This window comes from Platichthys flesus, chromosome 16, assembly GCF_949316205.1.
Source record: "Platichthys flesus chromosome 16, fPlaFle2.1, whole genome shotgun sequence".
Classification (NCBI taxonomy): domain Eukaryota; kingdom Metazoa; phylum Chordata; class Actinopteri; order Pleuronectiformes; family Pleuronectidae; genus Platichthys; species Platichthys flesus.
Genome location: NC_084960.1, coordinates 22671833 through 22787523, shown reverse-complemented (window position 1 = coordinate 22787523; position 115691 = coordinate 22671833). Strand labels below are relative to the sequence as shown.

Sequence of the window (115691 nt, the reverse complement as noted above, 5' to 3'; positions counted from 1 at the left end):
AGCGCCCAATGTCCCTGATCCACACACACTGCTAAACAGCATGTGACCACAAGCTAAAGTATTCTCAGTGATAGACCTAAGTAATGCATTTTTCTCTATTCCTCTACATGAAGATAGTAGGTTTTGGTTTGCATTTACGTTTGATGGGAAAAGATTTACTTACACTAGGTTGCAGAAAGCCCTACAATCTTTGCAGCTGCCATTAGTAACTGTTTAGCTAAATTTGTTCCACCATCAGGAAGTCAAATATTATCTTATGTAGACGATATTCTAGTTACCTCCAAAACAAGAGAGTAATGAAGCTAGCGTAAGTTCAGTCAGGTAGACTTAACCTGCAGACGATCAGCTGATCAGGGGCGTTCCTATACATTGGAACGCCCAATGGAGGACTTAACCTGCCTAGTGATCAGCTGATTGGGGGTGTGCATTATCATCCAATCAGGTCGGGTGCGGGCTCTGTCAGCCAGTCATTTAGCATCTGTCAAACTTTAAAAATCCCTTTCCTCTCTCCCTCAGCCTGCCATCATTCAGCGTCTCACGAAACCTTCAGCGTCTCTCAGTGACGCGCGTAGTTGATCATCTAGTTTATTCACATCGTTCATCTCGACGCTGGATCCTGACACAGATTACTCCCGAAGAGGTTCGGATCCATCAGCCAAAAGATCGTTCAATTCTACTGTCCGCACGGGGAGGCCGACTTCCTCCTCGCTAAGCTTCACACATCGCTTCATCTTGCCAGCTTCAGACCTCCTCTTCGGCTCCGTGACCCAGCGGTTCAAGTAAACCGTCCGAGATTCTACCGAATCGCAGGTTGGAGCACGATCCAGCGGGTCCAGCGGGTCCCCCCCAAGCGGACACCGCCGGTCGGGGTTGGGAAAAGTTTCAACAAGCGACCTCTTCTAAAGCCCCTACCGAAGATAAGTATATTATCATCCTTTAAACACTCATGCTACTACTTTAGCTTTAGATAATATTCTGAAGACCGCTTTCCAGTCCCCGGTCCCCACCGAGCAGCACATTTACACTTGTCTTAAAAACACTTGAACGCCGCAGCGAAGCTATACTGCGGATCAGTCGCACTCAGCGAGTGTGTCCCGCGTGCAAACGGAGATGTCAGCTGTTCCTCGTTGCTTCTGCATTATTGAGAACACAGTCTGCTTCGTCGGTAGAGTCAACAACTCTACGTATCGGTGTATTCAGCGATCTAATCTGAGACCGGAAGCAATGCACCTTTCAGAATCATAAACCGCGCCGTGCATAAAGCATGCTATGTACACCTCAACTGGCCCGAATTACATATCTTCTAATTGAGTACAGGTGCGCGTGCACCTGATGGCTGTCTCGCACATTCCGAGTCCATTGGAAGTCAGCTGTGCACGTCCTCAGAAACTAACGTTAGGTGAACGCCAGACGCAATATGCACTTAAATATATATTATAAATAAATATAAAATAAATGATTAAATTAATACTGGTAGCGAATTTCATTAAATTCTCGCATCAGTGAACATAGAAACATACTGGCGTCACGCATACTCGATGGATGGGCACATTGACAATCTAAAGGCCGCGCTGGCTCTTCTGCGTAAATCTTAAAAATTTACAAAACAGTCACCTCCTCCAGCGGGTTGCACGCTATTTAGGTCATGCAATTCCTGGAGTCCTACACAGTTTGAATTATCAGATGTGCCCTCCAGTGGTATCCTCTGGACACACGTGTAATACGTTGGCAAGGATGCACACAACAATTCAAGCATCAAATTGTTCCCCTCATGTCCCCAGCGCACCGACAGGCCCAGTTGCATAATTAAACAGGTTCCCAAATTGAAATCAATGAACTTTGGAGTTCGTACATTCCAACAGCTAGTTCCTAACAGCCACAAGACTCTCATCCCGGTCAGTCTGTCGGGCGCTCGATCCCATGACGGATTTTACATATGCAGGAGACAAGCGTTGATCTCCAACCCCTCTGCGGTCTCGTATCTCCAACACGAGGAATAATGAGACCTAGGCGGTCGACAAAGCAAATAAACAAATAAACTCGCAGGTCAAGGTGCTTAGGCTCCTTAAGCAGACATAAGGTCAGTTCATATATATATATATCCTTGGCGGCGCTGGGAATTACGCGCCCGACTTCAGGTGCAGACCACCAATAAGTTGCCAAATTCTCAGCAATTTCGTTATTGTTGCTAGGGTTTCCCGTTTAATGGGTAAATACATGAATCCATGTCACTCTGCTCATTTTCTCACTGACTGTGAGAGTCACGTGTTGTTTCGAGTGCAAATTATCGAGTAAATTTCATGACGTTAGAAGGCTGACTCCGCTTAAACTCTTGAACGAGTTCAAATAACATAAGTTACTTCACGTTCTGATCAGGTCCTGGTAACAAGGGATGAGTGGTTATTAGTTCAAGTGAGAGCAGAGTGGAGGAGGTCATATAAACTCCTTCTCGGCACAAACCAAGTGAAGTTTCTGCTCCGAGCCGAGCAGCCGTGACCAGAGAAACCAAACACACACAACACATTTGCGTACCTTGTATTTCACTTTATGGTCTGCTACTATGATTTAAAAAATAAAAAAATATATATAGATAAATAATAATAATTCTAAAATTAAAAACATTATTGTTTACATAAAATAAATAATAATGGACGCATTCTCTTATGCATTATATACAAACGGTATCCAGTGGCGAGATAGTAGGCACGGCTTGACTGGACCAAGGTGCAAGTGCAACAGCTGACTTCATTTTAAATTGTCAGACGCATGTACCTGAGAGGTCCTGCAGTTCATCTGCTGGGTGATTCCCCGGTAGTTCCCCAGAGTCAGGCGCATCCCTCTCCAACTAAACGCTTGAATCACTCCGCGCCCCGCGGCCCGAATTGAAATAGTAAATAAAATTGTATAGCATATTCGTGACATCACAAAATCCTCCCTTGCAGCTAAAGATGTCATAAAGCAGCAGCAGCAGCTTCTTTCAACAACACTTCGCGATGCCAATCATCCCTCATGATGCCCATTTAATAAAAAAAATAATAATAATTCATCGATGGGACGCGTAATTTCACGAAAATAAATAAAATAAATATATTTAATTATAAATAATAAAAAAAAAATATATATATATATTTTCAACACAATTTAATTAAATACAATTAATTTAAATATTAAAAAATATATATGTATATAAAGATTAAAAAAAAATAGAATAAAGTGTAAATAAAATATAGATTAAATAAAATATAAGTTTAATATAAATAATATATTAAATAAATAAACAGATTAATAAAAAATAAAATAAAAAATATTTATATATATATAAAGATTAAAATAAATAGAATAAAGTGTAAATAAAATATAGATTAAATAAAATATAAGTTTAATATAAATAAAATATTAAATAAATAAACAGATAATAAAAAATAAAAAAATTGGTTATCTGCAGTCATTCACAAATGCACTCCATTTGTGAGTTTTTGGGGGATTTTTCAAAGTAAGCGGCGGCCCCCTCTTTCCCAAGTTGCAACTGGCTTCTACAAAACAAGCCTTCTATTAGCATTTGTCCCGTATTCCTCATCCTGGTACTTGCTCGTCAAAGCAAAAGGTGGCTCTATCACCAGCCTGGAAGAGTCTTAATAAAGCAAACTATCGCTGTACTCTACTCAGCTCACGCATTTAGGATATTAGTGCTACTCTTCAGCCAGCCAAGATGTTCTTTTGTTCCGCCAGAGCAATTGGGAGATTATGTTTTCTGCCTTCACTTCCTATATCTGTCTTCAAACAAACGCACACTCTTTCTGTCTCAAATTTTCAAACCCTGATATCGGTAAGCCATGCATATAACTGGTGGTGGTTTGTATGTTCTGCTCACTCCGTGCAAGTTATGCTAGCTATACAGATAACTATTAATGTAACACACCCGGGCAATCTCTATGCTCATTGCTACGCGGTCTTGCTGACCCTGCTAGGTCGGAAGGACCCCACACATGCAGAAACGGTCGCATGCACTCTATTTACTTTCGGTCCAGCGGACCCTGCACTCACCATGGCTTAACTTGGTCCGGCGACCTTTAGTGAAGTGTGCCATGCAATTTAATGTATTTTGTTGGTTGCTACACCAATTTTAATTCCTGTTGGTCCTGCGACTTAAATTTCTGTTATCGTTCTCATTTCTGTTGTCGTTTTATTTTATTTGGTTCTCGGACCTTAATTTCTTTTCGGTCAATAGACCTTTCATTTAAGTTCGGTCCCCGCGACCTTTTACTAAGTTCCACATCTAGGCCCTGCTCTCACCATGGCTTAACTTGGTCCGGCGACCTTTAGTGAAGTGTGCCATGCAATTTAATTTATTTTGTTGGTTGCTACACCAATTTTAATTCCTGTTGGTCCTGCGACTTAAATTTCTGTTATCGTTCTCATTTCTGTTGTCATTTTATTTTATTTGGTTCTCGGACCTTAATTTCTTTTCGGTCAATAGACCTTTCATTTAAGTTCGGTCCCTGCGACCTTTTACTAAGTTCCACATCTAGGCCCTGCTCTCACCATGGCTTAACTTGGTCCGGCGACCTTTAGTTAAGTTTGCCATGCAATTTATTTTGTTGGTTGCTACACCAATTTTAATTTCTGTTGGTCCTGCGACTTAAATTTCTGTTATCGTTCTCATTTCTGTTGTCATTTTATTTTATTTGGTTCTCGGACCTTAATTTCCTTTCGGTCAATAGACCTTTCATTTAAGTTCGGTCCCTGCGACCTTTTACTAAGTTCCACATCTAGGCCCTGCTCTCACCATGGCTTAACTTGGTCCGACGACCTTTAGTGAAGTTTGCCATGCAATTTAATTTACTTTGTGGTTGCTACACCAATTTTAATTGCTGTTGTTCCTGCGACTTAAATTTCTGTTATCATTCTCATTTCCGTCGTCATTTCAATATTATCTGTTTCTCTGACCTTTTAATTTCTTTCGGTCAATTGACCTTCTACTAAGTTTGGTCTCCACTGACCTTTGCTTAGTTCTACATGCTCTCACCAGGTCTTAACTTGGTCCGGCGACCTTTACATAAGTCTGCCATGCAATATAAATTCTTTGTGGTTGCTACACCTATGTTAATTCCGTTGCACTTCATCATCCATTCTGGCACTTTAACTTCTTTATTTGCGTCTACATTTTCGATCCCGGGTCATCTCTATATTCTATCTGATAAATGTTATAATGATTGTCTGTTTTCACAACATGTTTATTTGCTTAGGATGCCACTTACGAGGTAAGACTCATCATTAACTCACTCTCCTGTTCCCTTCTTCGTCTTATTTCTTTTTGGGGGTATTCCTGTTCGATGCTCTGCTACACCCCCTTCTAAATCCTGATGACATCTCACAGGGGTCTAAAATGCCAAAGACTGTTTAACATTCTCATTTCTGTGCGTGTAGAAAGAAAATAAATAAAATCTGTTAATTGGAAATCAAGTCTCTCCTGATTGAAATGTCTACAGGACACAACGGCCCTGCTAACACATTTGGCAAAAACGGGAAATAAAGTCAGCAAAGACAAAGTACAGTTTTGCAAAACCAAGGTCAAATATCTAGGTCACATGTTAACGTCAGAAGGCAGAAAGATTAGTGAAGATAGGAAATCGACCATCTTGGCTGCACCCAAACCTAAAAACAAAAAACAGATGATGTCCTTTTTAGGACTCACTAACTATTGCAGGTCGTGGGTGTGTAACTATGCAGAGATAACCGCACCTCTGCAACAGTTGATGTATGAGACACCACTGCTCATGAGTGACACTCTTGAGTGGAACGAGGAAGCTGAATTTGCATTTTGCAACCTAAAACAGACACTCGCTGGAACTGCTGTACTGGCACTTCAAAATAGATGGCCAGTGGAGTCCATGGACATGGGTGTCCTCTGGAGGGTATCTCCAAATCGTTGGAAAGATCCTCATCCCTGTTGGTGCTGTTTGCGCTTGTTTTGTGTTCTCATGAGCTGTGTGTTACCATGCATTCGAACAATGATTAACAAAGCTGTAGGTCAATCTGTTACTGCTGTAATGATGAGTGAAGAGTATTCGACTCTGCTTCACAGCCCTGACGGAGATGGTGATATCGACCTTGAGGATGAAGACACAGAACTGTAGCAACATTGAAAGATTTAACTTTTCCCTCTGAGTGTAAATAAAAATGAAGGTGTTATGAAAATGATGGTCATGCAGAAAACTTGAAAAAGAGATGCTATGACTTGACAGAGAGGATTTGACATTCATTAATGATAAACAGGAGGGAAAATGTTAGAAGAATTGTAGATAAGTTATCATGTGCTGAATGTATTGCTGATGCAGAGTTAGACAGTCTGACATTTGTGTGCAGTCTAGCACCTCTGCGTGCCACATCATGCTTTGCAATAACCACAAATAGTCTCATTAACTAACTGAAGTATGTTTCTTGCCATATAAGGAAATGTACCCAAAGCAAGGAACTTGCCTGGAGAGATGTGACGGTCAAGACGTTTTTTCTTATAGTATGCAAATGTAACCCCACCTATACTTTGTATCTGAGCTTTTGAATAAATACACTGTGAAAGGGAAGTACCGTCGAAGTTGGCTGCGACCTACTCATAGGTGCGGACTTCCCTTGCAAGTAAAAACTACGTACGAGTGTATGTGTGGTGTTTGATTCGTGGATTCTTACAACATTGTTACATGTCTGGGTTAAATTCCCTCGACAAAGGGGCACGCTAGGGGCTCTTGCGCGTCCTTGCGTGTCTCTGAAAACGCAGAACTATGTGCCGGCCTTTAGGAGTGTTTTATTAGTCATTACTTATTGTCTTTAAGTAAAGTAGTGGCAACTTCCCAGACATGCCATTAAAATACACAAACACATTAGTGAAACAGGCAACACAAGAGCCTTGACATATTCTCTGTCTGTTATTTCTATCCCTAAATAGCAATATCTTTATGACCTTTTTTAATGATAAAATTCAAACTATTAGAAATAAAATCAACCATCTCCTGCCCTCAATTGGCACTAATACCCTCCCAACAACAGAAATCTCAGAAACGGCTGAGAATCCTACCCATTACTTAGACAGCTTCTCTCTGATCACCCGTGATCAGTTTACCAAATTAATCTCAGGTTCTAAACCAACAACCTGTATCTTAGATCCCATTCCTACCAAATTTCTTAAAGACATTCTGCCCCTAATTGATAGTTCGTTAGTTAACATTATCAATCTGTCATTATCATCAGGTTATGTACCACAGTCTTTTAAAATAGCTGTCATCAAACCCCTACTCAAAAAACCCATCCTAGACCCAGAGGTTTTAGCCAATTACAGACCAATATCTAACCTCTCCTTCATTTCTAAAATCTTAGAAAAAGTGGTAGCCAATCAGCTGTGTGAGTTTCTCCAGGAATATAATATATATGAAGACTTTCAATCGGGGTTTAGAGCCAATCACAGTACAGAGACAGCCTTGGCAAAAGTCACTAATGACCTTTTAATAGCCTCAGATCAGGGACTTGTGTCTGTCCTCGTTCTGTTAGATCTCAGTGCAGCATTCGACACAATTGACCATCAAATTTTATTACAAAGACTAAAACAGCTAATTAACATTAATGGAACCGCCCTTAACTGGTTTAAATCGTATTTTTCTGATCGCTCCCAATTTGTGCAAATTAATGATGAGTCATCTGTGCGCACCAAAGTTAATCATGGTGTTCCACAGGGCTCTGTGCTCGGCCCAATTTTATTCTCATTATATATGCTTCCACTAGGAAACATTATCAGGACACACTCGGTAAATTTCCACTGCTATGCGGATGACACCCAGTTATATTTGTCAATAAAACCTGAACAAAGTAATCAATTAACTAAACTTCGAACATGTCTCAAGGACATAAAAACCTGGATGACCCGCAAATTTTCTCTTATTAAACTCAGACAAAACAGAGGTTATAATACTTGGCCCCAAACACCTTAGAGATGCATTATCTAATGATATAGCTGCGCTAGACGACATTGCCCTTGCTTCCAATGAAACAGTCAGGAACTTGGGAGTGATCTTCGATCCTGATTTATCCTTTAATAGTCACTTAAAACAAATTTCTAGGACCGCTTTTTTCCACTTGCGTAATATTTCAAAAATTAGACATGTCCTTTCACAAAAAGATGCAGAAAAACTAGTCCACGCCTTTGTTACATCGAGACTGGACTATTGTAATTCATTATTATCAGGCTCCAGCAGGAAGTCGTTAAAGACTCTACAGCTTGTCCAAAATGCTGCAGCACGTGTCCTGACGAGAACAAAGAGAAGAGAGCACATTTCTCCAATATTAGGATCGCTACACTGGCTTCCAGTTAAATCTAGAATAGAATTTAAAATTCTCCTCCTCACCTTCAAGGCCCTTAATAATATATCGCCTTTATACCTTAAAGAGCTGTTAATACCTTATAAACCCACTAGAGCACTCCGCTCCCAGAATTCAAGCCTACTTGTCGTCCCTAAATTCTCTAAAAGTAGAGTAGGAGCCAGAGCTTTTAGCCATCAAGCCCCTCGACTGTGGAATAATCTACCACTTTCAGTTCGGGAGGCAGTCACCATCTGTTCGTTTAAAAGTAGGCTCAAAACCTTCCTTTTTGATAAAGCTTATAGTTAGAGCTAATTAGTGCGCCAGAACGTTACTTGTTCTATTTTATGACACATGACACACGGAGCTTCTCTTTCCAGCTTCTCCTTCCTCTTCTCCATCCCTATCCCCCTTCCCCGGAATCCCTTTGCTTTATCACCCGCAGATCCAGGGCCTCTGTGGCCGCACCATGGATTACGGTTTGTGGATCGCGCACCGGGGGTTGCGGTGTTGGATCCAGTGTGGCGGATTCTGAGTCATGTGGGCTGATCGTGGTGCTGGTGGCGGACCCTGTGTCGCGTTGGCATTGGGCACGGGCAGTGGACCAGGACCGCAGTGGTGGCTTGTGATGGGTCCTCCTGGTGGGCGGCGGTGGACGGTGACTGAGGACTGAAGTGGCGTCTGGTCTGGATGGTGGATCGTGGTCTAGATGGTTGCTGAGCATGGACTGTGCTTCATCAATGCTGCTAGAGACTTTGATTATTGATGATGTTCTCCTGCACGTGGCATCTATTGCACTTCTGTCCGTCCTGGGAGAGGGATCCCTCACATGTGGCTCTCTCTGAGGTTTCTACATATTTTTACCCTGTTAAAAGGGTTTTTTGTAGTTTTTCCTTACTCTTGCTGAGGGTTAAGGACAGAGGATGTCACACCCTGTTAAAGCCCTATGAGATGAATTGTAATTTGTGAATATGGGCTATACAAATAAAATTTGATTGATTGATTGATATTTAATTTGAGGTAAATTACAAACTGTGTCAGTTTAAGCAATGTGGGTCGAACACACACACACACACACACACAGGTGTGGATAAGGCAAGCTTGCACTTGTGAGTAAATAGACAGGTTTATGAGGCTCCTCCCACCAGCTGGTATGCTGTTCAACAGGTTTGGAAAGCAGCATAACATATTTTTGTCCTGACGGTTTCAACACAGACCTTAGTGTGAAGTGACAGTTGGGCCTACATGTTACTGAATATATAGCAGAACCAGGAATATTGTTCTCCCAGAAACCTTGGACAGACAGAGCAAACTGCAGTGGACAGGTAAGTGTTAGAGGATTATCCTTCAGACTACAAGTGTTGCAATCCCTTCCACAGACGCTGTTTCTTGTTGTTTTCCATGTAGTTGTTTGCTACAATGGCAGCCATACCAGAGGTGTGGATCCCGGCATTGTCCCTCCTGCAGCTGGCCCACTGTGCTGTCACCTCCAGGCATGCTCAAGGTAGACAACCGGCCTGCTCTCAGAGCTACTCAGCTTGTAGAAAGGCACACTGAACTTACTGACACATTTATGTAGCATGTGAGTCTCTTAATTATTTCTCATGCCATCAGAAACATACCTAACTTTTATCAGATACAATTCCAGGATATAAGAAAGGGAATGTAGTCAGCAGATACTCTGATGAAGCTCTTTGTGTTTATTATCATGGTAATTCAGAATGAGTTAGTTAATACCTCAAAGAAGAAGTAACATAAAATTCATCCATCTGTTTTTTTTGTATTTAGTCTTCTTACATTGAGGATGAGAAGAAAACAAAAATGTCTCGCTCTCAGAGTATCAAAAGAGATCTCGGTTATCTTCTAGCCTGACGTTGTCATACTCATAATTCTAGTCAGAATATGAGTCTGATACCATTCCATTGGGCTGTGATTAGGGGGCGTGTTTCAACCGAACCAGGAAAAAAAAAGCCTCTTCGCTCAATTGGATAGACCTACAACAAGTATGATGTAACAAGTATGTGACTTATGTTAAGCTACGCATTGTTGTGGTCAACAGAACTCATCAATGTTGAAGAACTTCTCCGTGTTTGCTCCGTTAAATTTCGGGTGTCGAGGGAAAATTACGTATTCTCCACTCAAGCCTATGTGGAGAATACGTAGCCCCCCCCCTCTCTCGTTTTATCTTTATGACTGCTTGTGTGGCTGCAGTGGCTGGGCAGAGGGGGACATTTAATAATGTCATTGGTAAAATTGATAAAATTAAAACTCCAGGACAACAGAAGGGGAGTTCAAAGTATGGGACGCATAATTGATCATTTATATCATATAAAATATGTCATCAATATCGTTTAAAATCATTTTTCTAAGTGTTTTCTGGCACAATACCCTTGTGTTAAATGCAAAAATATAGACACAACGCCGAAAAGATTGCTGCACGGCGCTAGGCAGCCTTGGCGCAGCGCGGCGCTTCAGCCACCGGTGTGACCCGCACAAAGGTTTAACATGGGAGTGGATGGGAGCCAGCTGTTATTTAAGGCTTCAGCGTCCGGTGTGAACCCGGCGTAAAGGTGAATGGACGTATGAACAAGTTCTCCGTTTAGGATTACAACTCCACAACACATCAAACAAATCGTATCGCATTTGTCGGTCCTGTAAGAACTTAATAACACGGTTGGAACGCGACATTCCCGTGTTTAAAAAATGGACAGACGGCGAAGGAGACCAGGCTGAAGAAGCGTGTTCATCTGAGGCATCAGAGAAAAGAGGCCGGGGGCCCAAGTGCTCTTTGGTGACGTGGTTGATTACGTTACTGTTGATCATCTGTCCATCATCTTATAAAGCCCGCCCTGAAAATTTGATTGGTCCGAACAGCTTCTGTTCGGGCATAGTTTCTCCCCAACGGAACGATGCCAGACTGAACTTCCCGACCTCAAATGTTGTGGGCGGGGCTAAGTTCTTCTGGCATCCAGGCTACTTATCTTCATTAAATTCATTTTAATTTTATATTATTTTCACATAACTCCTTAAAGTCACATCACTTTTCTCTCTGTAATTTTAATTAATGTGGTCGTTAACACCTTCATTCCACTTCTTTCTCTATTTTATTAGTCCTCTAAACGTTGAGATGTTCAACCTCTGGATTATATGTCATCAGTGTTATTTTCTCAATAAGTCGAACTCAAAATTTGCAGTAAGATGAGTTCTGCTCCATCCAGCAGCTAGCAGATTTTGGCCAGTGAATTATGTGGGCAGGCTGATGCTTCCTATGAGCATTACTGGCTACAGGTCTGCTCCCACAGGAGACATGTTTTTTTCAAAACAACTGTTGTTTCAGTTTTAAATAATACTTAGTAATTTCCTTAAACAGCAGGTTTTTATCATATGGGAATCAAACAGGAGGCAATAGGGCTTTTCTGGGGGAATATGTTTACTTTAGGATCCTTTTTGGGGATGTCATTAGCATTAATATACTAAAGCTGAAGTCAATCAACTTTAACCTCCCCAATTGTCTCATCTGAAAACGTATGATATGTGTCTTAAAAACAATATTCATCAAGGGCATTTTTATATCAGCTTAGGGGCATTGGGGTTGTATTGGTTTCAGTTTGTATGTACTCTGTAAATGTATGAGGCCTGTGTCTTTCAGGAGAGCCTGTGTTGTTGGATGAGCAGTCAGCAACCTCCTACCTGTCGCGCACACTGCTTTATAACAGCTGGGACTTTGAGCTGTTGGTGTCTGACGATTTGGAGAGGGAGTGTAAGGAGGAGATGTGCAGCCGTGAGGAGGCCAGAGAGGTGTTTGAGGACGACACTCAAACGGTAATGCGGCTTGTTGTCACTGTTTCCCTTTTCCATAACAATTGAAAGTAGACCATTTTTTTTTCAAAGTTGCCCATCTGAAGACTTATCGGGTGGTGAACACTGCCTGAACAGTTGTGTTACAACTGTGTGAACAGTACCAAGAATATTTTACAGGGAATAAGAAATATTTGTAAGCTTTCAATTTAATTTACTTCTCCTCTAATGAAGCATCTTTGAATGGTTTTCAATTATCACTACAATCTGAGTAGAGAGAACTATTTATGAATGCAACTGATTAATAACTCCTAATGTGTCTTTTATCCAGCTCTATTGAAACTATGTCATTCAATTTTTTTTTGCATCCATTTTTAGGAACTATTTTGGACCAACTATGTCAACAGTCAAGGTAATGATTTATAGGATTAATACTATCCATGACCATCATTTACGGGCTTTGGTATTGGGTTCATCGACTGTGATAGCGTTTTCACATTAAAGATATATTTGGACCAATAAATGTATCCCATTATTATTGTTATTATTATTATTAATATTATTGCATTGCTTATATTATACTTATTTTAACTGCTTGTTTAAACTGTCCACTGACGAATTGCTGAGGGAAGGGTGCATACTACCTACCGAAGAGTGTATCTGAAACCAGTTTAAGAGCAAGAGTTCACAGCTCTAAAAAAACGTTTAAAAAAACAACAATGTTTCGATGGTAATTATGCTTGTTTTTTAAGCGTATGCTCCCAGATTGGATGTGTCGGGGGTGGTGGCAGGTATCCTGGCTGTCCTAGTGTCTGCTGTTATTGCCACTGTCCTGGGAATATACTTCTACAAAGCTAAAAAGAAGGATGGCCAGACGTCAGCCCAGTAAGTTTACCCAGATGTGTAACATTTGAAAACAAATTGCAAATTAAAATCAGATTTATGATACTCATAGTCCCTCAAGGATTAGAATAGGCTTTTGAGAGCCTAAGTCCAAAGGTTATACTGAGTAGTTCGCAATTGAACCCTCAGCAGAGCCACATTTATCACATTGAGAAGCAACCGCTGGGTACATGCGGTTCAGCTTTGTTTTGAGTAATGCAGTCTATGCATCACTTTGTACTGGATTAATATGTAGGGTGAATTTATAGAACAACAATGAATCCAAGTCATTGCCACTTCCCAGAGCACCGCTGATGTATCCGAGTTCAGGTCCCTAGCCCAGGCCTCCCTAATGAGGTCAGAAGAAACCTGACCAGCCAGACATTCTACAAATGTCGATATTAGATGGTTGAAGCCCGGAGGGAGCAAAACATTTCCATGGAAATAGTTAGTGGTGATGGGGGATTTAAACTTCTGATGTCCCTTTCTCTCCAAAGTGCAAAGACCCAGGTTAGACACTAAGTAACTAAGTTACTTCGAAAAAGTAACTTAGTTACTTCGAAAAAGTAACTTAGTTACTTTACAGATTATTTGATTTTAAAAGTAACTAAATTAGATTACAAGTTACTTTATTAGCCACATTCAGCAGCTGCCGACAACACCCCTGCCGCCTCAACATAAAAACGGTTTTGCCAACACTCACTTTATTAGAAACCGCCAGGGAGGGCCCCACCGCGCGATCGGAGGGTTCCCCTAGCGGTCACCGTAGCTGAGGGCCCGACACGCGTCCAGAGTCTCTGTCGCCGTACACGGTCCCCTCCAACCGGTCCCCACCTTCCGCACCGCCGACGGACATCGCCCGCGGCCCAAGAGAAAGGAAGAAAGCCCCCGCACCATCAACGCCATGAGGCACCGCTGACGAGGACCTCCCCTCCACAACAAAAACGTTGAGGCAACTCAATATATTAGATAATTTCGCACGGCACACTAGTGTGCCGCAGAACGCAGGTTGAAAATCACTGGGCTACATGACTTCACTCCTACAGACGCAAAAAAGAAGAAATCAAATATATATTTTACTATTGATGACAAAATAGTAACGCACTGTGACTTGGACAAGTAACTTTAATCTGATTACTGGTTCGGAAATACTAACGTGGGGTTCACACCGGACGCGGAAGCGACGCCAAAGCGAGGCGTAAGCGCAGCGCCAATCCTCTGGCTCCCATCCACTCCCATGTTAAACCGCAGCGCTGAACACACCGGACGCTGATCGTTTCGGCGTTGAGTCTATTTTTTCCGCTTGACGCGAGCGTATCGCACCAGGAAATACACTGAAAAATGATTTTAAACGATATTGACGACATATTTTATGTGAGATTAATGATCAAATATGCATCCCTTACTTTGTATTCACCTTCTGTTGTCCAGGAGTTTTAATTTTACCACTTTTACCGACCACATTATTAAATGTCCCCCTCTGCCCATCCACTACAGCCACACAAGCAGACGTAAAGATAAAAAGAGAGAGAAAGGGGGGTGGGCTACGTATTCTCCACATAGGCTTGAGTGGAGAATACGTAATTTACCCTTGACACCCGACATTTAACGCACCCGACATTTAACGGAGCAAACAGCGGAGAAGTTCTTCAACATATAATTGAAGTGGAGAAGTACAGTGAGTTGTATGATCCTCGGAACATGTTGTATAAAGACAACACTAAAAAGGACACATGTTGGGACGCTGTTGCAGTTACTTTTGGAGCAACATTATTAAAAAATAATTCATTAAAAATTATTAATTGCCGTTTTTACTGCAGGCTGATAACAGCGGCGCTTCGGCGTCGCTACCGCGCCCGGTGTGAACCGCCAAGCGCCGGCGCTCTAGGGATTAGCGCTACCGCCTCGCTTCGGCGTCGCTTCGGCGTCCGGTGTGAACCCGGCGTTAGATTACTCGTTACTGAAAAAAGTGGTCAGATCAGTTACCGGCATCTCTGCTAGACACTAGGTGCCCAGCGAGCCAACTTTATCGGATTTAATGTTCTCAAGAATTCATCAGGGTAAAGTCCAATTGACTTGTCTATGAGGGCAGAGCTGGAATACAAAAGGAAGTGAGGAATTTTTAACAGCAGAGGCCTCAAGTTGTAGCAACAAAGGGCCCCTCTCTCCTTCTGCACCTCAGCCATTCCAGTAGGTAAGCCCTAGAGTTAGCTGCCCAATAGTAGTGTTTTAGAATTGGCTAACCAAGACCACCCTTTTTATTGGCCGCATGTATGTGAGACTTGGATATCCTGTGTGATGTGTAACCCCATATGAATGGAATCCCATTTGAGCCAAAATGTAATAAATAAATAGATAGGCTATGGAATAAACCCTGAAATAAAAGAATCAGGAAACAACTATAGCATAATATAAATATATAACTGAAATGAATGACATTTATTTATTTCACAGTACTTTTATTTCATAATGCTACATTTTTTTATTAAATAAATAAATACTGCTTGGACACTGGTGCGTGATTCTGCCTGATGGATGCACGCGAACGGAAGGATGAGGAGGAAACGAGGGTTCAGTGATGTCTGATCAATTAATATAGATTCTATTGATCTATGATCTGTGATCTTTGTGCTGAATTGAGTCCAGTATTCCACAGATCGATCAACCGACGGAAGCGAACCATCCCAGTACAAACACAAGCATATAATAATAATTCTGTTAAATTCGATAGCTGTCTCTGGATTTAATAACCCCGCAGTTTTGGATGATTAAAATACGAACAGACAATGCAAAAAGTTCCCTCACATTCTGAGAAGTAGTTTTTTTTGCCTCCACCTTTGAATTGGATCTTTTTTTATTTCAGGCTCAGGGGTCGGATTTATAAAGGATTGCGTAGGATTCTTACTAAAAGTGTGCGTATACGCACACCTGAACCCAATGTTCACAGTCCACCTGGAAACATTAGTACTTGCATCTGCCTCCAAATCCGCCCTTCACACGCCCACCTTCAACCATGAATGGTCAATGGTCAATGGTCAACGGAACGAACATTAAATGATGCCGCTGACTAATGGGTTTCCACCGTGAGTCCTGATGGAGGCGCGGCATCAATCGATGTGAAGAGGAAATTTAACTTTCTGACACTGACATCGAGGTGTTCGTTAGTGAGGTGAAGAACGATTTTATGGAACAACAGTGATGTCACTAATAAAGAAAATACACTGATACTCTGCCGCTGCTGCTGGGGATAACACATTGTGTGAATCAGAAATTGCTGAACCCTCTCTTCCTCCTAGTCCTTCCATTAACGTGCACACATCACACATATCCCCGCACCACTGTCACGGCAGTATTTATTTATTTAGAACATAGGACCGATTCCCTCACATCAGTGGATCCTTATCTCCAATGGGAGATTATTTAGAAAGTGTCTTAATTTCTTATAAGTGATCTCCTGTGCGCTCTGTGCTCCGTGCGCTCCGTGCGCTCTGTGGCACGGTCACGTTCACTGCAAAATAAAATCTGAACGTCATTTTCTGTAAGTTGTTTTTATATATTTTTAAATTAAAAGGCTCGGGTGGAACAGATATGTCGCGCGAGCAAAACTAAGATGTTGGTTTTAACTTAAATTATGATTTGGATCAGTAATCTGGCTTCAGTTCACCACCCCCTGTCTGCATCGCCACTTTCCCGTCTCCAAAACGTTCGTACGCATGGGTCTAAGTTTGCTTAGAAATACGATCATTTTCCCGTCAAGTTCGTTTTTATAAATCCCAACTTTGGCGTGAGAAGTGGCGTACGCACGTTTCAGGCCCCGTTTTGTGCGTACGCAACGGTTATAAATCCGACCCCTGTTCTTTCTCTCATACTCACTCTCACACATTGTATTATCCACAGCAGCAGCAGACTATCAATGTATTTTCTTTATTAGTGACATCGCTGTTGTCCCATAAAATTGCTCTTTCTCTTCTCATCGCTTGATGCCGTGACTCTGTTATGACTCACGGTGGAAACCCATTAGTCAGCAGCAGAATTTAATATTCATGATGTGCTTTGCATTGACCATGGTTGAAAGTGGATTTGTGTAGGGCGGACTTGGAGGCAGATCCACGTACGACGATTCCAGGTGGACTGTGATTTATAAAGTGACCATTGCGTTCAGGTGTGCGTGCGCACGGTTTTATAAATCTGAATTTTCTTTTGCATACGCCATTTCCGGCTTTTGTGCGCACATAAACTTTTCGTATCAATCCCACGTACTGTTTTATAAATGAGACCCCAGTTCTTTTTAGCCAGCACCACCATCACCACCAAAATATTCAATTGTAATGTACACAATCTGGGAAAGCCCTTTATTTTTATCAAACAAATTTGCTATCACATTTACTGACATTATTCATGTTTGTTTTGGACTTGAATCTGAACTGGTTCATCTCAATCAGACATATTTCTTATGCAAATAGACACATTTTCCATTATTTTACAAAACTGTTTCTTCTAATCAAATTGTAAAAACTATTATTATTCCTATTTTAGAACATAGGAAAAGTAAAGTTTTGCCGCACTAATTAACTCTAACTATAAGCTTTATCAAAAAGGAAGGTTTTGAGCCTACTCTTCAACGAACAGATGGTGTTGGCCTCCCGAACTGAAAGTGGTAGATTATTCCACAGGAGGGGGGCTTGATGGCTGAAAGCTCTGGCTCCTACTCTACTTTTAGAGTAGGAGCCAGACGACAAGTAAGCCTGAATTTTGGGAGCGGAGTGCTCTAGCAGGTTGATAGGGTACTAACAGCTCTTTAAGATAAAATTGCGCCATATTATTCAGGGCCTTGAAGGTGAGGAGGAGAATTTTAAATTCTATTCTAGATTTAACCGGAAGCCAGTGTAATGATGCTAATACTGGAGAAATGTGCTCTCTTTTCTTGGTTCTCTTCAGGACATGTGCTGCGGCATTTTGGACAAGCTGTAGAGTCTCCAATGACTTACTGCTGGAGCCAGATACTAATGAATTACAATAGTTCAGTCTCGATGTAACAAAGGCGTGGACTAGTTTTTCTGCATCTTTTTGCGAAAAGGACATGTCCGATTTTTTAAAGATTTTAGACATGAAGGGGAGATTAGATATTGGTCTGTAATTGGCTAAAACCTCTGGGTCTAGGGTGATTTTTTTGAGAAAGGGTTGGATTACAGCTATTTTAAAAGACTGTGGTACATAACCTGATGATAATGACAGATTGATTGTATTAATTAACGTACTATCAATTAGGGGCAGAATTCCTTTAAGTAATTTTGTCGGATCTCAGATACAGGTTGTTGGTTTAGAACCTGAGATTATTTTGGTAAACTGATCACGGGTGATCAGAGAGAAACTGTCTAAATAATGGGAAGGATTCTCAGCCGTTTCTGAGATCTCTGTTATTGGGAGGGTACTAGTGCCAATTGAGGGCAGGAGATGGTTGATTTTATTTCTAATAGTTAGAATTTTATCATTGAAAAAGGTCAAAGATATTGCTATTTAGGGATCGAGGAATACTGGGTTCGGTGGAGGTCTGACTCTCTGTCAGCCTGGCTACAGTGCTGAAGAGAAACCTGGGGTTGTTCTTGTTTTCTTCTTTTAGTTTAGAATAGTAGGCAGCTCTTGCTTTGTGGAGAGCCTTTTTATATTCCTTAACACTATTCTTCCAGTCTATAAGATTTTCAACATAGTTGCTGGAGCGCCACTTACTTTCCAGTTTCCTTGATAATTGTTTTAACTCATTTGTACCACAGAGCTAATTTACTATGTTTGACATTTTTCTTTTTTAGAGGCGCTATTGAGTCAAATGTTAATCGTAATGAGTCTGCAGAGTTATCGACGAGGTGGTCGATCTCAAAGGAGCTCAGGTTTTTAAAGAATTTGTTCTTTATATCTACGGATACTACGGGTTTAAATGTAATTGGAATTATTTCCTTAAATTTAGCTACAGCACTATCAGGTAGACATCTAGAAAATGAGTTTTTTATAAGTGGCATATATTCAGTTATTGAAAAATTTAGTTTGTCTCTAGTATTGAAATAAATGCTACGCTAAGGCTATCTTTATTATTGTCAACATGAATATTATAGTCAACAACAATAATAATTGTATTGGTCTTAAGGACTAGGTTTGATAAAAACTCAGGGAATTCCGTTAAAAATTTGGTATAAGCCCCCGGAGCACGGTAAACTACAGCAAATATGATTGGCTGTTGGTGTTTCCTGGATTGGCTATACAAATAAAATATGATTGATTGAAGGTATGTTGATTTTTTCTGATTTGGATGCCTGCTGCTTGCTTTTTATCCAACAGAGCTCCAGTGAGGATGGCAGCAGATGGCCGTCCCGCCCCGGAGATGTTGCCCCTTGCTGGGATCACTGCTCCAGGTCTACCCAGCTACAATGAGGCTCTGAACCGCAGTGGGCAGCATGATGCCCCACCACCACCTTATTCAGGGTAAATGACTGCTCAACTGAGGACATGCGCCTTACAGGAATCCAGGCAAATGTTTATAGTATTCCGAGATACACACAACCACACACACAATGCTGCAGTGTGAGCTGCAGCATTTTAGTAGTTATGTGATTCTGCTTCACTGACTGTCGGACATTTGATACAGCTGCAAGATGCTGGACCCCCGAATTGCCCCTCATAGAACAAGAAAGTGCTGCTAATAGATGCACTGTATGAATGTGTGTGTGAATGGGTGAATTTAAAACTTCTGTAAAGAGCTGTGAGTGGTCATCAAGACTAGAAAAGCACTGTCACGGTTTGAGGAAGAGATGTACCCAGGAGCAGAGATGTTTATCAAAAAGGAATGCAGAACAGAACAGCAACATAATCATCCAGAACGACCAGAGGAACACGAACGAGCACAAGTACAAGAAACACTGGCGAAACACAGGAAGCAAACAGACAATCCGAAAGAGGACAAGGGGAAGAACAGAGGCTTAAATACACACAGGTAAGGCAGGGGTAATTGGCCACAGGTGCAAAACATGAAGAGTTAGAAAGACAATTACAAAGACAGGAAGTGAAGATAGAAACAACCCACAAGGAACAGAGACTACAAAATAAAACAGGAAACAGAAAACACAGGCTGAAATAAACAAACTAAACTGACAGAAAATGACACGCACTATATAAATACAAAACCCTCTACCATTTACCATAATTCCACTAACTCTGCACCTTAGCATAATTGCACTATTGTTGTTTCTTTAGCAATACAAATATATATATATATATATATATTTTAGATTTTAGATATATATATACACTGTATATGTTATTGTTCATCGCTATTTTGTATCTGTAAATGTTGTTTATGTAGATTAATGCCTGATGGATGATGCATTTGAATGTGCTTTAATACTGCAGAGACTGTGATTAAGGCAAATTTCCCACTGGGACAATAAAGTCAATCTTTTTTTTTAATCTTTATATGACATCATTACAAAAAATGGAAGATGTCAAAAAGAGTGGTGCATAATTGAACAAAAGAGGCTGAATTCTTCTGGACTTCAGAGTGGCAATTCCATTAAAACATCAGAACCCCAGTTGGGGGGTATTGGTCATTCAGAAAACCAAAAAATGAGATAGAGTATTACAGTTATATAAAACACAAAATCAGAGACTTTTCCAAACTTCTCTAGTGAGAAGATATACTTTTTCATTGCTCAGCTCATTTTATCTGTTATCAGGTGTGTGATGTATTTTGTGAATTTTGATTCATTTATGAGTTCATCGTCTTATTTTGAATTCATACTACACAACAGCAGCTAATCTCACATAACACAACTTTTTGAAGCACCTGTGGAAAAAAAACACTCACAAAGATTATTCCTGTCTTTGATCACAGGGGTGCGCCGTCAGAGCCCGCTGATCCTGGAGACAACGAATAAGAGGGTTGACAGAGATTCTTCAAATGGCTAGTGGGAAAGATTTTAGTCTACCTTTTGAATGTGTGTATGTGTGCTTATACATTGAGCTTATGCGTGAAGTTAGTTCCCAGTTCCAGAATTAACTCTTCTTAAAAGGTGGAATGAGATGTGGAGAGAATGAGGAACATGTTTTGCGGTTTCCCCTCACAATTGTATTGCATTTGCAGGGTAGTTTTGAGTTTGGGGAGAAATGGAGAATAATGGTTTAATGCAATAAATGAAGTAACAATTACATAAAGCTCCCATTATTTGCTTCATCTTGTGCAACTTGACAGGCCAGTATACACAAGTGCATGTGTGTACAATTTAAGTCAGGGGAATTTCTGCACGTCAATCACATACTTTAACCTGTGTTGTTGTTAATCACAGCAGTTTATCACAATGCTATTACTTTAATGCTACTCTACATTGTGAAGCCCCTGCACTGGAATGTGTTTTTGTGTGTGTGTGTGTTTGTAACCTCTTTAGGACTTTTGACATCATAAACACTTTTTCAGGACCAGTAGACCTTATGGGGAGGTTATCATCCTAATGAGCCAAAACATAAATTCTGAGGTCAAATATTTATGTTTGTGTCATATGCGACAGATGGACATTTAAACTGTGGTGAAAGATCACTTTCACTATCTATTTGCTGCAAACCATGTACGGTAAGCGAGGACAATAGGTGAGAATGCAGTGTGGATGCTCTAACCTGATAACTTCGTCAGCATTCCTGTTGCTGTAAGTTTGCTACACGATGACCGTATACTTAAAATGATATTTGTAGTGTAACCATAAATCACTTAAGAGTAAAATTCTGTGACACATAACCATTGGTCATTACTTGGCAGTATAGTTTGAACTTGATTTATGTTTTGCAATTTGAACTAGTGTACATATCTTTTAATTTATTAGTATAATGTTTTGATAATAAACAAGTTAACATTGTGTATTAGTGTCGGGATAACCAGGCATTATTTTATATGTTTCCTTGGAATGGGGGATAGATAGTGTACAGATTTACCTTCTGAACAGCTGAGTACCCCTCACCTCATCCTCCCCTTTAGTTGTCAGAGAAACTCAAAAGATGTTTAGTTTGTCTACTGGTGTCATGCGTAGAAGAAACAGATGAAGATGTCTCAAGAGAGACCTGACACTGGTGTTGCTGTATTGCCATGAGTTCTTTATCTCGTTCACACGACTTCAAAGCCATGACCTATTATTTCGTCCCCACAACTTAAAAAATTGCAAAAATGTTTTCGCAGGGGCTCTGTAAAATACACAAGTTTGTCAGGAAAGAAAGTTCTGTCGTTATATGTGTAGTTGCTTACATATTTGCTTATTCAGCCACGAAAGTGGAAAGTGACAAAGGTCATAGTATTCAAAGTTTTTGGAACAAAGAGACAAAAAGTGATTTGTGAAACAGGCTTAGCTTTCGTGGCTGTGGGCTGGAGGCGGGACAAGAGGGAGGAACACACAGAGAGGCGGCCAACAACACAGACATCTGGCAATAATCGGAGTAGGGGGAGGGAGGGAGAGAGATCTTTTTACAAAAGGGAACAAAACTAATTCTGAACTAACATGTAAGTGTCAAAATTAGGGATGGGGACAACACGCAGACACAGTTTACCAGTTACAAATAATATAGAAAAGTAGAAGAAGAAGATAAAGCTTAGATAACAGTACAATACAAAGGAGATCTAAAAGCAAAGATCAAACCCAGGGATTGAAGGAAGCAGTAGTTACAAAGACGAGCTTGGACAAGACAAGACAACTGACCCTCATCCTCAGGTAAGGTTTTATTTGAACTGCGGACAAAGAATCTTTACTTTAAGTCTGAGACTCAAGACAGTCAAGTCTTGTTTTTTGTAATTGTCTTGTTAGGTAATTTCTTTACATAAAAAACAGAAGACGTGGCATCAAAGGGTTCAAAAAATGTGTAATAGAAAAGGGGAGCAAATAATACAAATGAACCTTAACTTTGTAAAGTTTATAAACCAATGAAATCTACATTGTGTTGTACTGTATCACAATTCTCTATAATAATTTAAAGAATATGGATACTTGGTAGTTCTTAATAAAGTCTTTCTTTCTGCTTCATGCTGTGTGAGCTTAGTAGTCCACCTTAGAAAATCAGCCATACCATCGATGAATGAGGATAGTAAAAAAACTCAAATGGACTATTCTATATTTTGTCCCTTATTTTCAAGGACCTCCCCCCACTAGCTTTGTTTATTATCAGTTTATATAAATAAGCCAAAGCGGAAATATGAAAGAATTTATTGTAAAATATTGCGAGCATAAACTCAGTCAAAAAGACTGAAAAGGGCATAGGCTTTAAATATGACCCAGCACAGTTTTTGCAGTAGTAAAGGAAATGTTATGATGAAATGTTGATAAAAGAAACTGAAAAGTAATGATTTATTCATTTCTGTGGTAGTGTCAAAAGGTTGAGTCTTCAACCAGGTTCGTTCCTAGTCTTCCCCATCTACATGTTAAAGTTTTTTTAGGCAAGATCCTGAACCCCGAACGGCCCCCCATAGAAAAGTGCTACCCATAGATGCACTGTATGAATGTGTGTGTGAAGTGAAAAGCCCTCTGAGTGGTCATCAAGACTAGAAAAGTGCGATATAAATACAGACCATTTACGGTAATCACATAAGAGTAGGTCATAGAAACATGCAAATAAGACAAAGGATGCAATTCTGAGTATCATGTTTTAGTGCCTAAATTTAAAATTCTCATGTTTATCGTACATACTCAAAGTCTTGTATCTGACATGTCTTCTTAAATGAATAACATTAATCATTCTAGCTATATTAACAATATGTGGCTCTGCTGTGTTGGGAAAAGATGTTTGCTCTGAACTCTTCTGCACGTCACAGGTGTGCTCTAGTCATGGGAAATGCCTTCACCAGTATAATTATGTTTAGTTAGGAGGGAAGGGAGCTTCCTTCCTGTCAGCAGTTTGACTTCCTCTGTGGGGTCAGTAGTGTGAGACCATTCAATCAGAGACAATCAGACTTCCAAAGTGAGCATGTATACTGAGATGGCAATTTCTATTGAATAAAGAAGAAAAACAACTCTGGGGTTGGATTAACAACACATTCAAATACTCAAGATCCACAAATGAGCACATGGAAAACGAAATAACCGTGTTACATGCTGGTTGGTTCACAATTTTTGTTTGTTGTTGTTTTTGGAATGCATATCTCATGAAGTATTTATCGTACCAGCTTCACACTTGTTAATGTATTCTTAAGGCCCCATGTTCAGTGACACATTTGGTCAGATTTGGACATGTGATACAATGAATCAGCAGCTATTTAGGGGAAGGCAGCATCACATTACATGTCATTGGACAGAAACTTTTATCCAAAGCCATTAGTGCATTCACCAAGGGGGCATTTAGGGGTTAAGTATCTAACCCTTTCAGCCCTCATGGGCAGAAGACTATGGCTGTATTTTTCATAAAGACCGAGATGTGTCCAGGCTATGTTTTAAAAATGTTGTGTGACGAAAGTCCAGTGTTAGGCACCACTTTGAGACAAAGCACGAAAGAAGTTTCAAGGATCAGGCTGACAAGGGAGAATCAATCAAACGTGCAGTGTCCAGGTATGGGAAGCAAGTCAACTCTCTCAAAGTCTTTGCCACTGCCAAAAACCATGTGACTGAAGCAAGCTTTCGCAATTCTGAATATCAATCAATCAATCAATCAAGTTTTATTTGTATAGCCCATATTCACAAATTACAATTCATCTCATAGGGCTTTAACAGGGTGTGACATCCTCTGTCCTTAACCCTCAGCAAGAGTAAGGAAAAACTACAAAAAACCCTTTTAACAGGGTAAAAATATGTAGAAACCTCAGAGAGAGCCACATGTGAGGGATCCCTCTCCCAGGACGGACAGAAGTGCAATAGATGCCACGTGCAGGAGAACATCATCAATAATCAAAGTCTCTAGCAGCATTGATGAGGGTAGACATCCCGAAGGACAACCCCAACATGACATGCCAAGCAGTCCCGCTGCAAGCACAGTCCATGCTCAGCAACCATCTAGACCACGATCCACCATCCAGACCAGACGCCACTCCAGTCCTCAGTCACCGTCCACCGCCGCCCACCAGGAGGACCCATCACAAGCCACCACCGCGGTCCTGGTCCACCGCCCGTGCCCAATGCCAACGCGACACAGGGTCCACCACCAGCACCACGATCAGCCCACATGACTCAGAATCCGCCACACTGGATCCAACACCGCGACCCCCGGTGCGCGATCCACAAACCGCAATCCATGGTGCGGCCACAGAGGCCCTGGATCTGCGGGTGATAAAGCAAAGGGATTCCGGGGAAGGGGGATAGGGATGGAGAAGAGGAAGGAGAAGCTGGAAAGAGAAGCTCCGTGTGTCATGTGTCATAAAATAGAACAAGTAACGTTCTGACGCACTAATTAGCTCTAACTATAAGCTTTATCAAAAAGGAAGGTTTTGAGCCTACTTTTAAACGAACAGATGGTGACTGCCTCCCGAACTGAAAGTGGTAGATTATTCCACAACCGAGGGGCTTGATGGCTAAAAGCTCTAGCTCCTACTCTACTTTTAGAGAATTTAGGGACGACAAGTAGGCTTGAATTCTGGGAGCGGAGTGCTCTAGTGGGTTTATAAGGTATTAACAGGTCTTTAAGGTATAAAGGCGCTATATTATTAAGGGCCTTGAAGGTGAGGAGGAGAATTTTAAATTCTATTCTAGATTTAACTGGAAGCCAGTGTAGCGATGCTAATATTGGAGAAATGTGCTCTCTTCTCTTTGTTCTCGTCAGGCGTGCTGCGGCATTTTGGAAAAGCTGTAGAGTCTTTAACGACTTACTGCTGGAGCCTGATAATAATGAATTACAATAGTTCAGTCTCGATGTAACAAAGTACGGACTAGTTTTTCTGCATCTTTTTGTGAAAGGACATGTCTAATTTTTGAAATATTACGCAAGTGGAAAAAAGCGGTCCTAGAAATTTGTTTTAAGTGACTATTTAAGGATAAATCAGGATCGAAGATCACTCCCAAGTTCCTGATTGTTTCATTGGAAGCAAGGGCAATGTCGTTTAGCGCAGCTATATCATTAGATAATGCATCTCTAAGGTGTTTGGGGCCAAGTATTATAACCTCTGTTTTGTCTGAGTTTAATAAGAGAAAATTGCGGGTCATCCAGGTTTTTATGTCCTTGAGACATGTTCGAAGTTTAGTTAATTGATTACTTTAATCAGGATTTGTTGACAAATATAACTGGGTGTCATCCGCATAGCAGTGGAAATTTACCGAGTGTGTCCTGATAATGTTTCCTAGTGGAAGCATATATAATGAGAATAAAATTGGGCCGAGCACAGAGCCCTGTGGAACACCATGATTAACTTTGGTGCACACAGGTGACTCATCATTAATTTGCACAAATTGGGAGCGATCAGAAAAAGGCTATTAAAAGGTCATTAGTGACTTTTGCCAAGGCTGTCTCTGTACTGTGATTGGCTCTAAACCCCGATTGAAAGTCTTCATATATATTATTTTCCTGGAGAAACTCACACAGCTGATTGGCTACCACTTTTTCTAAGATTTTAGAAATGAAGGGAATTAGATATTGGTCTGTAATTGGCTAAAACCTCTGGGTCTAGGGTGGGTTTTTTGAGTAGGGGTTTGATGACAGCTATTTTAAAAGACTGTGCTACATAACCTGATGATAATGACAGATTGATAATGTTAAGTAACGAACTATCAATTAGGGGCAGAATTTCTTTAAGTAATTTGGTAGGAATGGTATCTAAGATACAGGTTGTTGGTTTAGAACCTGAGATTAATTTCGTAAACTGATCACGGGTGATCAGAGAGAAGCTGTCTAAGTAATGGGTAGGATTCTCAGCCGTTTCTGAGATCTCTGTTGTTGGGAGGGTATTAGTGCCAATTGAGGGCAGGAGATGGTTGATTTTATTTCTAATAGTTTGAATTTTATCATTAAAAAAGGTCATAAAGATATTGCTATTTAGGGATCGAGGAATACTGGGTTCGGTGGAGGTGTGACTCTCTGTCAGCCTGGCTACAGTGCTGAAGAGAAACCTGGGGTTGTTTTTATTCTATCCTATTAGTTTTGAATAGTAGGCGGCTCTTGCTTTGTGGAGAGCCTTTTTATATTCTTTAACACTATTCTTCCAGTCTATTAGATTTTCAACATTGTTGCTGGAGCGCCACTTCCTTTCTAGTTTTCTTGATAATTGCTTTAACTCATTTGTCTGGGAATTATACCACAGAGCTAATTTACTATGTTTGACATTTTTCTTTTTTAGAGGCGCTATTGAGTCTAATGTTAATCGTAATGAGTCTGCAGAGCTATCGACGAGGTGGTCGATCTCAATGGAGCTCAGGGTTTTAAAGAATTTGTTGTTTATATCTACTGCTAATACGGGTTTAAATGTAATTGGGATTATTTCCTTAAATTTAGCTACAGCACTATCAGGTAGACATCTAGAAAATGAATATGATTGGGGTTAGTGGGGTTAATGAAAAACGTATTATTGCAATCATAATGAGATAAACATGTTTCTTTAAAGTATTGTTCTATATATAGTAGAGCTGTGAAAAATAACACGTTAACGCGTTATGATTGAATTACAGGATTAATTCGTTTTTTTTACGCATTTAACGCATGCGCAGAAGGACCTTCCAATATACTCACAATTCCGCCCACTCTGCACTAGTCGTCGCTCTAATGCAGTCAGACGGCATCTGTCATTCAAACAAACAAACAACATGGATAATTCTGATGAACCTGAGAACCTTCCAGATGGAAGATCGTGTTAAAAAAAAAACAAAGATCGAAAATTCAATAAAACCAAGGTGATGTGCACACTCTGTGGGAGGACAATATCGTTTCACAGTAATAATACTAGCCTAAAGTAGGGGAGAGCGGGGTAATGTGGGACATCGGGTAATGTGAGATACCCCCTTTCCCCCCTTGCCATGAAGGAGAAGTTGGTGATGGTGCTGTGGAAATGTTTTTTCACAAAAATGTGTTTTTTGCATGTAAAAGTAAATTTTCTTGCTTTGAACTTAATCAACTGTTGTGTCAAATCAAATTGATACAGGTAGAAAAACTTATATCATAAATGTTGATGAACTTAAATAAAACCATGTGATTGATGCTAGCTGAAGATTAGCCTGAATTGCTAAGAGGTGTTGTTTTATCTAAAACGGTTGCTGTGGGCTAAAGTGGGACAAATGCCATGAAGCACAAGTTAAGTTTAGTCTTAAGCATATTTTAGTATTATATTACATTATATATGTTTTATTTTAATGATATAAACATTGTAGAAAATTCATCATGCCAAGAAACTACACCAAGAAGACAACCTGAGGCCAAACACCCCTTGCAGAGATGGAGAGTGCTGCCGCTGAGGTCATGCAAGGAAAGAAGTCCTTAAGAAAAGCTGGAAGGGATAGAAATATTGATAACACAACCCTCAAAAGATTCATAAATAAAAAAAGCGGAAGGGAAAGTAAAATCAGTAGCCTGGGGTGCAGTAGCTGAGTTAAAGAGAATATTCATAGATGAGATAGAGGAGGAGCTTACCAAACACTTGAAAGAACTAGCTGACCAGTTCCATGGCCTTGCTAAGTGCAGTGAACTTGCATTTGAATACACAGAGAAAAACAATATCCCTGTCCCTGCCAATTGGACATAGAAACAATGTGCAGGTAAGCTAGGGTGTGCAAGAGATCACATGAATCATAATAATCATAAATGTGTTTAATTGACCAATCCCCATGATTCTGTTACTAGTCCGATATTAGTGGTTGTCAATCTAGCTGTCGGATTTTATCTATTACAACATGTGTTGTTATGGTAGTTTTAAAGTGGAAAAAGTAAGTGGACCACTTTACCGGGGTAAAGTGGGACACAAGACCACTTTTTTTATAACAATCATATTTTCACTACCCTTTGTCCTGAAGACATTCTAATCATTTCCATTGCTAGAAAACATCCTGAATTAATGAGAAATGTATAAATTTTACTGATATATCATTTTAGCTCGCCTAGAGGGGAGCAAATGTAAAAAATTTCCCACATTACCCCGCTCTTCCCTACCACACCGACGCGAAGCATGCGTTGGTCGGCGAGGGGCATTCAATTGGAATGCGCCAAAACAGACTCACTCGCAGGACACATTGTGCAAAAGAAACGGTCAGCTTTACTGTCAGAGAATGTGAACAAGTTAGTTTTCCTCACCAACTGGCTAAGAGGGCATTTAGAGGCATTAGATGGTGTCATGGTGTGGTTAATGGTTGTTTGACAAAAATTATAAAAAATTTCAACCATCCTATATAAAGAATGGCTAAGAAGCTCAAATAATTTCTGTTTGATTTAAAAAGAAAAGAAAAAAGTTTTATTCAACCATACAATGTCTAAGAAGCCCAAATTCTGTTTAGGATGAGGATTATATTAATGTTCCATATGGAATAGCAAAGAAAACTGCTAAAGAACTGCTGATTTGCAGCACCATTGTTTTGTTTATTTATGACTATAAAAAGAAAACATGTTAAATGTTGTCGTGGCAATTAATAATGATCCCACCTTAGCAAGGAGGAAACGAGACACAATTCTCTTACAGTATTGTCACACTTTAATGCTCGAGCATGGTACATACAACAGAGTTGAGTTTGTCATATGCACACCAGATAGGAAACAGCGGTTTGTTTTTATGCATTTGGCTAAGCCCTCCCACTCGGGAGGGGGTGGTTAAACATCGATGGATGAGATCCTCTGATCACATGAATACAACAATGCCTAGTTAAAGCAGTCAGGCCAATATGCATTCAGTATTAAAGGACAGCATGATCAAAGTTACATTGTCTAGAGATAATTAGGTTACAGTGTCGGATGAGGCGGTGGTCTAGTGGCAGAAACTTGGACTATGGGCAGAGAAGGTCTCTGGTTCATCTCCGGTTCGACTCCACGGAGAGACAACAAAAGACGAACCTGGATTGATCTGTCCAAGATCCAAGAGTCTCCCTACCCTGTCTAGTGCCCCCGAGCAAGGCACCTTACTCCCCCAACATCTGCTCCCCGAGTGCCGTACATGGTCGCTCACTGCTCTGTGTTTCCTGCACACACATGGGTTAAATGCAGAGGTTAAATTTACCTACCATTGCATGAGTGTGTTGTGCATGTCTGTGCATGTGTTTGGTATAAATAAAAATATCTTAATCTTAATCTTAATAAAGAGCAATCAGGCCAATATACATTTAGTAGGACAGGAAAACAGCATGATCAAGGTTACATTGTAATAGATTCAATCATGATCAATCAAAGGGGAAATCAACTGTTACATTTCCCTTACAATCCCCAATTTGATCATATTGGATCAACGTGACACTTTATAGGGTGGGGGAAATCCCACTCTCTCCGGATGATTGAGGTTACTTCAGTTGTGTGCTATATTATCAACATCCTCATAAGGTGGAATCCAGTCTGGGATAGGGTAGAGGTCAATTTGCATAGCGTTAAAAATGGCCTTCGAGCATTGTTTGCGTATCAGACCAATCATACAAGTGATAACAGAAATAGCAATCAAAAACATGAACAAACGACTGTGGGATTCTCTTGGTAAGCAGCTGTTACACTGGTCCCCACAGACTAAATACACCTTCTCTGGCAGTGCAGACTGTCTGTGAAAAGAAACAGTTTTTGTTTGATTTAAATAAGTAATATTTGCTGTAATTATGTGGCTAGGATTCTGTACACAGAAGAAACATTTGACATAGGATGCACTAGGAGAGGAGGTCAAGAGACTGAGAGTTGCGGGCTGAGGATGTAGCTGAAAATATATGTTTTGAAACAATTCAGTACATTAAATCCTAAGAAAATTATTTGGGTGTGAGTTTTCCACAGTGCTATCCACATTCCTGCCATGATGCTATAAGTATATTCTGGATTACTTACTGTCCAGCATTCTGTCTCATTGAAGCTAGCAGGCAGAGCTAGGAATTCTACATGATGTTGGAGCATTGCATGCACAATGATTTTGAATTTGGATATTTTCCACAGTCAGTTTTGAATTCACTTGGTCTGTGTGCTCTGTTAAATAATTATAAGATAAAATAAATGATGTCCATTTAACTGTCGGTTCGGTTTATGATGAGTTGGTCCTGGCCTTTCCTGGCCCTTCTCCTCTTTTTTTTTCTTTTTTTTTTTAGTTCCTTCTGTCTCTTTTTTGCCGTTTCTTCCTTGATCTGCAACATCTGTTGGTTGTTGGTATGGTTTTATACCTCAGTGAGAAATGTCGTCTTTCTTCTGCTTTGTTCCTGATCTGTGAGGGAAGCAACACTCTCTCCCTGGGCCTCCGTCTCAAGTGGCGGACTTATATCAGCACTCAGTCTCCTGGTTTCCAATTATGCGACTGCCCCTCTGCTGGTTGCGGGATTGCTGCATTTACCTGTGTGTACAAGGCTCAACATTTTGGTTATGTCCACACGGTACATACCTGTTCTGGCCCTTCTCCTCCCTCTCATTGTCATTAACACTACCGGTAGTGCTTTGATCCGTGAGAGTTCTATGTCATCACAGCACTTGACTATTTGTTTTTAATTGTTCCAATGGTCTCTTTCAACTACTCCACCCGTTGTTGATTTCATGTGGGATATCCAGGGTGAATGTTTTCTCGCACTAACACCTTTGCCACTGCAGAGGCATCTGCTTTACCTGTAGGGAAAACATGTCAACAGCCAGATGACAATATTCCTGTCCTTCACATGGTGTTAGTTCAAAGAAACCCATTTGCAAGCGATCAAATGGTTGGCCAGGGGTTTGTACGTCCTGGCCTCCTGTAGTGTTCCCTGTCAGAAAATTTAAACATTTTGAAATAAAACATAAAGGAGTAATTTGGGAAACCAGACAATTTTAAATAAAACAGAAACAAACAAAACAACAAATAAACATTTAAACACACATGGACAGCCGTCCTTAGATGACATACATTGTTAAAACATTTACATTCTGCTTTCTCTATGTTGTTAGCATGGCTCTGTGCTTCTGCTAAATCTGTGAGTGAAAGGAAAAAGGAGTATCATAACAGTATGTTGGTTAGTTGCCGCTTCCTCTGCTGCTGTATCTGTTTGAGCATTACCTGTTGAAAACAGAATCACCTTTAGTGTGAGCTTCACACTTTACAGAGTAAAATGGCTGTTATTAGAATTAGGTTGCTGCTCTAGCAGAATAGAAGATCCAGAATATGGCATTAACAATGTGACCTCTTGATATCATTCTGCTCTTAGACAGAGAGGCTTACCCAATGCCAAGCTATCTAATATCTTTGAGGAGAAATACGCCACTGGTCGTTTGTACTAAACTGTTGTCATGAAACCCTCTTTCTCATTTACAGTCTGTGTAAATTATCTGTTTTGATCTGGTGGTCCCAGTGTAGGTGTCGAAGTCAGTCTGTTGTAGTTGGGTAAATGCTGTGTCAGTGTCTGTCGTCCACGTCAGGTTGTTGGTTGGGGTTAGTCCTTGGCCATGCATAACATACAGGACTGTAGCCTCCAGGGATGCATAATCACAGATCCACTGTTTACAGTAGCCTGTCATCCCTAAAAAAATTACATTAATTGTTTTTTAGAACGCTGTGTTTGAATCTTTAGGATGGCTTCCACTCGTTTGAGCTCAATGTTTTACCGCTGCTAGAAATTTGGTGTCCTAGGAAAGTTACACTTTTCTGGACAAACTGCAGCTTAGCCAGGCTGGCCTTGTGGCCCTGGTCTGCAAGATATTTTAGCATGCTACTGTGTCGACTTTAAAGGCCTGTGTTGTTGGTGAACAAATCATCGAATCATCAACATTTAATGTCAGCGCGCTTACCGCTGGCATTGCCAAGTCCTCCAGACTCGCTTGCATAACCCGTGACCTGACTGCGGGATTCCACAAAATCTTTGGACATACGTCTGAACGTATATGATTTGCCCGAAATTGTGAAAGCAAACCAATACTGAGAGTGTGGATGAACTGGGACACTGAAAAATGCATTAGTCAAATCAACAATTCAAAATAAACAAAAAAACACATGCTTTCTGGTGGAACCAGAGAAACTTTTCTATTATTCTCTCTTTTTTATTTTATTTTAACTTATTTAATAGGCATTCTTACTGGTGAGTGTGCACATGGAATGATGACTCCAGTTTTTACCAGTTTTAAAATACTGGCGTTATCCCTGCTACTGTTTCTGATTTGAGTGGATGTTGTGTTTTGACATTAAAGCTATGTGCTCTTTGGTGTCACATTGAGTGGTTCAGTTTTAAATAATCCCAGATCATATTTATCATTAGCCCATACATTTAGCTGCACTTCTTGTAACTCTGAAGAGTCAATGGTTAACTCCAAACCTTTTGTTTAAATTTAGCAGTTTTCCCTAAATACACAATTCGTTTTCCCCCAGAAAAGTGCTCTGAAATGGGCATCTGTATGTTTGCATTTGGGAAGAATATTGAATTCCTTTTTCACTATCCTCCCATTTACAATCTTGTGAACACTCAGTGACCCTGGGTGCCAAATTTTCCCACTGTACATCATTTGCTTTAGCTAGAAATACATCTGGTGATGGGTTTAAGTATATTAAAGATTTACCTATTGTGGGGTCAACACAACAGTCAATGCTTACAATAAATTATCATAATACACCCAATCACTAGTAATACAGTTGCTTTCTTTAATCTTCCTGGAACCATTTTTTTTGTCTGGTCCTTCACTAACTGTTGCTGTGCAATGTAAATCAGATCCTTAGATGACGCTGTGTGTGTGCGTGCTATTTCAAGCAGATCTGAGGCTATATACCTGGGCCCAGAGGGTAACAGGTCCCATTGGTATACGTACAGTGGCTAACCATGATCTGGTTGTACATATTCACCTGGGATATCTCATGTTCTGTTGAGTTAAACCCCTTCCTGTTTATAATGCAAAAATCAGCCAAAGACCACATTTGGTGTCCTGATAACAAATTTACAAGTCAACATGTATTTAATATCCCCATCTGTTTAGGTAACAGACCAAAGTGTGGTATATGAGTATTTAATTTTGGTGCCTGATGCCCCAACAGTAAAAATATATATATACCACCCAATTTGGAAGATAATGTTGTTTTGTGGCCCCAGAATCAACAAGAAAAGTATTATTTTGCCTGCTACCTGTTGAGTTATTTCAGGTGAAACTTCAGATCCACTTGCTTTTTGCCATGTTAAACAATTCTTAGTAATGTTTGTGTATGTATGTGCTGTTGAGGGTGCGTTCACCTGAATCTGGAGTCTCCTCCACCTCTGCCGCAAGCCATGCCTCATCCTCTGTGCAGTCTCTGGGGTACGTGAAAAATAAGTCCAGTGGATCCCCTTTTTAGCCTTGTCGTGTTACAGTCTCTCGCACAGTTGTCAGGGTCGTCTGGTGGCAACATGCAGCGGTTTTCTTTGAAGACTTTAATCAATCTGACCACCTTTTCATCAGTCTGTTCTCATAGTCTCTTCACATGTCCGCGAAACAGCATCTGTTCTCCAGTCATAGCGCATGTCTGTCTCTGGCCAGTGTCCTTATACTCTGCCCCATTTCAGTTTCATGCTGTGGAGCAAGAGACTTCTGGTTTCTCTAAAAGTCTGCCTTTACTGTTATACAATTTGGGACATTAATTCAAAAATTGCAGGCCCTCCTTGGGTCGTTATGGCTGACAGTTCACTGGAAATTCAGCACATCTCATCTGGTGTCCACGCTCTGTAGACATACATCACTGCATCGGCGTCTGCTCTTGTTCTTGTGGAGATGGGACTGACTATGTCTGACCCGAGACTGTCTTGTGCCGCGATGGTTGTAGCTCCCTCACCCTGATTCTGGTGACATGGGGTTTGGAGCAAATGCTGCGCCTGATGTGGTGCGTCCTGTTGAGGCAGACTGTCCTTGGAGTTCTCGGTATGAGATAGCAGGCTGTTGGTTCAGGTGGCTTGATGAGCGGCTGAGGCAGGTAGGAGATCCAGTTCTGTGTGAATGTGGGAGCTGAAAGACAGTGATTAGTTTCCCATCCCCCCCTCTTGCACCCCTGCTCACTACTTGTTATCTGTTCCATTTAACAATTCTGAATCACACACTATCAATGCTATCTTATTTATTTAGTTTTACCCTTCATTTGGTCATATTTTCCCAATTCAACTTGTAGTGCCTGTATTGGATTTATTCAAAAACTACCATTCTCAGAAAATGCAAACTTTTCTATCCACACAATAAGCTGTTTACAGGAGTCACGATGTTTCTCACACATAATTTTGCAAATCCCATTAGATTACACACTTCAGTAAAAGGTTTGCTATTAAGTTTCCCCATTTAAATTTGCAGTCACTCACTTACCAGCACACAGAGCCTAGATGACATTCATTGACATTATACTTATTTATTCCTTTGTCAACAGGTCGTCACCCCTAAGTAATGTCACTCTACCTCAGACGTCACTCTGTGGTCTTCAATACTGTATCCTCCTTCAAAGAAAAATTTCAGATGCCGTATCGATCAATCTTCATTCCATAATCTCACAAGCAGCCTCTTCTCACCCTGGGAGTTGATTACAACTTGCCCTTCAGGAGAGGTAGACTTCTGGTTCTTGGGCAATTAAAAACCCCCTCACCTGACTGCGCACAGATTTAAACTTGGTCTTGAGAATGGTTTGAAGCGTGAATGAGTTAGGCATCCCGGAACGAAGCCCCCAAATGTCGTGGCAATTAATAATAATCCCACTTTAGCAAGGAGGAAACGAGACACAATTGTCTTACAGTATTGTCACACTTTAATGCTCGAGCATGGTATATACAACAGAGTTGAGTTTGTCATATGCACACCAGATAGGAAACAGCGGTTTGTTTTTATGCATTTGGCTAAGCCCTCCCACTCGGGAGGGGGTGGTTAAACATCGATGGATGAGATCCTCTGATCACATGAATACAACAATGCCTAGTTAAAGCAGTCAGGCCAATATGCATTCAGTATTAAAGGACAGCATGATCAAAGTTACATTGTCTAGAGATAATTAGGATACAGCGTCTAGAGCAATCAGGCCAATATACATTCAGTAGGACGGGAAAACAGCATGATCAAGGTTACATTGTAATAGATTCAATCATGATCAATCAAAGGGGAAATCAACTGTTACATTTCCCTTACAATGTATATATCCCTTTTTTGTCATACATTTTTTGTTTTCACAAAAATATACCGAGAAAATCTGTAATGTGATTAATCATGATTAATACATAGAAACCTGTGATTTATTTGATTAATATATATATAGTTAATATGGATGGAATAAAATCACATCTCTGTCGAAAATATTAATGTGGTTCAATAATAAAAGTTAATATAAAGAAATGTTGATATTGTACACTAATAGTAAAGAAAATGTAACATTGGAACTTATTGTCAAAAAGGTTACACACCTCTGAACCACTGTTCAGCTGTAGAGCTGTCGTTTAGAAATCGGTCAAACCGGGAGTAAAAAAATGCTGCCAGATCGTTTTGGTAATAAAAAAAAATTCACCACGAACATACCTTTTGGAATTATGGCCAAAAAGTTAAACTCATAAAATTTTGCCGGGCTTGGATCTTTTTCTTCGTAAGAAGTGACTTCCATCTTGGCACACTACCCCATAGCCCAAACACACGAAGAATACCGGAGATTAATGTCACATGTAGTACAAAGCCAGTACTTGCCAGAAATTCCTTCAGCTCCTTTGATGTTGCTGTAGGCCTCTTGGAAGCCTCCCTGACCAGTTTTCTACCTGTCTTTTTATCAATTTTGGAGGGACTTCCAGTTCATGGTAATGTCAGTGTTGTGCTATATTTTTCTCCACTTATTGGGAGGCTGTCAGGCCATTGTAAAGTCAAAATTAATGGTGTGGAAAGTTCTGACTAGATACATTTTGGTCCCATTTTTTTATCTCACAAATGCCTGGCGTTTTAACAGGGGTGTGTAGACTTTTTATGTCCACTGTATGCAGACATTCATGGGAGCAGCATGTGTTCTTCTACAAAGTCACTGACCGGCTGCTTCACATGACCGAGCTCTGATCTCACTGCATGTGTTGCTCTGAGCGAGTGAGTTGGGGCGGGCATGGGTAGAGGAGAGGGTCATGTCGTGGCAATTTCTACAATCCCACCTTAGCAAGGAGGAAACGAGACACAATTCTCTTACAGTATTGTCAAACTTTAATGCTCAGAGCATGATGCATAGAACAGAGTTGAGTTTGTAATATGCACACCAGATAGGAAACAGCGGTTTGTTTTTATACATTTGGCTAAGCCCTCCCACTCAGGAGGGGTTGCTTAAACAGTTAATGACATAAAAGAAAGTCAGCACTTCAAACATCTTCAAGCTCCTCCTAGAGAGGAACAAACTTATCGATCAGCCTCTTTGATATAAAGGAAATAGGTGACGGATATCCTGTCCCCTGCTCTCAGACCCCTGGAGTATAACATCTGTTTCCAAGATCCCTTCTTAATGTTTACACCCACAATAAATCCCCCGTGCTGTAAAGTCTTTATTAGGTGAATTTGTAGGTGAGAAAGTTATAGAAGATCAGTTTGTTGAGCAACAGCCTGACTTCTCAGGGATACTATGGCTCATCTTTCTATACATCAAAGTTGTCCCTTACATCAATCATTTGCCTGAATAGTTAATAACTATCAAACTCTGTCCAGACTAATTAGATTACTGTGACTGGAGTAAGCAGATGCCTAACTCATTCAGTTCAACAGGAAACAGCATGATCAAAGTTACATTTGTTAGAGATTCAATCATGATCAATCAAAGTATGTCACATGTTACATTTCCCTTACAGTCATTCTGCGCATGCGTTAAAAAAATTCACCAATTCCTCAAATAAATCATCCTGCGTTAACGAGCTAATTTTGACAGCCATTATATAAACCCAAAGGTATAGGGTGTACTTGCATGTATGTGGCCACTTGCATGTATGTGCCCACGTTTCTATGGAAAATCATAGTATGCTAGTGTCACAAATAGCTATTTTTGGAATAAGTAAAATAAAACAAACAAGATGTAGACACAACACTATTAATCTGGTCCTTAAGCGCATTAACCAATAGAGTAATGTTCCAACATACCTTGTATATGGCCATTAAGAGTTCAGTTCTAACACAATACAGCTGTAACAGGCCAAATTAACTGCCGCCCAGATTAAACCTGGGATATACCCCGGGGATAAACTGTCCTCGACGCTATACCCGGTGGTGTAAAATGGCCTAAATGGTAAATGGCTTTGTATTTATATTGCACTTTTCTAGTCTTGATGACCACTCAAAGCGCTTTACAGTACAGTTTTATATTCACCCATTCACACACACATTCATACAGTGCATCTAATCGCAGCACTTTGTTATTCTATGAGAGGCAATTCAGGGTTCAGCATTGTTGGGACATGGTTTTTGTGCAAACCACAGGCCTCCTTTCAGTCAAACTTGTTACAAACATGCCGCATGTGCTGGAGTGGACTCAATCCCCCAAGATGCCACAGGTTCCATTGATCAAGGAACCTGTGAGGTCACCGGGGCCAATATAAGGAGAGGTCTCCCCAAGATCTTTCTCTTTCTACAATCCTTCGAAGGCCAGCAGGCTGTCCAGCCTCTCTTCTCCTACATCGCCAAGGGGGGGGGGCCTGGCTGATCCAGCTTCCTTCTCTATCCAACACACAACCGAAGGTCAGAGGTGCAGCTCCCCTGCCCACACTCTTCAAGGAAATCTCCTCGCCCTTCAAGCTCTACCAAACTCCTCGTAGCGACGCGATGTCCTGCAGGAAAACTTCAACCAGCATCTGAGCACACGGCTCGACAGAATCGCGAATGCAGAACTCTACGACCACAAAGCCAGGAGACGTCACAGAACGGCAAACTGAACTGCAACTTCTTTTCCTCTTTCCCTTGGACTGGTAACATAATCTGGGCTTAATAATTATACATGCTAAGCAAGACTGTTTACTCAATTCTGTGTGTTTACAAGTTTGATATATGCTGTGATGTTGTAGGTATAAGTTAAATGAAGGTTAATGCTAGTTAGGCTCGCCACAGGCTTTGTCCCTGCCTATCATTATCTGATTAACCTACACACAGACACGCATAGTCTCACCTAGTTAAACCTTCCCCCGTGAAGCGACCTCAGAAGAAGGGGGGGGGGGCTCTTATCTTAGGGACCATTCTTTAAAGCATGCTAATTTACATTCACACACACACACTCACACACCTCCTAGTTAGTTAGCTTGATTGTTTAGTAACTTGTGTTTTTATACTTTATTATGTTAATAATAAATGTTCTTCTTTCACAAATTTTCTGTCATTAATATTGCATAAGTGAATGTTGCCAACCGTTACACTGTTAAGAACTCCATAACCTTCATTGTTCATTATATAATCTTTAATGGTAAAATATTGAGATTTCTAATTGAACTAGATCTAAATGAGACTGATCTTAATCAATAAATTGGCTATCTTTTCCCTTCTATGAAGGGTGGTTCCCCCGCGAGAACTTTAACCAGTTAAAGTTATGATTTAATATTAATATTATAAATATTAATGTTTTACATTTTATTTTGATAACCAAATTTATTGAGTGCCTAAAGGCACACCATTCTATGGTAACACTTTTTAAGCACTATTGCACAACATCATCTTGCCAAAGGACACTTCGGCATGCAGATGGGTCAGACTGGGGATCAAACTGCTGACCTTCAGGTTGGAGGACGACCACTCTACCCCTCAGGCACAGCCACCCCAATAGGCCATACTATACCCCTCCATGCAGGGACGGTCCTTCCTATTGGCGACAATGGTGGTTGCCTAGAACGCCACCTGAAGGGGGCGCCAAAAACTGCGCCCCCATCTGGGTATGGGTCGAGTGTGGGTCGAACGGACAAAACATTTCTTTATTAATAATGAAACTTGCGTGCACCTAGTGCAGTACATTCTTAATATCATTGTTGAATGTTGCCCGGTTCTTTATCCCTCCTCCACTCCCTGAGATGCCCAGACATGCCGGAGACGTCCTAACAAACGGAAATTTACTGGAAATTGTCCGCCCCTTTGCAACCCATCTGTCAATGACAGCCCAAAACCAAAAGACACTCAAAAGACGATGTGAAGAACCAGACAATGATGACATCTATATCTCACAGAAACACAAGCAGTCCAAGACTTTCAACCCACTTCCAAGTTCAGGAAAGAAGTATCTTAGCACAACTCTTGGCCTTACGTTTGGTAAGGTTGTGTACTGTGGACGCACGAAGGACCTTGGTCAACCACGGCGTCTAATAAAGCCAAAGGTGATGGGAACTGCTACTTCCGGGCCATCAGCTACAACATGACAGGATCATAGGACAACCACTCCCTTCTCAGAGATAAAGTCGTCCACCACATGAACACTGACTTGACAAAAAATCTACAGGACTGCTTGAACCAAAATGTGAATGAATATGTGAACACCTCTGGCATATGTCATGATGGAGTCTGGGCAACTGATGCAGAGATAATGGCCACAGTGAATCTGTTGAGTTGCGACATCGTTCTCCACACAAAAGTCGGTGACTCCATGGATCGGTTGACCTATCCCACAAGCTTCAGTCTGCAGTCATCAACAGAGCATGCACCTTATCTTGAAAACAAGCATGATCATTTTTATGTTGTTATTAGTGTTTAACTTTGAACATTTATGCTGTAGCAAGGACTTGATAATCTTAGAAGTTGAGGTTTCAGGACGTAATGACTTTTATTATATTATGTTACAATTATATTATATTTTGGGTATGTACTTTTATTTTAATGTGCAACACTACTGAGAAGTGTTTTAGTAATCTTCGATCTTTGTGGATGTTTTGATGTTATCAGTGTTTAACTTTGAACATTTATATTGTAGCGAGGACTTGCTAGTCTTAGAAGTTGAAGTTTCAGGTAGTAATCTTCGATCTTTGTGGAAGTCTAATATTTCTGTTTCTCACTTAACTTACCTGACAAAGGTGACTTGCCATATCCAGCATGGAGCATGATATCCCTCGCTCTTGGCGCTGTTTCTTCAATTGGTCAAACTTGTTGCCCTGCCGTTCGACTCCTCTCCTCATGCAGGCAGACAAAATCAATCATCAATCAAATTTTATTTGTATAGGCCATATTCACAAATCACAATTTGTCTCATAAGGCTTTAACATGGTGAGACATCCTCTGTCCTTAACCCTCAGCAAGAGTAAGGAAAAACTACTAAAACCCCTTTTAACAGCGTAAAAATAGATAGAAACCTCAGAGATGGCCACATGTGAGGGATCTCGTTCCCAGGACGGACAGAAGTGAAATATATGTCAAGTGTAGGAAAACATCATCAAGATTTAAGTTTTTACCAGCATTGATGAGGGTAAACATTTTGAAGGATGACTTCAATACTATATATCAAGCAGTCCTGCTGCAATCAGCAGCCAGAAAGATCATGATCCACTTAAATTCCCTTCGGGGATGAATAAAGTAATCTATCTATCTATCATCAAGATCAGATCCACTATAATCCACAGTCATTGTTCATTGCCGCCAGTTAGGATCCATCATCAGCTGCCACCTCGGTCGCGGTCAACCACCATTATCTCACTCCACCGCGAAAAGAATCCTCCATTCCCACTATGATCAGCCGGCACGACATGGTAAATGGATTTGTATTTATATAGCGCTTTTCTAGTCTTGATGACCACTCAAAGCGCTTTACACTACAGTTTCACATTCACCCATTCACACACACATTCATACAGTGCATCTACTTGCAGCACTTTTGTTATACTATGGGGGCCATTCAGGGTTCAGCATCTTGCCCAAGGACACTTCGGCATGCAGGAGTTCACTTCCTGTGGCACAAGCGCTCAGGGGCGACGCTCGGGCCATTGTAGTGCACATAGAGCGCACACCAGGCAGCTGGTCAGCACTGTACCTGGTGTGACGATGTCCATCAGTGCCCTGGTAAAATTGATTGAAGATTGGTAAAGGCAATGGTGAGGTCTCTCAATTCAAGCTGTCCCTCAACAGAGCAGCCGGGGAATGGAGAGGGAGGTAGAGTGCACTGTAGGAGAAGAACGCATTGGAGACATGCGCCACTTGAGAAAAAGAAAACCCCCAGCTAAAATGTAATGTTGGCAAAAAGAGGCAAATAGGAATACATAATAAATGTCAATGTAAATTTTTCCTTAGGCTTGATGTTCCTTTTTGTGAGTGGCTGTGAATGCTCCATTTTTTTAATTTGTAGGTTGATTAATGGTCTGTTTCACTCTTTCTTTTGCAGGATGTCGGTGTCTCAGAGGTGGTTGTGCTGTGTCAAATATTTGATGTTTGTCTTAAACCTTATCTTCTGGGTTAGTATTTGCACAAGACAGTCCCCCATAGTTGCCATATGTGTTAATATGATTTACCAAGCTATTCTTGCCATACATTATTTTCATCAGTGCATTGTGAATAATGCTGCATTTTGACACTGGTTTGATTTTACACTCCCTGAAAAGCTAGGAGGATGTGGTCTATTTGGAGTTGGAGTATGGCTGTCCTTCACACAGGCAGAGTTTTCCTCTCTTCCTCTGTCCTTTCCATCCCTCTCAGCTGCCAATCTGCTGCTAGTTGCTGGTGGTATAACCATGGTCACTGGCTTCCTGGGTTGTCTTGGAGCCCTTAAGGAGCAGCGCTGCCTGTTGTTCATGGTGAGAAGTCTACATTACATAATTCTTTCCTTTAGCTGTAATGTTTTTGGGATTTATTGAATAGCCAACAGTAGAGAGATTCCATGGAACAAGGAAAGAGAGAGATATGAATGACTTGCAGCAAAGGTGGTCAGAGATGATCGCTGTGGGTCAAATTCAGATATTATAATTTCAACGTATAGATAATCAAAACGGTTCTGTCTTGTACTATAGTTCCAGTGTTCAACAGCTTTTCCCTGTTTTTCAGTTCTTTGTGATCCTTTTGCTCCTTGTCCTGACGGAGGTGACTCTAGTGTTGGTTTTACACATCTTCCATGACAAGGTGAGCTCACCATCTACAAGGTTAGGGCTCAATGGTTGTTATATACCTGTATACTATATATGTTCCCTGGTACTGTACACAGTGATGAGATAGTAAAATCAATAACCCCCGATCTTGGTCAATTAAGTAAGGGTCAATAAGAACTAGGGCTACGTTGTAGCACTTGCGGTCCTGAGCACCCGCACGTCTCTGCGTTGCATGCATTGTGCTCACTGTGGCAAGGATAAACGCTTTACTTCCTGCATCCATCGCACAACGTCGATGCTTGCCTGCTAATTGCTCATTACGGTCCATGCTATCAATAGAACCTCACACTGTGAACATTTTATGTAAATTTAAAAATAGTTGTAAAATAAAGCTTACTTCCTGTTGCCAGTAGGTGGTGCCATCACTATTATTACGCACAGGCATATAGATCTGTTCAAGTAGGCGCTCTGATGTAGCGGGAGCAATTTTGAGTTAATTGGACAATGTTAACACAACTTAATTTTCACACTGATCAGTAGGTGGCACTATGACCCTGAACTAATATTCATATATGGAGATTTTTAGGTCAGGATTGTGATCATAGGTCAGTAGTTTGGAGCCGGTTGGATAATACAAAGTGGATTAACAAAGTACTTCCTGTTTCTTGGCGATTCACTAGGTGGCGCTATGAAACTGAGGAAATATTGATTGAAAGAGCTGTTCAGGCTTGTACTCTTATCATGTGACAGAAGTTTAGTAGTGATAGAACAATGCACAGTGGAGTTATGACAACATCGTGTCCTTTGGCGAAGGAAAATCCTTTCTGACCATGATCCAATGAATTGACTGAGCTCTTTTGAGCTGTATATTGTAAAGCATTCCACCAGGGGGTGGCTACAGGAATGTCTAGTTTGGACTCTATTGGACAATTTATGTCTGAGTTTAATCAAACTTTGACGCCACGCCATGATCACATGGTGTGACGAAAAATAAATCCCTAAATCACTTTTTATCTCAATGTTGTCGTGATGACACTCATCTGAATTTGAAGTTAACTGATGAAAGCTCTACGACAAATACATCAAAGTAAAAATGTGGAATATGGCTAAAATGGCCCCTAAATACAAATTGGCGGGTTGCCTGTTGCGATTTTCATATAGCTCCAAGAGGCTTTTTTTTATGATTAGTCACGATACACCTGTGTCCCGATTTAAATGTGGAATATGGCTAAAATGGCCACTAAATTCAAAATGGCAGACTTCCTGTTTAGTCTAGCATATCCATCCAAGAGACTTATTTGTTTGTTATGAAAACAGGGTGTTGTTATACACATTTTTTTACACATGAAGTAGTTCATTTAAAATGTACTTTAAGTAAAAGTTACTTAATTACTTCCAACAACTTGATGGGGGCCGCTCCTATACACTGCAAAAAGGTCAAGGGGTCATAAATCCAATCCAAAAACAGTTATTTTTAATTAAAGGAGAATCTTTTCATATATAAGTGCAATGACATTAAAAATGTCAAACAATAAACATTTAACATGTCAACACAACATTTCAGAAGTTCTTGGAGGACATGTCAAGACATGAATCACATGACAGCTCAAATAAAAAAGTTAAAATGCCGCTGTCCCACTGTATATTTAAACTTTTGGTTAAACTTAGGTCCACCTTTAGAGCACTAGTCTACAAACTCTTGATGACTGAACAGCATCCAGCACAGCTGAAGAGTCGCTCGCAGCCGGCTGAGGCAGGTAGGCTAGTAGGGTATTGAGTTTCAGGCAGTGTTGTTCAAAAGAACGCGTTCATTAAACACGTTCATTTTAATGAGAACGTTGAATTGAACGCAACTTAATGACAAATAATGAATTTGAACGGTAAACACGTTCATATTATCTGAGGTATATTTTCTAGCTAAAACGTTACAGAATGTTTTCCTTCTCCTGAGGAGAGACACTGTCTAAAACGAAAGCTTGCACCATGTAGTTGCGATCGTTGTTGTTTTTATTTGAAAATAAAGCAGTCTTACAGGGCAAAATAGCGTCTGAAAGTTACAACTCTATGCCAGTGAAGATGGCATAGAGCGCCAAATGTTCTAGGGCTGGCCCTGTGTAGCGCAGTGATTCTCAAACTGTGTATTATAGCCGAACTAACGTGTTGACGTCTGCATCTCTTTAAAGGCAGAGCAGTAAACACATCGCTCTTTCGCCGTAGCCAGGGGTCTGAACCCGCGGCTCTTCAGCCGCTCTGCAGTGGCTCCCTGTGCAGTGTTGTGCATGTCGCGCATATTTTTCGCATACAGTGAACTTTACGATCAGTTTTCATATGTTGAACATGCATGTTAGGGAATCGCATCCACTCTATGCGACATCTACCACTGCAGTGAGAATTGCCTTGCGCCCTGAACTATGTTTTTTTTTTACTCAGTAACGGATGTAATTTCCAATGTAGCGAAGTACAATACTTCAAAAATCGTCAAAATCTACTTAAGTAAAAGTAAAATTACCCATTTTAAAAACTACTCAAAAAATTACAAAGTACACAAAAAAAATACTCAATTACAGTAACGTGAGTAAATGTAATTCGTTACTCTACACCTCTGCTAATAATAATCCAATAATAATCATTACCATTTCAATAGGGCCTCCCACCGATTTTGGTGCTCGGGCCCTAACTAGGGATACGTTGTAGCACAAACAGGCCAAAGCACAGGCAATTTCAAGTATGTTGCGGTCGGTGAAAAGAGAATGTTCGATGACCAAGCGCTCGTCTCCGCGTTGCATGCGTTTGCGCACTGAAGCAAGATAAATGCTTCACTTCCTGTAGCCAGCAGGTGGCGTTATGATTTTAAGTTATGGTATCTTTGTTGATGTCATCAGATCGCGCCTCTTGTCTTACATGTGTAGTTTGGACTCGATTGGACCAAATATGTCCAAGATACAGAAGCCCGTGTTTTGATGGCTTGTAATCAAAGTTTGACGCCACGCCACAGTCACACGGTGTGACGAAAAATCGATCTTTCAATAACTTTAGATGTCCATCTTGTTGTGATGACACTCGTCTAAATTTTAAGTTGATCTAATAAAAGCTCAGAACAATCCTTACAATTTAAATAGGGCCTCCCACCGGAGGTGCTCGGGCCCTAATAATAATAAGAATCATTCAATTTCAATAGGGCCTACGACTGTTTCGGCGCTCAGGCCCTAATAATCCTTTCAATTTCTGTTGCCAGCGCAGAGGCATACAAATTATAGATCTCATCAACCCCACAACAGTAACAAAGAACATAGAATAATTGAAAACTTTAGTAAGTGGACGACTTGTGGACGACCTGTGTACCTGGAGTTGCGACTGGGATCATTACTGTTGATTAAATTAGTTATTCTATTTACACACAAGAAAGGGTGCCTGTCTGTCTGCTTTGGTATGTGCAAATCACAGACATTGAACTGAAAAGGGAACATAGCAAAAATTCCTTTTACTGATCACATACAGGGGGAACAAAACATAAGTAAACCATTTTAAAATATACTCATAAACCTGTCTTAATATATGATCAGATAAAATTCATATTATAATCTACAATAGGGTGGAAAAGTATGCAATCGACATAAGTTAACTAAAGCTAGTAAACCTGGGAATGAATCAATGAAACCAGATGTTTATTAGAGCTGCTTTGAATCATAAACAACACTCAAACATTTTTAAGCCTTTCATCATGTTTCATTCACAACATTTTGAAGAAGATTATTCGCATATAAAAACATTACATTAATGCACACTGCATACAAACATGAAAACATGATCTCAGTTGATAAGTGTGGTGGAGGGAGCCTCATGATTTGGGGCTTTGCTGCCTCTGGGTCTAGAACAACTTGACTTTTCATTGGCTTGAGGGAAGATGGAGGCTGGTGGATAGGAGGTTTTGAGGTGGTGAGCTGAGCAGTGAGCATACAGGAACAGAGCTAAGCAGATAGAAAGGTAGCCGGGGAATTGCCTGTGGCACAAGGAAACTTTGATTAATTCAATGTGTTACGGATGTAAACACGTGACTCAGGACTGGCCTTTGTGTTCTTTATTCAGCTGCAGACACCTGAAGAAACCAACAGAAACCTCTTTTTGCTCCATTCAATTTGGAAGTTTCAGGTGAATCCTGTACTGCCTCCCTCCAAATACAGGCCAGTTAGTTCCCTCAGCCTGGGGAGGGGAGGAGCTTTCTGGCAGGACAATTCGCCGGTGGTGGGAGGCTTATTTCGAAGCCTCCCACCTCGAGTCGGACGGTTAATAGTACGCTGCTGCATTGTCTCCATCATCTCCTGAAATATAGTCTGCTACGCGAGTGAGGAGCACCTCTTCCGACTGTTGGAAGTTTTGTGCCACAGCTGGCACAGGAGCACAATTCTGAGCCGGACAGGATTCACCTTGAATTGTTGCAGACGCTGGAGAGGGGCACAGGGTGAGATTCTGCTACTAGCTCTCAACTCCCTCTGATAATTATCAATCCTCAGCTGCACATCACGTGAGTTCCACTCGTGGACTGGTTTACACTTTAGGATACAGGTGAGCTATGGGTCTGGACAATGTTTGACGAATATCAGGGCCACTTCATCAGACATGTCCTCCGTCTGTTTCCCTTGCCTGCGCAGGCCCTCATTGGCTTGGTCTGCTGCCTTATTCAGTCTTTTCCAATAATCGACTGGATTCTCTTTATGCTTTGGCAGAGTGGCGTAAAAGTCTGCCAGGGGAGACATGAGGAAGCATCACTGAAATATTGGAGAAGAATGTCATACACCAATTCTGGTTTCTGTCGTAAATCAAGAGCTGGGTTACTGCGTAGGGGGGTTAACACATTGTTGGGCAAACATCTATTAAATCAAAAAGGAAACCCACATTCCTGCAGTAACCAACGGAAACCTATTTTGCTCCTTTCAAAGTCTACAAAATAGAATCAATTTACATCAAAGGCTGCCGAAATCATTGGCGCAAAAACAAAATGGCGGCCAATTACATAAAAAACATCTCCGTGGATGTTAAATTACGTTAATTTACAGCATTGCCAAAACATATAAACACTCAAAACATGAAATTTTTATAAAAAAAAACGATAAAACAGCACGGAGCTTATCCACAGGTGACTTACCCTCAGTGAGACAAAAATACACTGAGGGAAAGAAGAGCCAACCGGAAGTAAGAATTCGGGGAGCACGAAAGATGGTGCACAGCAACATCACTTCCGCAGGTAGCGTTAACAAAATAAAATAATAACAAAATAAAATTCACAAATACAAATTATAAATAAAAATAAATACAGTACATTCTTATCTCTGTTACAAATGCACTGATCAGGAAGTTGAATTGGGATGTGGATTTAATTCTCATGGACCATGTCAGTTTTTATCCTGAGGGTAGAGAGGTTGATTACACTGTATGTATCAAAAGAATTATAAATCGTCTGTATTTCTATAGTACTTTTCTAGTCTTGATGACCAGTCAGAGTGCTTTACAGTCCTGGTTACCCGTTATGCCATTTAACCATACACACACACATTCATACAGTGAATCTATTTGCAGCACTTTCTCTATCATAGGTAAATCATACACTGTCGGCAAAGCAGTAGGGGCAATTTGGGGCTTAGTATGCTCTTGGACACTTTTTCAAAAGGAATAGGGGGATGGACATCGAACTGCCGACGACCCCCTCTACCCGCTGTTCCATATCCACCCCTAAGATTCAAAAAAGCTTTATGTCTGAAAAACACCATTGACACTGTTATGAACATTGTGAATTTCATCCTCTCACCCACCAGCCTTCAACATTTCCTCTTCCTTTATGTTGCTTGCTGACGCATCTGCAGAGCACACTGACTTGCTGGTTCATAGTGATTTCAAGTGGCTCAGCAAAGGAAAGGTTTTGGACCGTTTCTGGGAACTCCGTTACTAGATCTTGTCTTTCCTTCGCACGTGTAAACACAAACGGGCAGCAGACTTCTTGGAGCGCATGTTGGATGAACAGTTTAAGGCAGTAGTCCACTTTCTGTGTGACATTTTTGGACACTTTGAATTTGGAAGTTCAGGGGCGGGAAAAGTATATTGCAGAATTGGTAGAGAGGCTGTGCGCCTTCAAAACAAAGTTTTCACGTCAGACCTAATGGCAGAAAGGTTGCTGCACTTCTCACAACTCCATGCATTCATGAGTGGAGCACCTGGGGCACACATAGCGCTAGTCATGACAAACTTTATGAGAAAACTGACTGATAACGTCAATGAGAGATTCCAAGGCTTCATTATTCCTATTGAGGTACTGCAGTTTTCTCATGACCCATTCTCCATCAAACCTGAGGCAGACTTCTGTGTAAAAGCAAAAGAGGTCATGTCTTGCATTGATCAGAGCATCCTTCAGAAGGAAATAGTGGATGTCCAATCCTCATTTGCTATAAAGCAGCACTTGCTGTTTGAGGGTGCAGTGAACCTTTGGTGTAAACATGTTAGCCAATACCAGTGCCCCACAATCAGGAAAGTGGCGTTGCTAATACAAACAATGTTTGGATCCACCGACACATGTGAGTCTAGCTTTTCTCACATGAATGCAATTAAAACAAGGGCACGTTGCTCCATGACCAATGAAAAACTACACGAGTGTCTCAGGGTTGCCCTTATTACTTATGAGCCAAACTACGTTCAAATTGCCAATCAAGACATTGTAATTTCTCTATGTCAAACATGCTCAAAACAACAGAGGTCTGATAAGTAAGGTGTTGTGTAGTAGTAAAATAACCTGACTTAGGCATGTGATGCTATCAAACTGAAAATGCACAGACTACGAATCTGTTTTATGATTCAGCAGGCTCCCTTTTGGTTTTTCTGGAGTTTAAGTTTTTACCTTTAACAAATAGGGACATGAACCTGCTATATGCACCTTATTTTTGGCTTGTTTATGATAATATCATGAGTTTTTGTTAATTTGGTGGATTCTGTTTTACCAGATTCATCTGGCTGTGTTTGTTTATGGATATGAACCTGCAAAGCACCTTATTTCTGCTTGGAAATGTTGTTGAAGGCTTATTTATTAGGGCCCGAGCACCGAAATCGGTGGGAGGCCCTATTGAAATTGAAATGATTATTATTATTATTATTATTAGGGCCCGAGCACCTCCGGTGGAAGGCCCTATTGAAATTGAAAGAATTATTATTCTTATTCTTATTATTCAGGTGAATGAATTGCCTTTTTGAGGGCTTTAACATGCTGGAAAAGTTGTTTAAGTTTGCAGTAAATTAGAGAGGGGTGAAAATTTACGTATTCTGGGGTAATTGGAAATGGGTGTGGCAAAATGGCTCAACAGTGCCACCTGGAATCAGACCCTAGGTTTCCACATAAGCAATTTTCACCAAAATCTGGGCACAGGTGTATCGTGACTAATCATAGGAAAATGCCTCTTGGAGCACTTTGAAAAACGCACAGGAAGCTCGCCATTTTGGACTTAGTGGCCATTTTGCCCATATTCCACTTTTTTACTTTAAATTACTTGTCAGAGAGCTTTCATCAGATCAACTTAAAATGTAGACGATTTTTCGTCTGACTATGGCGTGGCCTTAAAGTTTGATGAAACGCCATGAAAACACGAACGTTTGTATCTCAGACATATTTGCTCCAATCAACTCCAAACTAAACATGTAAGAAAAGAGTCTCGATCTGAAGACATCTACACACTAATCGTGACTTAAAAGGACAGCGCCCCCTGGGGGCATTAAGAAATTTCTTGTTTTGGTCATCTTACTCTTTGATGTATTTCTCCCAAGCCACTTTGCTAAACCATGTCAAACTGTGTGAAATGGGTCTCAAGATATTGATAATGTAGGCATAACATTGCTGTGAGTTTTCATCATGCGGATTATTCATAGCTTTGCAGCAGACTTCTTCAACTCGCCATGACAAACGAAGCTCCATTTAACACAGCTGCACGTGAACGCATCATGAGAATCTTCTTCCGTGCTGAAGTCTGTGCTGAAGATACACACACACATTGAATCAGTAGCACAGTTTGATGTTCTGCTTGTTCATCTGACACATTAACGCCGACTGCGCTCCCGTTTCTGTGGTAAGTCACGTAGAGTATTTTATTTACATGTGTTCGCAGTGATTCGCAGGGTGCCTTTGAATCAGGCGTGCTAGCTTAGCAACGCTAATCCGGAAGCTACATACCATCTGCGAACGGGTTCGAAGCCAATGCCAGCTGTTACCGACACAACACTATTTAGAAGTGTTGTGTAGATTATGATGATGATGATGATTGGTCGTCCACGTGTTGACCAGCATGAAGCTGCAGATGTCCACAATGTTGCTGCTGAGGACATTAGGAGCTGCATTAATGAGGAGAAGAAGCGCACTGTTATGAATGTTTTGTGTTGTGTATGAAACACCACAGATTTCAGATAGAACCGATGTACTGGGGTCTGGGTTTGTATCCTCATGGTTAAATGCACATATTTTAAAACCGCTGTTGATAAAACGTGAGAAAGAAATACAACATTGTACACATAGATAAAATGTCTTTCTACCTCATCTGTAATATTCAAGGTGATAATCTCCCACAGAGCTGTTGATAACAGTCCACATCAAGTCTCTCCACTTCCCTCAGTGTGAAAACATAATTATATAATTAATTTGACTTTAATTAACTGTTTACAACACTGATGTGTGGAGATTATAATCATATCTAAACTGTCTAATTCAGTGTAAAACTCCATAACAGGCTGTTTAAACGAGGTGGGAATAGTAATGGTGGATAGTGCAGCCTGTAACAGAATGATGGTGAAACATAGTTATTATCACATGCAACTCATGTTGTGCCCTGAAAAGGGGAGATGTTAATAAAGTGACTCGGACATGGTGTTTCCTCTGCGTCATCAAGAGGTTGTTTATAATTTACAGAATCAATTTACACAGTTACAACAGCTTTTTAATATAAAATACTAAACAGTGTCATACATTTTCTTACCATTCACTTAAATGGACAGATAACAATATATGGAAAAGGCCTATTAATCCTTGAACATTAACATAAATTATTGGCAATAAACAAAAATATCTTAATCCTTATTATTTACACCCATAAACATAGTGAACATTAACCACACACAAACACATCAGCAACATCATACTTTCTGTTTGTGTGTGTGGCTAAGCTAAACATGGTTACCATGCACACAACATCTGTTGCACTCATGCTACCCACGTGCTGCTCCCTGACTGCCACCAGAAGAGCGGAGCTACATAAAAGTGTTAACTAGCTGCACAAACACACATTCAACAATCAAAAGAAATCGTATCTTGTAACAACACCTCCTTGTTGAAGTCTCAGCCTTGGGACATGGTGGCCATTCACCAACCATCCTCTACTCCATCCATCAGGACCATCAAGGGTTGCACTGCACTCATCCGTAAACAAAACAGTTTGGAAGTTAGTCTTCATGTAGTCCTGAGCCCACTGCAACCTTTTTTGCTTGTGAGCTTGGATTAGGGGTGGCCGAATAACAGGTTTAAGGACACTTGCAGACCTCTTGAGCGTCCTACATCTTGAAGTTTGCGAGAGTCCAGAGGCACCAGCGGCTTCAAACACCTGTTTGCTTCTATTCAATGGCATTTTAGTGGCTGCTCTCTTAACCCTACGCATTTATTTGGCAGAAATCTTCCTTATTTTGCCTTTGTCTGAACGCAACCGCTTGTGCTGTGAATCAGTGACAAATTTCTTCACCGTCTGATGATCACACGCAATTGTTTTGGAAATATACAATGTTGTGATACCTTGACCAAGGTATTGCACTATTTGCTGCTTTTCAGCAGCAGAGAGATCCTTTTTCTTCCCCATTTTGCCTGAAACATGTAGCTTGCTTAATAATGTGGAACATCCTTCTTAAGTAGTTTTCCTTTGATTGGGCTCACCTGGCAAACTAATTATTACAGGTGTCTGAGATTTATTTCATTCATCCAAATAGCCCTGAGACACAATACCATCCATGAGTTTAATTCAAAAACTAAAAAATGAATGTTTATGACCCTTAAATCCAATTTGCATAATAATGTGGAATGCGGTGTATTGTGATGGATACTGTATCAAGATGTTCAGTTTACATTATGCATGTTGAGATATGGACCTGCGGTAACTACCCAATTTCTGCTTGGAATTGTTTTTGATAGTTTCCTGAACAGGCTCATGTATTGGTAATCTGATATCTGAGTACTATTATACTATTTTCAAATTGTTTTCTACATTTTTCGATATGGACATATCAGAAAAGCACTGTCTCATCTTTGGTTGTTCTTTATGTAACCTTTGCCCTTCTGTATCAAAGCTTGATAGCCTTCCTGTGATTTGGAATTGAATGACAGTCTGTAACTGATTATATAAAGTGAAAGAAAAGAGATGCGTATGCTACTGTTTACCTGTGGAAATACACATTACTGTTTTTCAATCTTAGCCATTAATTTATCATTATTCTGTGCGGCCCTCACACCACCTGTGATGTTCTTATTTGGCCCACTTGCTACTGAAGCAGAGTGCCCTGCAGTACAGTATGCAGTTTGATACACCATTAAATATGCATGTTGATGAACCTACATTTTTTCAGCCAAATAAAACAAACAATGCAGCTATTAATACTAGACCGATTATTATCAAAATAATTAGCAGCATGACAAACCTGATCATCAGCTTCAGCTATCAAGTAGCCTTTAGCCAAGGTACAATGCATGACAATAAAATGTATAGGATGTTTTATTCTTTTGTGTATTATCAGCTTAAATAAAACATTCACAAGATAACAAGAGAATAAAACATACTAGACACAAGGATTACAGAACTAAGCAAAGTTTCAGTGACAATGTTGGAACAAATGAACAACAAACTTACTTCTCCTCAGACGCACACACACCGGTAAACAACAGGTGGTTCAACTGTAGGCAACTGCAGAGGAGCATCTCAAACTAAGGCGTTGTCTGAAATCACTCATTCACTAACACCTACTTTACCATATAGGGTCTATAGTCACCTCAATAATACAACAACTATGGCCAGTAGGAAAACTACTTAGAGTAAGTTTTAATTGTTTAATTTACACTTAGAATAAATGCTATAAGGGATAAAACATGGTCCATCCAGACAATGTCCATCTCTTTATTTAGAAATAAAGTTAGTTGCTGTAGGTTGTGCTGTGTTGCACTGCTCTGTTGTCATTTATATTTATGACAGGCGACAGGTGAATGTGACTGGTTGACTATCTTGTACCTGTGAACTGTGGAGGTGTACACTACCTCCTGCCCACTATCAGTTTGCATATTCCCCAGTTGCGTCCCTTCAATGGATTAGCAAGTATGGATAATGGTTGGATGATTAACTGTTCAACTATTCTCTCTGTTTTAGCTGGACTCCAAAGCACATCATGAATTAAAGGAAGGTATGAAGATTTATAAATCAAAACCTGGACTGAAAAAATCCTGGGACAATGTGCAGAAAATGGTGAGCAATTTTATGCAAGCAATTCGCTAACATCGTGTATTGTGCATTGTGTACTTTGTTCATACAGTATTCGTTAAATCCCTTGTTAAAAAGTGTGGTAGCTAGCAACTAAGCAATACAGCTATTTAGTTTTGGAACTTACAGTTTCTAATATGCTTATCACCTGACATTGATATGCAACATAACTCTTATGCTATATAATTTCAATAAAATTAAAACAGCTCGTCAACATCTTAAAAGAGGCTAGACTCGCCTATGGGTGATGGTAATGAAGAATGGAGCAAGAATTTGGGACCCTGAGATGGTCCGGGGATGGCGGTGGATCAGTCAGTGATTGTGGTAGTGAACTGACAGCTGAATGACAGGTGGGAGACAGAACATTTACATTTTTGACTGGCTCAAGGCGAGAGTGGCAGGTTGTGATTGGATGTGATCAGAGAATGTGCTGGTGGAGCTCAGATAAGGAAATTTGCATGTGACTTTCTTCCTGACTAAACTTTTGCTTCAGACTTAATTTATTTTCCTTGTATCTACTGTCTCTTCCAGTTCAAATGCTGTGGAGTAACAAACAAAACAGACTGGTATGATGTGCTGAATGGAACGCTACCCTCATCCTGCTGCTCTGTTGGGATGGACAAGTGCATTGACGGATGGAGTGAGGTTAGTTTGATGTTTAGCTAAAAGGGGGGCTTTATTACAGCACTAAAGGTCAGTTTTCATTTTGTCAGATGTATACTATATCTGAATGCCTGCACACATGATATTTTCCAACCATATAGTCAGAAGTTTTTTTCCACAAACGTTTATGAATGATCAATCAATCAATCAATCGGGTTTTATTTGTATAGCCCATATTCACAAATCAAAATTTGTCTCCTATCGCTTTAACAATGTTGGGCAACAGCCCAGGGAGTTGACCAGAAAATAGGTTATAAAAGTGAGGCCTGTGAGCCAAGATGAAGCCAGCTAAAGTTTCCCTCTAAGATCAAGCATGGAGATTGCATCTCCTGGTGGTAACTTAATCCATGGGGTTTCCCCAGAAACCCCTGTTCTGCTCCTGGCCGCTCCCACTCTGATTTTGACCTCGGACACTCAATTGGCTTAAAGCCAGCATCATCCCATGACCACCCCTCAAGGAGGCTGGGCCTCCTCAGGTTAATAAGAGGGGCTGCTCATCAACAATCGCTGCCATTTCCCAATTCCCTGAAGATAGAGCTGACCTTTACAGTTAGTTGATCCGGAGGTATTTTAGGGAGCAATTACAGACGTTTGTTTTAGTTTCATTTTTTCTTTATTTCTTTATTCAGTCGACGTTTTACTTTGATAGAGACTATTTTTGTTTTTAACTTGAAAAGGCCGCACACAGGAAACTCGCTCGCAGACCGAGCTCAGAGACTTTTTTTCCACGATCCACAACTGCGCCACAGCTGTTCATCCCTGCAGAAGAGATGAGGCAAAATTCCGTCGGAGAAGGACGACGCACAATACCGTCGAAGAAGACGAACAACGTTTAATCCCATTCAAAGAGCATGAGAAGGATTCGCTCTTCCATTTGGCCCACCGCTGATCTCCGTTGCAACCACGAGACCCACCGGAGCACCGCTTAAGAGGCCAGGACTTCACTCATTTGTTTTCCAGGAATCCGCCCGTTCGTGCACTTATCCTGAGGTTCAACAACAAGGGATTCACTGGACTTCCGGAAAATCCGCGCGCAAAACGCAAGCAACACCGCGGAGGTCACAGTAAGAGGCTTTATTGTCTGGGCAGAGACTAGTATTTATACTAAGCGTGTCATTTTATTTGAGTGTATGTTTATTTGAAGATCGCTGATCTGTTTTAATGCCGTGTTACATGGTGAACTGAGACGTCACATCCGGTTCCTTTGTCTACTGTGTTTTGAGAAGCGCGCGGTAACCAGCCGGCGCTTCCTTTCAAAGCATTACCGTCAGAGTTATTGTGCGGAGATTTACATCTGTTAAAAGATAAATCTCACGTTACCGGACTGCCCGCTTCGCCGGAAGTTTGTCTCTGACGATGTTTCTGATGTCTTTCTCTCTCTGATCTCTCTCTCTCTCTCTCTCTCTCTCTCTTTTCTATTAAACCTGATTTTATACACGTCTCGACCTTTCCTTACATTTCAGGTTACATGGATAAATCTTGACTAAAGAGCCTAAATTCATCTTGACGCCGTTTGGCGCCAGAACCAGGAGATAAGAAATCTCTTTGTCTAAAAAGTTCCTTTGTGTAACTGGCGACCGACCGCCATCTTGTCTTCAACCTCATGTCGTCACAGAGGTCATAAACCTCCATCTAAAAATTACTTGAACGTAACATCTTGATTTCGGCCAGACGACGTCACCACGTGAACTCGTCACTACGCCATAGCCACTCCCCCTTCTCTTTCTTACACACACACACACACACACACACATAGAGACACAGACAGGCAGACACAACCACACACGCACACACATAGATACTCAGTATTACCATATGTGACAATTGTGATAAGTGCTGCTGCTGCTGTTGTCATCTTTGAAATATTGGAGTTTGTTAAATGAAGAATCATTAAATAACATTAACTTTATTTCCCTCTTAATAAATACTTTTGTAATTAAAGTATTTGTCGTTCTGTGATTATTTGTGCATATGTATGTGAATACAGCTGGATTACTATAGCCTGTGCTCAAACTTAAAACCCTTCATTGTTTATTATATAATCATTATTATTAAATATTGAGATTATTAATTTAACTTATATCACTTGAGACTGATAACTATAGTTTGACTGGTTGGTCCCTGTAACCAGGGTGGTGCCCCGCGACGATAAGCAATGATTACAGATCGTACTATTCTTAATTGATAAATGTATTGTTTTCATTAAAATTATTATTAATTATTTTACTATTCTTAATTAATAGCTTTATCTCATCTCATCTCATTTTCATCCGCTTATCCGGGGTCGGGTCGCGGGGGGAGCAGCTCAAGCAGGGGGCCCCAGACTTCCCTTTCAATAGCTTTATAATTTTAATTATTTTTAATAAATATTTTTTTATTTAAATAATCATATTTCATGATTATTAATAATTAGCCAACAAAAATCTACTGTTCAAAAATCAAATCTACTCCTACTTTTGCACAACAACAACGTGTGACACGTCTGTACTTAACCCTAAACAAGAGTAGGGGAAAAAAAAGAAATGAGGGCTCCCTCTCCCAGGATGGACACAAGTGTAATAGATACCATGTGTAAAGGAGAACATCAGAAAGATAAGGGTATTTGCGGTATTGATTAGAAAGAAACATTTTGAAGCATAATGGAAGGTCAATGAATTGATGGATTATTGCCAGTAATGGTTGAGTATCTGAGGAGAAATATTATACTGTGCCTTACATAAGTATTCACCCCCCTTGGACTTTTTCCCAAACTGGAATTCCAATAGACTTGAAGACTTTTTCCCATTTGATCAACACAATATGCAGATACTTTGATGGTGCAAAATACCTTTAAATGTGACACAAACAATAATGAGATCAAAAAGTTGACATCTGTTGGATTCAGAATTATTCACCCACCTGAGTCAATACTTGGTAGAACCCCCTTTCGCTGCAATTTCAGCTACAAGTCTTATGGGTTATGTCTCTACCAGCTTTGCACATCTAGAGAAGGAAATGTTTGTCCATTCTTCTTGGCAACAAAGCTGAAGCGCAGTCAGATTGGATGGAGACCATCTGAACAGCAATTTTCAAGTCTTGACATACATTCTCAATTGGATTTAGGACTGGGCTTTGACTGGGCTATTTTAAGACATAAACATGCTTTGATCTAAACATTCCATTGTAGCTCTAGCTGTATGTTTAAGTTCATTATCCTGCTGGAAGATGAATCTCCGCCCCAGTCTCAAGTCTTTTGCAGACTGCATCATCCATGTAATGTTTCCCCCCACTTACAAATGAAGGACTATTTTGTGTTGGTCCATTACATAGGATGACAATGAAATAAATTACTGTGTCCTCCTCCAGTCTAACCTGCTATCACTCTTTGATTTCATATTTCGTCAACTAAAATATATATTTTTAAGCTATAAGGCTGAAGCTATATGTTTTGATTTTCAAAACAGGGTACGTTTTATTACCCTGTTTTATTATACATTTCCAACAAATATGGGGAGGACTCAAATAGGCCATAAAATGTCAACCCTAACCCTGTATTATCAAATCTGTTTTGCGGCTCCAGATATTAGAAATTACTCATGGAGTTTCACAAGGTTTTATAGTGGGACAGATACAAATTCAATCAAACAATTAATCATGATTATTCTTTTGTCCATATTTACAAATCACAATATGTTTACAACAGCAAATAAAAAACATATTCTTCACAACACTCATGAGACAAAAAAGGCGCTTAACTTAAATGGAGTGGTATATCAATATATATCATAGGCAAGTTTAGCCTCTTTTTAGCGGTGCTCAGGCGACATTTTGGACAAGCTGCAGAGTCTTTGAAGACTTAATGGTAGAGCATACAAGAGAATTACAAGTTTGGGGGTAGTGACAGACACAGTTTTCTCTATCTTATGAGACAGTACATACCTGATGTTTACATTGTTACGTATGTGAATAATCGCAGTCCTCAAAATTTGTTTTTAATGTGAATCAATGGACAATTCGGGATCAAAGATAACTACCAGATAAATTATGGTTTCACTTGGGGTGATGCCATCTAGAGCTATATCAATCAATCAATCAAATTTTATTTGTATAGCCCATATTCACAAATTACAATTCATCTCATAGGGCTTTAACAGGGTGTGACATCCTCTGTCCTTAACCCTCAGCAAGAGTAAGGAAAAACTACTAAAAACCCTTTTAACAGGGTAAAAATATGTAGAAACCTCAGAGAGAGCCACATGTGAGGGATCCCTTTCCCAGGACGGACAGAAGTGCAATAGATGCCACGTGCAGGAGAACATCATCAATAATCAAAGTCTCTAGCAGCATTTGATGAGGGTAGACATCCCGAAGGACAACCCCAACATGACATGCCAAGCAGTCCCGCTGCAAGCACAGTCCATGCTCAGCAACCATCTAGACCACGATCCACCATCCAGACCAGACGCCACTCCAGTCCTCAGTCACCGTCCATCGCCGCCCACCACGACCCATCACAAGCCACCACCGCGGTCGCCAACGCGACACAGGGTCCGCCACCAGCACCACGATCAGCCCACATGACTCACAATCCGCCACACTGGATCCAACACCGCGACCCCCGGTGTGCGATCCACAAACTGCAATCCATGGTGCGGCCACAGAGGCCCTGGATCTGCGGGTGATAAAGCAAAGGGATTCCGGGGAAGGGGGATAGGGATGGAGAAGAGGAAGGAGAAGCTGGAAAGAGAAGCTCTGTGTGTCATGTGTCATAAAATAGAACAAGTAACGTTCTGGTGCACTAATTAGCTCTAACTATAAGCTTTATCAAAAACGAAGGTTTTGAGCCTACTTTTAAACAAACAGATGGTGTCTGCCTCCCGAACTGAAAGTGGTAGATTATTCCACAGCCGAGGGGCTTGATGGCTAAAAGCTCTGGCTCCTACTCTACTTTTAGAGAATTTAGGGATGACAAGTAGGCTTGAATTCTGGGAGCGGAGTGCTCTAGCGGGTTTATAAGGTACTAACAGCTCTTTAAGGTAAAAAGGCGCTATATTATTAAGGGCCTTGAAGGTGAGGAGAATTTTAAATTCTATTCTAGATTTAACTGGAAGCCAGTGTAGCGATGCTAATATTGGAGAAATGTGCTCTCTTCTCTTTGTTCTCGTCAGGACACATGCTGCGGCATTTTGGACAAGCTGTAGAGTCTTTAACGACTTACTGCTGGAGCCTGATAATAATGAATTACAATAGTCCAGTCTCGATGTAACAAAGGCATGGACTAGTTTTTCTGCATCTTTTTGTGAAAGGACATGTCTAATTTTTAAAATATTACGCAAGTGGAAAAAAGTGGTCCTAGAAATTTGTTTTAAGTGACTATTAAAGGATAAATCAGGATCGAAGATCACTCCCAAGTTCCTGACTCTTTCATTGGAAGCAAGGGCAATGTCGTCTAGCACAGCTATATCATTAGATAATGCATCTCTAAGGTGTTTGGGGCCAAGTATTATAACCTCTGTTTTGTCTGAGTTTAATAAGAGAAAATTGCGGGTCATCCAGGTTTTTATGTCCTTGAGACATGTTCGAAGTTTAGTTAATTGATTACTTTGTTCAGGTTTTATTAACAAATATAACTGGGTGTCATCCGCATAGCAGTGGAAATTTACCGAGTGTGTGCTGATAATGTTTCCTAGTGGAAGCATATATAATGAGAATAAAATTGGGCCGAGCACAGAGCCCTGTGGAACAGCATGGTTAACTTTGGTGCGCACAGATGACTCATCATTAATTTGCACAAATTGGGAGCGATCAGAAAAATACGATTTAAACCAGTTAAGGGCGGTTCCATTAATGTTAATTAACTGTTTGAGTCTTTGTAATAAAATTTGATGATCAATTGTGTCGAATGCTGCACTGAGATCTAACAGAACGAGGACAGACACAAGTCCCTGATCTGAGGCTATTAAAAGGTCATTAGTGACTTTTGCCAAGGCTGTCTCTGTACTGTGATTGGCTCTAAACCCAGATTGAAAGTCTTCATATATATTATTTTCCTGGAGAAACTCACACAGCGTATTGGCAACAACTTTTTCTAAGATTTTAGAAATGAAGGGAAGATTAGATATTGGCCTGTAATTGGCTAAAACCTCTGGGTCTAGGGTGGGTTTTTTGAGTAGGGGTTTTATAACAGCTATTTTAAAAGACTGTGGTACATAACCTGATGATAATGACAGATTGATAATGTTAAGTAACGAACTATCAATTAGGGGCAGAATTTCTTTAAGTAATTTGGTAGGAATGGGATCTAAGATACAGGTTGTTGGTTTAGAACCTGAGATTAATTTGGTAAACTGATCACGGGTGATCAGAGAGAAGCTGTCTAAGTAATGGGTAGGATTCTCAGCCGTTTCTGAGATCTCTGTTGTATGGAGGGTATTAGTGCCAATTGAGGGCAGGAGATGGTTGATTTTATTTCTAATAGTTTGAATTTTATCATTAAAAAAGGTCGTCATAAAGATATTGCTATCTAGGGATCGAGGAATACTGGGTTCGGTGGAGGTGTGACTCTCTGTCAGCCTGGCTACAGTGCTAGCTAAGTTTTGAATAGTAGGCGGCTCTTGCTTTGTGGAGAGCCTTTTTATATTCTTTAACACTATTCTTCCAGTCTATTAGATTTTCAACATTGTATCATAGTATCTATATCAATAGATACTGATTCTCTGAGTTGTTTAGGGCCAAGTACTACAACTTCTGCTTTGTCTGAGTTAAACCGGACTAAATTGCAGGTCATCCATGTTTTTATGTCCTAAAGAACTCTGAGGTATGACAAAGAGGTTTCCTTGGTTGCATCGGTGCACTAAACATTGTGTCATGGTGTACATGTACCAGCACTGGTCTGGAGAGTTTTGGACATATTATATCCAAGGGGATGGGGAGTCCAGGTTGATGGGTTAGTGGATATCACACAGAGGTGTTAAAAGTACTGAAATATCTTACTCAAGTAAAAGTACCTTTACTTTGATGAAATTTTACTTAAGTACAAGTAAAAGTACCCATCTAAAAATCTACTCAAGTAAAAATAAAAAGTAGTTAATTTAAAATGTACTTTAAGTAAAAGTTACTTAGTTACTTCCAACAAATTGAAGGGGGCGCTCCTATACAGTGCAAAAAAGGGGTCATAAATCCAATCCAAAAACAGTTATTTTTAATTAAAGGAGAATCTTTACAAATATAAGTACAATGACATTAAACATGTTGTTGTGCAATAGTACGTAAAAGGTGTTACCATAGATTGGTGTGCCTTTAGGCACTCAATAAATTTGGTTATCAAAATAAAATGTAAAACATTAATATTTCAAATATTAATATTAAATCATAACTTTAATTGGTTAAAGTTCTCGTGGGGCACCACCCTTCATAGAAGGGAAAAGATAGCCAATTTATTGATTAAGATCAGTCTCATTTAGATCTAGTTCAATTAGAAATCTCAGTATTTTACTATTAAAGATTATATAATGAACAATGAAGGTTATGGAGTTCTTAACAGTGTAACGGTTGGCAAAATTCACTTATGCAATATTAATGACAGAACATTTATGAAAGAAGAACATTTATTATGAACGTAATAAAGTATAAAAACACAAGTTACTAAACAATCAAACTAACTAACAAGGAGGTGTGTGAGTGTGTGAATGTAAATTAGTATGCTTTAAAAATGGTCCCTAAGATAAGAGCCCCCCCCTTTCTTCTGAGGTTGCTTTACGGCCGTTGCTTTACGGCTGAGGGGGAAGGTTTAACTAGGTGAGATACTATGCGTGTCTGTGTGGATGTTAATCAGATAATGATAGTCAGGGACAAAGCCTGTGGCGAGCCTAACTATTAACCTTCATTTAACTTATGCCTACAACGTCACAGCATATATCAAACTTGTAAACACACAGAATTGAGTAAACAGTCTTGCTTAGCATGTATCATTATTAAGCCCAGATTATGTTACCAGTCAGAGGGAAAGAGGAAAAGAAGTTGCTGTTCAGTTTGCAGTTCTTTGACGTCTCCTGGCTTTGTGGTCGTAGAGTTCTGCATTCGCGATTCTGTCGAGCCGTGTGCAACTTTATGACAAATAATGAATTTGAACGGTGAACACGTTCATATTATGTGAGGTCTAGCTAAAACGTTACAGAATGTTTTCCTTCTCCTGAGGAGAGACACTGTCTAATCGAATGCTTGCCCCATGTCGTTGCTATCTTTGTTGTGTTTATTTGAAAAGAAATGCAGTCCTACAGGACAAAATACCGTCTGTATGTTGCAGTTCCTTTTTTGTGGAAAATCGTTTTGGGGGGGGGGGGGGGGGTGCCAGGAGTGAAGCTTGCATAGAGCGCCAAATATGTAGCGCAGTGATTCTCAAAGTGTGTGGTGCGCGGAGTCATAACAGGTGGGGCGCGCGACCGGGAGAGGGAAATGCGTGGGGGAACAAATATTACAGCCAAACTAATGTTTTGACGTCCGCATCTCTTTAACGGTGGAGCAGTAAACAAATCGCTCAATCTCCGGAGCCAGGCGTCGGCAACCCGCGGCTCTGCAGCCCCTCTGCAGGGGCTCCATGTGCAGTGTTGTGCATGTAGCGCATATTTTTCGCGAACAGTGAACTTTACGATCAGTTTTCATATGTTGAACGTACACATGACAGAACGTCATCCACTCTGCAGGATCTACCACTGCAGTGAGAATTGCCTTGCGCCTTTTTACGCAGTAACGGATGTAATTCCAATGTAGCGAAGTACAATACTTCAGTCAAAATCTACTTAAGTAAAAGTAAAATTACCCATTTCAAAACTACTCAAAAAATTACAAAGTACACAAAAAAACTACTCAATTACAGTAACGTGAGTAAATGTAATTCGTGTAACTTTACACTTCTGATATCACACAGTGTAGTGCGGTCAATAATGGTGAGAATGGCTGTGTGTATCTTGTAGACCAGTCACAAAGTCTAGGTCTATGTGGGACCAGGGGCGACTTGGCACAGGGAGAGTTTCTGAGAAGATGAATGAGAAGATTTCCCTAGGGCATAGACTGTGCCGGCCGAGACAAAGGCATAGGCATTAGTCTCCTTGCAGGGCCACAAGAAATTATGCTTGAGCAGGGACAAGGTATGACTGATTCCGGGAAATGGGAGGAATGGACGTTCTGAAGAACCAGGGAACGAGCAGAGTCAAGAACAAACAGACGATTAGGAGGCCCATTACTTGAGTCGGGTTAAGTGTGCTGTTTCTCTCTCACCACAGATTCAATCTCCCAGAAAACAGCAACCAAGCATATAGCTGGGAGGATTCTTCAGCACCATGCTGGCAGGGAAGAGCATCGGGTTGACAATTCTGGATCCTGGACAATAGTTGAGGGCCCAATGTGCCTTCCAAGAGTTAGGGCACATGGATGCCTGACTGTGCTAAATTCTTATGATCAGTCCATACAATGACCATTCTGCTACTGCTTTAACCTTTTCAGGGTCAGCCTTAACCTGCCCGCTCTCAATGGAAACTTACTGTAACAAAACTTAGACCCTAAAAGCAGAGACTGATATGAGTATATTAAATAAAGAGCTTATTGCTCAACAAAAAGCAACAAAGATCAGGCCTTGGAGGCAGAGTGCAGGCGGGCTGGTGGAATCCCAGGGACGGCGCGAGTGTCCTACCGAACATGGGCTCCTCTTCAGAGTTGGCGGGGGGAGGAGGAGACAAAGCGTGGGCTCCTGTTAGCATCTGAGCTGCCACTCTGGCGAGTGTGGGTGAAGAACAAGAATAAGGTGAACTACCAAACCTCTCTCTACGTCGTTCACGCAGGCGGTTATCTAACCCGATATTTTGTGAGACAAGAGAATGATTCATCTTTCAACTCTTCATTAACTCCATTCAGAAATGATGTTTTTAAAGCCTTATCGTTCCATCCAGCATCCTTTTAGCAGCCAATAAATCACAACTGCGAATGCTCTACCCCTTAATAACCCCATAACATAATTAACCAAAGACTAATCATTGGGGAAAGTCAGTAAGCGGGGATAAAAACACTAGAAAGCTTTGAAAAAGAAGCCTCTGCACTTATCCAATTCTCCGGTGAAATGTCCGGGATCCTGAGCATAGAACCCTCTGACTGAATGTGGCACAGGCAGTAGGGCGCGCTGGAGTAGGAGGGCTAGACTGAACGTCTGGTTAAGATTAGGATTCCTTTATTGTTCTCTCCCGGTGTTGATAATTGAGTTGTTGGCAGGGCAAGTTAATTCAATAATTATGCAAAGATACTTGGTGTAACATAGCTTGATTGCTGTCCGAGAGTATACAGAGAATTTGTTTGTGAAGTCCTAGTCTTCCGAGTCTATTCTGTGGCCAGTTCGGTCTGTTGGGTTCAGCAGAATAAGTTGAACTCAAGGCAGAACTCAGAGACAGACAGTTTGTCATTTAAAGGGATTTATTGCAAACTCAGATGGAATTAAGGTAGATGTGGCGAGGAACAAAAACGAAGCAAGACAAGGCAAGGCAAAAAACACTGAAAGCTGGTGAGGAGTGGACCGCTGACGTAAACTGAACGAACTGGCTACATTGAGGGCTAGATTCAAAACCACACAGAAAATGTAAGTAAAAACTTGACATCACAGGCTGATCCATCTTGTGTGAATTTCATCGCGGCAACACATAATGTGACTCAGTACTCTGGCCACCTTCCTGTATGCACTCCCAACAACATCTGAGCATCTCTTACCCAGACCTGGATCAGGGCATCAGTGAGCTCCTGGACCTTCTCTGGCGGAACTTGATAGCGTTGGATACCATGATACATAAGGTCCCATAGATGCTCAATAGGATTTAGGTCAGTGAGGGCCAGTCAATGGCAGCAATCCCTTAATCATCTAGGAACATCCTACACTTTCAGGCCACAGAGCATTGTCCTGCAACAGGAGTAACCCAGTGCTCACTGCGCCAACGTAAGGTCTGATAACGCTTCTAAGGATTTCATCCTGGTACCTAAAAGCAGTCCCTCTAAGTATATGCCTCCCCAGAACATCACTGACCCATAGCCAAACCGGTCGTGTTGGATGATGTTACAAGCAGCATAACGTTCACTACGCCGTCTCCAGACTATTTCACGCCTGTAACATGTGCTCAGTGTGAACCTGGTCTTATCTTTGAAGCGAACGGGTTGCAATTGTTGCCCAAGCCAATTCTGGTGGTTTTTGCCCTCTGAGCAAAGGTCCCACTAGAGAACGTCGGACATTCATACCAACTGTTTGGTCAGAAGCATGCACACCAGTAGCCTGCCGGAGTTCATTTTATAGGGCATTGACAGTGCTCCTGTTCCTTCTCACACAAAGGAGCAGATACCGGTCGGGATGCTGGGTTGATGCCCTTCTACGGCCCTGTTCAGCTCTCCTCGTGTAACAGCCCGGTCTCCTGGTATCTCGTCCATGCTCATGACACTGTGCTGGGAGGAACAGCAAAGCTTCTTGTGACCACACGTATGGATGTGCCATCCTAGAGGACCTGAACTACCTGTGCAACCTGATTTGGCTGCAGGTACCACCTCCTGTTACTAGTAGTGACAAGGAAATTAGCAGAACAAAAAGCTGGAGAAGAATCTGTAGAGAAGGACAAGGAGAGAACAATTGTCTGTGGCCACCACATGTAGAACCAGGTGAAATTGATTCACATCACTTGTGCTTCGTAAATTGACAGATTGATATCCCAGCTGTTTGTTTATTTCAACTATTAAGAAAGAGGTTGTAACAATTTGCCCTGTTTAAAACCCCAGGGTTATGTAATGATCCGGGGGTGGGGAAATATTGATGTTTGGGTTTTGTATAAATAGCGTGTTTATGTTTTCATGTCCGACTTTGCTTGCGGGGACGTGTTGAGGTGATATGTGGGGGTGTTGTTGTTTGGTGTAAATACAGATAATCGTACGCAACTTGTCTTGATTTATTTCGTTTATATATATTATTTTATGTGTGGTGGGACAAATGACAAGAATATTGGTCTAACCAGTGATTATTCGTTTGTTATAAGTTGGGCAGGCGGCACACGCTGTACGCAGCGGGACTAATCCACCCGTGCCTTAAAAACAATGCGTAGTAATTTTCCTCTAGGGTTTTAAACAGGGCGAATTGTTACAAGGTTCAATAGGTGTATTATTGAGGCGCACAAAGGCTCAGTGCATAAAATTATACAGTATGCTTGTGCACCTAATTGAAAAAGTTTCATGCAACATCACAAGCCAGTGCACTTTGTGTTTTGACTATCAACGAACAACAAAGAACAACTCTCGCATTATGACATACAATTCCCCAAAAAGTAACTTTCTCAAGTTCTGCTTATTTGCAGGTCCATGAGAAGGATTGGACCAGAAACAGTCTATGTCACTGGAGATAGTGTCTGGTTCCGATTCCTGGACCGGTCATAAAACAATTTCTGGAGAGCGTCCCACAGCTGATAAGTGAATCATTTCGGAATGATTTTAGAAATATGTTACATATCGGTAAAATACAAGTTGTTGGTTTAGTAAATGAGATAATTCAAGTTTCCTTATAAAGGTTGATCTGAGAGAAGCTGTTTATATATAGAATAGGTTTCTTTGCTGCTTCTAAAATTTCTGTTCATGAGCTTTTTTTTGGAGGAGCTACGGAGTCTAGTGTTATTCGTTAATGAGTCTGCAGTACTAAATGGTGAATGGTTTATATATTATTTATGTAGTGCTTTTCTAGTCTTGATGACCACTCAAAGCACTTTACAGTACAGTTTTACATTCACCCATTCACACACACATTCATATAGTGCATGTATACGCAGCACTTTGTTATTCTATGGGGGCCATTCAGGGTTCAGCCAAAAGACACGTTGGCATGCAGATGGGTCAGACTGGGGATCGAACTGCCGACCTTCAGGTTGGAGGACGACCACTCTACCCCTCAGCCACAGCTGCTGCTACTACTCCTCTGTCTTGAAATGTTCATTAATTTACCTAGACAGCCTTGGATTAGAGAGATGCTACATTTGACAGGGTTAGTCCACGTCTAAATTACCTGTTTTGTTGTATGTTTGCAGAGGTTGATTTCATTTTTAGGTTTTTATGTCGAATTCCTTTGCTAATTTTTGATTTACTAGCCGGCCATTTCCTCAGCTCCTGTCCCCACCTGTCAAAAAATCAGGCTCTCAGTTACTGAGGTGGCCGTGAGGAGCCAAACCTCCTCTTCATCAGCCCCTCACCTACGAATGCAGTTTCACGCATCTCTCTCTGGATTCAACAGTTCCATTCCCCTGCAAGGCCTGGTGGACTTGGGGGATGATGACATTGATGCTTCCTTCGTGTGTCAACCTGGGATCCCAACTGTATACAATAACACAATAACAAAAGATCCTCGGATCCCCCTGGTCTTGGGGAGGACTTGTCTTTGATGCCACAACCCCCATATAAATTAGTCCTCCGCCTCTATAGTCAGTTGGAGTGTATTCTAAAACTCCAACTGTCTCCGGTTTTCTTAAGCTCTCAGGAAAGTCACTAATAACCCACCACCTGAACATCCCAAACTCTCTTCACTACCCTGTGCACTGTGGGAGCCTGGCCTTGCAAGAGTAAACAGTGGGTACACAAACTGGAAAAGAGCAGTCAGAAGCAGGGGTTATGGGAGAGGCGGTGGTCTAGTGGCAGAAACTTGGACCATGGGCAGAGAAGGTCTCTGGTTCGTCTCTGGTTCGACTCCATGGAGAGACAACAAAAGATGAACCTGGATTTATCTGTCTAAAAATCCAAGAGTCTCCCTACCCTGTCTAGTGCCCCTGAGCAAGGCACCTTACTCCCCCAACATCTGCTCCCCGAGCGCCGTACATGGTCGCTCACTGCTCTGTGTGTCCTGCACCAGATGGGACAAAAGCAGTGATAAAAGTTCCCTTCCTGCATGTCTGTGCATGTGTTTGGGACTAATATATGCATCTTAATCTTATAGTGAATATAACTTAGTTCATTTATAAACTTAGGGTGAAAAGGGAGGAGGGAGCACAAAGGTAACTCAAAAAAAGCTTCACCGGACTTGCAGTTGGCATCTTGGGATCCGTTGGGCTCTTCATAATCCAAGAGAGACACAGCAATTATTCCTCTTCATTAATACAAAAGGCAGGCCGTGGGCCTCTTACCCTGAGACTGGCTTGGAAAGTGTCTGGTTCTCCCTCCTCAGTAGCCCAAAACAGTCTGGCTTCCGTATCCTCTGGTTGAGGTTTAAGAAGGCTCCTGATTGTCTGGTTGATTCAATCCACCTGTGAGGGACAATCAGAGACACCTGGGAGGGGAGATGTTCCCTATGAGAATCCTCTGGGGTAGTACCACCCATCAAACACCATACCTCTGGATTGCCTTTGTTTGGCTGTACTCAGCCATGTGGGGCACTGCTCCCCGGCTGGGCCATCACATACAACCCCCATCAGCTTCGAACCACGGTGGGAAGCTGCTGACCACAGGCAGTCGTCCCTTCTCGACATGGCATCAGTGTTCCCATGCAGCCTTCCGGCTCTGTGTTCCACTGTGAACTTAAAGTCCTGTAGGTGTAGAAACCAACGGATTATTCTGGCGTTCCTATCTTTGTTGAAGGTCATCCACTTCAATAGAGCGTGGTCAGTGACCAATGTAAACTCTTGACCCAGTAAGTCTTATTTTTATCTATTGCCCATTTAACTGCTAGGCACTCCTTTTCTATAGTTGCATAATTCTTCTTATGGGGAAGCAGTTTGCGGCTAACAAATGTTATGGGGTATTCACTTCCACCATGTACTTGGGACAGGTCTGCCCCAAGGCCTACCTCTGACGCATCTGTCTGAAGTAAAAACCTCTTGCCAAAGTCGTGGGTGTGTAGCACGGTTTCGCTGCAGAGGGCTTTCTTCAAGGCGTTGAAGGCCAGCTGTGTCTGTTCCGTCCACTTAACCTTGTTGGATGCACTTTTGATTGTCAGCTCATGTAAGGGGGCCGCTAAAGAGACAAAGTTAGGAATGAATTGTCTGTAATACCCCAATAACCCTAGAAAGGTTCTCACCTGACGTTTGGTCTGGGGTTGGGGCCAGGTTGTTGTGGCATCCACCTTCTTTACTTGGGGTTTCACATTTATCGTCTGACAGTGTACCCCATGTAATTCGCCTCTTCCAAGGCGAGGGAGCACTTTGCAGGGTTGGCTGTCAGTCCCACCACTCGTAAAGCCTGGAGAACAGCTGCTAGGTGCTGCAGATGGTTCTCCCTTGATGTGCTGTGGATAACAATGTCGTCCAGGTACACCGCAGCGTAGGCCTGGTGTGGCCGGAGCAATTTATCCATGAACCTCTGGAATGTTGGCAGGGCTTCATGAAGACCAAACGGGAGAACTCGATAGTGGAAGGCGCTGTCTGGCGTTGAAAAGGCCGTCTTCTCCATGGCTTGTTGGGTGAGTGGAACCTGCCAATATACTTTGGTTAAATCTAGTGTGGAGATGAACTGGGCAGGTCCTAACCTCTCGACCAGCTCATCTAAACAGAGAAATCTCATTTAACTTTCTACAGTCATTGCAGAACCTAACGCTACCATCCGGCTTCCCAACAAGGACTATAGGACTGGACCAAGCCCTCTGTGATTCCTCCACCACCCCAAGGTCAAGCATTTTCCTCACCTCGTTTCTGATGGCCTTCCGTCTGGCCTCTGGGATTCGGTAAGGTCTTAGCCTTACTGTTCTGATGTCATGGGTGATGGCTGTTGTTTAACCTGGGGCCTCGGAGAAGACAGATCTCTGTTTCTATCGAGCAGTTTTCGGAGGTCTTGTCCTTGCCTGGATGACAGCTGGTCACTCATTTTCAGGGAGGACCTGGGGAGGCAGGTTAGCTAGCAGGACATTAAGATTAAGATTCAGATTAAGATTCGTTTATTTATTTAGGGGACAGGTAGAGGCTCATGCCATGGCTTCAGCAAATTTACATGGTACAGTTGTTGGGCTTTCCTACGGCCTTCTGTCGTACACGGTCGGGATGCTGGGTTGATGCCCTTCTACGGCCCTGTTCAGCTCTCCTCGTGTAACAGCCCGGTCTCCTGGTATCTCGTCCATGCTCATGACATTGTGCTTGGAGGAACAGCAAAGCTTCTTGTGACCACACGTATGGATGTGCCATCCTAGAGGACCTGAACTACCTGTTCAACCTGATTTGGCTGCAGGTACCACCTCCTGTTACTAGTAGTGACAAGGAAATTAGCAGAACACAAAGCTGGAGAAGAATCTGTAGAGAAGGACAAGGAGAGAACAATTGTCTGTGGCCACCACATGTAGAACCAGGTGAAATTGATTCACATCACTTGTGCTTCGTAAATTGGGGACAGGGAGAGGCTCATGCCATTACTTCAGCAAATTTACATGGTACAGTTGTTGGGCTTTCCTACGGCCTGTCTGTCGTACACGGTCGGAATGCTGGGTTGATGCCCTTCTACGGCCCTGTTCAGCTCTCCTCGTGTAACAGCCCGGTCTCCTGGTATCTCGTCCATGCTCATGACACTGTGCTGGGAGGATTCAGATTAAGATTCGTTTATTTATTTAGGGGACAGGGAGAGGCTCATGCCATGGCTTCAGCAAATTTACATGGTACAGTTGTTGGGCTTTCCTACGGCCTGTCTGTCGTACACAATAATTCACGGGCCCCACCCGTTCCAGTATTTCATAAGGCCTTTGCCACTTGGATAAAACTTGCAATCATTCCTTGTCTCCTGGTTTGAACTCTCTCACCAGGGCTCCCGGTTGTATACCTGTGCCTGTTGCGCTTGGGCTTGCTACATGTGCTCCCGAACTAAGGGCCAGACTTGTGTCATTCAGTGGTGCATTTGTACCACGTGCTCCACGATGCTGTGCTGGGTGGACGGCTGCTGCTCCCAGGCTTCCTTGGCCACATTCAGCAAACCACGGGGTCTCCGACCGTACAGAAGCTCGAACGGTGAAAATCCACTGGAACCCTGGGGTACTCTACGTATAGAGAACAGAATATACGGCAGAAGTTGGTTCTTACCATCAACATCGATTACCTTGCGCAGCATGTGTTTTAGGGTTTTGTTGAACCTCTCTACAAGTCCATCTGTCTGAGGTGATAGACGGAGGTTCTGATTGTCTCACCTTTAGACTTCGGCAGACATTTCATCCTTTTGGACATAAAGCAGGACCCTTGGTCTGTCAGGATTCCATCCGGCAGGCCCACTCTACTGAACAGTAGACAGATCTCCCTGGCAACCACCTTCCCAGTAGCCGACCGTAGAGGAATTTCCTCCGGGTTACGGATTGCGTAATGCAGTATAACTAGGATATAGCGGTGGCCACGGCTAGACTTCGATAAGGGCCCAACTATGTCCATGCCAATCCTGCTAAAGGGTGTTTCAATAATGGGAAGGTGTATCAGAGGATTTCGGCACTCTACCTTTGGGGAGTTGATTTGACACTCGGCACAATGTCTGCCGTACTCTTCCACGACACTTTTGACTCATGGCCAGTAGAAACACTATTTCTAAGAACACGTTCATACATCTTCTCTCTCCCTAATTGTGCTCCTAGTAAGTGGGAGTGGGCTATGTACTACACCTTGGAAGCATACTATTTGTGGATAAGCAACTGTTCACAGATGTCAGAGTTTTCCTTAGTTACCCGGTATAACAGCTTATTCTTGATCATGAAATGTGGAAAAGACACTTGACTCACCCCAGCCTGCTTTGACCCTCCATTACTTGGACGTCTCTCCAGACTTGGGTTAGGTTGGGATCCTGCAGCTAGGCTGAGCCGAATTGTCCTGGCCAGAGACCTCCCTCCATTTCAGCTTCCGGAAATTGACACCTCGTCTGATTGTATGTCTTCCAGGGGCTCCACCTCAGCTGCCCGTTCAGGGTCTGTTGCTGTGGTCTGGGTGTGGACGGCCTCACAACTGCCCATCAAACACCATGCCTTTGGATTGCCATTGTTTGGCTGTACTCAGTCATGTGGGGCACTGCTCACCGGCTGGGCCATCACAGTACCATGACTTGGGAGAATTTGTGATGGAAATTCCTCTTGAGATTTGAAATAATGAAATTATACAAAGAGGTGTTTCACAAGACAGTATGAGAAAAAGAAGACATGCCAGAACTAATACAAAGAGGTGCTTCATAAAACTTAATATGAAAAAGTTAGGAAATCCTCCGTGTCTATCTGCTGTGTCCGTCCGCTGTAGCAAACTCCCTGTTTGCCAAGGCCAAAGCAGTGAGACACCTGGTCGGTTGAGTTTTCCCTTACAAAGTGTTTAACAAACAGCAAGCCTTTGGTCTCCCTCCACATATCTTCATCTCTCTTTAATGGACTTTAATGGACCTTTTAGCTCCTAGATAAGGCTACAGTGTTTTCTGAAATAGACCTCATAAAGCCTACCACCTCATCAAGATCTGTAAAGGGGATGGGTATGGTGTGGTGTTCAATACTCCCTTGGGTACCTCCGGGACATGTTGAACTGGTTCATATTCTTGTCCCTGGATGACATCCTCATCCTTATTCACATTGAACCTCTGAGATTAGTGCTGCATCGAAAACGCATTCATTGTTAAAACTGAAAAAAAGTAGCTCTTCGCACTTCTGCTCTGGCATCCTTGCCCCTTGCTATTTTTTTTGGTGGAGGCTTGTTATTTTCTGAACGCATTATACTAGCCATCATCCTGTGATTTTCTAGTAAGGCTATTAATGTGTCCACTATGGGCGGCCCTTCTGCTTCTTCCTGCCAGCTCCTGGTGTGACGGACTAGCCCCATCACCTGTGCCCGGACAGGGAGAGCAGGGTCGTAGATCCAGTCATGGGCTCGCTGTGCCTTGGCAGGGAGGCTAAGTCCATATTGAGCTAGGATGGAAGTCTTTATCTTATCGTAACTCACAGCATCTGCAGCTGAAAGATCCCAACAGACTTTCTGAGCTTCGCCGGTCAAGAAAGGCATAAGGTTGTTCACCCATTCTGCTTTTGGCCATTTCTCTCTTGTTGCCGTCCTTTCAAACAGCGTAACATAGGTCTCGACGTCATCATCTGATGTCAGTTTAGTCAGCACCTCTCTTGGCTTTCGCTCTTCCGATCTTCCTGTTGCTCTACACAGCTCCACTACAGCTGTCTGAAGATTGGCTTCTGAGGTCAAAATGGCTCTCAAGATCTCTTCCATGTTCGACCTTAGATAAGGCTACAGTATTTTCTGAAATGGACCTCATAAAGTCTACCATCTCATCAGAATGTCTTCAGGACAAAGGGCAGTGAAAATATGATTGTTTTTAAAGTGGTCTTGTGTCTCACTTCACACCAGCTAAGGGGTAAAGTGAGACAGACCAGAGGAATCAAGGGGGTAAAGTGATCCACTTACTTTTTCCACTTTAGAACTACCATTACAACACATGTTGTATTAGTTAAAATCCTGACAGCTAGATTAACAACCACACATTCCAAAACTAATACCGGACTAGTGACAGAATCATGGGGATCTGTCAATTAAGCACATTTATGATTATTGTGATTCATGTGATCTCTTACACACCCTAGCTTACCTGCACAGTGTTGCTCTGTCCAATTGGCAGGGACAGGGATATTGTTTTTCTCTGCATATTCAAATGCCAGTCAACGGCACTTAACTGGAGCAAGGCCATGGAACTGGTCAGCTAGTTGTTTCAAGTGTTTGGCAAGCTCCTCCTCCTCTATCTGTGAATATTCTCTTTGCCTCAGCTACTGCAACCCAGGCTACTGATTTTACTTCCCCTTTCTCTTTTTTTTTGTGAATCTTTTGAGGTTTCTCTTGTCAACATTTCTAACCCTTCCAGCTTTTCTTACGGACTTCTTTCCTTGCATGACCTCAGCGGCTGCACTCTCTGCGAGGGGTGTTGGCCCCAGGTTGACTTCCTGGTGTAGTTTCTTGCCATGATGGCTTTTCTACAATGTTTATGACATTAAAAAATAAAACATATGTAATGTAATACCACACTTAAATATGTTTAAGACTAAACTTAAATTGTGCTTCATGTCTCACTTTACCCCACAGCATTTGTCTCACTTTACCCCACAGCCAACATTTTAGAAAAAACATCTCTTAGCAATTCAGGCTAATCTTCAGCTAGCATCAATCACATGGTTTTATATGTTGGAAGTTCATCAACATGTATGATATACATTTTTCTACCTGAATCAATTTGTTTTGACACAACAGTTTATTAAGTTCAAAGCAAGAAAATTTACTTTTACATGCAAAAAACACATTTTGTGAAAAAACATACTTTCCATAGCACTTGCAACAACTTCTCCTTCATGGCAAGGGGGGAATGGGAGGGGCTTGAAAACATAATGGTCACATGACCACAAATATGTACCATTGCCTAGATACAGGGGGTGTCTCATATTACCCGATGTCTCACATTACCTGATGTCTCACATTATCCCGCTCTCCCCTAATGTAGACAAATTTGAACTGCTAAGAACCACAAAACTGACTGTTCATACAAAATACACAAAGTAAATTATTTTGTCCCTCTCTCCAAGCAGCTGGTATTACATGTGTCCAATCTCCTGCACAAACCTCTGGTTAATATTTTGGACAGAGACACTGGGGTTCACAGCCAGCCTCTCCTCTGGATACCACCACCAAAAAAATGGGCAGAGGGAGCGGGGTTACCAGGACCTTGAGGTGGCTTTGAGCTGAAGCTCCTGCTTTCCATGAATAGAGTATGTCCATTCCTCCCTCACCAACTCATTCATGGCTTCTTTGGGCCAGAAAGAAGAAGTGGCAGTGTCTGAAAAGAGGTACAGGCTGCCTTGCTCCACTCCACGGCCCGTAAATCAGCGCCTCACTGAACGGACCCGCAAACCCCGCCCTGGACTTTCAGTACGATAAAAGGAATGGCTGTCTTACCCCTCCAGCAACGCTTCCCCAGAGGCCTCTGCTCAGCAACTGACTGTCCCCTGCCATCAAAGCCCAGCGCCCTCAACACATTTCTATATACATTGAAGACACCCTCTAGTGTGTCCCTGTCTGCATTCTGGGTCCAGAACAACGTCCTTAAACACACCATTTACCATAATTTCATGTCACTAACATTGTCCCCCCCTCTCATTCTACAGTTATCTCTGATTCTTGAGCAGGAGGATACAGATCTGTGACTACTACAACTACTTATTAAGAAGTATTATTATCATATATAATCATATATCATTACATCTCAAAGTATCACTCATGTTAAAAGGGAGTTCTTCCTCCCCACAGTTGCTAATGCTTGCTTATTTTGGGATCTGTTGGGTTTCTCTAATATTGTAAGGTCTAGACCTACTATGCAAAGTTCTTTTGTTGTGTAAGTATAACTCTTTGATTGTCTTTAATATTGAATTTCTGCTTTGTAAATGTAATGCCAATAAAGCTTATTGAATTGAATTTAAAGTCCCTCAGTGCGTCAACCTGTTATCATTTACTATGATTTTCTATGATTACTTGCAATCTACCCCTCACTTATCTGTGCATTTCATCTGTTCCTGTTATTCTTCTTCTGCAATACCTATTCCTTTCTGTGTGAGCTTCCTTGCCTTGTGGCTCACGTCCCTCATGCACTCAATCTCTGTTTGTCTCCTGCAGCCGTGCTATCAGAAGGCCAGGCAGTGGCTGCTAATTAACATCCCCTCAGTCCTGGTGTTTGGTGTCTGTATTGGTGTTGTACAGGTACGTGTCACCAATATTTACTTTATTTTATATTTTAAATGTAATCGTCAATTGAAAACCTTGTATTTCTTCTGAAAGTTATTGTTATTCCACCTCATTGGTAGCCTGACGTTGTCAGACTCACAATTCTAGTCAGAATGTGAGTCTGAGACCGCTCCATTGGGCTGTGATCATGGGGCGTGTTTCAACTGACCAGGAAGTAAAATTCCTCTTCGCTCAATTGGATAGACCTACAACCAATCAGATCAACGTAGTATGTGACGTATGCTAAGCAACGCATTGTGAGTTATTTACTAACGCCGGGTTCACACCGGACGCTTCAGCGCAGCACCAAGCCTTAAATAACAGCTGGCTCCCATCCACTCCCATGTTAAAACTTTGTGCCGGTCACACCGGAGGCTGAAGCACCGTGAGGCAGCCTTGGCGCAGCGCGGTGCTTCAGCCTCCGGTGTGACCGGCACAAAGCCGTGCAGCGATCTACTGGATCAACGGGTGATATTATTAGCGCTGCCCGGCGGTTCAGCGTCGCTTCAGTGTCCGTTGTGAACAGCCAAGCGCCGGGGCGATAGGGATTAGCGCGGTGCTTTGGCGTCGCCTCCACGTTCTCTGTTCCTCTTTCAAAATGAATGCGCTGTCAATGTCTTCTAAAACAGACTCAATGGCAGCATCTACACATCTCAGCTCGCCAGCGGCAGGCATGTTTGTTGAAAACAAATTCAACCCAAGGGCAATTTGATGACGTTGTTGATTATTTTACCGTTGATCATCTGTCAATCATCGTATAAAGCCCGCCCTGACAATCTGATCGGCCCGGTCGGGGCATAATTTTTTCCCAATGGAGCGACTCCAGACCGAACTTCCCGACCAAAAATGTTGTGGGCGGGGCTAAGTTCGTCTGGCATCCAGGCTACCTCATTGTCCCATAAAACCTCAAATGCAGCAAATTATAATAAAAACTCATTTTAATAAGCTCAACACATTTATTCACACACATTACATTCTGTTACACATTTGTTTGACAAGGATTAAAAAATTAACCCCAGAGCTGTCCTATTTGTGTGTGTGTGTGTGTTTCATTTATCTGATCTCTGATTGTGTGGACAAAGATTAAATTTGTATTTGCCCTAAACCTCCTTTTGTCTTGTCAGATTTTGGCTCTGGGGTTCTCCATGATGATGTACTATCAAATTCTGTGTGCAGAGAAGCACTTGGACTAAGTGCAGACCAGATGTACGCTGTCCTTTATTATCACAATCTTCTCAAGGATCTAAATTTGGGTTTCAAATTCCCTGTAGGATTCCCCTCAAAGCTAACATGTAATAGACATGAGTCAGTATAAACATAGAAAGCAACACACTGTGGAAGAATAAAATGATGAGCAATGCTGTTTGTCTTTATACCAGTCATATGAATTTAATATCATGCACCTCACCATTGCTCAACAATGATGTTTTGTTTTATCTGTGGCATCCTTCAGCTGTCAGTCATAACAAGTCACAATTACATACAATTGCAATCAGAAATATTCAACCTCCTCACCTCAAAAGACATTATAGTGATGTGGATGAAAGATAATGACATTAAATAACAAAAACCTCATTAAACAACAACAAATATTTATTGATACATATTTAAGTTATGTTTAGTCAACAGAAGTTGACTTAAGCAACTGCCTTCTTTAAATCCCCTCAAAAATTTCCAATCGGATTTTAATCTGGTGACTGAGAAGGCCACTCCAGGACGTTCCAGGATATTTTTATCAACCAAGCTTTGGTTGACTGGGAGGTGTGCTTGGGATCATTGCCTTGCTGGAAAGTCCAATGATCACCAAGGTTTAATTTGTCAACAGAAGGCATCACATTCCTCTTTAAAAATGGGCTTTTTAAAAACAACAATATTTTATAGGGGTTGAATAATTGTAACATTGCTATCTTAACAAAATATATTGTAACATACGAATACTCCGTCATGGATTTTCTGTGTTGATTTGATGTATCACTCAACTCATAAAGAGGTCATCCGAAGCAGAATTTTGCTCTTTGAAAAAACTTTAATTGATAAATCCTTCAAATCTTTGGGAGGTTAGGGTTGAATATTTCTGATTGCAACTGTAAATGCATTGCTCCTCCAGGGAAATGATGGCTCCTATGTCCTCTTAAAACTTAAAAAACACACATATTGTTTTACAGCATCTTGTTTATTTTTTAGGACATGCTATAAGATTAACCTGACCATTTACCCCATCCGCATGTCAAGAGAGAAATAGAGTAAATCTGAATCATCTGGTTGTGTGTTGGGCAACCATTATGATGGAGTAAAACAAAACAGACAAAGAGAAATCACTGAAAGAACAGAAAATAGTCTATGGAGCACTTTGTTAATAATTTCAGGACTTGCATCTTATGTACTTTGAATGTGTCTGCTTGAGTGACTCGCGGTCTTATTCAATCTAATTTATCTAACCACTATACTTTATTGTCCGTATTTACCATATACGTCTATCGAACCTTATCTTTTTCATTGGAGCATATACATATAGATTATCTGTTAAGGCTCAACAGCTAGTTATGGCAGTAGCATTGTATTGTAGACTAGTAACAATGTTGCATGCCTGTTCAAAATGTGCATGGCTCACTGACAAAAATAGCCAGAATGGATTGACACCTCCTATGAATGGAATGATTCAGGCTGGCCCTGTCTTCTTGTGAACTAAATTGGCTGTTTTATGGCTTAAATGCTTAAAAATGACTGCAGCCACTGCCTAAAGAAGCTTTTTTTCTGTGCCACTAGCAAAAAGGGATAAATATAGAGAAGGATTCAGCTGCAGTGACCTACATGTTCATTCTTTGTGATCAACACAGACCCATCAAAAAACTTTATGATGAATAGATCTGTATTTACTGATTTTGCTTTATTTTGATTAATAAATGATCCAAAAAATAAAGGAACATATCAATGCACCAGGGCTCTGTTATGTTTCATATGGAGGGGGGGGGGGGGGGGGGGAACAGACAACCTGAAGCCATACTCAACAAAAACAACACAACTCACAATATGCCAATCCTTTGGCCTGCAACGATAATGTAGCCTCAATGTGACTGTTGCAACTTTCATACCGTTTTATTTTTTCAGAGAGATGTTTTTCGTCTCGCAAAAAACTGGTGAAGCAGTATAAGATATTACTTACACCATATCCAGTCGCCTCTGTTTTTCATAAAAAGAGCAGGAGGAGCTCTGGGTCTCAGTTCATCCTCATCACCTGCTGCTGAATCTGTAAATCAGATCGGTCTGGACAAAGCTCTTTTATCCTCTTTTTTTCTTGTTGGAGTGTTTTTGGAAAGAAATCCCCGGATTCACCGCATTTCCCCTGAAGTCATTCAGATCACAGCGGAAATGTCTAAGTGATGCCAAAGGTGCCTAAGACGACGAGGGTCGACCAATCACATTAGGTTTAACAAAAACGTACATCAATAACTACTGGTTGTAAATACAAATTACATCAAAGAAATTTCAGGACCCACATTCACATGTACTTGGCCGTTGACCCACACCCATTAGTACATGAATTAAAAAAATGGTCTACCAGGAGCAGTGTACAAGTAAATTATTATTATATATTTCAATTGTGTTTAACATTTTTATAAAGGCTTCTTTGTCTCAGAATGTTAGAGGGGTTGTATTGACCAGCTGCCAATGTGTTAGACAGATAAAAACATAGTTGTTTTTGATTGTAGAAAGATGGATATACTTGATTATTTTTTGTTGAAAGTTTGAAAGCACCACCCATTATTATTGGCTTAGCACTTCTTGCCTTGTCCTTTCCATTGCCTGATCTGGCAGATCCAGGCTGGTCATAAATCAATGATTTACCATTTTCTCCTTCAGTATGTACTAATGTACCACTGTCTTTAATATCACGTTTTAAACAAGAATGGAATCTAAATACTCTAAACCCAAACTGTCAAATAGCTTCTGGATGCATCTGAGGTGAGAAATAACTAATTAAAGGTGGCTTTTGATTTTTCTTTCAACTGAAATTCCATGTTGTGCTCTTCAGGTTTGTCCTCAGGTTTTTTTGGTCATGTAAAATCAGAATCAGAATCAGAAATACTTTATTGATCCCAGGGGGTAATTGTGTTTGTTGCAGTTGCTCCATGCAAGAGTAGAAATACAAGAATTTAAGATTTTTGAAAAAATTTGAATGAAATATGAAATATATACAATTTGTGAGTTCTCTACATTGAGGCTGGAATGACTTCCTGTGGCGCTCTGTGGGGCATGCTGGTGGTCTCAATCTTGCACTGACTGTGCTCCAGTGTTTGACTAGCACATCAAGGACAGTAGGGTAGAAAAATCCCGGGCCCCCTCCCGCAATTTGTGTCATAGGGTTTTAACAAGGTGTGACATCATCTGCCCTTAACCCTCTACAAGAGTAAGGAAAAACGACAAAAAATAAATAAATGTAAAGCCCTTTTAACAGGGTAAAAATTATATATAAACCTCAGGGAGAGCAACGGACAGAGAGAAGTGCAAAAGATGCCACCTGTAATTGAGAACATCAGAAAGATCAGGGTATTTACAGCTTAATGGAAGGTCAATTAATTGATGAATTATTGTCAGTAATGGTAGAGTATCTGAGTGGACATCTTGTTGTAATCATAATCCACAGTCAACAGCTAACACGAGCAGGATCCACCCTCACGATCGGACGCCTCCATAGTCCACAATCATAAACCACTGCCACCATCAGGATCCCATTAGCTGCCAACTTGAGCTAAAACAAGAGACACTCTTTCAAGAGACACTCTAAAGGCAGCAGAGTGGTGTCAAGCACAAACCTTTCGAGGCAGGCTCTCCCTTTCCAGACTCATGGGGATGGATTGGGAAGATGGCATCACAAAGCTTCAACAACTGCGGTTTTATGATGGCCAGGAGGAAACGGTAACCACTCTCCTCATGGAACCTTTCAAATTCACATCTCAGTTCCAAAAGGACTACAAGATTTTCTGTGTAACAAACAGAATTGGAGAGTCTTTGCTTACTGAGTTGACTCCCAACTTGTTTTTTATTATAAAGGTTTTGTTGTCTCTTTACTGGAGCTGGTATAACTTACAAAGCACATCAATCTTGTCAGTATCTCTAGGTTATATAGTCTGTACAATTTATCGAGGTAATTATTCAGATCTAAGTAAAATATTAAAAACAAGCCGTAGTATAAATGCAATTTTTTGAATTTTAAATGGATTTCAGCCTTTTTTTTAAAAGGTTATTGAAGATACTGTATTCATTTTTTTTATTATTAGGCCCCTTCAAACGTCTCCCATTGGTATCAGGACTGATTATAACAACAGAGTTTTTGCAATTGATATTAAACACATTCTGGGGTGATGGGTGCTCAATTATTTTTGCTGCAAATTAGGGACAAACTGATATTAAGAATGCTTATTATGTACATATTTGAAAAGGTTAGATTGGTGACAGTGAACACTTCCATTCGACTGTTTACTTACCATTTTGCCCTAAGATCAGCATTGGCTGGAAAAGAGTGGAAGCTTAAAGGAAGAATTTAGCTCATGAAGAGCAAAGAGGGACTAAGCAATAGAGCTGTCCATTGCAGACTTGCTGCACTGTAGAGCTGACCTCCCACCTCATAAACTTGACATCGTCTTTCTTCATAGCTAGGCTAACTGGCTATCCACAAGCAGTGTGGAAATCAGAAGTATGTCACACTACATTGTTAGCACTGCAGTCAGGGGTACTACTCTTAACCTGCTGCCATTCATCATCCAGGTTGCATCGGAGTAGTGGGCGGAAGTATCCCAAAAGACCTCCTGGGCACAACTATGACAAAAGTTCAGCCTGAATGCTGATTACAATGAGCTTGTTCCTTTCCCTACCACATGACAGTCTCTTTATTTATAAGGTATTAAATAAAGACCTACATATTATATAAAAAATACTGGTCTTACAATTAAATAAAGACAAATGTGATAGCACATTTTGGTGGTATACTAAACTTACAAGTCATTAATGATACATAAACTAATTATACACTAATAATTTATTAATAATTTTTTGCGATTAACTAAGGTGTACAGAGAAACTGATACAAATTGCATACTTGCATACATCCGTTATCATTGGAAGAACAGAATTACATGTGTTTACTTTCTCTGAAATTGATGGTTTCACACTCGCGTTGTCACCATCACTACCAGCTCCTCTGACGCTAGCTGGTCTGAATCGATGGTCTTCAATCCACACCAGACCTGCCTCATTTGTTCTGCTGAAGTTTACCCTCCAGATTATTCCTGTAGCTGTGCTTTGCTTCCTTAATCTTGATTTTCAGATCCCTCTGAATAGTCCTCATTTCCTTCCGCTGATAGTCCTCTTCTTCTCATTAAGGTTGCTTTTGATGTCTGTGGATACCTAAGGATTGTTATTTGGGTAACAGCAGACAGTCCTTGTTGGGTTAGTGAACAACAGATAATTTTAGTTTTAAAAAATATAAAAATATAAAAATATAAAACTAAATGTCCCACATTACCCTGCTCTCCCCTACAGAAGCTTTGTTAGCTGGTGTTGGGACTATCTGGTCCCAAGAATCAGGGTGGTCCTGCCCTCCTGCGTGATGCTCCAGATACGCAGAGGGATTCCTGATGCTCAGGGAAGGTATACAGGGTTCAGACCTGCTCTTGATTGAACCTCGACACATAGCTGGCTATAACTGCCTGCTTGTCAGGTTTCTCATACTTGGCAGAGAGATCCTCGGGTATTGGGATCTTCAGCACCTCATTCATATATGGGGCCGGGTCCTGAAAAACCTTGTGAAAGATGTGGTCCAACAGGTTATCCACGTAGTCTGTAATACAAAAAGAAAGAAAAGATTGTACAGTTTTTTGAATAATCCAAACCTGATACAATGCTGGACAAAAAAATGATTTACTTTTTATAATTATTCTGAAATTATATTATTCTATTTATTATGAAGACCAATTAAAGACAGCAGCTAATTTATATGTTAGTTATGTTTCACATACTGTTTGTACATTGTTTGACTTTGTGGAATAAAAAAAAAAGCCTGTGACACTAACGAAAGGTTGGACCTTCTTTCTCCGGCTTTGCTGTGCACTCGCCCTTCTTATATTTTGGGAAGTTCAGTCTAAATAGTGGCTCACCAGCTGAACTTGTGGCTTGGAGATGCCAATTAAAATTTTCATTGGGGAGAAAATAATACTTATAACACCATGTTTGTATGTGTGTATAATTGTTTGTAAAAAACATAATAGGTATAAATTTCTTTAAAAAAATATCGTATTGTCACCTGCATAATATTCCAAGAAAAAAAGAGAAAATTTTGGGGCGCAAAATCGAGAATGACACTGTGGAAAGACTCCAACAACGAGGTCTGGTAGTAAGGGCTGAGCTTCCCCGCATCTTTCAGAACCCTCTTGCTTCTCAACACCTTCTGTAATCTGCAGACGGCTAGTGTCCCTGTAAAAAAAGGGGGGAAAACATAACTATCAAATAACACATTCAAAGTGATTACGGCATTTGTTATTTGGTTTATACACATAAACATATTCAAGGCAGGTCACTCAACTGAGACTGCCCTCTTTGCTATCTCTGAGCAGCTTCACACTGCTAGAGCAGCCTCTCTCTCCTCTGTCCTCATCCTTCTAGACCTCTCTGCTGCATTTGACACAGTGAACCAGCAGATCCTTATTTCCTCCCTTCAGGACCTGGGTGTCTCAGGCTCTGCTCTCTTCCTACCTCAATGAATGCACATATCGGGTAACTTGGAGAGGATCTGTGTCTGAACAGTGTCCTCTCACTACTGGGGTCCCGCAAGGTTCTGTCCTGTGTCCTCTCCTCTTCTCTTTGTACACCAACTCTCTCGGCTCAGTCATTCACTCACATGGCTTTTCCTACCATAGCTATGCTGATGACACCCAACTAATTCTGTTTTTTCCCCGATCTGAAACACAGGTAGCAGCACGAATCTCTGCCTGTCTGACTGACATCTCCATCAGTGGATGTCTGCACACCACCTGAAAATTAACCTTGACAAGACTGAACTACTTTTCCTTCCAGGGAAAGACTATCCCACCCACGACCTGACTATTAACTTTGACAACTCTGTTTTAACCCCCACTCAGACTGCTAGGAACCTGGGTGTGACACATGATATCAAACTCTCCCTCACTGCCAACATTACCGCAACAACACGTTCCTGTAGATTCATGCTGTACAACATCAGGAGAATACGCCCCCTTCTCACTCAGAAGGCGGTGCAGGTTCTGGTCCAGGCTCTTGTCATCTCACATCTAGACTACTACAACTCCCACCTGGCAGGTCTACCTGCTACTGCCATCCGACCTTTGCAGCTCATCCAGAATGCAGCAGCTCGACTGGTTTTTAACCAACCTAAACTCACTCACACTACTATTCCGCTCCCTTCACTCGCTAACAGTGGCTCCCCACATCCGGTTCAAAACACCAGTACTTGCTTACCAAGCTGTGAACGGATCAGGTCCAGTCTACATCCAGAACATGGTCAAACGTTACACCCCAGCACGTTCACTTCGCTCTGCTTCGGCTTATCGACTCGTTGCTCCCTCACTGCGAGCTAAACACTCATCAAAATCACAACTGTTTGCTGTCCTGGCTCCTAAATGGAATGAGCTCCCCATCAACATCCAGTGATCAGAAAGTTCCGCCGAAAAGAAAAACATATCTCTTCCAGCTATACCTTAAATAAAAAAAAAAAACATATATACTAACAACATTTTGAAACTAACAATTTAGTGGAACTTAAATGTCACTTACTTACAGCCCTTTGTAGTTTTGCTTTATTTTGAAGAAATTGTTCTTTCTTGATTCTTGTTGTTCAGGGTCTGTAACCTCGGGATTGAATGCACCTATTGTAAGTCGCTTTGGATAGAAGCGTCCGCTAAATGAGATGTAATGTAATAAAATGTATCATACATATTGTAGATGTATATAAACACAATCCTTAAATTTACAATGCAAATTCGGTGAACATACCTGCTGTCAACCATTTGCTTTTGTCCCTTGAAGTGTGTTGTGGATGCAAACACTGGGGGAAAAAAGGGTCTTCATAGGAGTGAATGTCTTGGACATGGTTAAGGATGGAGGTCAACTTTGCCACTCTCTCTGGCCCTGATGTTGACGTAGCGGCTGTCCAGTAGATGTGTTTTTTTATTCTGCAAAGCCACTTCTTCAGTTTCTCACATTCTTTTCTCTGTGAAATCTTGACCAGTTTCTTGGACAGTCCTAAACATTTGAAAAATATTTTAGTCATTCAAAGACCCAGTATATTGAATACAAAATTAATCCCCACATAAGCTCTAAATAATATTCCAAACAGGGCATGCCTTCAATTGTATTGTGTGAGTGAATTAATTACAAAATTGCCAATTATGCGAACTTTTTGCTCTGATTATAGAATAAGGAAATCACCAGTTTGAGATAATTATTGATGTGCTCCATGACTTTGATAATGAACAAAAGTGCTGTGTGGAGAAAGCATACCTATATTAACCAACATAGAGTTTTCTCATGTGAACAGGGACTTTGTTAGCCTGATGAGCTCCATGGTGCACAGTGTTGTTGCGTGTTCGTTTATCCTAAAATAAAAAAAAATCCAGAGTTTTTGGGTTGGTAGACATGCAAGATACCCAAATTAACGTGTAGAAGCACTACAAAAGTGGAATTTTCATAATATGTCCCCTTTATGGGCAGAGGATGTCACACCTTGTTAAAGCCCTGTGAGACAAATTTTGATTTGTGAATATAGGCTATACAAATAAAATTTGATTGATTGAGTAATTGATTGATTTCAAGTCTGTCACATTGATTGACAAGCATGGACTTCGACAAAAGCAGTCTGACTGTTATGAAGTGTATAAGATACTAAGTAACCAGTAGCGGGGCTACGGGGCGCTGGGGCCATCCCCTCCAACTTCCCGAGACAATTGTTTTTTTATTAACAGTGAATAGGTACTTTTGGGATTTTAAATCTTAGCTTCTCTGGGTGGGTGTGAGGGAAGATGTTTATGGAAACAGAACTCTAAACAAATGAAAGGAGGGTGGGGGCAGGAGTCGCTTGGGCCAGATAGAAGGCCTTCATACAAATTATTAATTATAACCTTTTTCTTCCTAGTGTTTATTCTTGAAATTAGCTTGAAATGTGTGTGCGTCACAACACTGGTCAGTCTCACACCTGTCTTGATAAAAGGTCTTAGTGGCATTGTTATGGTTTAGTTGTTACAGCTGATAGAGCAGGAAGGGCGGTGGTCTAGTGGCAGAAACTTGGACTATGGGCAGAGAAGGTCTCTGGTTCGTCTCTGGTTCAACTCCACGGAGAGACAACAAAAGACGAACCTGGATTGATCTGTCCAAAAAGTCCAAGAGTCTCCCTACCCTGTCTAGTGCCCCTGAGCAAGGCACCTTACTCCCCCAACATCTGCTCCCCGAGCGGCGCACATGGTCGCTCACTGCTCTGTCCTGCACCAGATGGGTCAAAAGCAGAGATTAAATGCCTACCTGCATGAGTGTGCTTTTGCATGTCTGTGCATGTGTTTGGGACTAATAAATGCATTTAGGAACACAATATTCTTTACTCAAGGCTAGTTTAGGAAACACAACTAAATGCCAAGAGGATGGACTACGTCTACGCACCATCAAGGAAGAACTAAAGATGACTACCCCTCATTATTTTAACCTATAATATTATATCGATTGTTATAAATATTACAAATGCCTTCTGTTCGGCGCAACTATTGACTACCCTGTGCTACTGATTGAGACAAGGCTGTGCATGATTTCCAATAGCTATGTTGTTCAACTTTTCATTACTTCTTAATAAATGCTTTAATTAGACCAGACTGTCTCTTCTCATATTTGGGATAAACGAATTATAAGAAACCGAGACCATAATAATTCTGTTTTCACACAAGGTTAAAAGAAGCGTTGGTTTTATGTTTTTTCCCTTATCTCTGGAGAGGTTTTGTGCTTAAATGTAAGGCTTTAGGAGGTCGGAATGTGGGGATATTCTCCTTGCGATAGCGCTTTGTTAATGAAAGAGTGTGTGTGTCGAAAACGAGGGAGGAGGAGAAAAAAGAGACTGAAGGTCAAATGACTGACAGAGACAGAGGCAGATATGCCTGCCGTCTGGTAGCTGATAAAGGGTATTTGGGGTAGAGGACGCTACCTGGGGAATCCAATCATTTTAATAAGATATTTAAATGATTAGATTTTATATAGTAAGGGGATTACAGTAGAAACCAGTTTAATACTTCACAATTTATTCACAATTTAGTAATTTGATTCGTTATATAACTTTGAGGATGAGTGATTAACCAAACCACACAAACTCACATTAATGAGTACTTTAAAACCCCATCCATAGTATAGTCACTGGCCTTTGTGTTTTTTTTTCCTGTATTTACTTTTGAGCCATTCACACTGACGTGCATTTTTCCTTTCTCTATTTTTATTATTTTGTTCTATTTTGGAGCCATTTATACCCTTAAAAAAGTTTCATCCTCAAATGTGGCTTTGTGACAATGAAGATGATAATTGCTTTTGCTTTTTAGTATGAAGAACTTGGTGCTCTGATGCAATGAGCCCAGTGAAGTAGATAGAGCTGGGGACTCATTTATAAAAGAGTGCGTAGGATTCATACAAAAATTTTACGTACGTACAATAGCTGGAAATGGCGTAGGCAAAAGATAATTCCGATTTATAAAACCGTGCGCACGCACACCTGAAAGCAATGTTCGCTTTATAAATCAAAGTCCACCTCGAAACATTCGTACGTGGATCTGCCTCCAAATCCGCCGTCCACCAGCCCACTTTCAACCATAAAAGGTCAATGCAAAGCACGGATTAAACTAGAGAATTCCTCCTGCCGAGAAATTTCGAATCGGTGCCTTCTGCGTCCGGGTCGAAAAGAGATGCTTTTTTGGGGGGGGGGAAGAGAGACAGAGACCCAGAGAGGGAGAAAGAAAATGTACCAGTTAGAGAGAGGGAGATACCCAGAGAAAGGGAGACCCAGAGGGAGGGACCCAGAGAGAGAGAGACCCAGAGAGAGAGAGACAGACTGGCTGGTTTAAGAGAGAAAAAGAGAGAGAGGAAAAATGTACCAGAGAGAGAGAGAGAGAGAGAGAGAGAGAGAGAGAACATTTACCAGTTAGAGAGAGAGAGAAAATGTACCAGTGAGAGAGAGAGAAACAAAACTACTGACAATTTCAGCGGATATGTACAGGACATTTCAGAACAATACTAAAACCTACCTAGAAAGTAATATTAAATAATAAAACATCATCAACCACAGAACATACTACATCATTAAAACACTGCTGTTTGATGAAGCCATCCATGTCCTTCATTTCTTTAAAAGACCTAAACTCTACCCACACTCTTGCTTTCAGCAGCAAGATAAAAAAAGGAAGAGCTTCTTGTGCAGTCCTGACCTCCACTCTGTTCTTCCTGCTGCTGTAAATGGACATTTTAGCTTCTGCTATTATCCAATTTAAAAGTTTCCATTTGCAGTCATTTGATTTCCTGTATCCTACTCCCTAAAATGAAGGCACTTTTACTCCATGTCTCCCCAAACTGTTTAAAAACCTTCTGCAGTGTATTAAAAAGGAAACAGAGTCTTTCACAATCATAAAAAGCATGGAAAACTCTCTCTGCTTCATCATCATCATCATTAGTGTTTTTCTGTTGTTTAATTTTCTGAACAATTTTCTTTAGTCTCTTCCAGGTTTCCTGGTCAGTGAAACCATCTCTGCCTTTGCTGCTAATGTGCAGCCGGGCAGAGTTTGAAAACTGCTCTTTGTCACAGAAGTAATCTTCTACTTTCAAACCCTTCATGTTCTTCGTTTTCTGGAGAAACACGTTCATCTTCCCAGCACTGTAGCTTCTTGAGCTCTTCTGGCTTCCTGTCCTGAAGTCAGAGGATTCACTGTCAGCAGAGTTGGTCTCCATGCTGGACTCAGACTCTGCTGATCCTCCCCCTCCTTTCTTCACTGTCCCTTTCTTAGCTTTTGAGCTTCCACTGTTGCTCCTGGTCTTTCTTTTTAGGCGGGGAACTTTAAGCACCTCCTCGTCTCTCTCCATGTCAATATCACTAACTTCCCCCTCACCTACCTGCTCTGCCTGTTGGACCCCCCCTGTCCTCTCCTGTCCCTCCTCACTCACCTGATCTGCCTGTTGGATCCCCCCTGTCCCCTCCTTTTTCAACTGACCCTCCTCTGGGATCTCCCCTGTCCCTTCCTCATTCAACTGACCCTCCTCTGGGATCTCCCCTGCCCCCCCCCCTCATTCATCTGACCTTCTTCTGGGACTCCCCCTGTCCCCTCCTCACTCACCTGACTCTGCTGTTGGACTTAATTAGTCCCCTGCTGTCCCTCCTCACTCACTTGACTCTCCTGCTGAACCCCCCCCCCCCCCCGTCCCCTCCTGTTGTTCCTGAGTGTCAGCTGTCTTATTTTTCTGAGGACACCCTTTAGCCTGGTGTCCTTCTTTCCCACAGCTGAAACACTTTGTACTGTTTGATGTTACAAAAATCACATAATTAAACTCCTCCACTCTTATCTTGAACACCAGGTTCAGATCCTCAGTCCTGTTATTTAGAATCATAAACAGATGTCTTCTGTGGGACACCACGTGTTTTAACAGCGGGGACTTACATCCTGAGGACACTTTCTTAACCTGAGACACGATCTTACCGTGTCTCGCTAGTTCTCTTAACAACGTCTCGTCTCTAATGAACCCAGGGGACGTTAGACAGAGTCACTTTTACCGCCGGTGTCGCGAGAGGCAGAACAGACACCAACGTATCGTTCACTTCAACCAACAATACCCTATATAACTGTAAACAGAATTATTTTGGTTGGAGCCAAAAAATTAGACCGTACGAGCAGTTTTGAAATGTAGCTTTCATTACAAAGATTGTCCTCCAAAAATGTACATTGACTTCTATGGAGCAGATTTATTTCCACACTCTAGCTCTTTGCTAAAAATAATACTTGTTACTTAAAAACTATAAGTCCTATCTGGAAAATGAAAACATTTTGAGAATCACAAGGCTTGACACTACAACCGGATATATTTATGCATGAGCCTTGGGAGCTCCGCCTCCCACACCGCCACACACACATTCAGAGACACAGGCAGTGACTGAGACCTGAGCTCGTCACCGTGGAGCAGCCGCTAAGTGACTTTGTAGAACAGTAGAAGCAGTGGAAACACAGAGTTTCTCTGGTCACATCTGCTCAGAGATCAGCTGCTTCATGGGCAGAGCAGAAGCTGCAGGTGGTTTGTACCGAGCTGGAGTTTCTATTTCCTCCTCCTCTCGGCTCGATCATTGTGCTCAGTACAACACGAGACGTGGCACTCACAGTCAGGACTACTGACACCTAAATCATCCCAATAAAAAATAACCTTAACTAACCCTCTGAACTTGAACTAGTTCATTTTAAGTGTTAACTGGCTCAACGCTGCAAACGGCTACTGGACACCAGTCAGCATTGAGAGGTGTCTATGGAAGTAAATCTGTGTCATCGGGATTTGAAACAAAAAAGACATTGAATTTCTAGCACTGAATATTTATGCATGGGAATTATGTATTTGAATATTTTTCAACGTTTAAAATTCAACCTCAAAAAATTCAAGCTCAAAAAATTCAACCGCAAAAAAATTCAACCTCAAAAATTCAACCTCAAAAAATTCAACTGCAACATCCGGGTATCCAAGGAGGAGCAATCGATTCCAGATTCCAGATCGGGAGCGTGCGTCAAGCAACGAGAGCGAGCGGGAGTGACCGACACCAATGCAGCTTTGACTTGTCAGCTAGCACAGTGACTAGGCATGTCCAACAATGGTGCTTCGGTGAGTGTTTAAACTCTTCTATATGCCATCGGTGTAGTTTGTTTCTGTAAGATGTAGTAATAGACAGCTGACATGTGTACATTCACGGACTTTATTGGACATAAACTAAGTGGAACTTAAACAAGATGACGTTCGGATTTTTTTTTTCCGAACGGGTCAGTGACTGGCATGGGTAACACCAGGATTTCAATTTTGGATGGGCCACTATTTAATAGGAAAAATAATACTTATTATATGATCCCTGCCTGACTTGTTTGTGTTTATCTGCTGTAGACGAGCTGTAACAGCGCGGTGCGCCGCTCTCTCTCCCGTTAAAAGTGAATGTCGCTCACCCAGCTCTCTCTCTCTCTCTCTCGCTCCACTGTCTCTCTCTCCTGTTACTACATGTGTTAAACCAATGCACGAAAAGCCAAATCAAATCAGAAATACGTAGACCACTTCTTTTTAACTCGCATACATATTTATTTTCATCAATGCTGCCTACCACACAATCAAATCCGAACATCCCTTCCTCTCTTTGGAAAAGACAGTCGCTCGGTGTCGACGTCGGGACACAATATTGCTCTGATGTTGCATGTCGAAGGTGAGTTAGCTTCAGCGTTGTCAGAGCTGTCAAAGCGTCTTGGTGTAACGTGTCTCCCACATACCTGGGACACCGTTCTCCACCGACGGCGTGAGGGCGGAGGACGGGCACGGCTGGGCTGGGCTGGGGAACTTTATTTTGAAAGGTTTCCCGGCCCTGTCAGCTGTTTTAAGACACGTCACACCAAGACGCTTTGACAGCTCTGACAATGCTGAAGCTACAGTCGAAACAGTAAGGACAGGGCCGGTCTTTCCTACAGGCGACATAGGCGGTTGCCTAGGGAGCCACTCAGAGGGGGGCGCCAAAAACTGCGCCGAGCCAAAAAATAAAAATATATATATATATTTTTTTTTGCTAGGCAGAGTTTTTTTGCGCCCCCTTCTATATGTGGTATGGTGCAAAATAATGTATTTAATTACTTTAACAGTAATTTAAGTAGTTTCATAAGAGAAATCAGTAAATGACAGCAGCACTCTGGTGGAACGTTTGGCACGGGAGCAGTTGCACCCCGTCCTGTCTCTTTGGGGGTAACGTCCACCCACATGCCAGGTGTAGTCTGGATGAGGAGCTGAATGCTCCGTGTCGTTATTGCTGCTGCATTCATTCTGTATTCTACAGCTTAGTAGTGGGTTAGAGTCACCTACGTTAGCTCCTAAAGCTTCGCTTGATCACCACGAGTGTCATTGAGACAGGTTGTGTTGTTTTGATTGTCTACTTAGACTTGTAAAACTTGGCAGTGAGGATGGATACTTGCGCACTAGGTGGGCCGGGCTACATTCGCATGTATAGGTGTCTAATTTACCTGCGCGTCGTCTTGCAGGCGGGTCGCGATAGTGTATTGTTTACTTTACAGTGTGTAGCGCCAGAAGTGACGCTTGCCTAGAGCGCCAAATGTGCTAGGGCCCGCCGTGAGTAAGTAGGTATGATTACATCCTATCCTTACTTCTCTGATCACAAGAAACTAAAACTATAATACCCGAAATGAATTTAATAAATCAAAATTTAGTAATTCAGTAAAACTCTGATCTACTGGCCCAGGGGGCCAGTAGGGAATTTTTTTTATGTTGAACCCTGGACATATACACATTATAGAGTGGCCACGGTTTATTCATTGCGTTTACATGGACATTATTAACCCCGCAGCGTAATGACCATAGCAGCGGCTTTAGCGGGGCATGCGCAGACGCATCTCCCCGACAGTAACCCGGTTATGCTGTTTACATGCATCAACTGTGCATCAATAATCGAACAATGGGGCTTCGGTGAGTGTTTGAACTCTTCTATATGTTTGTTTCTGTAAGATTCAGTCATAGACAGCTGACATGTGTACATTAACCGACTTTATTGGACATAAACTAAGTGGAACTTAAACAAGATGACGTTCGGTTGTTTGTTTGTTTTTTCAAACTCTCAGTACCATGTCATATTATATAGGCTAGTATCATAAAAGACCCACCAAAACACCAACATATCAGACATATACGCATTATAGTGTGACCATGGTTTTTTGTCCCGTACGACCTTACAGTTGTGAGGCGGAGATTGTGATCTGTCATTGAAGTTCTTAGTAAAAGTAATCACAGCTGTGTAGAAGTTAAGAGATAATCTGTTTGACTTTAAATATAGCAGTTTTTAAAAAGCACAAATTAACGAGGTTTCGGTTTAACAAGTAATGTGTTAACTAGTCACTCAGCATGCATCGTGGTAACCTTAAAGTTACTTTCCTCTGATTAAAAAACAAACAGAACAGCATTCAGTTTTACTTAAATTAATGCATCAGATTTTCAGTTGTAGAAGTATGCAAATAAATGTAGTAATCATTACTATAGATTATAGGTCTTACAGTAAAGATTTAGTTTATCTATCCGCAGTTTACATGACATAACTTTTTTTCTCTCTCTCCTAGGAACTGCTGCAAAGTCTGTTAGAAAGACTTCACTCTCGATTGGAAAATATTCTGGGACGCATGCCTCTGGATTTGGACTTCTTAGAGTTCCCTTGCACACAAGAACTTGTTTTTAAATGCTGTAGCTGGTCAGGTAGCTGTTTGTCCAGCTATTTTAGATGCACTTACACAGTTACACAGTCTTATAAACATAGAAAAAGAAAAAAGTAAGCAACATATTGTAGTTGTGCAGTTTGAGGAAGGACCAGCTGGGCGACAACGAATGGCCATATCCCCAGACCACCTTTGCAACCTTCTCGAACATAATCTGTCTGTCCCCTGTATTGCTAAACTTATGGGGATATCCAGAAGCACAGTGTACCGGCGCATGGCCGAGTACAATCTCTCAATAAAGGCACTATAAAGCACCATGACAGATGAAGAGTTAGACCAGTGTGTGAGAGACATTAAATCCAGACAGCCTCATTCTGGATACCGAATGGTGAAGGCACTTCTGCAAGCGAGAGGACTAAGGGTGCAGTATAACCGTGTCAGAGCTTCCATGCACCGTGTTGACACCACTGGTGTCATCTCCCGTATGCCCCATTTGGGATGTATTGCTCGACGGACCTACTCAGTTCCAGGCCCCCAGTCTTTAGTTCATACTGATACAATCCATAAATTGATTCTGTAATTCTTTTTAAATAATGTTTTTGACAAAATGCAAATGAATTATTAGTATGCTTGCCCTTAAGCAATGTAGGTATTCTGTTCTGAGTGTTCACACTATTTCTTACTTGTAGTACATTTTATATAGTTGACAAATTCAGCATTTTTCCTTTCAGCTACAACATTGTTATCTTTGGTGGCATTGACGGTTTTTCCCGCAAGGTAAGCACAGTTGGCAGGACTAAGTGTACACATTCTTATAATCATTAAATACTTAACGTCTCATAGTGGTGTAATTGCATTTGTGCTGCAGATAATGTATCTTGGTGCCGCTTCCAACAACCTAGCATCAACTACCCTGGCTTTCTTCCAACAATCTGTTGAGAAGTTTGGGTTTCCTCTAAGGTAAATTTATATTTTTAACTAAGATTTGTTTTTACTGTACAGTCCAACCACGGGAGGAAAGTAACTAAGTACATTTACTCAAGTACTGTACTGAAGTACTTGTGCCATGATTTTCCTCTCCTCACCACCTTCTATTGTGCCCTTTGATCGGTTTATAGGCCTGCATGTTTCAAACTAAATTAAGTCATGGAAGTTGAGCTAAATATTATGAAAACATAATTTAAAAGTTAAAAAAGACAATTCATTGTTAAGAATGCTTGAGAACCTTGACTTTTACTGCAATACTTAAACTATATAATACTTGTAGTAGGATTTTCATGCTGCACTCATTAATTTAATGGAGTACTTTTACATTGCTGTTCTTTTACTTAAGTAAAGGATCTGAATCCTTATAAAACCACTGAGTACAACACAGTGACCCACACAACTAAGCTTTAAAGTAATTTTATTTAGTTTATTTAGATGCTTCAACCACGCTGGTTACACTGTTTTTATAACCAACCAATATACTGTGATCAATATTCCATGTATTATATATGTTTTTTAAAAGTTTTTGTCTATCTTAGGGTACGTGGTGATCAGGGGGTAGAAAACGTGGACGTTGCTCGACTCATGTTTTCAGTTCGTGGCACTGGAAGGAGCAGCTTTATATCTGGGAAGAGTGTTCACAACCAACGGTGAGTTTCACAAAATAGATCCTGCTATGTAAGAGCTGCCATCCCACTAATGTCACATTTGGGTGCAATGACATATAGTATGTATACAAGATCTAATTTTTAAAGACATTTTTTTTGTTCACTTGTCTTAATAGAAACATCAGTGATGTTTCCCATTAGTTTATTTTGGGATACTAGAAGTTGAGTGGAAATAAGTTTTTGATATTACAATAAAGTTTAATTTAAAAAAAGTTTTTAGTAAATTTAAACATTTTCCAGGATTGAGCGGCTGTGGAGAGACTTGTGGGTAGCTGTAACAAGCATCTACTACGATGTTCTCCACTACCTTGAAGAAGAGGGCTTTCTCAGCATCGACAACATTACACACCTCTTCTGCTGCCACTTTGTGTTCCTCCCACGCCTGCAGGATGACCTCGATACTTTTCGCAGTGGTTGGGACAATCATCCCATAAGAACTGAGAGCCAAATGACCCCTAACCAGCTGTGGATGCTGGGTCGTGCACATCACCCAATTCCTGAGCCAGAGGTACATGCAAAACATAATATGATTTTAATATGTAGTGTGGTCCACATGTGTAGGGGACATATTGACAATGTGCCTACTGTTTATCCACATAATACTGCATGAAATTTCAAATTGTTCTATTTGTAGGATATGGACATTCCAGATATTGAGTGGGAAAACAGTGGACTTCCCCATGATGACCACTCAAGCATCATTGTTCCAGATGCAGATTGCCTGCTGACTGATGAACAAATAACATCTTTAGGAGATGCAGTTAACCCAAGAGCTGCATCCCAGTCCTTTGGCTGTGATATTTACATTGCCACTGTTCAGTTCTGTGAGCAATTTATTTCTCTGTAAAACAACTGAATTGAGAGCAACAAACTAAATGGATGTTGTCAAAGCTTTGATGTAAGCACTGATTTAGCCCTCGGGCCACATGTTTGACACCCCTGCCTTAATGGCTGGGCCACTAAGGACAGTTAGTCAGCAAGAGAAACAGAATTATCTCAGCAACCTTACCTCCACAAATCACATCAAAGTAATATCTTGAAAAGATCTTTAATTTTAGTCCATTACTGAAAAATGTTTAACTGATAAACTGATTTTGTTTTATGAGAAATTGATTTCTCATGTATTGTTTGTACAAAATATAATAGCAAGAACTTTTGCACTTTAACTAGATCTTGTATCCTGTGACAACTGACACAAGATACATTTAGCGCATACTGTACCTGCTGTACCGGTCCCCAAACCACCACATAATCATATACAACACACAGTTTTAATTTGTGTGCTGTAAGGAAACGGGAGGAGAGTTTTGAGCTGTTAAAAAGGAAACAAGATACAATAGATTCAGAATGACTTAGCTACAGTACTCAGCTTTAAACTATTTTAGACTCTCAGAAGTTATTTGATTTGTCATATTTCATTTCATTCCAGAAATTTTCTGTTATTTGTTTGACATCTAAAGGAATGAGCCATGTACCACATTTTTATGTGAAAGCTGAATATCGGCATTTGTTTTGTAATTCTGCAAAGACTTGCATCTTCTTCAGCTGTAACAGTGAAACCACTACAGTCAAGTCCACATAACTCCTGGATTAATGATTTATTTGTCTGCAGAGATTGTTTATAATGAACATGTTGCCAAAAACCTCCTGCAACTTTATGCACACCACCATTGTATGTGTGTGAAATTGACATTTGTTTTAGTAAAACTGCAAAGGGCATTCAAGCCCTCCAGATGTAACGGTGACAAAATAAAATCCATTAACGTTTAAAACTTTTTCAACCTCAGATGTGTCTAATGCCAAAAAACAAGCAATATCACTTAATCAAGTGTATCAATTTGGTGAGGGCTGGGCAAGTATAACAATTCAGCCAACTCTTTAAACATTAATACTTGTTGCATAACAGTCAACATTTTTAACAGCCAAGAAAGTTACATCAACATTTCGTACAAGATCAAATATTGTCTCTCACACAAGGCCAAATCCTGTTTGGCAAGAGCAAATACAGGCCTGAATGTCACTTTCAAAAGATTTATAATCTTTGTAATGCCCTGGGATGCGTAAGGTCTCGAAGCAGGTGGAGGCTGTGGGGTATTGGCCCATGACTACCTCTACAGAGGGTCTCATTGGTAGAATCTCCCACCCGGTCCAGAATTTGAACAGATTAGTCAATTCAGTTGGTGTTGCTATGGAGGAGATGAAAAAATTATTGAACGATGAACAAATCAAATGACAAAAAAGATATAATTTGACTTTACTTATCATTAGGGTAAATGACAGAGCCTGGCATTAACAGCCTATACGCAATGGAAGAGAAGTCTAACTCTTAAGATAAGTTGTTAAAATAAAAGTCATTTTTAGAATGAGACCAGTTAGACTACTGACTATTGAGCTAAAAACAGTAAAATGATAATATTAAAAAAATCCACCCACAATGTGCATATTGAACATTTAAACAGCCAAGTAGCCACTTTCAAATGTATTTTGTAAACCTACCATTCACAATGAACTGTTGAAGATAGCCTGTCATGCGGCATCTGGTGTCAACTGAATAATCGGCATCATCATCGTCATCCTCACAGGGCCAAATGATTCGCTGAAGAAGTACCTGCATTGAAAATAACATAAGAGAGCACTGAATCATTTTTCTATTAAGGGTTCCCACACATTTTCTCCAATGAATTTTCAAAATTTTCCATGAAATTTAAATAATGTTTTATCCCATTTCCATTACTTTATTTAAGTATTTAAAAATAGGCAGGCCTATACATCCATCAAAGGGTGCAATAATGAGACTGTTACTCCGGGAGAAAGAGGAGGAGAGGAGGACAAACAACCAAAACAGTATACATAAAAAAAGTTTTGAAAACCATTCCAGTAATTCCAAACTATTTCCAGGCCTTAAAAATAGTGTTCTAATTTTATGACTTTTCCATGAGTTTCATGTTTATGAGAAACTTGTTCATCTTTATCATCATTGTATTGCATATCACTTTTGTAGGTTTTGATGATACATCAGTAGTTGGTACTTTTGGAAAGTTGATGATTCAGGGAAAGGGAATAGTATGTAGGAACACATAAATATTAAGAACAAGCTTGAACATGGACCATAATAGATGCTGACCAGGTATGAACTGTAATTGGCAATGGCATAGTAAGAAAAAATTACAAACATTACAAGATCAGAGTAATAAAAAATTACCTCAGGGCTGATATTCGCACCTCCCTCTTTTGGGAGAAGCAAGGCCACTGTGTCAGGTCGTTGGGTCAGCATTGTCCACATTGAGGTTTCTTTAAGACCTCGTCAAAACTGTTTTATTTGTCTTGTGACACAGCCGATCAACTGTTAATAGTAACATGACAAAGGGTATATCCCATAACATTACTCATCCTTAAAGCAATCTCAGAGTAAAATATTAGAAAAACATTATTTTCAAGAAAATAATAACATTTAAATTCATCTGTTATGTTTATATCCAATAGTGAATGAAGTTATATGATACTGCCCTCATGCTCACTGATAAACCTAATTTGCATTTATTAATGACCATCCACCAACTATTATGTTTCCAGTAAAATAACTTCACATACATTTTACAACATCATTTTACAACATCATCCATGACAGTTTGTTTCCTTGCAAATGAATCAGAAAAAGTGTAACTAACTTTGTCAGACAGATACATTTAGCAATGTGCATATTACTCAGATGATAAAAACAAACAAACTTGTAACTTTTGGAAGCACACATTTCTTAAATTTTCACTCACAGCATGGATCAGAAGCTTCTCAAAAATCCATCTCCTGTTCTTCTCGGTAATGGATGGGAGGTCCCAGGCATAGGCCAATTCCTGGACACTTCCTGCATCCTTCTCTGACAGTGTGGATTCCCCTTCAAGCTTTAGACAAGAGGCAAAATAAGTTGTTAGGCGATTAAAAAAAAAAAGTTGAGTAATGCCAGGTACAATGTGCAGTATGAGTTGGCCAAATATAAGCATCACTCATCAAGGACAATGGATACACAATGCACAGTGCACTGTTCATAAAATATAACATCAAATAAATAACTTTATTTATATAACATACAAGCCTGATCGTTTCTCTTATGTCCAGGTCTGGACAGTCCTCCAGTGTAACTGTGGCAGTTTCAGGACTACCACCAAGTAGTACATGGACAATAGCAGGGCTGAGTCCAGCCAGGCATGGTCCTCCATGAAGAAAAGATTGGCCTACCATTCTCCCAGCCACCATGAACATGTCACTTTCAACCAGAAAGTGAGAGGCTGAGGGGACTAAATGTCCAGGCTCTCCTTCAAAAAGCCGTGTAACATTGGCGTTTGCTGTTCAAGACATTAAAAACACTGGTCACTGGTTGTTAACCACCCTAATAAGAAAAAAATAGTTTTTATTATTCATGTTTGACTGTAAAGATAGCAAAAAAATTGGATTCGATTGGACTCCAATCAAAAGCGAAAGCCATTTAGCCTTACTTTGACATAAACAGTGTAACAGTAACAAAAAAGTATTGATTCCATAAATGAATATGTGAGTTAATAATGGTGTGCTATGAAGACTTTGCTAAGACTGCTTTTTACTGTAAAGAATTGATGGTTTACCACCTACCATCTCTATCTGTTGCACAAGTTCCAGATGGCCCAGGTATTGCTGCTTGCTCTACCTCACTGACAGCACATTCATGCCTCACTTCATTCCCTGCTCTAGCCACATAAACATATTTTTGTGTTACACTTGCACAAAGAGTAAGATAATTGCCATTGACAGAAAAAACATGAACAAGTAAATGGATACCTTTCCCCGCAGGCTGAAGCGTGTACCTCAATAAAATCAGTGGCGAACATTTCTGCGCAGACAGGACACTCCTGCATATCTGCTGTTGAGAAATATAGTTACAAGAAAGAACAATGATATTTTAAAAGAAAATGTTTCTGAATTAATTTTATGAATGCTATGTAATATGTTAACAGAATCTTAAACAAAGAATTCTTACATTTTCTCTCTTCAGGCTCACCGCTATCCACATTAGTCAGGTTATTGTCAACATCAATGACATCACAAGACTTGATGTGTTCTGTCAGGAGTGGAAGGGGAATTGCTACGCCACATTTCTGACAAGTGGCTTTTGGCATGCTCCTGAATGCTTCATCATTGTGTGGTAGGGGATCTGTGTTAAGTTCTTCTTGAATTAGGGCTATGAACAGATTTTTAACGCAACGACCCATAGCCTTCAAGAACCTGCCTGAATAGCCACTATCTTCAGGAGGCACAACAGAGAGCTTTCGTTGTCCCCATCCAGCTGTGGAAAACATTGCAAATGAAAATTAGATTGCAAACTTTTCACAGTGTATTGGATATATAATATATATTTAAGTTAAGTCAAAGTAACTAGACTTTTTGAGTACAGTCTAAACTGAAAAAGCCCCCTATCTATTTCTATTTTACTTGACTTTTTCAAATACAGTAATTACAATTAAACAATTTACAGTTTTTGATTTGCAGGAAGTTTTATTAGGGAACCATCTGTAATTAATATGAATTAATACAATTGAACAGTCTTCAGTGCATGATGTGCAGTTAGCTGCTGCACATGTACTTTTTTTTTTTTTTTTTTTTTTTAACATATGAGCAACACAAACAAACCTACCTGAAGCTTTATAAAGCAGCCATCCACCAGTGACATTTCCCAGTTTTGGAAATAGAATGTTGAGGGCATCACATAACTGCAAAAATCATACAAGTGTATTTAACCTCAACACTCAAAAAAGTATAGCTTGATTAGATCAAATGGCAACATTAAAATCCATGCCAAATTTGTTTTCTATGAATACAATTTGTGGTGCTGTTATTAGGGCTGTCCCCAACTCAGAATTGTCCAAGTTGAATCAGATCTGACTAGTTGCGATGCTATTTGGTAATCAGAAAAGTGCATTGGAGTTAGATATTTGGCATTCTGTCAATACGCAAATGTTGGAAAACGGATTAGGTGTACGCCCTTTGGGGTAAAAACTCAGTTTTGACTGTATTTGTGCTTACGGGTGAAAAAAAGTTTATCTCAATTCTTACAGATTATGATTAACAGATTATAACTTTTAAAGCACCAGAGGTAACCCACAGTTTTCTCCATTTCACTTGAGCAAACATGACTGTATATTTAGATCTACAAAATAAATTGTTTAATGTGTGCCCACAATTAATTAATGTAATTGTTTTTCATGAACTTCATAGCATATTAAAATACAAGCTAGACTACGGTAATTTACTAATTGCATATTACTACCTCTTCATGTGTTGTGCTCTCATCTAGATGAGTAGTCCTACGGCCCAACCCTGCCTGCATATGGACTATTTGCTCCTGCTCTTTTGGAGTTTTTTCACATGGCTTTGGTAGCAAATAGAAAGCCACTTCAACTGGTTTAGCTCTCTTGACCGGAACAAGGTTTGCTGCAGGAAAGCGCCTCTTTCCTCTGGCCTTGGTAAAAATACCTGGGAAGGACCTGTAGAAAACAAGTTTAGATGTTTTTACTAACTACATTAAAAGGTTGACAAAAAAGCTCTTGCATGACAGATGGATATAGAAAAACTTGGCATTCTACTGCATACTGTCATCAGGTTCCAGTAAAGTGTTGCAGGCAATGATTTAGACCTTTGAAACCTATGATATATTTTTTTACTTTTCTTATATAAATTTCACATTAGCCATAAGTGAAACAGGTCCCTATATATATTTTACTGAAAGGTCACAAAAAACACTTACATTTTGATGTCTGCAATATTAGTAAGAAGCTGATAATGCTACACAATGCTATGTATCTCATTACTTACTGTAGGTAGCAGGTGGAATATTGACTGTACAAATTGACACCATTACAAAGTATAGATTTGCATTTAAAATAGCAAATTTTTCTTTACCTGGTCATTTCTGCTTGAAGCAAGGGTCTTTGTGGCTGAAGGGCTGAACTCCCATGCCCCTGCCTCTGTTCTCTGCAGGATTGGATCCAAAAATATATATTAGGCCTCATAATCAACAAGTAGCCTATAGAATGTATAAGTAAAAGTAAGACCTATGTACATGAATTGCAGTTTAATACTAAACCTCATATCTTGATTTGTGGCCTCTGCTCCCCGGTGTCTCTCAGAAGAGGTTACTAAATCTAATAACCGCCTTGCTGACTCAATAATGTCATCCTGACTAACGTTACCCTGTAATCACAAATGCAGCCCTAAAAAAACAAAGGAAGGATATAACAAATCAGTAGTACAAGTATAATATACATTATTTTAAAATAATCAGACAGGCTATAGCGCCAGAATTTATGTCAAGCATTATCTTAGCGGCCAAGCCGTTCTTCTTATAATTGATTCATACTGTTGGTCGTACGGGACACCGTACCCCGGTTATAGTCGGATTTCTCGTAACCCGTAACCAGACCCGGGGAACTCCATCAGTTCCCCGGTTACTTGTGCATGTAAAAAGCATAACCGGGTTACTGTCGGGGAGATGCGTCTGCGCATGCCCCGCTAAAGCCGCTGCTATGGTCATTACGCTGCGGGGTTAATAATGTCCATGTAAACGCAATGAATAAACCGTGGCCACTCTATAATGTGTATATGTCCAGGGTTAAACATAAAACAATTTCCCTACTGGCCCCTTGTGTATTTTCACTGGCCCAGCTGACAAAAATTAAAATAGGCCTAACTATTTTTTTAACCTAAATTTTGATTTATTAAATTCATTTCGGGTATTATAGTTTTAGTTTCTTGTGATCAGAGAAGTAAGGATAGGATGTAATCATACCTACTTACTCAGGGCCGGCCCTAGCACATTTGGCGCTCTAGGTAAGCGTCACTTCTGGCGCTACACACTGTAAAGTAAACAATATACTATCGCGACCCGCCTGCAAGACGACGAGCAGGTAAATTAAACACCTATACAGGCGAATGTAGCCCCGCCCACCTAGTGCGCGAGTATCAATCCTCACTGCCCAGCAGAGTTTCAAAGTTTAACCAGTCTAAGTAGACAATCAAAACAACACAACCTGTCTCAATGACACTCGTGGTGATCAAGCGAAGCTTTAGGAGCTACCGTAGGTGACTCTGACCCACTACTAAGCTGTAGAATACAGAATGAATGCAGCAGCAATAACGACACAGAGCATTCAGCTCCTCATCCAGACTACACCTGGCATGTGGGCGGACGTTACCCCTAAAGAGACAGGACGGGGTGCAACTGCTCCCGTGCCAAACGTTCCACCTGAGTGCTGCTGTCATTTACTGATTTCTCTTATGAAACTACTTAAATTACTGTTAAAGTAATTAAATACATTATTTTGCACCATACCACATATAGAAGGGGGCGCAAAAAAACTCTGCCTAGCAAAAAAATATATATATATATATTTTTATTTTTTGCCTCGGCGCAGTTTTTGGCGCCCCCCTCTGAGTGGCTCCCTAGGCAACCGCCTATGTCGCCTGTAGGAAAGACCGGCCCTGTCCTTACTGTTTCGGCTGTAGCTTCAGCGTTGTCAGAGCTGTCAAAGCGTCTTGGTGTGACGTGTCTTAAAACAGCTGACAGGGCCGGGAAACCTTTCAAAATAAAGTTCCCCAGCCCAGCCGTGCCCGTCCTCCGCCCTCACGCCGCCGGTGGAGAACGGTGTCCCAGGTATGTGGGAGACACGTTACACCAAGACGCTTTGACAGCTCTGACAACGCTGAAGCTAACTCACCTTCGACATGCAACATCAGAGCAATATTGTGTCCCGACGTCGACACCGAGTGACCGTCTTTTCCAAACAGAGGAAGGGATGTTCGGATTTGATTGTGTGGTAGGCAGCATTGATGAAAATAAATATGTATGCGAGTTAAAAAGAAGTGGTCTACGTATTTCTGATTTGATTTGGCTTTTCGTGCATTTGGTTTAACACATGTCGTAACAGGAGAGAGAGACAGTGGAGCGAGAAAGAGAGAGAGATAGCTGGGTGAGCGACATTCACTTTTAACAGGAGAGAGAGCGGCGCACCGCGCTGTTAAAGCTCGTCTACAGCAGATACACAAGTCAGGCAGGGATCATATAATAAGTATTATTTTTCCTATTAAATAGTGGCCCATCCAAAATTGAAATCCTGGCGTTACCCATGCCAGTCACTGGCCCGTTCGGAAAAAAAAAATCCGAACGTCATCTCGTTTAAGTTCCACTTAGTTTATGTCCAATAAAGTCCGTGAATGTACACATGTCAGCTGTCTATTACTACATCTTACAGAAACAAACTACACCGATGGCATATAGAAGAGTTTAAACACTCACCGAAGCACCATTGTTGGACATGGCTAGTCACTGTGCTAGTGTAACGGTGTAAATATGTTGTTTGTTAAATCCTGTTCAATGTGGGACAGCAGTCACTGTTTTTATGTATTTCTTTTATTTTGCCGTGTCTTTTATTTTGAAAACCTATCGCGGGAGCTTCTGGGGGATTAAGTCTGGCGCACTTTGTTTTTACCGCAGAAGCAGGTGCTCGCGCTATCGGTAGGTTGTCTTTCTTTCGTGTTAGTGTTTTAGTTAGTTTATGGTTAGTGTATGAAACCTGTAAAGTAATATGCAACTTTCTTTTGTAGATGACTGGCTGTTTGTCCCATATATGTTGCAGGTATGTTGTAAATGTAAATTGTCTACCACTATACGACCACGTGTTGCGCAGAAGCAGGTGCTCGCGCTATCGATGACTGGCTGTTTGTCCCATATATGTTGCAGATGTTCCTGGTTGCAGAATAAAGTTACACTGCTTCCATTAAACCTGACTCCAGTGAAGTACATAGAAATAGCAGCAGAGCAAAACAGAGACCGTCACACTAGCTGACAAGTCAAAGCTGCATTGGTGTCGGTCACTCCCGCTCGCTCTCGTTGCTTGACGCACGCTCCCGATCTTGAATCTGGAATCGATTGCTCCTCCTTGGATCCCCGGATGTTGCAGTTTAATTTTTTGAGGTTGAATTTTTTGAGGTTGAATTTTTGAGGTTGAATTTTTTGCGTTTGAATTTTTTGAGCTTGAATTTTTTGAGGTTGAATTTTTTGCGGTTGAATTTTAAACGTTGAAAAACATTCAAATACATAATTCCCATGCATAAATATTCAGTGCTAGAAATTCAATGTCTTTTTTGTTTCAAATCCCGATGACACAGATTTACTTCCATAGGTGTCCAGTAGCCGTTACGGTTCATTGTTTTTCAGAAACAATGAACCGTAACAGTTAGGTAAGCGTGCTGCGTCAGGCTAAGCGTGCTGCGTCATTTCCTGTTTTCTTGCCACTGGTAGTGGTCGCTCTGCGAATTAGCTCCGCTGCTAAACACAACTGTTTCTCTGTAGCACTACGGCTAAAATCACCGGTCTGTAGTTAAACACTCGCACATACAAACCCTTATTCTATCGTGCTTAGTGATTCTGTGTTCTGTTTGAGCTCACCCTCATAGCTCTATAGCAGCGATGTCTTCTCTCTCTCCCTGTTGCTCCACTGCTCTCTCTTGCTTCGAGTGTCTAATGTTTACCTACTCCTCTGCCTCCCTTAACAATAGTGGTACATGTAATAAATGTAGTGTGTTGATAGCGATGGAGGCTCGGCTTGGCGACTTAGAAGCTTAGCTCAGCAGCTTAGAAACTCTGTTAGCTGTAGTAAGCCGGCTCCCGCTGGCCGCGGAGCCACTTTGTTTAGCACGTAGCTTAGCCTTTACGAGCAGTCCCCAGACTAGTCCTGTGCAGCCGGGAGCCCAGGGCAGATGGGTGACGTTCCATAGGGGGCATAGTGCTAGACTTAAAAAGCCCACGATTAAAGAGCCACCAGCTCACGTTTCAAATAGATTCGCTCCTCTCAGCGAGGCACCCGCTGATAAACAAACTCTGATTATTGGCGACTCGGTTCTGAGAAACGTCAGGTTAGCGACACCAGCGACTATAGTTAATTGTATCCCAGGGGCCAGAGCCGGCGACATAGAATCCAAACTTAAGTTAATGGCTAAAACTAAAAAAGGTAAATACAATAAAATCGTAATTCACGTCGGCAGCAACAACTCCCGGCTTCGTATGTCGGAGGTCACTAAATTTAATGTTGAGTTGTTGTGTGCTTTTGCTAAAAAGATGGCGGACACAGTAGTTTTCTCTGGCCCGCTACCTAATACAACAGGTGATGACATGTTTAGCCGCATGTTGTCTTTTAACAGCTGGCTGTCCAGGTGGTGTCCTGTAAACGGTGTGGGCTTTATAGATAATTGGCAAACTTCTTTGAGAAGACCTGGTATTGTTAGGAGAGACGGCGTTCATCCCACTTGGGATAGAGCAGCTTTCTTATCTAGGAATATCTAGGAATGTTATAAGTCTATAACATGACAACCCATAGTCGGGACCAGGAAGCAGAGCTGCAGTGCTAAACACTTCTCTGCGCTCCCTCTGGATCAGTCACAAAACCCCATAGAGATTGTGTCTGTTCACCGTCCGATTAAATTATTGAAATTAAACAATAACAGAGCGAGAATGTGGTCTTTTAAACATTAGATCACTGGCAAAAAAGGCTCTTTTAGTTAATGAAATAGTCTCTGATTACAACATAGATTTATTGTCCTTCACTGAGACTTGGCAGCATCCTGATGAATATGTCAGTCTAAATGAATCTACTCCCACCAGTCATATCATTTGAATGTCTGGTTCTTAGTCTTCCACGCCAATCCAGGAACCACCAACAGCCAATTATATTTGCCGTAGTTTACCGTGCTCCCAGGGCTTATACTGAATTTTTAAAGTAATTCCCTGAGTTTTTATCAAACTTAGTCCTAAAGACCGATAAAATTATTATTGTTGGTGACTTTAATATTCATGTTGATAATAATAAAGATTGCCTTAGCATAGCATTTATTTCAATACTAGACTCTATTGGTTTCAGTCAGTGTGTGCACAAACCTACTCATTGTGGTAACCACACACTTGACCTTGTATTATCGTACGGTGTCGGAATTGAAAATTTAACAGTACTTCCGCGCAATCCAGTTCTATCAGACCATAATTTAATAACCTTTGATTTTTCAATAACTGAATATATGCCACTAATAAAAAATTCCTTTTCTAGATGTCTACCTGATAGTGCTGTAGCTAAATTCAAGGAAATAATCCCAATTACATTTAAACCCGTATTAGCAGTAGATATAAACAACAAATTCTTTAAAACCCTGAGCTCCATTGAGATCGACAACCTCGTTGATAGCTCTGCAGAGTCATTACGATTAACATTAGACTCAATAGCGCCTCTTAAAAAAGAAAAATGTCAAACATAGTAAATTAGCTCCGTGGTATAATTCCCAGACAAATGAGTTAAAACAATTATCAAGAAAACTAGAAAGGAAGTGGCGCTCCAGCAACAATGTTGAAAATCTAATATACTGGAAGAATAGTGTTAAAGAATATAAAAAGGCTCTCCACAAAACTAATAGAAGAGAATAAAAAACAACCCCAGGTTTCTCTTCAGCACTGTAGCCAGGCTGACAGAGAGTCACACCTCCACTAAACCCAGTATTCCTCGATCCCTAAATAGCAATATCTTTATGACCTTTTTTAATGATAAAATTATAACTATTAGAAACAAAATCAACCATCTCCTGCCCTCAATTGGCACTAATACCCTCCCAACAACAGAGATCTCAGAAACGGCTGAGAATCCTACCCATTACTTAGACAGCTTCTCTCTGATCACCCGTGATCAGTTTACCAAATTAATCTCAGGTTCTAAACCAACAACCTGTATCTTAGATCCCATTCCTACAAAATCACTTAAAGAAATTCTGCCCCTAATTGATAGTTTGTTACTTAACATTATCAATCTGTCATTATCATCAGGTTATGTACCACAGTCTTTTAAAATAGCTGTCACCAAACCCCTACTCAAAAAACCCACCCTAGACCCAGAGGTTTTAGCCAATTACAGGCCAATATCTAATCTCCCCTTCATTTCTAAAATCTTAGAAAAAGTTGTTGCCAATCAGCTGTGTGAGTTTCTCCAGGAAAATAATATATATGAAGACTTTCAATCAGGGTTTAGAGCCAATCACAGTACAGAGACAGCCTTGGCAAAAGTCACTAATGACCTTTTAATAGCCTCAGATCAGGGACTTGTGTCTGTCCTCGTTCTGTTAGATCTCAGTGCAGCATTCAACACAATTGACCATCAAATTTTATTACAAAGACTCAAACAGTTAATTAACATTAATGGAACCGCCCTTGACTAGTTTAAATCGTATTTTTCTGATCGCTCCCAATTTTTTCAAATTAATGATGAGTCATCTGTGCGCACCAAAGTTAACCATGGTGTTCCACAGGGCTCTGTGCTCAGCCCAATTTTATTCTCATTATATATGCTTCCACTAGGAAACATTATCAGGACACACACTGTAAATTTCCACTGCTATGTGGATGACACCCAGTTATATTTGTCAATAAAACCTGAACAAAGTATCAATTAACTAACTTCGAACATGTCTCAAGGACATAAAAGCGTGGATGACCCGCAATTTTCTCTTATTAAACTCAGACAAAACAGAGGTTATAATACTTGGCCCCAAACACCTTAGAGATGCATTATCTAATGATATAGCTACGCTAGACGACATTGCCCTTGCTTCTAATGAAACAGTCAGGAACTTGGGAGTGATCTTCGATCCTGATTTATCCTTTAATAGTCACTTAAAACAAATTTCTAGGACCGCTTTTTTCCACTTGCGTAATATTTCAAAAATTTCAAAAATGTCCTTTCACAAAAAGATGCTGAAAAACTAGTCCACGCCTTTGTTACATCGAGACTGGACTATTGTAATTCATTATTATCAGGCTCCAGCAGTAAGTCGTTAAAGACTCTACAGCTTGTCCAAAATGCCGCAGCACGTGTCCTGACGAGAACAAAGAGAAGAGAGCACATTTCTCCAATATTAGCATCGCTAAACTGGCTTCCAGTTAAATCTAGAATAGAATTTACAATTCTCCTCCTCACCTTCAAGGCCCTTAATAATATAGAGCCTTTTTACCTTAAAGAGCTGTTAGTACCTTATAAACCCGCTAGAGCACTCCGCACCCAGAATTCAAGCCTACTTGTCGTCCCTAAATTCTCTAAAAGTAGAGTAGGAGCCAGAGCTTTTAGCCATCAAGCCCCTCGGCTGTGGAATAATCTACCACTTTCAGTTCGGTAGGCAGTCACCATCTTTTCGTTTAAAAGTAGGCTCAAAACCTTCCTTTTTGCTAATCAATCAATCAATCAATCAAATTTTATTTGTATAGCCCATATTCACAAATTACAATTCATCTCATAGGGCTTTAACAGGGTGTGACATCCTCTGTCCTTAACCCTCAGCAAGAGTAAGGAAAAACTACAAAAAACCCTTTTAACAGGGTAAAAATATGTAGAAACCTCAGAGAGAGCCACATGTGAGGGATCCCTCTCCCAGGACGGACAGAAGTGCAATAGATGCCACGTGCAGGAGAACATCATCAATAATCAAAGTCTCTAGCAGCATTGATGAAGCACAGTCCATGCTCAGCAACCATCTAGACCACGATCCACCATCCAGACCAGACGCCACTTCAGTCCTCAGTCACCGTCCACCGCCGCCCACCAGGAGGACCCATCACAAGCCACCACTGCGGTCCTGGTCCACCGCCCGTGCCCAATGCCAACGCGACACAGGGTCCGCCACCAGCACCACGATCAGCCCACATGACTCAGAATCTGCCACACTGGATCCAACACCGCGACCCCCGGTGCGCGATCCACAAACCGTAATCCATGGTGCGGCCACAGAGGCCCTGGATCTGCGGGTGATAAAGCAAAGGGATTCCGGGGAAGGGGGATAGGGATGGAGAAGAGGAAGGAGAAGCTGGAAAGAGAAGCTCCGTGTGTCATGTGTCATAAAATAGAACAAGTAACGTTCTGGCGCACTAATTAGCTCTAACTATAAGCTTTATCAAAAAGGAAGGTTTTGAGCCTACTTTTAAACGAACAGATGGTGACTGCCTCCCGAACTGAAAGTGGTAGATTATTCCACAGCCGAGGGGCTTGATGGCTAAAAGCTCTGGCTCCTACTCTACTTTTAGAGAATTTAGGGACGACAAGTAGGCTTGAATTCTGGGAGCGGAGTGCTCTAGTGGGTTTATAAGGTATTAACAGCTCTTTAAGGTATAAAGGCGCTATATTATTAAGGGCCTTGAAGGTGAGGAGGAGAATTTTAAATTCTATTCTAGATTTAACTGGAAGCCAGTGTAGCGATGCTAATATTGGAGAAATGTGCTCTCTTCTCTTTGTTCTCGTCAGGACACGTGCTGCAGCATTTTGGACAAGCTGTAGAGTCTTTAACGACTTCCTGCTGGAGCCTGATAATAATGAATTACAATAGTCCAGTCTCGATGTAACAAAGGCGTGGACTAGTTTTTCTGCATCTTTTTGTGAAAGGACATGTCTAATTTTTGAAATATTACGCAAGTGGAAAAAAGCGGTCCTAGAAATTTGTTTTAAGTGACTATTAAAGGATAAATCAGGATCGAAGATCACTCCCAAGTTCCTGACTGTTTCATTGGAAGCAAGGGCAATGTCGTCTAGCGCAGCTATATCATTAGATAATGCATCTCTAAGGTGTTTGGGGCCAAGTATTATAACCTCTGTTTTGTCTGAGTTTAATAAGAGAAAATTGCGGGTCATCCAGGTTTTTATGTCCTTGAGACATGTTCGAAGTTTAGTTAATTGATTACTTTGTTCAGGTTTTATTGACAAATATAACTGGGTGTCATCCGCATAGCAGTGGAAATTTACCGAGTGTGTCCTGATAATGTTTCCTAGTGGAAGCATATATAATGAGAATAAAATTGGGCCGAGCACAGAGCCCTGTGGAACACCATGATTAACTTTGGTGCGCACAGATGACTCATCATTAATTTGCACAAATTGGGAGCGATCAGAAAAATACGATTTAAACCAGTTAAGGGCGGTTCCATTAATGTTAATTAACTGTTTTAGTCTTTGTAATAAAATTTGATGGTCAATTGTGTCGAATGCTGCACTGAGATCTAACAGAACGAGGACAGACACAAGTCCCTGATCTGAGGCTATTAAAAGGTCATTAGTGACTTTTGCCAAGGCTGTCTCTGTACTGTGATTGGCTCTAAACCCCGATTGAAAGTCTTCATATATATTATTTTCCTGGAGAAACTCACACAGCTGATTGGCTACCACTTTTTCTAAGATTTTAGAAATGAAGGAGAGGTTAGATATTGGTCTGTAATTGGCTAAAACCTCTGGGTCTAGGGTGGGTTTTTTGAGTAGGGGTTTGATGACAGCTATTTTAAAAGACTGTGGTACATAACCTGATGATAATGACAGATTGATAATGTTAAGTAACGAACTATCAATTAGGGGCAGAATGTCTTTAAGTAAGTTGGTAGGAATGGGATCTAAGATACAGGTTGTTGGTTTAGAACCTGAGATTAATTTGGTAAACTGATCACGGGTGATCAGAGAGAAGCTGTCTAAGTAATGGGTAGGATTCTCAGCCGTTTCTGAGATCTCTGTTGTTGGGAGGGTATTAGTGCCAATTGAGGGCAGGAGATGGTTGATTTTATTTCTAATAGTTTGAATTTTATCATTAAAAAAGGTCATAAAGATATTGCTATTTAGGGATGGAGGAATACTGGGTTCGGTGGAGGTGTGACTCTCTGTCAGCCTGGCTACAGTGCAGAAGAGAAACCTGGGGTTATTTTTATTCTCTTCTATTAGTTTTGAATAGTAGGCGGCTCTTACTTTGTGGAGAGCCTTTTTATATTCTTTAACACTATTCTTCCAGTCTCTGAGGTTTTCAACATTGTTCCTGGAGCGCCACTTTCTTTCTAGTTTTCTTGATAATTGTTTTAACTCATTTGTCTGGGAATTATACCACGGAGCTAATTTACTATGTTTGACATTTTTCTTTTTTAGAGGCGCTATTGAGTCTAATGTTAATCGTAATGAGTCTGCAGAGCTATCGACGAGGTGGTCGATCTCAATGGAGCTCAGGATTTTAAAGAATTTGTTGTTTATATCTACTGCTAATACGGGTTTAAATGTAATTGGGATTATTTCCTTAAATTTAGCTACAGCACTATCAGGTAGACATCTAGAAAATGAATTTTTTATTAGTGGCATATATTCAGTTATTGAAAAATCAAAGGTTATTAAATTATGGTCTGATAGAACTGGATTGCGCGGAAGTACTGTTAAATTTTCAATTGCGACACCGTACGATAATACAAGGTCAAGTGTGTGGTTACCACAATGAGTAGGTTTGTGCACACACTGACTGAAACCAATAGAGTCTAGTATTGAAATAAATGCTACGCTAAGGCAATCTTTATTATTATCAACATGAATATTAAAGTCACCAACAATAATAATTTTATCGGTCTTTAGGACTAAGTTTGATAAAAACTCAGGGAATTCCTTTAAAAATTCAGTATAAGCCCTGGGAGCACGGTAAACTACAGCAAATATGATTGGCTGTTGGTGGTTCCTGGATTGGCGTGGAAGACTAAGAACCAGACATTCAAATGACTTGTAGCTGAGTTTAGGTTTAGGATTAATTGATAGACTGGAGTTAAAAATAGCAGCAACTCCACCTCCTCGCCCAATTTCTCTAGGAACCTGTGAATTGATATGACTGGGGGGAGTAGATTCATTTAGACTGACATAATCATCAGGATGCAGCCACGTCTCAGTGAGGGACAATAAATCTATGTTGTAATCAGAGACTATTTCATTAACTAAAAGAGCCTTTTTTTCCAGTGATCTAATGTTTAAAAGACCACATTTAAAAGTCTGGGTTTCCTGTATTGTTTCAGAGGTTGTTTTAATTTGTATAAAATTTTTGTGTGGAGTTCTCGCTCTATTATTGTTTAATTTCAATAATTTAATCGGACGGTGAACAGACACAATCTCTATGGGGTTTTGTGACTGATCCAGAGGGAGCGCAGAGAAGTGTTTAGCACTGCAGCTCTGCTTCCTGGTCCCAACTATGGGTTGTCATGTTATAGACTTAGTAATATTCCTAGATAAGAGAGCTGCTCCATCCCAAGTGGGATGAACGCCGTCTCTCCTAACAAGACCAGGTTTTCTCAAAAAAGTTAGCCAATTATCTATAAAGCCCACGCCGTTTACAGGACACCACCTCGACAGCCAGCGGTTAAAAGACAACATGCGGCTAAACATGTCATCACCTGTTGTATTAGGGAGCGGGCCAGAGAAAACTACTGTGTCCGACATCGTTTTAGCAAAAGCACACACCGACTCAACATTCAATTTAGTGACCTCCGACATACGAAGCCGGGAGTCGTTGCTGCCGACGTGAATTACGATTTTTTTGTATTTACCTTTTTTAGATTTAGCTATTAACTTAAGTTTAGATTCGATGTCGCCGGCTCTGGCCCCTGGGATACAATTAACTATGGTCGCTGGTGTCGCTAACCTGACGTTTCTCAGAACCGAGTCGCCAATAATCAGAGTTTGTTTATCAGCGGGTGCCTCGCTGAGTGGAGAGAATCTATTTGAAACGTGAGCTGGTGGCTCTTTAATCGTGGGCTTTCTAAGTCTAGCACTATGCCCCCTCTGGAACGTCACCCATCTGCCCTGGGCTCCCGGCTGCACGGGACTAGTCTGGGGACTGCTCGTTAAGGCTAAGCTACGTGCTAAGCTAGGTGGCTCCGCGGCTAGCGGGAGCCGGCTAACTACAGCTAACGGAGTTTCTAAGCTGCTGAGCCGAGCTTCTAAGTCGCTAAGCCTCGCCTCCATCGCTATCAACACACTACATTTATTACATGTACCACTACTGTTAAGGGAGGCAGAGGAGTAGGTAAACATTAGACACTCGGAGCAAGAGAGAGCAGTAGAGCAACAGGGAGAGAGAGAAGACATCGCTGCTATGTAGCTACGAAGGTGAGCTCAGACAGAACACAGAATCACTAAGCACGATAGAATAAGGGTTGGTATGTGCGAGTGTTTAACTACAGACCGGTGATTTTAGCCGTAGTGCTACAGGGAAACAGTTGTGTTTAGCAGCGGAGCTAATTCGCAGAGCGACCACCACCAGTGGCAAGAAAACAGGAAATGACGCAGCACGCTTACCGATAAAGCTTATAGTTGGAGCTAATTAGTGCGCCAGAACGTTACTTGTTCTATTTTATGACACATGACACACGGTGCTTCTCTTTCCAGCTTCTCCTTCCTCTTCTCCATCCCTATCCCCCTTCCCCGGAATCCCTTTGCTTTATCACCCGCAGATCCAGGGCCTCTGTGGCCGCACCATGGATTGCGGTTTGTGGATCGCGCACCAGGGGTCACGGTGTTGGATCCAGTGTGGCGGATTCTGAGTCATGTGGGCTGATCGTGGTGCTGGTGGCGGACCCTGTGTCGCGTTGGCATTGGGCACGGGCGGTGGACCAGGACCGCGGTGGTAGCTTGTGATGGGTCCTGGTGGGCGGCGGTGGACGGTGACTGAGGACTGGAGTGGCATCTGGTCTGGATGGTGGATCGTGGTCTAGATGGTTGCTGAGCATGGA

General features: G+C 41.1%; 2 protein-coding genes and 1 long non-coding RNA gene across 4 annotated transcripts; all 3 read left to right on the top strand.

The window, feature by feature from the left end:
- Positions 1 to 9509: 9509 nt before the first annotated feature.
- On the top strand, positions 9510 to 21225 carry prrg2 (proline rich Gla (G-carboxyglutamic acid) 2). The gene is made up of 7 exons (XM_062407885.1): positions 9510 to 9671; positions 9754 to 9850; positions 11996 to 12168; positions 12523 to 12556; positions 12897 to 13029; positions 19357 to 19500; positions 20906 to 21225. The coding sequence occupies exons 2-7, from the start codon at positions 9766 to 9768 to the stop codon at positions 20946 to 20948; spliced, it is 612 nt and encodes a 203-aa protein (XP_062263869.1). The 5' UTR covers positions 9510 to 9671; positions 9754 to 9765; the 3' UTR covers positions 20949 to 21225.
- A 707-nt stretch (positions 21226 to 21932) lies between these two features.
- tspan4b (tetraspanin 4b) lies at positions 21933 to 79880 on the top strand. The gene is made up of 8 exons (XM_062407884.1): positions 21933 to 22760; positions 42338 to 42407; positions 42555 to 42746; positions 42994 to 43068; positions 54455 to 54550; positions 55097 to 55210; positions 76837 to 76920; positions 78069 to 79880. The coding sequence occupies exons 2-8, from the start codon at positions 42339 to 42341 to the stop codon at positions 78135 to 78137; spliced, it is 699 nt and encodes a 232-aa protein (XP_062263868.1). The 5' UTR covers positions 21933 to 22760; position 42338; the 3' UTR covers positions 78138 to 79880.
- A 15428-nt stretch (positions 79881 to 95308) lies between these two features.
- LOC133970512 (uncharacterized) lies at positions 95309 to 96563 on the top strand. Of its 2 annotated transcripts, none has more exons than XR_009924312.1 (3): positions 95309 to 95384; positions 95951 to 96061; positions 96468 to 96563. It is a non-coding gene; the product is annotated as an uncharacterized LOC133970512 (long non-coding RNA). The 2 variants fall into 2 exon arrangements; XR_009924313.1 differs by lacking the exon at positions 96468 to 96563 and adding an exon at positions 96320 to 96438.
- The last annotated feature ends 19128 nt before the right edge of the window (positions 96564 to 115691 follow it).

What these genes read in the sequence shown, in the direction of transcription:
- prrg2 (XM_062407885.1), top strand. Translation starts at nt 9,766, where the DNA reads ATGGCAGCCATACCAGAGGTGTGGATCCCGGCATTGTCCCTCCTGCAG. An exon ending in GATGGCCAGACGTCAGCCCA is followed by an intron (nt 13,030 to 19,356) that starts GTAAGTTTACCC and finishes TTTATCCAACAG; the next exon opens with AGCTCCAGTGAGGATGGCAG. An exon ending in CCACCACCACCTTATTCAGG is followed by an intron (nt 19,501 to 20,905) that starts GTAAATGACTGC and finishes CTTTGATCACAG; the next exon opens with GGGTGCGCCGTCAGAGCCCG.
- tspan4b (XM_062407884.1), top strand. Translation starts at nt 42,339, where the DNA reads ATGTCGGTGTCTCAGAGGTGGTTGTGCTGTGTCAAATATTTGATGTTT. An exon ending in AGCGCTGCCTGTTGTTCATG is followed by an intron (nt 42,747 to 42,993) that starts GTGAGAAGTCTA and finishes CCTGTTTTTCAG; the next exon opens with TTCTTTGTGATCCTTTTGCT. An exon ending in TCTGTATTGGTGTTGTACAG is followed by an intron (nt 76,921 to 78,068) that starts GTACGTGTCACC and finishes TTGTCTTGTCAG; the next exon opens with ATTTTGGCTCTGGGGTTCTC.